General features: G+C 42.7%; 3 protein-coding genes across 8 annotated transcripts; 2 read left to right on the top strand and 1 right to left on the bottom strand.

Annotated features, from left to right (window-relative positions):
* Positions 1–17,676: 17,676 nt before the first annotated feature.
* myb (v-myb avian myeloblastosis viral oncogene homolog) lies at positions 17,677–27,059 on the bottom strand. 2 transcript variants are annotated; one of them, XM_041959112.1, is made up of 16 exons: positions 26,964–27,059; positions 24,746–24,863; positions 24,429–24,500; positions 24,114–24,206; positions 22,955–23,175; positions 22,199–22,415; positions 22,019–22,087; positions 21,788–21,892; positions 21,054–21,323; positions 20,716–20,892; positions 20,298–20,416; positions 20,091–20,205; positions 19,888–19,983; positions 19,521–19,619; positions 19,207–19,290; positions 17,677–19,093 (listed from the first exon to the last, which is right to left on the bottom strand). In XM_041959112.1, exons 1-16 carry the CDS (start codon positions 26,984–26,986, stop codon positions 18,983–18,985), a joined length of 1,989 nt encoding a protein of 662 aa, XP_041815046.1. In that variant the 5' UTR covers positions 26,987–27,059; the 3' UTR covers positions 17,677–18,982. The 2 variants fall into 2 exon arrangements, with proteins under 2 accessions (XP_041815046.1, XP_041815045.1); XM_041959111.1 differs by lacking the exon at positions 20,716–20,892.
* Positions 27,060–32,516: 5,457 nt separating this feature from the next.
* Positions 32,517–56,991, top strand: hbs1l (HBS1-like translational GTPase). Of its 3 annotated transcripts, XM_041958298.1 has the most exons (18): positions 32,517–32,662; positions 33,307–33,375; positions 34,443–34,574; positions 34,710–34,961; positions 44,421–44,529; positions 44,668–44,918; positions 45,812–45,977; positions 47,448–47,565; positions 49,002–49,148; positions 49,423–49,497; positions 49,621–49,738; positions 51,780–51,848; positions 51,945–52,049; positions 52,791–52,881; positions 53,009–53,117; positions 53,260–53,360; positions 53,669–53,813; positions 53,966–56,991. In XM_041958298.1, the coding sequence occupies exons 1-18, from the start codon at positions 32,620–32,622 to the stop codon at positions 53,975–53,977; spliced, it is 2,112 nt and encodes a 703-aa protein (XP_041814232.1). In that variant the 5' UTR covers positions 32,517–32,619; the 3' UTR covers positions 53,978–56,991. The 3 variants fall into 3 exon arrangements, with proteins under 3 accessions (XP_041814232.1, XP_041814233.1, XP_041814234.1); XM_041958299.1 differs by lacking the exon at positions 53,966–56,991 and having other exon boundaries at positions 53,669–53,822; XM_041958300.1 differs by lacking the exons at positions 44,421–44,529; positions 44,668–44,918; positions 45,812–45,977; ... (9 more) ...; positions 53,669–53,813; positions 53,966–56,991 and adding an exon at positions 35,967–38,716.
* Positions 56,992–58,010: 1,019 nt separating this feature from the next.
* Positions 58,011–63,055, top strand: aldh8a1 (aldehyde dehydrogenase 8 family, member A1). 3 transcript variants are annotated; one of them, XM_041959139.1, is made up of 7 exons: positions 58,011–58,151; positions 59,046–59,193; positions 59,438–59,593; positions 59,679–59,828; positions 59,902–60,158; positions 61,287–61,448; positions 61,551–63,055. In XM_041959139.1, the coding sequence occupies exons 1-7, from the start codon at positions 58,011–58,013 to the stop codon at positions 62,001–62,003; spliced, it is 1,467 nt and encodes a 488-aa protein (XP_041815073.1). In that variant the 3' UTR covers positions 62,004–63,055. The 3 variants fall into 3 exon arrangements, with proteins under 3 accessions (XP_041815073.1, XP_041815074.1, XP_041815076.1); XM_041959140.1 differs by lacking the exon at positions 59,679–59,828; XM_041959142.1 differs by lacking the exon at positions 61,287–61,448.
* Positions 63,056–101,265: the final 38,210 nt, after the last annotated feature.

Raw genomic sequence — 101,265 nt, 5'->3', positions numbered from 1 at the left:
CAACCTCAGTGATTTTTGTAAATATCCTCTTATTCTGAATTTGATGCAGCAACATGTTTCAAACAAGTTGGGACAGGAGCAACAAAAGACTGAGAAAGTTGTGGAACGCTCCTAAAACACCTGTTTGGAACATTCCACAGGTAAACAGGATGACTGGTAACAGGTGAGAGGAAAGGCTCAGTCATTCACAAGCGAGGATGGAGCAAGGTTCACCATTCTGTGAACACATGATTGGATAAATAATATTATTACATGAGCTCACTAACACTTTGTCAAACTGTTGTTGCTGAACACAGTTCTTGGTGCAAAAGACTGCATTCTGTTTTTAATTACGTTTTACAGAGTGTGTCAAAATTTTCTTGAAATCGATTGTATTGACAGTGACATTTGAAGAAGTGACATTTGAAGATGCACTTCAGATTTGAAGCAGCAGTCTGTGCTCAGTATGACTGTAGGAGAAAGAAAAATATCTGTTCAGTGTCCAGGTTTAGCAGTGACTCTCATGCACAGTACAATCTCTCTGTCTGTCTTCTCCAGTCAAATTGCTGTACTATCACCGTACTACAAAAACAATATGATACAAATACTACAGACTGGGCCTACTGACTCAGTCCATTGATGTGAATTCAGCTCTGTGTTGCTGCTTCACAGTGATGCTCATTCAGCAATGACTGCTTGCTTTGTAGCTGTATCAAATGTTGACCAATAGTATACACTCATTTACACATGTAAATGATCATTGCTATAGCAATGAAACAACTCAAAAGGGGTTTTTGCAAGAGAATTGACTTTGCCTCTTAACCACTACAAGACTTTTCACTATATTACTATTCAGTAATGAGGAGACTGTAACGTTGCTCAAATTAATACGTAGCAGACAAAAGCCATCGATCCAGACTGGCAATCTCTTAATTACCTTATCTTGTTGTGCCCTCTTCTTCTGCCTAGTAATGATTAATAATTAGTGCCACCAACTGTTTATTTTAATGTGCCAAACTCTGGAAAATTTCTGGAAATTACCAGATGAAACTATAAAATATTTAGGCTGTGGCTGTAACCGTAGTATCGTGTCCAAACAAAGCCATCACAAACGTTTATGAAATGAAAGCCTGCGACCAAATGCCATAGAATCATAAATAAAAACTCTAAACAAAGTTTTTAAGCTTTAAGATCCTGTATGTTATATGAGGGCAAAGGCGTGAAAAACATTTCTGAATAAAATCAGAAACAAAAAAAGAAAGGAAGAGGACGAAGGCAAGAAAAAAGGTGCTGGTGTTAAATGTAGTTTGATGATGTGATCACTGTAAGAAACGTAAAGTATTGAAAGCTGTTTTCTTATGCTAACTGGGGTCTGGACAGTGTGGCAGCCACATAACTATGTGTATTCAAGGATGTAGGACCTTTTGTCACGATAATACCTGCAACAATAACTCAGTTTTTACACAAGCCTATCAAGTTTCTGATGAAGTGTTTCACTGCGCTAAGTGCTGGTTCAACATACGCGAGCTGTGTGCGTTTAAGTCGTCACGGGCCGACGTGCCTGTTCAAACTCGTCCAGAATTCACTAAAAAGACAACCTGTTGAGTGTGTGTGTGTATTTCAGAGAAACATATACAAAGAGAGATGAAGAGAAGGAGGTACTCATCCATCTTAATGAGTGCTTGCTCATGTTACTGTTCCTTTCATTTCATTTGCGATGTTGGTTTCTTTGGTTTTGTTTTCAGCATGACCTCCTTCCTCTGGTACCTGTTAGTCCTGCAGAGCGACTGACGGCCAACAGCCTCATTTCCATCAAACACGCCGTGTGATCATTTTGGCACATGCCATGAACCCTAAACACATCTTCTTCACAACCGGCACACACAAACACACACACACACACACAGCCTTATTGAGGCGTGTAGTGTCAGAAGTTGCTCGTACACTGTGACACACGCACTCTTTTCACTTGAACCCATTTCCAAGTGCCCTGTGCCCACGCTGTTTTTGTATGTGCAAGTGCGCTGTGTGTGTGTGTGTGTGTGTGAATTATCAAGGCCCTGTGTTTCCTGTTTTGCAATCCTCACCATGCCCTTCCAGAAAACATCTGCCTCTGGCTGATTCAGTAGCAGGCTGTTTTGTGCCCCGCTCAGAGGGACCACTCAACACTGAGGCATAACGTTTGTATGCAGCCTCTTAGAGAAGCTCAGCATAAGTATTGTCTCTTCATTTTAAACATTTTTTCATATCATAAAGCTTTCATTAATTGGTTTTAAGTGACTATGCCTTCCAGCAATAAACAGGGTTATTATCCTTTCAAATGATCGAGTAAAACTTGACTGTAGGCTGCAGTAAACACAGAGTTGAGGATAAAGAGCTTGAAAAACTTTGTCAAGATGGGAACCCAGTTTACGCCTCGTATTAACATGAAGTCTGTTTCTGGGAAAAAAAAGGAAAGAAAAAATGTATTTTAATGCAAGGTCTTAACGTATCGTGATTGGAAAGTGATCGAATCTGCCTGACCACATCTGGAGGTAGTCTGGCTCGCATTGTGTGTGTCTGTACAACGTGCTGGCATCCGTACGCAACATACAGATATTTGTTCTTTGCTAACATAAAATGTAGATTGTTGATGTTAAAGGTTAAAGAGCAAGCAAGTGAGAAGGCTGAAAGGGACACACCCCTAATTACTGATTATACCACTATTCGTGAAAGCACCAAAAGATGCATTATTCAACAGAACTGCATGAAAAATGAGAGCAAAACGTTTGAGAAATGAATGATCCTGCAACGCACTGGGACAAAATGATACAATATTTTTTATAGAAACAAAGGGCTAACTTCATGTATTACATTTGCCGAATTTACAAGAGGGAACAAGTAATTAAGAATCTGTCATAGACAGTGCTTCAAAAAGTTTATTCCATCTGGGGCAGCAAGAACGCATTGAAAATACCAGAAGTAAACACAAAGATCGGGCTGTTCATTATCCGGATAACGTATACAGATAGAGATCCCATTTTAGACAGACACAGCTTTGTTCTTGCATTGCAGTGTAGGAGCATGGCTGGTATTGTAAATATGATAAGACAAAATGTAAGATAAGACCGTTTTATTGCTTATAACCCCGTTTGGAAGGGTAATGTCTCAGGTAATGTCGCCAGGACTTGCTGGAGTGTAGCTAAACTTTCCCAAATCCACTAAAGACCAGGACACACAGTTAGCCTAAACCCTGAATGCTACTAAACAACACTGTGGATGTTGGGGGGTTGGGGGCTTTCCTTTAATGTAGCCTGTAACCTCACAAACCAACAAGACTGGAGGAGACTCACAGAATGTTGCTCGCTAACGGTGGCTATGTATAACAGCTAATGTTAGTGCCTTGGCTATATGAAGGGGAAGGGGAGAAAAAATGAACCCTTAACTTTTCAGTTTGGTTGTGTAAGTATTCAGTATTAATTTTTTAGTTAAATGAAATAGGTTGGACACTGTCATTATTCTTTGGCAGAAATCCAAATATTTGAATGTATTTTACTCTGCGCCTGTGTTGGGAGTGGTTATCTTCATGCTGCAGGTGCAACATTTATCTTACAAGAAATTGTAGCATCACCCTGGGTGATAAAATGACATGACACCATTGTTATCCACCTGGATGAACCTATACCTGTGTGTGTGAGTGCGTGTTTGCATATGAAAAGCTCCTCCTCAACCTGCAATTACCTGTCCAGAGGGCTGCACACCTGTACTTTACAACTCGCCTGACTAACGTGCCAACAAATACACTTGCAACAACTGAGTCAGGACAAATACCTTTACGTGGTGCGACTGTTACATGCAGCGGTGGGGGTTTCCTGTCCATATTTACTGCTTCCATTTTATAAATTGTAGTGAATTATCAACTTATCTAAGGCCATGCCCATTGACGTGGTTTCCCCTGGAGGCAGGTGTGTGTGCGTGTTTGCATATATGTGTTTGTGTGTGTGTGAGAGTGACTGTACAGCTGGGAGTTTCCCTTAGGTAAGTAATTCACAACTTTCACTTATCAATAACACACATTAATGGGTGACTAAATGACTATGTAAGAGTCATATTCTTTATACAGCCAAACAGAAAGTCAGGGGTTCCCAGTATAGCAACAAACGCGAACTCTCAGTGTGTCCATGTGTGAAATGATTGTTACCTCTAAGTTAGCATTGCCTCTGTCTTACATAATAGCAGGGCTGGACCAGCGCGGGGCCTCTAGGTGTGGCAATGGTTTGTGCTGGGGATGGGTTTGATTGGAGTCAATTGTGGTCAAGAGAGGGACCTACTGAGGTCAGATACTGTGTGGTTTGTGTGTGTGTGTGTGTGGTTTGTGCTCAGGATGGGTGGAGTTGGGCAGGACTTTTTGCTCCAATCATACCCACAAAAGAATGGGGCCTCTTTACTGAGAAATTAAAAAAAGATAAAGGCTAAGGCAGCAATGCGACGCCACATTGTCTGCATGAATGAAAGCAGGATGAAGCAGAGGGGATTTCGGCATAGCGCATGTTGCCGCCATGAATAACTGAGTGCAAAGGCCTCAGGTGTCTGACCAATCATCTGTTTATGTCGTGCAATACTGCGCCTGAAAGAAGGATGTGCTCAACGTTCGTGTCAGTAGCTACAGCGCTTCAGCAGCGCAGCCTTTGCAGAGGTGAAGAGTGAGCAAACACACCCCTTTAATCATTAGGAGCTTGTTGACCTACAACACACATACACACAGAGAGATGTTGACACAAGGTACTCCCAGCATAACTATTAAACACACGCAAGCATTCCTAATTGATACTACATAATTTACACAAGATATTAGGTATAAAACTTTAAGCAAACCATAGTTTATGAGCCATTAAATAATAGCACTTGTAGACTAAATACACATCACACACATTTAAGTGTTTCTAGGTTGTTTTTCATAAAGATCTACATCTACAGATAAACATCTAGCAATAAACAAATGGCTAAATACTTTTCTTTTTCATGCTTTGTCCACTGGCAATCAGCAAAACTGTACATGACAGCCAACATCTGGTCATGAGTGGGACATTGTTGTCCACTGGGTGAGTCCACTGGCCTGTCCCCTGTGCAGTCCTGTCTGTGTGAGTGGAGCCCGCCACGCTGTGCTGTGCTGTGCTGTGCTGTGTTTGTTGTTATGGTGCAGAGGTGATCCCTCATGTCTCTCTCAGTGAGCAGCTGTCACTCCCTGCACCTCTGCTGTTGTTGTTGTCTTGATGAGGTACTTTCCCTCCCTCACACTTCCTCCCACAGGACTCTTTGTTTATGACAGGGTGTGTGTGTGTGTGTGTGTGTGTGTGTGTGTGTGTGTGTGTGTGTCCACACGTGTGCGCATGAGTGTGTCTGGTGCATTTGGCACATGTATCTGATGTGGGCCCGCGGATTCTCAGAATAAGATTCAAACCGAATGTACCTTCACTGCTAGTGATGTCCACACACTCACACACACACACACACACACACACACGTGCACAGACACATGTGCATTAGCTCTTCCTCGTACACATTCATGCTGAATAATATTCTCCACTGACAGACACCAGTAATCACAATCCAAACTATTCACCAGGCAGCGTTTTGATTTCAGCGTTGAGTATTGTTTCTCATTTTCTGCTCATCCAGTTGGTGACGTAGTCGTGTCGTGTGATTGTTTTTGCATAACTCCTGCTTCTCTTTTCCTCACACACTCTCTCATCTCCGTTTCCACTGCCATAGTGTCCACTGCAAGAGCGCGTGGACGTCCGTCATGGGGTAAAATCAAGCACTTCTTTGGGAAGACCAGAACACGACAGGTACTGTGTGTGTTTGTGTGTGTGTGTGTGTGTGTGTGTGTGTGTGTGCTCAGGAGTGTCAGCAACTGCATGATGCTAAAGCAGCGAGAAAGCTGCTTTTAACAACACAGTGATAATTTGCTTACCTCAGCTGAGCCTTGCTGCGGGTGTGTGTGGTGAGAAAATGCGAATGCCTGCTCGGAGAGGACGTGTGTGACAGTGCTGAAACTGCTTTTCGCTGCATTGCTTCTCGCCCTTTTGTCGCACAGCATCTGCATACATGCACAGGTGTGAGACTCCCCGTCGGCGTGTGCGCACATGTATGCAGGATGTACAGTAGCTACGTGTGCGAGCTCCCTGACACGTATGCGTGTCCATGTATTTGTAGCAACAGTGCGAACACGCATGCGCTGCGTGGTAATCCTCACTGCTTATTTGGCTATCAGTGTCCCGTGTGGCCACAGTCAGGCTCTGGCCCTGCTCTCTAACATCGTGCCTTCTTTGAGGAATATCATCCAGCGCCGACCTTTCACCTCCAACCTTTTCTCCGCCTTTAGTGGACTTCTCGCTCCCAAATCGCAGGAATAAGACTCCGGGAGGGATTGGGAATCCCCTGCCAACGGCTTCTTTGATAAATAGAAAGGTAGAGAGCTGCACCCGGCAGATGGTACATGTTGACTGGATAAGGGCCGACAGATGTACATTATTAACTCATGTTCTGCAGAATAAAAGAGGCTTTATCAAAGTGTTGGTGAAAACTGTTTGAACGTTATATACTAAGTGAAATTAACTCTGAAATCAGATGACTCTCTTTGTGGAATGTGTTCAAAACCAGTACAAAATGTAAACCGTGTGTGGCTGAGCTTCATGTCCACTGTAAACTATGTTTTTTTTTCCTGTTTATTAAAGCAACATATTCATAATCATCAAAGGGTCTTTGGTGAATCATGTGAGTGTAACTGTGTGTTTAGTGAGCAAGAATAAATTGGTTATTAGTTTGAAGTGCTTTCACTTTAAATGTGATCTTTAATACTGGCACCACTGCAGTGAAGTTGTAGTACACAGACACACACACACACACAAAGCGCCTCTATATCCATCTGTTTTCTCTGCTTTTTTTTCTTCCTCTCGACTCGACAATCCCACAGCTTCTTATCTCTCTGCACGGCTGTGCTCCTACCACCCCGAATCCTGCCCCCCCTCCCTCTTCTCATACTCTCCACATCCTCACACATGCACACGTTCACTCACACACACACGCACACACACACACACACCTCAGCCCCCTTTGCTGATGAGCTCAGGCGCCTCTGTTTGGTCACATTACCCCAATGTTGCATCCAGATAACTACACTCTGAAGCCTGTGGTTTTGTGTTGTGTGCATGCATGTGTGTGTGTGCGTGCATGTTTGTGTCTACATGCATGCATGAACTAATTTTCAAGGTGTGTGTGATATTCCTCATTCCACTAAAGATGCTTAGTGTATCATTAATAAACTGATTTGAGATGAAAAAACTTTTTTGGTGTTGTTTTAATGCTTATGCCATAGGTCTCTTTGCAAAATGCATCATATAAACATGCTTGGATGTAGATGCTCAAGCATACAGCATCTGTTTATCTATTTACTGATGACTCTTCACGGCAAATGCTTTGACTTTCTATATTTAAATTTGCAGTTTCATGATGATGATTGAAAAAGAAAGCAAAAGCTGTACCTCAGCTGCATTTTGTGTAAAAATGGATTTCATCACTGTCACACAACAAGAAAATGTATATCAGGATATTTTAGCAGTCAGTTTATTATTACGGTAATGCACAGGGCGGTATAACATAGTTGCCCATGTTAACTAGTAATGTACCATGTGTAGTAACAATGTTTTCCAATAGGGCAGATAAAGCTGATGGACGAGTGAAAGGACAGGTGATGTCACAGTCACTTATGTTAATCATTTAAATAGAAATGACCAAAAATTGCGCCAACGCTTCTCCTCATCAAAGCCGACATATGAAGCCTTTCGTGTGAGAAAAGAAAAAAAAAAAAAAAAAAACAGAACACATTGTACACCAGGCTGCTGGTTCATCAGTCTTAATGCTGACAATGCACATCTGTTGAACAGCAGTGTGACGCAACATCTGTATTATTTCCTATTTCTATGGGTTTTTGTTTTGTTTCCCATGAATAGTGCTGGTCCAACTGATTGAGCACTGATATATGCTCTATATCTTACTCTTGACTGTCCTGGATCATATTTTTCCATTTTTCATTTCCATTTTTAGCAATTTTTTTCTTTACAACAAAAGAAAAAGCAATCAGCTTATTTTACATACTAGACAGACACAGATAGATAGATATATAGATATATGTGTGTGTCAGCACTATGTTGCCATGTCATCTGACTTTCAAGATACATCAGCTCAGATAAGACCTCTGAAACACACCTTGCCAGCTCTCTGGTATCTGCTAGTCTTATCTTTAGGGGGACAGGTGTCTCAAAACCTGCCGACTGCATTGCTCTGTACATCTATCACTCACACACCCACGCACACAATCGCACACTGAACTGTTTGCTCAGAATTTCCCGCCACTGATAAGGTGATTGCTCTGCAGCCACCGGAGGCTTATGGATGACCTGCTCGGTGAACGCCTGGGACGTAGTAATGCTGATCATTCATCTGCTGTTGATTCTTAGCTCCATTTTTTTAATATGCAAAAACATGGAAAGGCATTTCTGGACAATCTTTCTTCCTGTGTTTTTCTTTCTTGTGTTTATTTCTTCTTCTCTTCTGTCTCGGTGATGGCTCAGCCCGCGGGCCTTTTGCAATGTTTGCTGGCACCGACAGGTGAAAGACGGCGGGCATCATACGAGCCGTGTTTTCAATAAGCGTGCACGCTCTCACATCCGCACACACGCACACATGAACACTCAGACATTCGGGTAAGTGTGTACTTTGTCAGCATTCTGCTGCTCTTCCTGTCGTCTTCCACAGAAGAAAGCAAAGAAAATTACATCAGCATTCATGATGACGATGTGAAGTGGGTCAGTGTAGGTGTCCATCTAATATACAGACAGTGCACACGCATTGAGCACGACGCAGTTAGCTCATTTTTCAAATGAGCTAACTGTGTCGTCCGGACATGTCTAAGGGCGAAAGTGTTACAGAGAAGGGTGAGGCGAGATGAATCATTAAAATGGGGATAAAGCCTCTCATTTTAAGACGGTCGCTCCTCAGACTGCGCTCTTTGGCACACCAGAACAAGTTACTAATAGTTATCTGAAGAATGGCCAGTTGCTGAGTTTCTTCATTTTAAGAATACTGACACCTCAAGCCGGGACCGGGCACATTAAACCTGGCCCTGACTTCTCGTGACTTGCCCATAAATGGACATTGGAAGAACCTGCCAGACTAAACCCTACCTTCCAGCCCAGGCTGGCTTTGTGAAATATTCAGGTGGCTCTGGGCTTCAGCATGAAACCTGATGAACACATGCATCATCGTGCGTCACGTCTGTGACCTCAGATCTCCTGTCTGCCTGCAGCAGAGGTCAAACTCTCACTGTTTCTTAAGATATTCTGCGCATTAACCACTGAGCTGCTGGACAGTTTGAAAGAGAGGAGTTGAGAGTTTCTTTAGGGAAGATACTGGAGATAGAAGACTTAACATGTATATTTCACTATGCATAACATCCAAATGTTTGACTTTTTGTATTGCAAAAAAAGGCCGGGAACCCTGGTGGTAGAATCTGAAAAGAAAAACAACAATAGACTCAAGGTTGACTTACTAGCTTTTAATTACATTTTGTTGTCTTCTTCATATGGAGTGTGCATAGTTGTCATGGACCCTAATGTTAAGTGATTCATTTGGCAGCATTTCCCCCACTTAACTCTTTCCAGTACGAGTACTTATCAGTTTAGTACTTCTCACACATGCTCTCTAATAGCTGGTTCGTCAATGAATCAATTGGTTGATTGACAGAAAAATTTAAAATATTTTATGGTTTCAGAGTCTCAAATGTGAGGTTTTGCTGTAGTTTGGGGTTTTAAGTGATGTTAAACAATATCTTTGAGCTCTGGCAAATGTGATTGGATGTTTTCTGACATTTAACTGAGTTTATGTTCAGCAGTCTTGGTATCTTAAGTTATGATAAGTAACTTTATTTGTAGCCTCAGTTTGAATCATGTTATAGATACATTACATAACACAGCCTGGATTAAGTATTATGTGTTATATAACTATAATATAAGTTGTGTGTTTCAGTGCATGTGTTACAAAGTGTGTGTGCGTAGTTGCTTGCCGTTCATAATGATCATTTCGCAGAACTGTGCAATGCTGTCCCACAAAGCTGCTTGATGCATTCACTGCCAGCTGTACTGTTTTTTTTGTTTTGCTTTGCTCATCATACACTTTGCTCCCATATGTCCTCTCCAAACAGTTGTATCACACACACACACACACACACGCACACATACGCTTACTCACAAACAGGAAAAGAGAAGCTCGACTGTACAGAGGAACATTTGCTTGGAACTAATGATGTCAGTCATCGACAGTCGTCGCTCTGTTCACCAGTTTATTTCATAACAGGTGTCATGCATACAAAGAGAAAGTGTGTGTGTGTGTGTGTGTGCGTGTGTGTGTGTGTGTGTGTGTGTGTGTGTGTGTGTGTGTGCCTATCCATGTGTGTGCTTGTCTTTTCAGGCTAGCTTTGTTTTGGACTGCAGACCACAAACTAGCCTGAGGTCTGAGTATTGTTATCTCATTGGTGCAAATATGCCCACTCCTGCTTGCTCATATGCACATGCACACACACACACAAACACACACACAAAACTTTCACCCCATTCCAACCACACCCACCCTGCAAATGAGTTCAAGGGCAGTAGGGGGTGTATCTGAGGGGGGTATGTGAGTGTGTTTTGGAGGGGGCGGAGGGCGGATGGAGGGCAGATTTATTGACGGCTGGGGGACCCCGGGGACAAGTGTCCTAAAATGAGGCGGTCAGGCGTGATCATGCCATGTGAATCCACTTGTCAGGATCACTTAGAGACAACAATGGAGTGGACGGACAGAGGAGAGGAGAGGAAAAAAGGAGAGGAGACAAGGAGACAAGAGCAGTGTTTTAGGAGATGAATGTATGTGTATGTGTTGGTGGATGTTAAATTGAGCAAGTATTGAAATTGGAGTGTTTGTGTGCAGTTGTGGTGATGGCAGTGTAGGGTGGGGTTATGTTGTGTGTTAGTGTGTGTGTGTGTGTGTGTGTGTGTGTGTGTGTACGTGCGTGCGTGTGTGTGTGTGTGCATGTGTGTGGTGGGCTCCATTGAAAGGCCCTTCCTTCTGCTCTATTTACCCAGGTGAATAGGGAAGCTGGGCCAAGCCCGAGCGGGAAAACATGTCATTTTGTGCTGTGTAAATGTGTGAGTGTGTGTGTGTGTGTGTGTGAGAGAGAGAGGGAGAGTGTGTGTATGGGGGGGTACTTGCGACTGTATGTAAGCACAAGTTCTCAAGACAAAAAGTTAGCAACATGCCCGCCCCCCGACCCCCACCAAATCCTGAACCCAAATAGAAACACAAGCACACACACACACTGACACGCATGCACACACACACACACACACACACACACACACACAAACAGAGGAATTTCCAGGCTACTTATGTCCAAATTTCTACCAGAAATCTCTCTTTGGCTCTCTCTCTCTCTCTCTCTGTGTGTGTGTGTGTCTCTCTCTCGCTCTGTCTCTCTCTGTCTGTCTCTCTGGTTCTCTCTCTCTCCTCTCTCTCTCTCTCTCTGTCTCTGTCTCTGTCTCTCTCTGTCTCTCTCTGTCTCTGTCTCTCTCTCTCTCTCTCTCTCTCTCTGTGTCTCTGTCTCTCTCTCTCTCTCTCTCTCTCTCTGTCCCTGCGTGTCATGAAGAAAACAGAGACAGACAGACCGATGTGAAAGTAGACAAAATGAGGTCTGAGCAGCGGTGTGTGGGTGTTTGTGCGTGCGTATGTGTGTGTGGCGTGTGTTTAGGGGTGTTGCTGGGAAAAGGCTTTGGCCTCTGCAAGTTAGGAAACTGGGTGACATATCTGACCACACACTCTGTGTGTGTGTGTGTGTGTGTGTGCATGTCTGTGTGTTTAATTCATGACACCTGCTTCGATGAGGTAGATTTATTTGCGGCGTCTAAATATTTTTTTTTTACTACAGCTCCATGTTTTCTACTTACACTTGAAGAAAAAGTTGCTTCATACTGTTTGCAGTATAAAAACCATCAGTTATAATCCTTCATGCTGATTGTGAGCATGTTATAAGCTCATTCCTCTCCAGTCCACATTATGACAATCAAATCAAACAGCTGCATTATTATAATAATATGTACACGTAGTACAATACATATATACCTTAGGAAATTTGCACAGAAAAGTCGGTAGAGCACATTCTTTGCATATAGGAGTTGCATTTGCCAGTAACGATATGGTTTTTCACACAAGGAAAATAATAAAATAATATTGGCAAATTAGCCCTAAATATAAATGAAAGCTTATAAAAGAGTATTAGAGTGTGTAATTATAAAAGCTGGTGCTGGGTAAATATTTGATCATTTCACAGCAGAATTTCTGTTTGGGTTTATGTTTCATGTTCTGTTTCACAGCAGAAAGGAGGCTTCAATAATTAGCCAGTCAGCAGAAGATTAACTGACAATCTATGATTGATTAATCATTTAAGATGTTTCTAAAGCGCCAAACATTCGCTTCAGCTTCTCAGGTGTGAGGATTTGCTGCTTTTATTTGTCTTTGTTAAATGTGCTCAGTGTGGGTGCATTGGGTTAATGTTACTGATGGCTAGAAAACCAACAAATGACACCAGCAACGGGTCAAACATCCCACTGGTACTGGTACCGGTATTAAGTTTGTTCCACAGCGTGTTTTCAGTGTGTAACATTTTATAAACCAGACATTTAAACCATTACTCAAAAAAGCCGAACAATGACCTTTAATTCAAATATTTTTTGATTGCGGCCTCTATTTGGAAGCTGTATGTCCTCATATTAAGTTTCTGTTGATCAATAGCTGATTTTTTTGGAGACTATTGTCTTGATTTTCACTCTCAAACAGTCCGTCTATCTTTCATGCTTTTTCTCTGCTGATCTCCTCTCTTATACGGTTGTTTATTCCCCTCTTTTGTCTTTAATCAAATGGCCAAACGTCTTGTTTTTTTGCTCTTTGACACCGTTGGCACGACTTTGGCTGTCCTGACCCACTTTAAAATGTTTACAGTTATTGTTTTGGGGCTATCTGCAGCAGGCACATTGCTCTATACATTTTTTGGTCCTGAAAAACAACAAACAAACGGCCAAACGAATCGCGGCCAAATCTGGGGTGACAGTAACTGTTACAGTCGAGTCTAATCACTTCAGCAGCAGCTCCAACAGTCCCCATCTCTCTCACTCTCGCTCTCTCCCTCAGCGTGCTCACCTCTCTTACCCCTCTATCTCAGTCTCTCTTTCCACATGCCCGGGGTCTATCTGCTCAATCTGTGTCTTCTGGTCGTGTGTGACCATATGCACGCATGTGCATTTTGTGATTGTGAGTCAGTGGGTAATTGCATACTGTCCGTGTGTTGTGGTCCTCACGTGGCTGCAGACAAACATGGACGTTTTGGGCTGGGGTCCCGAACCTTTACCTCTATCTGCAAACGGACAACTGAAAACTGAAAAAGGGTTCAAAACTCATCTATTCACACACACACACACACACACACACACACACACACACACACACACACACACACAACCTACATCTGTAGTATAATGCTCTTTACATACCAGGCTATATTATAGCAGTAAAATAGCTTGTTTGAATGGTGAGCTCCTGAATTCTAATTGAATTGTGTGAAACGTGTCACCTCTCACACTAAATAAGCCTGAGTTTGCACCGTTTGCCATATATAGGTTACACTCTTTTATTTGCGGGTGTGATTGGGCCAATTCGGGGCAAGCTTGTCCCATATTACTTCCATTCAGAACAGATTCCCTCTCGCAGCAGGCCCTTTCTGGGCGACCAACGCTGCTGGGGTAGAGCTCATGTTTACCTCATACCGGAATTACTAATGCTGCTTAACTTTTTAACCTGTTAAGCCCAGGTGGCTCACTGCACCGCAACTTCTCCTTGAGCTCTGATGAAATTTCACTCACTGCCAAAAACCGTAGGAAGTCCTGTTTTTAATCCTTTGTGTTTCTTCACATTCATATGTGTAAATCCTGACAGAATAAGTCGCATAGTGTTCACACTGTGTAATGTTGGCTGACAAATCGCCCGATCTCTGGTATTGTGGTCATTGAGACTTGTTTCCATGAGGGGCACGCAAATATCTGCATTACTGTGAATACGCAGGCTGAGGGAATACTTACACTTCAGTTTTTACATATTTCACAGAACCCCAATCAAGACATTTAATAATAATGACTGAATTAATGACAGCTGCTATTGTTCATGCTGTCACGCTGTCATGTCTTAGTGGGACAGCTGAATAGCACAGAGCCATTGTTGATGTTATTATAAACACCTGTGCTGAAGAATAACGTGTTCTGGAACAGCGGAACGTCTTTGGTGCTTCTTGTCCCATATTGTTCATTTTTTTCATGGTGACAAATATACAGACGTACAGAAAATATAGATATAATGACGTTTTTGGAAAATGCAGCTGCTCTCTTGCAACTTCGGCTGCGAGAGCTGTGATTGGGTGCTTGAGTGTTTCTCCTGCCTAAAACAGGCCTTACCTACCACAAGGGAGAGAGGCCATCTGATCACATGATGGTCAACAGAGCTAATGGATGTGCGACAGGCTATGTTAGCTGCAGGTGTGAATAATAAAAGGAGTGATGGCTGGATTCCATATAGCTTTTTCAGTTTAAGTGTGCACGCTGGCTCACTGTCACACTGTCACGGCTTCAGAACAGAGACATCACTAATGGTCAAACGTCTGCTGTGAAAGGAGATGCACAGACATGAGGGTGGTGTTGATGGCCTCCTCTGAATTTTATGAATAAGCACATTTGCCAAAATGTCAAGCTATTCTTTTAATGCACCGCCCTTTTTTGCACACTGTCCGAAGCTAATATTTCCACTCTGCTTAACCGCCCAACTTCTGTTTCACTTCTTGACCTTTTTGGTGCAAGAATTTAAATACAGAAAAGAAACTATGAACTCAAAGAAGCAGAACCCTGTTTCAGCCTTCTCTCTCTCCCTGCCTCTTCATCCCTCGCCTCCTTCTCTGCCCACCGCTTCTCTCCTCATCTCCGCACCGTGGATGGGTAGAGCAGTTATCAGGCCCGGCCAGTGCAAGCCCAGCCCTCCTACCTGACCGCTGCCAGCAGGGAGCGGCTGCTCTTGCCTGAGTATCTCCGACCACAACAGCGCCCAGGGAATGAGGAAATCAGGCTAGAGTAATCTATGCAGGCCCAGAGCACGCTTGGCAAGCATGTGAGTGCGTGGAGTGTGTTCGTTTTGTGAGTATGCACGCGCGTGTGCAGGAGCCCGCCATTTCTGCAACATCCGGCTATAAATCTATTGTGACACGTCAAACTGAATTTATGAGCCAATCTGCTTGCGACAGACATGTTTGATTTAAAAAAGGGAAAGGAGGGTGGAATAAAAGATGTAGTAGTGAGAGTGAACTTCTGCTTTGACAATTTGAGCTGATTTTTTAGTAGAAATATGTCCCATTCTCATGGGAAGATTTAAAAATGTTTACACTTTGACATTTCTATGCTGTGTCAGAATGTTAACGTTGTCTAATAAAGACTTAATGTGTAAATAAAATCTAAAGTTGCATGCTTCCCCCAGAAGTCACCTTCACTGATTAGTCTCCTTGTTGCCATGGCACCCCTGGACCAAAGGCCACACCAGTATACAGGTGCAATCCCACAGATGCTAAGGGGAGCACTGTGGAAGCTACGTTTGGGCCTGTGACAGAGATATCTGTCATTTTTTGCATTTCCTCCTCTGCTGAAAGGTCAGTGCATGTTTTTTTTTTTTCGAGGATATAAATAGGTTTAAGCTCTGAGTGCATGGCTGCACATTTTTACACACCAAAATAAAACACAACAGCCTTTGCCACATTTTTCATTCCGACTTCTGTCATCTATCCATTCTAAAAAGGGTAGTAAGTGTCTGTTTGAACTGAAGTGCAGCTTGTTTTTGGCAATTTTTGCCTTTTTTACACTTGGACTTGCCTTTTACTTGCTTATGTGGCGCTTTTATTTTTCACAAATGGCATTCTTTGCCCTTCTTGACTATTTTACATGTGCTTTATGTGTACAAAACGTCTACTCTTCTGTGCTGTTTGAGTTTCTCTTTGCCTCAAAACACTTGTTGTGCATGATCACGCTCTCCTGTCGCCTGTCTCCAATGATTGCTGCACTGCGCTGTTGATGATAATGCAGTTGCATTCCTCATTTACTGTTTCACTTGATTAAAGGAGCTGTCATAGGATGTTATGTCTTGTTATATCCATCTGGATCTTATATTGTTTTTGTCAATAAACCACCGTCTATACACACACACACACACACACACAGAGGCAGCTGGCTTCTCACTCAGTGGAAGCAGGTGTCTGAAAATCTCGTGGGGTTTGGGGCTTTGGGTTTTTTTTTCTTTTGGGTGTAGTAGAAGATGGTGAAATTCCCAGTGTGAAAGTCTGCTTCTTGCTCTGGCCTCTTTCCACAAGACGCACACACACACACACACACACACACACACACACACACACACACACACACACACACACAAAAACCGCACACGCTACAATTGCTCACAGGGAATTTCAAACCCATCGTCTGAATTTGAGCAACCCTCGTCGCGTTGCTCTCTGTTTACACCATTTTTGTTACAATAGTTAAAACCACACCATGTTCTTTTAAATATGTGAATACACGTGTGTCACTGCAGTAAGCATGCATGCAGCCCTGAGGAAACTATTTCTGTTCGGCCCTGCCTTATATATCACAGTTCCTGTTAGCTGTGTCCGTCGTGATGAATGTCATTTCTGTTTATGTATCCCTCCGAGACCCATACTTGAGATGGGAATCTATATTTGAGGGCACTGTGGTGGGTCAGGGTGAGGTGGGGGGTGCAGGTGGCTCGTGGGAGGGAGGGGATGTAAATATAGCTCCTGGTCTGAGTCCGGGCCCCTTGGCTTTCATGGCCACACAGGAAAACAAGTCTCCTCAAGAGACTGTGTGTGCATGTGTGTGTTTTTGGAGAACAATGAGGACTATGCTGTTTTATACACTCATTGCGCACAGTATATTCACATGCGCTCACAGCTGTGTCTCAAGTAAGTCTCAAACTTTGTGTGCAGGAGTTGAGGGCCACCAGAGTAAGCCTTCTCTTCGCAGGTTTGAAATATTCATATGAGTGGTCCCTTGTCCACAGAAAAAGAGGCGGTTGGGTACATTTGCTTATTAACTTCACCGGCTGGCGTGGTAATTGGCAGATGGAGGCAATTTTATGATACGCCCTGCACAACCTGATGACCTTTTTATCTGCAAGATTGTGTGTGTTTAACTGTGTGTGAGGCAGTAGTGAAGTATTTGAATACTACAATATCACAAACATTTGAATGCTAGAGATAGCTTCGAGTTCGGAGACACTGGACAGCAAATAGTTCATTCACTTTAAACAGAGGAATCACTCGAGACAATAGTGTGGCTCACACTGCTCTTAACACTTGTGACTTGAATCACTACAGGCTATTTGTACTGTAAGTTATGAGTAATACCAGCATATTTGCATCTTAAATATATGAAAATGTTTGCGTATTGTCTTTGAAGAACAGCTTTTGAATTCCTATTCCTATTATCATCTTATTTAATATTCCCAAAGATGACACTCAACACAAGGATGTAAAAAATGCAACACACTTTATTTACTAGGCAGTATATAAAAGTATAAAAACATAAAAACTTGGCATGTATAAATGCTTTTATAAAATCATTTCAGCACAAAAGCTAGTATAAAAACAAGGCATTTAATGTATAAAAAGATTGTCTGCTAAGTGTTTGACATGGTCTACTGCAGTCTTAGTAAGACAACAAAATGCTGATTGGATATGCGTTACAAAACAATACAAAACTATTCAAAGAAAAGTAAAAAAAAACAGACATATAAAAGTTTCATCTGGGCTTTTGTTTGTAGCATAATATATCAGTGTTTCATAGTCACGCTTTTTATGGAGAATATAAAATTCAAGTGCAGCTTGGTCTTACTCTTACTGGGTGAAGCTCATGGTTTCAAACATATAAGCTCATTTAATTTTTTTAAATGTATACACACATACATATATATATGTATACACTTAAATTCTAACAAATGTAATGTTTGTTCATTGATTGTTTCCTCATACAAGGCCAGAAATAAATTGTTGAAATGAAAACTACATTTTTATGAAATAAAGGTGCCAATGTGGTAACCGGGTAATACTAATAAGGCTGGCCCCCTTCTGTGGTGTAAAACATGATACATGACAATATAAAATTCATAGTAAAATTCATTGTTGAATAATGATGTTAGAACAGATGCAGCTGTTCATGTTCAGTAGTTAAGTGTTTATATGAGGTGGCACAGACCTAACACTTTGAAATTCTCAGTAGACCCGTTGTAGCCGGTACAAAAAAGAGAGAGAGAAAAAAAGAAACTTTCATGACTGAAATATAGAGGTCAGTTTTGGATTAATTAATAGGCCGTTGGATTTATGATAATGCTAACAGGGCTTAAATACTTAACTTACAACACTGCTCCATTGGCCAATTGTAAAAAAACAACAACAACAAAGTCATAATCAAAGCAAAAGAAATAAATTAATCAACTTGTTCTTTATATTAATATCAAAATTCGGAATTAATAATACAGCCCAAATGCAAATTATATAGCCACCGTTTCCCATTTATAATACAACATTGATAAAAATACGATGACAAGACCAAAAGTGATAGGACGTACATTTCTAAAAACCAAAAGCAAATTCTATATAAATGATTTCAAAAACAAAACTTGTATAGTCTTTGGTTGGTTGAAATCCAACAAGTGTGAGTGTAAAAACACCAATGGCATAGAGCCTCTCCCAACTGTTGTACCACAACAAATATGTAACCCACGGCGCTGCGTCCAGCGCAGGGATTGTTGATGTTTCCAGATCAACATGTGTCTCTGTCTACATGACCAGTGTCCTCGTAGGATAAGTGTTGATGTACTTGTGGCTCTGCTCCGAGGCCAAAACATGCTCCTCTGATTTCCCACGGGTCACCTGTTCCCAGGAACTGAGCTGCAGTTAGCAAGAAAAAGAGAGAAGATGAGTTTTTAATCACGCAATAGAAACAATTTTAGCATTATTTTTTAAATTTAGATCAAGAAACATGCATACAAACGTCAACACACCTGTAGTGGGCTGCCCATGCCTCTGCGAGGGAGGTGGTAGGCTTTGTGTCCATCTTCACTCAATAATGAGCTAGTAAGTAGGTCCTGCAACAAAACGCACATAACATTTCTTAACAAGAGAAGTCAAGCTGATTTACAAATATTACAACAGTACTCAAAGTACAATAGTACAGGAAGCAAGGGGAGGGGTGTCTTCCATATATTCAGAGGTAAAGTGTCATCTGAGGTGAAGATTTAAGTCTGAGGACACTTGTGAGTAATCAAGGGTAGCTTTTTTTTAAACAATATGAACTGTTAAGTCAATGTGAGCTTACAGGTACTTCCTGTGCAGGGCCGGTCGGGGAGAAGAGCTGTGTGTGAAGGTCTTGTCCTTCCCACTGCATACATGGGCTCCTCTCACACGGTGACTCCACCTAGGACCCAAAATACATCATGGTCATGTAACGTATATAATTATCATTAATGATCTTCCCTGACTACGGCAACTTCCAATCATACCCCAAGCTGATCAAGAATGTGTTGCAAAACTTCAAAAACCCCACTCATTTATGCACATTTGCTCTCACAACTACAATCTGAATGTACGTTCTACTTTTCACCTTTGCTTTCTCAATATAAAAACTGAAAGTCTCACATTTGTCTGCATGACTTCTTGCATATGTGTACGTGTTTATTAAGTACCTCTTGTTTTATCTTCTTCAAAGGTGGCTGCTCGATAGCACACTCCATCGGCTCCTGCTTGATGGACTCCACCATCTGCTTCTCCAAAGGGACATTCTGGAAAAGACACAAAATCTACAGTGAGTCACAAAGACACTACAGATACAACAGAGTTTAAAATGGTAAATTCAGGACTCAAGATAGTTTTGAAGTCTCTTTCTTACCAGTAGTTTGGGCAGTCCGTACTTGGCCTCCTGCAGGGCCAGGGCTGACCTGAAAGGAGTGGGTGTACAGGGAGATGACTCCATGATCGAACGCCGAATGTTTGGAGTCCTGAACCTGAGAGAGAGGAAGAGAGACGACTGTAAAGCCTCATTTACCACTAGTTCTGAATAATTGTATATTAAAATACATCAGATAGAGCCACTCACATTTCATTCTCTTTCTGGGGCCTGACAGTGTGGTCAATCAGAGGCTTGGAGTCCACAGGTTCGCTCATTGTCAAACTGTCGTTGTCGGAGTGTTCTGAACTCATTGACTGGTTGAGAAACTGTAAAACAGAAGGAAGAAAAAAACAATCAATCAAAGGAGCTTGACGGGTTTATTTCAATGCAGCAAAAATCTGGCAGATCACAGGAGCACACGTGGTCGAAACTACAGAAATGGAGAGGAAAGGAGAAAGTGGACTGGTGCGTCAAAAGGCAATTTATGGATAAAATGGCTGAAATAAAACAAAAAAGATGGAAAACAGCAGCAGGCACACTAATTCTAAATGATTGGTCGTTGATATCATCAGGTGGCGGGTTGGTGATTGGATGGATTCTGACAACACGCAGCTACTTTAACTACCTGTGAGGGTGAAAAGGGTAGGTTTCTGGTTGGTGAAGGCTTGGGAGTTGAGCAGATGAAACCCGCCCATGCTCTGTGAGCAGTTCTTGAGCCCTGACTGGGGAAGACCCTGTCTGTTCTGAGAGCGCTCCTATCCAAGAGCCCACTGGTAGTGGCCTCATCCACTGAGGAGAGGCTCTAGGAAAAGGCCGGGAAAACATGGGTGAGGGCCCACGACTGGATGAAATCTGATGTTGTCCATGCGAACCGCTACACTATCTTTGTTTGTGTTTTTTGACGTAGGTGGTCAAAGCATACTTAACATATAGTCTAAAGGCGAACTAAATTCAGATACTTACAGAATCAATGACAGATTCCATGAACTCTGGAATAGTATTTGAGAACGTGGGACTGCTGTGATGGCTGTTGCTGTTGTTGTTGTTGTTGTTGTTGTTGCGCCCGTTACTGTTGTGGGCACGTGCTGCGGAGGCGCTCTCCTCGGGCAGACAGCTCTGGTCGAGAGGCAGAGCAGGGGCGGCTGCCTGGTGATGAGGTAATAACATTGGCACACCCTCTGAGCTGTTGGTCAAAGAGCTCTGGCTGGCCCAGCTTGGATAGGGCAAATGCATCTGGGGGAGAAAAGGGTATAAAAAGTGAGGGCTAGAAACGATGCTGAAAAAACATAAGCATCTGAAAATATTACCATAGTGGGGTCAGTTTAAAAAGTGTCAAACAAGCACAAGAGAGAAAATGCAAGCCTGACAATAAGGGAAGAGGTGCAAAATTTACAAATGAGAAAAAGAGAAGAAGAAAGGGAACTTTAATGTAAAGAGTGACAGAAGTGTTGGGTACAGGGTTGCACAAGGGGTCATGCACACACACAAATGGTGATAAGGTCCTATTTCATCACTTTTGCAGAAACAGACCCCCCAGATGTTTCCTCCTCCTTATACGCACAAACACACACATCCAACCACTGTCCTCAAAGCCAGGGTCAAAACACACACGCACATAAATTGTGCTGTCACACTTAAACATTTCAAAGCTCACTCACACTTACACAGACTGACACACACACACACACGCGACTCACTGGTAGTGATGGCTGGCCTCTTAGCTCATCTTCTGTTGACATGAGCAGCAGTTCGATCTCTTTCACCCTCTGCTCCTTCTCTGGGTCCTCCTCACTATAGTGTCTCTGAGAAAAAGACAGCAGCAGGCGGATTTTAGCAGCAATTCAAACCTGTTCATCTTCTCGTCTTACAATCCCTCCTCTTGCTTCACTATAGCGATCAACTACACTGCATTTATTTGCTGTTCTTACCTGTATAGCAGCGGTTCCATGCTGGGGAATGTTCAGAATATTCCAATGCCGCGCCACTGGGAGCGGTACCTGTACAGCCGATCAGAAATGCATCCACATTAGGCAAATACATGAGTCACGCAGTCAGCATCATTTAGTTTTCCTTCCAGCATCCTAAGTTTGGCTTTAAAGCTCACTCACTCTGTACGTGTCGGTGATGTAGGCATAGTTGAGTGGCAGCTGCGTGTGACTGGGCGATTGGTGGGGGAAACCAATGATGTGATTGTTGGTCTTGCCGTAGCCATGGCTGATGGAAAGTGAGGAGTTGTTGTTCTTTGACGTGCTCTGAAGATAGCCCTCCTGTTCCACCTTTCGCCTCATGGTAGAGTTCCAGTGGTTCTTGATAGCGTTGTCAGTCCTGGATGTCATGAATAACAAATGTCAACTGACAGGTTATTCATCACAAAACAAAGCATGCAAAATGCTAAATCATGTGTGATGCGTTGCTTGATAGCACTATCAATACATGCACGCACAGAGTCTGCCACAAATAGAGACAGTCGCGGACACACGCGCACTAAAACACTCACACACAAAACTGACAAGTTACAACTACAATCATGTTAAAACTACGGTATCTTTTTTCTCTCATTCCTTTCGTCTTGTGTCATTGAATTCTAGACCTTTCTATACAAAGAACACCTTCTCCTGACATCGTCTTAACCAGTTTCAAAAAATAATGTGTATTGTATTGTATACGTATTCACACCTCCATCATCTTTCATGTTTAGTGTGCTCACTTAATTCCTTTTCTCATTTGTTTCTTCTCTTTTCATTCCTCCTCCAACACCCCTCCCCCATTTCACCCTCTCAACCGCAACATTGCACAGCCAACCAACAAGGGTTCAGTGATTCATCTAGCTTCTCTTTTTCCACCTTCTCCATTCTCTGCTTTACCTGCCAGGGAGCAGCTTAGCGATTTCGGCCCAGCGGTTGCCCAGCTTTTCATGTGCCTGGTAGATGATCCGGTCCTCCTCCTCAGTCCATGATGTCTTCTTCACCTCTGGGTTCAGGTGGTTGTGCCAGCGCTCACGGCACTGCTTGCCGATACGGCCCTTCAGGTGCTTGGCGATCACAGACCAGCGCTTGGCTCCATACTTCTGGACCAGCTCAATCACCTGGGGTGGCATGTGTTTACGTATGTGTGCAGGAAGTGGAAAGACAAGAGGGGATAAAGAAGAGCGTTGAAAAGGAAGAGAAGTAAATGGTAGTGGAGGGGCATGAGGAAAGAGGAAGGAAGGAGCAATAACAGGGAGGAGAGGGAGAAGTAAAGGGGTACAGTGTAAGAGAAATGAAGATCACAGGTATATGAGGGGTAGAATAGGTGAAGAAATGACAGAAACAGAGACAAAAGGACAATAAAAAATCTTGTTAGTTACCCAGAGAAATCTCAGAAACAGTATACATTGCATCATTGAATGCCTCTCCTCTCAGCTCCTCTTTCCCTCTTTATCTTTCAACATGTAGAGGTGATTGAGAACACCTGGTGGTGAGCACTGAGGGAGTTTCCAGTGGAACGTTAGCCACTCTGCTAATCATTACAATCACTGGCATCTGAGTGGAAATATAACTCCTTCAAACTAGTTCAATAAATACCTTGCAGGTTTTAAGAGACTAAACCTGTTACTTGTTGAGTAATGGCAACTTTTTGGGAAACTGAAAATGTGCAATATATGCCAAGGAGTTGCTACAGAATGGTTGCTTTAATCACACAGGAACATAAAGTAATTGTTTTTTTACCCTAGATGACATTTGATTGCCTGTTTCCTGTGAGTGGTATCCAAATACGTTATAAATTATCAGATCCAACACAGGCCTAATGGTGCTAAAGGTCACTACTGATGGCTCTCTATGAGAGAAGCATCTTTATGTAGATTTCAAAATTGTTGTAATCAATTTGATCAATGGTTCTGAGCTGTGCTGCATCAAAAGTGGTTCTGCATTGCCATGTGAAGGTCTCACTATACAGTTTCATCAGTGATTTTCAATATGTTGTGTGTGACCTGTGAGTGCATTTTTAAGTTTTCATTAAGGCCCTAAAAGGCTGTTTTCTTACCCTCTGGTCCTCCTCTTTGGTCCATGGCCCTTTGATGAGTTCTGGGTTAAGAACCTTCTGCCACCTGTGCTGGCACTGCACATCTGTACGATTCTGGTAGGTCAAAAAGCAAGAGGATTGGTAATCGTCCTAGAACTAAGGTAGGGCTAAGTTATAAAGACATTAAGACTCATTTGGAAATAACAGAATAAAAGAAAACCCTCTTGGTTTGTCACCACTGCACAAGACAGTCTTGTCAAATATTGCTTAGGTTTCCTTTCCAGTCTCTGTGTGCCTGTGTGCAGACATGTGTGTATGCACCGACCTCCTACTTACAGTGAGTAAGCTTGCAATGATTTTCCAGTCTTCTGATCCATGAAGCTCAACGAGTTTCTTCAACTTCTCATCCTGAACAGAAACAAAAACGCATAATGCAGTTTGTCAGATGTATAATGTCTGCCACTCGATGAACATCATTACCAGCAATTTAAAATGAATATAATATGTTGTCAATGGATGTGGTTAGACCAAACAATAACAAAAAGAAATGCTCCCAGGTTCCTGGGGAGGCTGCTTCTCTTCAACATGTGGGCTGTGTTAAATATTTTGTACTGAACAGCAGGTTTTGTTTAGACCGGTGTCTCTGTGTGTACCTCTTCTCGAGTCCAGCGTGTTTTGCCAAGGTGGCGTTTGCCTGCCTTGGCCAGTGATCCATCATAATCATGTTCATACATCTCGGTCTCCTCCTCATCCTCCTCACTACTGTAAACACTGCAAAGAGAGAGAGAGAGGGACAGAGAAAGACAAATTTTAAAAAGCAAGTGGAGACTGTGTGAAAAGAACAGTGCAAGATAATAGCAAGGTAAATAATAGCACAATAAGTACCAGTCCATTCTAAACTACTCCCTAATCGTCTCTTTACAAAGTGCATAAAGAACTCTGCCCACTCTTTAACTCATCAGGTGTCAACACAGACAGAACCAGTCATTCTTGAAGGTTTGGGTGCAGGCTTTTAGCCAAGACACCCACAAGGGGAGAGAGAAAGAGAGCAAGAACAGCAGTGGGAGGGAGGGGGGATGGATGAACAGGTTCCAATGTTTTTGGTTTCCACAGATACTGGGATTGGCACATGCGATCATAATTTCATGACCCTGGCGTGTTCAGACCTGCAATGGCATTGTACAGCACAGCCATGCATGTACACACACACACACACACACACACACACTGCACACACTGCACACACTGACACCAAGTGGTGGGTTAACCAATCAGAATGTGGAGCATGTACAACGTGGAAGCTGGGTAGGGTACTTTGGTGTCATACAAAGCAACAGGTGAACAGGAACCCCACTGAGAGGTGTATGTGTGTGTGTGTGTGTGCGCGCACGCACTTGAGGATATTTACAGTGGATTATCTTCCTTATTTTTGTTCATTTACCCAAATGCGTGACTGAATGATTAACGAAACTGACACCATACATACAAAAAAAAAAAAAAGGATTATAAATGTATAGCAGTCACGAGTTTTGGGGTTTCTAACAATCAAACCACACTATGCTTTTCAGAAAATCAGAAAGAATTATGGCACCAAGTAAAAAAAAAAAGTTGGAGCGGACTTAAAAATACAATGACAACAGCATACTCCACTCATCTTGAGAATGATGAATCAACTGAAAATGTCATCACGAAACATTAATGATACCCCATATTTCAATCAATGGCTTTGTGTGGGAATTTCACTGTCTTCAGGTTATCTACATAAAACCATGAAATAAACCAATAACCTGCACAGAAACTTTCACTGGTGAAACTCCAGTAACTTCTCACGCCGGCTTAATATATTAAGCTTAACCAGGTGCCTTTCGGTAAGGCTGATGCCCTTCGATGTCCAAAGCTGGTGGAAGCTGTAAGAGCGAGTTCAGCAATAATTTGAGGCGATTCGTATATCAAAACAAGGGAAATACAGAAAATACAGCCTGTCCTGGAGACAAGTGCTCACGGAGGACGCTGTAAAAGCGCAGTTTCCAAAATAAGAATGAGCGCCCCTCGCTATCAGAGATGCTGCGGCAACATTCAGGGTGTATGCAAGTTTAATCAAGGCGGGTTTTTATTCACTTTGTGCCAGCTAAACTGGTGTATTAGGTCCAATCTGAAAGTTATAAAAAGTGAAAATGAAAACATTTGTGCCTCTGTGGCTGGGGTGATGGTCACCGGAGAAGCCAAGCGCTATAAAATATAAATATGTTCAAAACCATCTTAAACTAAGTTTCATTCAATTTCATTCAAGTCTCTGAGTGCGCTTAGTCAGTGACAGATAGACGCCATGCTGCATTGTGTTTGATTTTGTATTTTCCTGTTAAAAAATGTCCAAGCACCGTCTTGTGCACAGCGTGGCACGCGCCTGTCCACCCGCCTAACGTCCTTAATTCGTGCGTGTGTGTGTGTGCGCGTGTGAGTGTGTGTTTGCGTGTGTGTATGTGTAAGACAGAGAAAGGGAGGCAGAGAGAGAGAGAGACCCCTTTCTCTCTCTCACCACTGACAGCAGCGCGAGGAGCGCACATGCCAGATGACCACCACCTGTCATGGGCGCGCGAGCGAGACACCCACACCACTACTCAGCTTTAACGGCCAAGAAAACAAAACGGTTCACAAACACAGAAGCGCTCGGAAAACCAAAGACTTTGTGAAGAAAAAACATAAACTCTGTCAAATGCACGCTTAGCCTCACAACTCACGCCGTATCCAACAGAAATGACGGCTAACATCAGAAGAAAAACAGTATCTACGTAAGATATAACACGCACATAGAGGAAAAGAGAAAGTTTAACAGAATGTGCATTAAAGAGTAATTGGCCTGTTTCAGCTTACCTGTTTCTCGGCCGCCGAGTCATGTTAATATCTGTAAAGCGGCTCGCAAGTTGCGCTGAGCACGTAGTTTCGCTATCTGCGCTGGATTTCTTCTCCCAGCGAGTAGGCAGGTTGACATTAATTTAAACACAGCAGCCTTCATCAGCGCTCCTCCCCTCCCTCGCATCCCGGTGAATTTGGCGCTCCAGAGCGCGTGCGGCTCACTGCGCATGTGCAGTACAGTATAGTTGAATTGCCGTCCGACGTTTTTATTATTCCGGTTTGAACGAACTAGAAAAAAGTGAAAATATTGGTTCATGTCGAACAAGGTGAATCATATAAAAAAGCTTAATATATTTTCAGAAGACCTTTTGACGTATGCCTTTTTCCCCCTAAAAAATACCTTGTGCTATTTAAACCAAGATCGGTTTACACTGCTTGGCAAGATCTAGACCACATAATTAGATAACATACGATGAAAGGTGACTCGATAATATACTGCAAATAAAAACAAGTAAATTGTAAGTAAGTGCGGTGCATCTAGGATCATACCATGCAAGCCTACTGCGTGCCAAGTAGTTGTGTTCAAAATTTACTTAGTTTTCCTGAAGGCACCAGGCTGTTGTACATTAGACTTGTTAAAGGCGCGTTTTGCCTGGGAGTCCGCGCTACACGCATTTTGTCAACAATTTCAGTGAGTTACTTCTCTTCTGATGAAAAAGCAGAAGGAAACTAATGAGTCTGGACGAAGTAAACAATTGCGGAATGGGTTTTTGGCATGCAAAGTGAAGTTGCCATGCTTCCAGAGCTCGGCTACCTGTTTGTGTGCTGGTTTTACAAATACGGATGTTCCCCAGTGATAAAACATGCAAGGCCTTTGTCTTATCGTCCGGCGATAAAATGACCTTTTGTGCTCGACCAGACAGAGAGAGTTAAAGAAGTGCAGTGGCACTTCAACTTTTCTGTGGGAATCTATTGCACATAACTCGTAGTATAACTGTCTTTAAAGGACACATGACTGCCTTTATGTTATCCAGGATATTCCTCAGGTTGCCTTTTAAATTTCTTAAACGGTAGCTTGCTGATGATGTCTTTGCATCTATTCAAAATGAACCACATTTAACAAGGAACAAGTTGAGCCTGTTTTTCAGCAGACCTCTGTCAAAGATGAGTAATAATAATGCTCCTTCGCTGTATTGCATAACTTCTGCATTAGTCTGTATTAAGGCAACTGGTCGCCTTGTATTCTGATTATTTTGTTTTGGTTGAGTTCTCCATCCTCCTGCGCCATGCTCAGCCATTCATTGCAGGGGGGGGGGGGGTTAATGCTTTATTTGTATAAATGTGTCTTCTCATTGTATTAGTTCCTCCATACGCGACCGTATTGTCCTGGTCACTTGTAATTACCATCACCCCAGGCCAGCCTATTGTCCCAGGGCAGTCATCATAATAGTGGCCTGATAAAGGGCTTCACACACATACACACATGACCATGGACTGCAAATTTCAGTATTCGATTCAACAGTGTGGACAGAGTGCTCAGTGAAGTGAGGCACTAACACACAGAAGAAATAGCAATATTTACAAGACTGGACATTGGTTGTTTAGATGTGTCTTAAACATATTGTGTGCATTGTCATTTCTACAACCTAGTGATGAAAATATTGGTTCAGAGCCTATGCAGTTGTGACACTGAAACTATGTTACTGTTAACTTTTAGTGCTAGCCTGTTACATCTAACTGCAGGCCTGTGATATAATGTATCACATGGTTGCCTGGTTGCAATCCCCTGTAGGCTTCAAATCCTACACACACCTGTGTACACGAGAATTGTTCCTGTATTTTTTTTGGTTTTTGCCTCGAGGAGGTGGAACTTCTAATCTATTCAAATCAAATTTTAATTGTACTGCAGCTATCGTGCAAGATTGCTATTAAAGATGCCCCACATTGGAAGAGAAGTAGGTCAGTAAAAGGGATACAGCACAAAAAATAACTAAAACATCAGTGATAACCAGCGTCAACAGCACTATTAACACAGAAGTAAAAAGAAGCACAAAAAATGCCTAAATCCTACTTAGAGTATAATATATACTGTATGCATACATAAAGTATAAGAAAATATTTGAATGGAATTTGGTCTGAAGTTTGATTTGTGTGTATGTGTGTGTGTCTGAGTGTGTGTGTAAGTAGGTGTCTTTAGCTTTTTCTGCACAAGCCACAAATGCGCCTTTTCCCTAGAGGGTAATATTAAAAACAACATTTTGTTATCTGAAACCAAATTGAAGGAAGAGAACCAGGGTATGCAAATTCCCCTATAGTACTCTGAGCAGGAAGCCTGACTCCCATTGACTCTTAGCTGAGGACATTTGCATGGGCACGATTGGACAGGTTAAGGGCAGGTATTGTGATGGCTGCCCCCTTTGCAAAGCGTTGTGTGCACAGGCTGGCTCATTTGAATGATTTTTAATGATCACCCCTGGGCTTGAGATATCATCCCACCAGACTTTCAAATGCAGTGCTGGGTAGGCCGAGAGTGTATTGTTAATTGTCTGTGTGTGTTTGAGAGAGAGAGAGAGAGAGTGTGTCTAGGTGTATGTAAAGGCCTGCATTGAGGAAGGGTCGGTCCCAACCGTCGGTCTCAAACAGGTAGTGAATGTGATCCTCTATGTGGTTAAATAAACCGACATATTGACTAACTGCGAAGAAATTGGCAATAAATGTATATAAACATGCATGTGATTATCATTCTGCAGTACATTGAAATCCAGCAGTCATTATTCAGCAACAATATTACTTTTAAAGAATATTTAGCACACCTAATTGCTTAGTGAATGCATACTGTATGGAAACAGTCGATCAAATATAAAAGTTTTTTATTTACTATCAGAATTATTGCCTTTTAATGTCACAGTTTGCCATTTTAAGGACCTCACATGTGTCTCTTTATCGACTTTAGTTATTTGGACCACCTGCCAAAGACTGCCATGGGTGTATGTTTTGCATTTTCCCCGGGGGTGAGTTCCTGTGAAAGACTCTTCCATGATGCCTGGTGCCCTTGGCAAATTATGTAAAACATTACCTCATATCCACTGCCAACCTTTGGGATGGACTTCACCCCTCACCCACTTGCAAGTAGGCTTTGTCTTCTACAATTACGCCAGGATTAATCTGTTTTCAGATTTACATGCTGTTGTTGACAGATTTGCAATTGTTTGCTTTCACTTGATTCTATAGATACCACAGCCATCTATTTGCTGACAACCAATTTGTGCATCTCCTAGAATTTAATTACAGAGAATATATGATGGATGCAAAGTTTATCAGTGATTCCATAATATAATTTCTGCATCATTTAAACAAAGCACCCATCCACTGAGCCGCTCATTCTTCTAGCAATCTGTCCGTCCATCTGTTTAATCCATCTAATCAGCCCCACATTAATTCTCTCAGAAATCCTTCTCGCCCGCCACTGATTCATTGATCAGACTTACCGTGAACCGTGTGGCCACATCGGCAGCACAGATTTGACCAAAAAGCTCGTAAAAGGCATCGAAGGAACCAAATGTTGAGATCCGGTGTAGAGGTGTGAAAAGTCACACCTCAGTCTTGTTGCAACGCAGATCCGGATTTAATTAATGTCTAAATCTGACTAGATAAAGAAAACAGAAAACATGCAAAAAAAAACCCCAAAACATTTATTTGGTTTCACACAATGCCAAACACTTGGTTTGAGTGAGGTTTTTCTTGGACAATGCAAGATAAAAGCTGCAAACACTACTACAATTTTAATGACTGTTTCATACATGACTTTTCACTTATGCAATATGTTCCATTTCCATTACATATCAGGTGCTGTGTCTGCGTTTGGTTTCAAATTGCCCTAGAAACATTTGCAAGGGAAGAGTTCCCTCTCTGTCACCTGTGTGACCCTGTAAAGAGAGCATGTTTGTGTCTGTTTACTTGTACTGTGTGTATGTGTTCCATGAGAGCATGTGCAGTTGTTTATTTTGACATGTAGATGTGCAACTAAGACTTCAAAACGCAGGAAGTGGAATTTTAGAGGGGAAACCTCCACCCACTTTGAGACACACACATACGCACACTCTTAAACAAAGGCAAAACTATATGCACAATAAATAATAAGCCCCACGACTGTCTCTTCGTAATATGACTGATCCCCTTTTTGTCTTACTAACCTCTGCTGCTCTTTGTCAAACTGCCATTTGCAATATGAGCCACCGATTGTGAAAAGGCCTTTACACTTGCAGACATTTTTCTTTATTCTGCTCTATTTTTAGATTGGGGAGACACGCCAAACCTCATATTTCATTTCACTGTGCAGATGTGCAAGTGTATACTTCACCTGCTTTGCTAGTATAAGATTACGGTCTGACATTTTCATCTTCTTTCATTGCGAATCAGCTACTGTAGATGAGATCAGGACAACATAATGTGGCAAAAACCAAACATGGATACACCTGCACACATGTAGATACGCAGAAAGACCAGGTCAGAGATAAACATGCACATACACTTGCTTTTGAATGCACAAATGCAAGCACACACGGGGGTACAAACGTCTCATTTTGTCTCACTTTGCCTTTTGTGGTAGACAGGCGATATGCTTCTTGTGGTACAAAGATAGCAGGAAAAAATGATGTCACTCATTGGGTGGGTGCGAGGTGTAGAGTGTGGGCTCAGATGGGTTGGTCCCTAACCATAGGGCATAACCTTTGAAAAAAATGCTTGAGACATTCACACCCCAAGATCATGGATGGGAAGTTGTTCGTGTGTTTTGTCCAGACAGACTCTTATGTTCTTTCAGTGCTCTGCTCTTGATCTGTACAGCGGAAATGATTTTCTCAAGGTTGTACAGAGAGTAAAAAGCTCTTAATCATTAACTCATCCGCTTTCACATTGATAAGACATCATCATTAATATGAATTTTAAGTGTTTCCTCACTCATAAAACAAAACTGTGTTTGGCTGTATGCAGGTCATTGCAACTATATATTCAGTAGCTACACTTATCATTACACCTCTTAAAGGTCGCTGGGTTTCCAAGTACAGGACTAATGACAAATCCTTTCCACTCTTCTTGAGAGCATGTTACCCTTATTAGACCTCCAACCAGCTCTAAATTGATTAAACATGGCTCTACATCTTTCCTGCTGTGCCCTTGATAATATATGATGAAAATTATACTGCATATTTTGGTTTAAATTTACTTCCCACCTACTCATTCCGATATAGATGTGTTAGTTCAACTGATGATTAAAAGCTGTGCAACCATCTACTGATGCGCAGATTGCATAGGCAGATTGTCAAACTTGTTTGGGAGATCTGATCCCAGGCCGCATTGGTGAAAGTGCAACAGGAAGTTACGTCAGCTAAGACAATAGCTACAAAAAATCTGGTCGGAAAGCAACTTTTTAATTTTGTTTTAATGACTAAACTGTTGGCAGTCAAGCAAAAAAAAAAAAAAAACACATATACGACAAAAAAAATTTGATTAAATTAAACTATTTCCGAGGCTGCAGAATCAAATCTGCCCTCAATACCGCTGTCATTTCACACAGCAGCAGCAGCAATGGCAGCCGGGCAGTGAGACACATGTCACAACATTGTGTGAGGCGAAAAACATTTACGCTGGGGCCGAGAGAAGACACATAAGCAAAATGTCTCGGCACAGAAATGTTCGAGGTTACAACTACGATGAAGGTAGATAACCATAACTAGTTGTGACAGTTTAAAAGTCATGGCAAGGCCTGAAACCGCTAAACTCGATAGCCGCTAAGCTAAAATTCACTGTTATCGATTGTAGCGCTACCAGCTAACGCTAGCTAGCTTAGCTGGCAAGATAACGCTGTCGTGTCACTTAGCGCCTGCCACACCATAAATTGGACTAACGTTATAATGCGATCATTTACGTATTTAAGTTAGTCAAGCTTTCATGCTAACGTTATATTGTTAATACCTGATGTAATACGTCTATAACTAATGTAGTCTGTTTACTAAAGTTAACGACAGCTAGCTGATTAGCTAGCTTGCTAACTGTCCACTGTTTTTGCAAGTACTATTGCAAGGTTCTAATAAATGCTTTGTTGGCCATTTATTGACATCCCCTGACCAATAATCTTAGTAAGCCTCCCAGTTTTTCAAACCTGCTTTAAAGAAGTTTAATAAAGTTACCAGACTCCCAATTTACAGCTTGTTATGCTTTCTGAAAAGTTGCTGACAAAGCAAAGTGACTACTGTAACAAAAGGCTTTCTCTTTACTACAGCTGCATTTGTACATGTATATGTTTGTGTAAAGAAGAGACAGGGGGGAAACAATTGAGTCTCAGTTACTTTTTTTTTTCTAGACTTTGAAGATGATGACATGTATGGACAGTCTGTGGATGATGACTACTGCTGTATATCACCAGCAACAGGTTAGTATGAATGAATGCAAAGTTATAGGTGGTTTCAGTGGTATAGGTATGCTTGCAGATGAGTAGACACTAATAACCTCGAAGAATTTTGTTTCATATGATTTTTGTCCACTTAAAGAAACCAATAAACTAAATAGAGGCGGGGAGGGCTAAAGAGAGTGTGATTTACATATAATCTTCTTGTTAATGAGAAAATGTCATTCCTCTGGTCCTCTCCAAAGCCTTCAACATAAGCACACACAGAGCATACAGCCTCCATGAGTGGTCTGGCAGTGGTAGGTGTTAACCCTAGGTTATGTCAGCTGTGTGGGCTAATCGTTGTTAATGTCAGCTGTCATAACTATAGTTAGGTTCTATGTCAAAAACAACGGCAGAGAGAAACAGACGTATTTGCGCTTTCGGAGTTCCAGGTGAACTCATGAAAGTCATAGCTGTAATTTATTTGGTATATTAAATGTGGGAAGTGGTTTCAGTCTTTCTTCGTGCTAGGCTGCTCCAAGCACCAGTATTGTAACAGCATGCATAGATAAACATCAAAATCCAGATGATGGCTTGACTTATCTTAGCTATGATGACTGAAAAAGGTAAGGTTAGTGCTTGTTCCAGCAGACTGCGGCCAGAACTGCATAACATCTTGTTAAAAGTAAACTTTAACCTAGCCTGGTTTTATATGGAAAAAACAGCGGCACAGTGAAACAAGCCTTACTTTATTGTGGTTTGGGAGTTTCAGGTGAACTCACGGAAGCCAACGCTGTATTCTTGGTGCGGGGTCATGTCAGAGGCTTTGGAGTGGACCTTGGGTTCAAATGTCAGGAGGGACATTTTTGTTCTTTACAGCTCTCTGGAGTTATTGGAAATTGGATCACATGAGTTGGAAACAGTCCTACACATCCACCGCTGGGATCTTAATTTCACAAAGAGTATAATATTAATAATATTATTGTAGTCTAATCTTTATCTGCAACTGTGCAGAAATATCAGGTTTAAGCAGAATGAATAGACATGTAAAAAGAAAAAAACTGTTTCCGAAGTGGCCAACAAGTAAAGATATTTTTTGTTTTATACAGCAAATCAATTCATCTACTCACGTCAGGACAGACAAGCACCAAAGGAGGAGCCTTTAGAAGAGGAAGAGTATGAAGCTGACGATGTACCCATGTCCCCTACCATCAGCCACAACCTTGACCCTCTTGATCAAGGTAATATTTGAACTTTGTGCTTGAAAATGTGCTAAATGAAGACAATAAGATCCTATTGGCTTAGTAGCTTTAATTAATTTTACTTGATCTGTTGTTATTTGTTTAATCTGAAATCGCTGTGTCTAACACCTGTAGCCAAACTGTATTCCTGTCTGGACCATATGCGAACTGTGCTGGGAGATGCAGTGCCAGATTCAGTCCTGACCCAGGCTGCCATAAGATGTGGATTTGACCCACAGAGGGCACTGGATGCAGTCCTATCGGAGGACACCAAGACAGCGCCAGTTACCAGAAGTACCAGTGAAGAGACAACTTCGATAACAAGAGTTAGCCAAGAGAGAGCACCGCTTCCACAAAGAACCAAACAAGAGGCCGTGGCTGAGAGAGGTACGCCTAAAGCGGATCAAATTATGGTCATTTTATTGGTCAGGAGTTGTTTTCCTTAACTAGTCCACAAATCAGAGGATGATTGTTTGTTGCATTTGCACGTTTTCTCCTTTGTTAAAAAGGTTTTATTCCAATTCTCAAACTGATTGAGTTAGTTAGTTAAGTGTTTTTTTTTATTATCATGTAGCTACTGATTGTTCATATTGTATTTCTGAAGGAATAATATTACCTGATAAATACAGGTTGATGCCGTTGCACAAAATAAGGCTCAGTCTGTTTCTATCACGTGATCAACAATTAGAAGTAGTTCAGTATAGATAGACATTGCTAGTCAAGTGATTTGAACATCCCACATTTGAGCATTTTTGACTACATTTTGAATAATATTCTGACTGTAATATAATTCAGAATGATAATGACAGTATAATTTAGGGAATAGGTCTCAGTGAAGTGAAGTATCAATATATGTGACTTTTAGAGCTGAGAGCTTTGCATTTTAAAGGACTTTATACAAAGAAGGCAGCTGTTAATACTGTGAAGAATGAAAGATGACAGAGAAACTGCCTAAAATGCAGGGTTAAGGTTGCAGGGCCACTTAAATTAAGGATTTTATTTAAAACAGGATTCAGAGCCTAGCCTGAATTAGGAAATAATACCTGGACTGTTGTAGGACAGACTGATGAATTTTTTTAAGATACAACTTGGTGATACTGACATGATCTAATGCTATATCATGATATTTGTGCATGCATATCTGTAGGTTCTTTAGAAGATACTTGAACTGGACATAATTTTAAATAATGCTCATGAATATTCTGTACATGAAATCTTAACAGACAGGAGCATTTCTTTGTTCATTTCACGCAAAGTCAAATATAGATGTTTAACAAAGTGCCTTTTTTCTGTTCTTTTCTCTTTTGTTTATGGTGTGATTCATCTGACTTCTGTTCCGTGGTCCTCCTGTCTCTCCTCTTCGACAACTGCAATTGGCATTTGTAAGGTAAGGAGCCTGCTTGTCTGCTTCTCACATAGACATTACATCCAAGGCATCTAAAGGGCGCAAACACACACAACCACATGTGCAAGCGAGCGCACCAAACTTGCGTGACCTTTTATCGCAACATAAGACCGAACGAGTGGTTAGCCGTTCTGAAAATCAAAATTGTCGCGGTCAAAGCATTGGTGCAGGCGTCAGTGGTACTAGTCTTGCACAGCTCATGTCTGAGCATGTGCAGAAGAGTAAGGCATCAGGAGGAGTTGACACAGAGCAAGGTTTGGGTGTTCCCTCATTAAGTGCTCTCAAGATAGCACCAAATTCACCTCTGTCCATTACACCCAATCAGAGTAGTCTTTCATTGGGAACGTTGGCATCTTTAAACATGTCTTCAGCATCTGACAGCTCAGCTCCCTCCCTCCTTTCATTTCCACTCAGTAGTCTGTCACTAAACAACCCCAAGGTAACAACTGCAAGCTCTCTTCTGGCTGCTCCTCCTGGGTTTGGAAGTCTCAGTTCTGTCTTCCAGGGTAATCCACAAGCGGTGGGAGTTGGGACTGGAGTCAAAGCTACAATAGCTGATCCTAAGGGAAGCCCATCATTGGCTGATTTAATCCAAGAGCATTCAAACCGCAGCCCAACAACTATCACTAACTCCTTTCCTACTCCCCAGAGCAGCATAACTTCTATGTGTCAGGGGATGGGTGCACCAGCGCAAATGCTCTCACTGTCTGAGCTTGCTTCACAGCACCAAAACATTAATACACTCATTCAGTCACAATCACAAAGTGATGAACGACCAGCAAAGACACTCAGCTTTTCTAAACCATCAATTACTCCTGCATGCCTAGTTGGGACTGTCTCGTTGTCTCAGCTAGCCTTGCAGCATCAAACTACCTGTTCTTTGGCTTCCTCTCAACCTGTCAGCACTGAATCTCCAGCGGATGCACTGAAGCAACTACCTGGCATCTCTGAGGTGCTCTCTTTGCCTCATTTGGCATCTGCACACAAAGGCAAAACCTCAACCACCTCAAATGGGTCACATCACTCTCTCACTTCGCTCCTCTTACCAGCAAAACCAGAGAAGGCTGGTGTGTTGGTAGAAAGTACTATAGAGGGTTCGACCCAGTTCAAACTCGACCACAAACCATACGATCAAAACTCCGGGCGTCCTAAGCTGAGGCAGACTATTGATTTGAGTGCACTCATGGCCCAGTCAGATAAAGTGAGCCCTCGCCACTTTGACAATGACCTCCCGTCACCGTCCTCTCCAACTCCAGTTGTCTTGGGCCTGGATTCTTCTGTTTTTGCACAACCCTCAGTATTTGCGATTACCTTGTCCATTCAAAGCCGCAGACAACAGAAGAGGATGAAGAACGTATTGAAGGGAAAAATAAGAAGTCACAGGACAGGAAGTGGTTACCAGGCTTTCCTGTGTAAATTGCAAGACAAATCCAAAGAGCAGCACACCCCGCTCTCACCAATTGCACCATTCCACTTCGACACGCCTTCACCCGACGACATCGTCCGTGCTAATCAGCGAAAAGCTTTCACCAGGTAGACAAGGAAATGAAAGCGCTTAATTTGGTTGTGTGCAGGTTGGTGCTAAATTTACTCACTTGAGATGAGAACCTCTTGGTGGCCTTTGCTCCCCTGACTGAACAAAACTCAAAGAGATGAAGCACTCAGGCTCGTCAGTCAATATGAGATGTTTTAACTATGTCCCATAATCAGTCATTTCAAGTAAAGATACTTTCGAGACCAGTAGTACAACAGAATGACAGTATTATTACACCAAGTCCTACATTGCTACTATATACAGATCAATCATGTGCGAGTCAAACAGGATCAAACCCACACTGGCAGCTTGAAAAGAATCGCAGCTAAATAAACTTGCAGTTTTTTAATAACTTTTAGAATCATTTTTTCTCATTGACTGTAGTGAACATTTTTTTTCTACATTTTAAATTTGAGTCTTATTTTTGTATGCTTAGATGGCCATTGGCTTTTTAATTGACATTTTTTGTATGAAAGTAGTTTTAACCTTAGCCAGGGAAAATTCAAAGCGTATCTCTTTTCGCATGGCCTCTTTTCCAGTTTTGAGCTGCATGAACATGAATGAATGAGAAAAAGAGGTTGATTTTGTTTGCAGGTGTGCTGCAGCTATTGGAATATGGATCAGTTAACCATTGTACTGGTTTACTGCTGCATGTGTGCAAGATCACGGGGTAGAAATTTTGGTTTGAGGACACCTGGAGATTTTCCCATGAGGGAGAGAGAACACACACTCATGTGCATACACACACACACACACACACACACACACACACACACACACACGCATGCAGACAAGTGAACTTTTCTAATGTTAAATATTGAATAAAGGAGTTAGCTATGAGTGCAAGCACCGTGAATAAGAACTGTACAGAATGAGTCAAAATGAATGTCTTCAGACCTGAGGTAAAAGAGGTTTTTCTTGCTCTTACAAGCTTTTAATATTATGATGTACAAATGAGTTACACAGGGTGTGTCATCACACTCTGCCAGAATTTAATTTGTCAATTTTTTTTGTCAAATAAAGATGATTGAGTTTGTGTACTCTGAATGCACCTGTGTCTGGGAGTGTCTGTCTTGTTGTGTGTGACTGTGCTTTGAGTTAGAGTTTAAAAAAAAACCTTTTTTTTGAGTTGTTGTATTGAACTAATTATTTGTAAGAAGTTAAAACAGTGGTCTGTTTCCTGTTTAAATTGAGTGTGTGTTTGTACAGTGCTTAAAGATTAACCTTTGGCTTCACTGTAATAATATTTTGGTGCTGAATAATGGGGAATTTTCATTTTATGAAGTGAAATGTTTTAGAAAGTAAACTGTGCACCATGTATCTGGTGCAGTGTGTGCATGTGTGTTTTTTTTTTTAGGTTAGTCCAAAGTTTCTTAAGCCAGCTCACATTTTTAGTGTGAGTCACTGGTATTGGTTTGAATGGAGAATCGCGTCCTTAGAGAATTTAATGTTTGAGACTTACAGGAAGATTGGACGAGATGTGACTCAAGAGTTGGTAGATAACATGCTATACTAACAGCAGCAACTGTGAGGAGACCTGTGTGTGTGTGGTTTTCGTAACCATAGAAAGGGTAATCATCTTGGTGTCATCAGGACAGTGGTCTATAGTGTAGTTACAAGACAGGAGGAGATGATGTCAAACTTTCCTCACGGTTTAGTCATTTTCTTGCACCGCTTCATTGTCTTAAATGTGAGAACACGCTTAGAGTGAAGGGGCAGGGTTTGGACTAGATGTGTGTAAACTCTATACTGGTGCAGAAAGCTGAGTGAAGTGGACCCTCAGGGTGTCAGACACCAAACAGAGTGCTGAGCCTGAGGGAAATGATAGATAATAAAAGGCAGATAGTGGTAATAATGACAAGTCAAACATAACAAGGCAAACAGGTTTCTCAGTCTGCATGTCGTCCTGGGAGCATTGTGATGTTTGGAAATCATTAGGTGTATTACGGATGTTGTGGTCTGTTGTGTGAGATATTATCTACAGCATTTTTGCATTTTACCCCGAAATTGTATAAATGAATTTGTGTTTATTAAGCACTTGGTTTGTCCAGCAACAGTTTTGTCCTCTTCTTTTAAGGCGAGCCAGTGTGTGGGTTTGAGCAGGAAGCTGCACTCTTGGAGAAAATGTCACCCCAAGCACACACACACACACGACTCGGCGCAGCAGCCGATCATCTTACTCTCTGCGTCTCTCGCACACCACCTACATAGGAAAATCTGATCACGTCTCTCAACTTTCACAGCTCTGTCAAAAGCTTTGCCATATCAAATCATTTTGTGTCTTCACAGGCGCTGCATTTCTGCAAGGCGTACATGCTGCACAAACATAGTTTTGTTGTGATGTGGTGCCAACTCTGGAAAAAAACATTTTACTCATGACAAGTGGTCAAAAGGAAGCGGGTGCCGTTTGGACTTGCCATCAGTACGACTGCTTTGTTGTGGTGCAGTATGTTCACAGGAAAAAAAAAGGCTGAGTGAAGTAAGATTCTTTATTTAAATGGAAAAAGCTGCACTTATTACAAGAAATGCGAGAGAGAGAGAGACTGAAGACAAAATGGTGAAAGTGCTCATAAAGCAGTGATATGACAGTTTGCAGCAGGCATACACAGTGGCCTCAGAAATCATTCTGGTTCAGTCATGAGCTGCATGGTGCAGTAGTGCAGCCTGAATAAGACAGCAATAATGTTTTTGTGCAAATGTGTCAATAAAAGTGCAGAAGTAGTTCTTACTTGGAGGGTTATTCAGTCATGAGCCACCTTGAGTAACTGGACGTTCTTGGATATGTTTGTCAGCTTGGTACTGATCTGTATACTAGACCTGTTTACAGTTGCATGCTCAAGCTGGAAGCTAAGCCTATATGACTGATTAGTTACCTTCAAGTGATTCCACTGATTTTCAGTCTGAGTCAGGTGTAGTAGTTGGCTAAATCTTTTTAGGGCCATGTCTGAGTTCACGCACTCATCAACTCTTCCTATCGTTAGGTTGCTAGAACTCACATTAAAACGTGAAAACTTGTAGATTACATGAAGTTATAGTGAGTAAATTGAGATTCAAGACACATTTGTAATGATAAGGGCTGAACAATTACATATTATTGAAATCGCAGTGTGGAAGCGCAATATCCAAATTGCCGGGGTTGCAGTTTTTTTTTGATAGGGGTAATATGTGCCTCAGCAAAAATCAGTTTTCAGTGAAAATGAAACATAACAATGATCATTCCTGCTAAAATTGTGACTCATATTGCCATCACAATATCTGTCAAAACAATCACAATGTGATTTTGCTTATCATCCAGCCCTTGTCACAATCTTTATCCATTTCTTCTAGGTGCGTTGAATACAGATAATTTGCTCTCCCTCACAATGTGCAGGGAAACCCCTTATCGGCTTTTAGCTCGATGGAGATCGTTGTTTCTGTAACGCCGCTAAAAATCAACCTCACGGTATGATTGCTGTGCGTGTCTGTCAGATGGCTGATTAGGTTGTCCTGGCTTTCCACACTACATGGCTTTGGAAAGAGTTCATGTTTACTATTGCATCCTGTTTCTTGCTTCTTTGGAAACTGCAGTCATGTCCGTCAGTCAAAAAAACAAACAAAAAAAACCCCAAAAGAACAGCCACCACCGGACTCTATAGACTGAATGGAAAGTGGGTGAAAGAGGTCAAGTTGTTTCAGTAATTGTTTTCCTAAATAGTGTTAATCCAAATATGTGTTGACATTTCAGGTTTACCTGCTGTTCGTCAGATGCATCAATCATTCCATGGCTCTATTTTGAAATTGGCTGTAAACAGTAGGTGAGAGTTCTCAGGTGGCTGGTATGACTCAAGGTTGACTGCTGAGTAAGTGGGCGTAAAGGACGAGTGTTGAGCTGTGGTACCAAAATCGTGTGTGTGTGTGTGTGTGTGTGTGTGACTCAACCTGAAAGGGGTCAGATAGGTCCTGCTCAAAGCTTTTCCCTCAGCCAAGAGGACCCATTTCCTTCATTGTCATTTTCATTCATGTCTCGAGTTTTTTAAATGTGAATGAAGCTTAACTCTTGGTTTGGTTCATTGCTATATCTGTTAATTTAGAGATAAAATAAGCTGCCACGTGCAAGGGAGTGCCAGAACGTAGGTTTTAATTTCAAACCTATACCTACCAGCCGACTTAATACTCTTTGTGGCACGTGGTTCCTATCCCTGAAGAATCTTTCTAACAGACAGAGCCAAACAGAACATATATTAATACTTGACATATTGGCCTCGACTCAGACACAATACTGTAATCAGTTCACATCCCACTCTGTGTCCCCCCACAGTTGGCCTATAAAGATATGAGTCTGACATAATTCATATCTTTGCATCCTTTAGCGGCCTCAAGTGGTGGGGAGCCTCATTATCAAAAACTGCTTTTCTAGAATACTTTTTTTTTTATTTTTATTATGCCTCTGTATCTCTCGCTTGGATCTCTTACTCTCACTTGCGCAACCAGCTTACCCTGCGAGGCTGTCAGTCACCCCGTTATCTGCACCTTTCAGCTTGTTATTTCACCTTTCCCCGCACACTTGTGTGTATTTGGATGGGCGGAGGGGAGGGTATTTGCATATCCTGGGCGGACTCCTCTTATCCTGTGCTCAGTTGGGCCCTCGGGCAAAGGTGTGCAGATGACTCACTCACTCACTCAGCCACTGCAAGGGTCCCCTATGCTAGACAAATCCTGGATGGGAGGACGCCGGCTATTTACCTGCCAGTCCAAACAGTGTTAAGGAGATCCTGCTTCGAGGCTCAGAGCCTGATTGCACTGTATAGTTGTTCTGAGGCTGCCCTCCTGTTAATGCTGCCTCCAGGCAGCAACATGTCTGATGATTAAGAGGGGGTTGTTTATTGATTAAGGCCTTAGGATGGTTGAGTGGGATGTACCTGTCTGTTTCACCCCAGGTTAACACGAAGAGGTGAAGATCTTAAAAAGAAAAAAAAAGCCTCCTCAGGTACTTAATAGGTATGGCTTGGTGATGTAGATTTGTAGTTTTTTTATGTTGTGGTTTATTTCCATAATGTAAATTAGGTGAGGTGTAATTAGCTGATCCTAATGACATTATCAGACTTAATGTGATCTTGTGAGATCCTCTCACAGCTGATGTTCAATAGAAGTCAATTTCAGATCGGCTGGTGTCTTGTTTAACCACAGGTGGTAGAAACTTCCACGTCACTGTAGTAGGGGCAAGAAAACCCCCCAGCTGCAGGAAGAACCTAAATTCCCCAGACAGCACTTTTTCCATTTTGTGTTGCTGCTTACTGCAGGACTTATAATGCTTTAATGATGCACATTTCAGTGATGACAGTGGTGTTAAAGATCTATAACAGTTTTTTTAGATGGCTTTTCTGCAGGGGTCTATTACAAGTCTTTTTGGTAGCTTTCAGAACTTTCTGTCTAGTAGTACATCATCATCATCATTTTTGATCATCATCAGTTTTTAATAAGCTCTAACCTTGCAAATGAGAATATGTTTGATGCAGCTTTGCCTCAGTTGCCAGTTTTTCCCAACTTTTGAACTGATCAGTGTGTGGGAATGAACTGTATGTACATGTCATGACTTTATAAAGAAAAAAGCCTCTTCAGGAGGAGGAGCTGGCTCACTGTGTATCAGTGTTTCAGAATGAGAGGGACTTTTTCATTCAGTCATTCAGAGAAAGCTTGGTTAGAGAAAGTCCATTAATAATTCTGTTGAATCACAACGCCTTTCTTCTCATTTTCCCGAAGGGTATTTTTTACAATGAATAAACTGCGTGAGGCAAACAGGACCACATCAAATTGAGCAAAAGTCATAGCAGTATTTTTCTTGCCTGATAAAGGTCTTTGGAATGAAGCGTTGCAATAAAATCAGTGAGCACAGTGTGTGGGAGTTAATCCTGCCGTGATGCTACCCAACATTTTTGATACAGGTTTGTTTTAATCAGTGGCGTGCGTGTGTGGTATCACACACATTCACCTCCGGCCCTGCACTTTGCTGAGGGTGACACCTTTTCAAAAGTATTCATTCTGCGAAATGCTGTGTCACACTGCTCTATTTACGTGGAGACGGGAGGCAACGGCCACTACTGAAATTAACCCTCTCTGAACCAGGATGTCACTGCCACACACATGCACACAGACGCACACAGTGTGCTGCAGGCTCGGCTGTGCAGCCCAGTCTAAATGAATCAGTCGCAGGTTGATATGACTGGGACTGGTGGCCATTTGGGACTGGGATGACAAAGCAATGACCTCAACACGTCTTACTGCTGCAGAATATGAAGCACCAGTCTGATCAATGGAGACATGACTGATTGCATCATGTGCTTACACTTGAGAATATGTACGTTAGTGTGTGTGTGCCAGTAAGGCATGCAGCTATGACAAGGAAAACAGTCAAAACAGTAGATTGCTGTAATTTCCTTTGGATGTCTTAACACCACAGTGCTATACAATACTGAATAAGCTATCTTATTCGCAGGCAGTGTTCCAACAAATGTAATGAAGTCAGTCATTTTAAAAGAGGAAAAAAAATATGAGGTTTAAACTATTCTGATGCTGCATGCATGCATAATCACCATTTATCTACAACTCTATTCCCAGAGCTAGAAAAGCAGAACAAGTGTGTGCAAACGTCTGCATCATGACCGTCATACAGTAATCATGGTCTTAACAGTAAAATTATCTGGAAAATCCAAGGGGGAAAATTTTCAGTCTTATCCTCATTATGGAAGAAAGCAGCGAGTGTTTACCAATACGCATAAAACACTTATCATGTACCGAAAGTCTTTTGATGCCCTTTATAATAGGAAAAAACCCTTTATGCTCCTCATGTTATAGTGCGTGGCCACAGTGACTCATGATTGCCTTTGTCTGTGAGAAAGTGTACAGTTTTTTGTTCCTCTGTTCCCTTTAGCTAAGAGCAAAGACGCGTCTCACAATAAACTGGACTCTGAAGTGGTACCCAAAGTGGCTCGAATGACCGTCTCTGGCAAGAAGCAGACCATGGGCTTTGATGTTCCCAGGTACCTAATACACACATTGTACTCATAAAGCAGTTCAGAACAGTACCCTTAAGACGCTTTATGCTGGGATAAATGTGTGACAGGGAAGAGAAGAGTTATGTTTCAATGAGATTAAACTCCTCCACATTCTCTCCTCAGCACAGGGGAGAATGGTGTCGTCCCTGCCCCTGTTCGCCGAGGCGGCAGCCCTGAAAACGCCACCGCGACCCCTGCCTCAGAGGCCACGTCCAAACGTCCTGAGACTCCATCCAAAGGGTCAAATGGGGACGAGCCCTCCGCAGTTCCCACCCCGGGCCGCTCCGCAGGAAAGGCCCGGCAGGCGATCAATATCAAGGCTGAGCTGGAGAAGCGGCAGGGTGGCAAACCTCTGTTGAATTTGGTGGTTATAGGTAGGAAGGAAGCACATAAAACCACCCATAAACCACCACAAAAACCACTCATGACTTTACATTTTATTTCAGTTTACGGCACATTAAGGGATCAGCGCGATTGCAAGGAATACAAAAGTCGACTCTGCTCAAACAAGATTGAAAACAATTATGCTCACTTCCATCCTCATGCAACACTTTCTTACTTGCTGACTATGATTCAGTGCACACATCTGGTCTATGATTAAATACAAAGTGAAAGTACTGCTTGATTGGTTAAACTAATAAAGTACTGCTCTAACATTTTCAGACTGACAATATAGTCGAGTAAAAAAAAAACAAGATGATAAATAAAAAAGCACTTCCATGTTGTTTTTGCCATATCTTTGAATTAGTCAATGTACACAATATGTTCCTCTATAACGCCGTGCAGTCATGTTTAATTTTCAACATGCTCATGTATACATTTAATGGTTTTAAATGAGTCGAACTGCAGACCATTGCAGTTGCTCAATCATATTTTCTCATTCTTAGTTACACCAGAAGAAGTGACTTGGTAGTTTCAGAAGTGCAGATGATTCTAGTTTCCCACAGCCTGTGAAACCTTTCGTTTTACCTCGGCCCTCTCCCTTCCCCCTCCCATCCTCCTTCCTTGCTCCCATTTCTGTCTACCACCCTTCTCTTGTGCAATTCTGTGTCTTTCCTTCTCCTATCTCTGGCCTCCCTTTGTCTTATCACCTCTGTTCCCCTACCTGTCTTATCACTCTTGTGACATTCTTCCTCTTTTTCGGTCTGTCGTCACCCCTCCCTGCTGTCTTCTGTCGCTCCCTGCCCTCGGAGCCCCTTTTCTCTTTCCCTTTCTCTCTCTCTACTTCCTTAACTTCTCGCCTTTATTACGTTGTTCTTCTCTGCAGGTCATGTGGATGCGGGTAAAAGCACGCTGATGGGCCACCTGCTTTATCTGCTGGGCAACGTCAACAAGCGCACCATGCACAAGTACGAGCAGGAGTCAAAGAAGGCGGGAAAGGCCTCCTTCGCCTACGCCTGGGTCCTGGATGAAACTGGGGAGGAGAGGGACAGGTACATTTTAAGCGTTAAGCTGCACACAAACACAGGAATATGCATGGGCAGGGAAATTCCCTGCCACCCCCCTTCACATTAAGGGCAGGTTTGGTCACAGATGCATACCAAACCGCAGTCCCTTCCTGCTGTGTGCTTTGGTTGATAAACATATCTTGAGAGTCACACATTTGGTCCAGTTACTGGGGTTACAGGTACCAGTGATGATAACTCCACATGACAATATCCTGGATGTGATCTGGAAATAAAGGCTTGTTAGTTATAGAGGGATCCTATCTTTCCTGGAATAGTAAGAACATGATTTGCTGATTAATTGTGTTGCCACTGATGGTCAGTGCTGGTTATATCTGCCTTTCTAACACGCAAAATAAGTTGTTGCGGAGAATATGCCCCAATTCGTTCGCCCCACCTTTGTTGTTGTTACCAGAGTGAAACGGAAGCGAAATACGCCAGAAACAGAAAGTGACTTGGGTGGGAATCCATATTCCCTTATAAGTAACTTCTGAAGTAAATGTGTAATGCTTACAGCAAACCGCGAGCCTCGCCTACTAAAAGACGTTGCTCTTGAACTGAAAATGACAAAGGCTTTAAATCTGCTTTCCAGGCAGTCTGGCAGTCCAGCCACCCAGTGCACCACCCACAGGGTTGTTTTATTCACTGTATGTTCACATTTCTGCTGCCACACAAATTATTACTGTATTTTCCGGACTATAAGGCACACCTAAAAGCCTTTAATTTTCTCAAAAACCGACAGTGCGCCTATTAATCCGATGCGCCTTTTATATGGATCAATATTGGTTAATTATGGCTATCGTAGTCAGGGGGCGTGGCCGAAGTAACAGCGGTATTCCACTCTCTGCGTGCCGTCATCCTTTTACTGGCGCGTGCAGTCAGCTGTCAATCTGAATAATAAAATGACTATTTCACTGAACAATGAAAAAATATGAATATATGCTAAATAATAGGCAATTGAAATATTAATCAAACATGGTTAATGTGATTTCTGCTCCTGAACCTCAGCGCACAGCGTCTGCGCTGTGTGCCGTCACCTGCATCTTTACGCAGGATAAGCTGTCATCTGTGAGCGTGCGCTGTGTTTGTTTCAAAACGAACAAACTAAAATAAAATACGTTTTAAATAAATGCTCATTAATTATTTTCAAGAGCCGAATCAGAGGGATGAAAGAGCCGCATGCGGCTCCGGAGCCGCGGGTTGCCGACCCCTGATCTAGTGGATGCATAACGCAACCCCAGACACCACAGTACGGTAGTTTCTGTCTATGCGCCTTATAATGTGGTGCGCCTTATATATGAAAAAAGTTTTAAAATAGGCCATTCATTGAAGGTGCGCCTTAAAATCCGGTGCGCCTTATAGTGCAGAAAATATGGTATATACATTGCGGATGCATTTTCTTCTACGGGGTCTGGTGGTTATAAAGCATTTTCCCCCATTTATTTGTATTTGCTCCAGGGGTGTGACAATGGATGTGGGCATGACCAAGTTTGAGACGAACACTAAGGTGGTGACCCTAATGGATGCGCCAGGACACAAAGACTTCATCCCCAACATGATCACAGGAGCTGCACAGGTATACCATGTAAAAGTGTTCAAGCAGCCTGAACAGTGCGTGCAAACTGACACAGTGAATGAGATATCTCCAGGTATAGGTGTAAGTATAATGATTCTGCTGCAGCAGGTGTATGTGCAGCAGGAGAGCAGCTCATTTTGATTTAAACAAACAGATTATTTTCGAAAATGTAAATCATTTTTTTTTTACTTAGCATTTAATTAAATTATTTTGATCCCCTGGGTGGAAATTATGTGTGCAGTAACTCAAAAAACAGACCAAAGAGGAACAGCAGATGAGTAGATAAAAGAAAATGCAAATAAATTGAAATTAGAAACCTACATGTATCAGTGTGCATGTACGTAGTGCTAATGCAGAAGTAATCGGGCAGTTATTGCAATGTTTTTGGTGAATAATAAGTACAATGTAGTACATGAGATGACAGCATGGATAAAATCCAACACAGAGAGAAATTAAATTGGCAGCTTCCTCAATGTAAAGCGAATACATTACTATATGATGCAACTCAAATGTAGTATAATGTGATTCATTTTTTTTATTTCTGTGACCCCCACATGTCTGCACAAACTATTAAGATTCTTCCAATACCCCTAAATATCAGCTGGCTACATTTTTATGGCTTATTTGTTTAACTTAATCAAAACTGGCCCTCATGGTGAAGCTAAGCACAGTTCTTTTCAAATGTCAGCTTGACTAAATGGTTCTTTCCCCTTCTGCAGTATACCCTCAATCTGCCACACCCGTGATTTGAAGTAACTTTTGTGGTTTTGGGTGTTGGTGTCACAAGGTGTTTTTGCAGGCATGGGTGTGCTTGTCTGCGTCTGTTTTCAGGCACAAATGTAATTTCTCTTTTTACCATATGACTGTCCTCACGTTCAGCCTCATCATGTACTGACTAAGGGGTTTCTGCTGCAAGCAAATGAAGGTATCAGTCTGTCACATGCTCTGAGGCTCGAGATGGTATTCCTGCAGCCTTCAGAAAGCAAGTGTTTCATCTAATGAAAAATGACACAAAATGATCAATCAAAAAATTGCAGTGTTTCTACATTACTATATGTATGGTGTGTTTGCTTTCTAATTCTTTACAAATTGAAACATTCATTATAGAAGAAGAGCAAATGAGTCTCCATCTAGATTGCTGAGTGCATTTACTTAGTTATTTTATGTTCCTTCATGTATTAACCTCTGCTGGACCTGTCCACTGCACATTTTACTGATTTCATAGTTTGAAAAGGCTAGAAATGCTGTATGACATTGCAGACACTCTGCTCCTGAGCCTGATTAAATCTGTCTGGTTTGACATGTGCGTGTTAAATAATCAGAATTCAGCTGTTCAGTTAGGCACTGAGTTGAGTGTGTGTGTGTCTGACGTTCTGCTCAGCAGAAACAGATGCATGTGGTTCTTATCCCCCCCCCCCCCCCATTTCTCTCTCCAGGCCGACGTGGCGGTGCTTGTGGTGGATGCCAGCCGAGGAGAGTTTGAGGCAGGTTTCGAGGCGGGTGGTCAGACCAGAGAGCATGCCCTGTTGGTGCGCTCGCTTGGCGTCACTCAGCTGGCTGTAGCTGTCAACAAGATGGACCAGGTCAGACCCTGCCACACATTACTGAAATAAAGTGTGGAAGTTTTTAGGTCTGTCTTTTCTAAACACTAGAGATTTACAATGTGGATAAAATTTTGGTATTTTTTGGGTGAAAATCTGTAAAAGAAAGAAATGAGCCTTAAAAGGAGTTTACTGAAAGTCCAAGTGTGTGTGTGGTACAATCGCTGGCATGCTGCTGACACATTTCCATTTCAAAGCCGTGCCGAAGGGGAAACTTTCTCTCTGTATTTTTCCTTTATGTGTGTCAACCAATCAGGTAAACTGGCAACAAGAACGTTTCCAGGACGTCACTTCCAAACTTGGCCATTTTCTCAAGCAGGCAGGATTCAAGGTGAGTTTAGGATTTGACCTCTTCATCTGTGTCAGTAAATTAACTGTCATTTTCTATCTTTGGCTAAGTTGAAGTGTTTCCAAGCTTTCTTTTGTTTGAACTGGTGTTTATGTGCTTTTCCAGGAGTCTGATGTTTTCTACATCCCCACCAGCGGCCTGTCAGGAGAGAACCTCGCCACCAGGAGTTCAGTGTCACAGCTTACCTCGTGGTACTCTGGTCCCAGCCTGCTGGAGCAGATTGGTAATGAACACTGGCATGTTTCAAGCTGCCCAGAGCGTTCACTGCCTTTTGACACTAAGGTCTCTCTGTAAAAAAGAAATATATATAGATATATCGAAGCACAAGCTGCATTCCTGCCCTTTTATCATCATGGGTCTCCTGCCGATGTGTGAACAAACACCATTGTCAATTTTGGGTTTTTGTGCAAGTTGATTGCACTGCATTATCTGTAATAGTCCATCTGTGGTAATCTAGACTCAGTCATGGCAGTGAAAAACTTAACTGTTTTTAGGTTTTTCCTCAAAAAGGGTGACACCATGAAGTCTCATTCACCAACCAAGTGATCACTTCATTCAAGTTCCTGAAACATGTTAGTTTGCTCCAAAGACAAATGCTGCCTTTTCTGTCTGTGGCTTTAAAGCAACGTTATGCAAGAATTTGAATTTTTTTTCACTTTGTTGCTCCAAAAGTTTCTTTAATTCTAAAATCTAAATCTCAAGTTTCTGCAATCACTGTACTCTTGCATTTATTATGGTTACATCACTTGTGATCAAAAACAAGCAAGTCGACAACTTTGCAAACATCAAGCAAGTACAACACAAGAACTAGCATGCCAGCTTGTATTATTTACTAGTCCAACAGCAAGAAGGCACTTCTTGGCCAATGATTAAAAGCCAGTCAGAGCTATTTTCTTGGTTGGCCTATTCCTTTGTCTTTTCTTTGCTTCCTCTTCCAACATCCTCTTAGGTCACTGAACCTCTGGCAGGATGTCCTTAGAGGCTACTGAGCCCAGTTCCATTGCCTGCTGGCCCGGCTCTGGTGCCTGAAAACCTCCTCCTCCCCGTGGTCCAAAGCTCCTGTGCTAGTGGTCTAAACACCAACCATGCCCCTGTGCTCCGAGCTCCCAGTCCAGTCAGGGCAGAGTCAGCTAGCTGCAACTGAGCTAACCAGCTAACAAAAGCTACATTTAGCAGTAGTTAGTGGTTACTTTGCTATCTGTCCATCAGGAAGCTTTCAGAGGGAAAACCAGAAAACATTTTCTCTATAAAATATGATCTACTTTCAGTGAAATAGTTGTAGTTGTGCATGTTGTGCAGTAATGTGGGATTGTACCCGCCCACCCAAGTTACATAGAGCAAAAACAGGTGCTCGGGGCACAGAGTGGGAATGACAGAGGCACTGCTCTCCCTATTACGTGTCAGTGTACCATCAAAATGATCTTGAAGCTGTTATTTTAAGGTCAGATAGTTACATAATGTTGCTTTAAGTAAAAACTCCATGTAAAGTTTTCCAACTAACCAAAATCTATCAAATACTTGCTTGAGATCTGGCTCTAAAACCTTTGTAGTTCGCTCAGTCACAGAGAATGACAGTTGTGATCGCCTTAAATTCTTTCAGTTTCGGTGTATAAATAAAGTCGTTTATAATTCACTTCTTTGATGTTCATTGCTGCGCTCAATGTGTTCCACTCAAACGTTTTTTTTTAATTAATGTGAAGCCCAAAGCTGCACAGGAAGTAGCATATTTAACCATATCTTGCCAAAACTGTAGCCTAAGCAATATACCGAGCAGTGAAAGTGATTACGCTCCTGGAGTCGTTTGAGACGTTTCTACAAATGTTTTGCTGCTTTCGCTCAGCTGCAAATTCTGCAAACACAGTGACAAATACTGTAACAGACTGAATTGAATCTGATCACAGCTGTAAGCTTCTTTCAGCCACCTGTAAAGCCTAAAGGGTGAATGTTTGTACTCAATGTACTTAAAGCACAGATTTTGAGTATTACTTCAAAGTGACTCACTTGTGGATAAATAAGAGGGAAATGATCTTTTTTTTTTTTTTTTTTTTTTTGCATGTGTACTGTGCTGTGACTGTCATTAGTGCTGATCATCCTCGCTGATGGCCAGCAAAGACAGGACACTTAAGCATTTTTCATCCAATACCAGAGAAAATGATTCACAACCACTGGTCATCAGATTTGTCACATACATATAAATCTTTCCCGCTCCTCATTGATTTCTTCCTCTTTTTTTTGTCCTCTGTCTTTTTCCCTCTCTTCTACAGATGCCTTCAAAGCCCCTCAGCGGTCTATAGACAAACCTTTCAGACTGTGCGTCTCAGATGTGTTCAAAGGTGAAAGACACTGACACCAACTCTTTCTTTACGTGCCTCCTCAATTCTCTTTTTCTAAGTTAAAGAAATTGCTGATGTTGCATTTTCTCTTCCCAGACCAGGGTTCAGGCTTCTGTGTAACAGGGAAGATCGAGGCTGGTTACATTCAGACCGGAGACAAAATACTGGCCATGCCTCCCAATGAGACCTGCACCGTCAAAGGTACGCACTGGTGTGTCTTTGCTGCCCGTCTGGCAAGGTGGCTGACTTCCACTTTTCATTTTCATGAATCCTACACTGCATTTCTGTCTAGATGGTAGTGATGGAATGTGCACAATTCTATAAGCCTAAAAAGCTATGAAATGATAAATCATGAGGGCAGTTTGAAGTCTCATCAAGGCTCTGCTATCATCTGCAGTAGCAGAGCGTGAAGCCTCTGAAACTGCCTCTGCCTTTACCAGAGGTAGCTGCTAATTTGCCGAAGGTCGACACAAGGCTCACTCTAACACCCACAACCCAGGTGGAAATAACTAAAAGATTTATACTTTTGTAATTTATACTATACTTTGTACTGAATGTATCTATCTTACTGTATTCATATGTGCAGCTTAATGTTTATTCTACTCTTAATTCTCTTTACTCTCCACTTCTGGTTTGATGCTAAACTGCATTTTGTTGTCTAAGTGCTTTTATCCTCAATAAAGTTGAATCTAATCTAATTTAAACTAATTCATTTAAAAAGAATTAATTAACTAAAGATACTGAATTATACATAATAAGAAATGCTCTCAGACAGGATTCCACGCTAAACTGTTCTAGTATTAATACCTAGCTTTGTTCCTTGTGAGTGAATAGCATGTTGCCAGCACACTTGTCTGAGTGAGGATGAGTGTTGAATGAGTGGTGACAAACACTGCCACCCTGTGGCGGCTGTGTGACCTGCACTCTGTGTCTCTACCACAGGTATCACTCTTCATGATGAGGCTCTGGACTGGTCTGCAGCAGGAGACCATGTCAGCCTGACAGTCACCGGCATGGACATCATCAAGATCAAGTAAACAAAAGTTTGATGATTTTAATTGTCATTTCTTTCTAAGCATGAAGGCCTGTTTGGTTCTCTGTAGTGTGTGTTTGGATTCTGCCTGTTTGGCTGTATTTAGTAATAACTCGCTTTCTTCCAGCGTGGGCTGTGTGTTCTGCCATCCAAAGGAGCCCATTCGAGTCTGTACTCGGTTCAGAGCCCGAATCCTTCTCTTCAATATTGAGGTCCCCATCACACAGGGCTTCCCGGTGAGTGCAAGCAAACACGCGCTCACACACAGTTACACTGTCATGTTTTGTTCTTTAAAACAAAACGTAAAAAAAAGGATAATGTGATGGATGTACAGGCTTACATCTGTGTTTCTGGCACGTGTGTGTGTGTGTGACATAGGTCTTGCTGCATTACCAAACAGTCAGTGAGCCGGCCACCATTAGGAAACTGATCAGCGTTCTACACAAGAGCAGCGGCGAGGTCCTCAAGAAGAAACCAAAGTGAGTGTTGGGAGGGGAGGCATCGTATTACATTTTGTATTATGAATATAAAGTACACATAACGATTTTCATCACTGTGTATGCTAAAACCCTGATTCCAAACATGTTGGGATGATGCTTGAATGTGATAACTTGTTAATCCTTTTTGACATATGCTCAACTTAAAACAGTGCAAAGACAATATATATTGAATGTTTGACCGCATCAGTTTCATTGATTTTTGTAAATATATGCATATTCTAAATTAGATGTAAATACTAAAATTGAAATCCATTGTTACTTTCTGTGTTTGTGTCTTTCCTGTGAAGGTGTTTGAGTAAGGGTATGAATGCCATCGTGGAGATTCAGACCCAGAGGCCCGTGCCACTAGAGCTGTACAAGGACTACAAGGAACTGGGCCGCTTCATGCTGCGATATATCGGCTCCACCATTGCTGCAGGGGTTGTCACCGAGGTAAAATGAACTAACCTTTGGACAAAGTCAAGACAAACGGGGCGTTATTGCATAAAAACAGGTTGATGTTTTAAAATAATACCCTGAAGTAGTTCTGTTTTTCCCTCTTTGATAAAGCATCCTTAGTTTCCCTTTGATTTTTCTGTCTGCAGATCAAAGAATGAAGAGCGTTTCCGTGGACTCAGAGCCAGTCAGACCTTCCTCTGGACACTGCATGCAGCCAGAGACAAAAGTGCAATTCCTCAAGAGACTCAGAGTGTCACACTCATCCATCCATCTCTCTGTCCAGCGCAGCAGCCGCTTTACCTGGCTGCTCTGATCAATGCTAACTGCACAGATAACCAATCATGAGTAGCCTCTTCCATCAAACAGGCGCATTACCCGGCTACCCCGGCTTCACACTTCCCCCTGTCTGACCATTCGTCTGTTAATACTACCTGTTTCTCTTCATTCACTGTTTAATCAAGCCAAATCAATAACATAACAAGACTCTGAAAGACAATCCTACCACGCTGAGATCTATCTCTCGGCAGATCATTTATCTTGACTGGAAATGTGTGAATCGTGGTGGAGCAACCAGTGCAGTGCCAGGTTAACATGGCAGCAGTGGTTCAACGACAGTGTTTTCTCTCTGCTGTAAATTGAGATGAGGGTTTAGCATCCAGTTTAAATCACAACTTGTATCTGTAATAAGGCTCTCCTAATCAAACCGCTCACCTGAAATGACTAATTTTAAATTTAGAAATGAAATTATGCAGGACTTAACATTTGATATCATTTTTTACCATAGTACGGTATGTTTGCATCACGGATTGCGTAGCCGAGGGCACAGAGTGCACTGTAATCAAGGTAGTTTGTGAACAACAAAAGGGAAACTCAAACGTTCACCTCGCTCTGGATAAAGAGGAATTTTCATTTATGTTAACAAGTGATACTTGAAATGCTCCTACAGTAAAGCACCAAAATGCTTTTTGAAGTGCGTTTTTTTTTTTCTATCAAAGACTCACATTAGTGGAGGAGGACGAGGAGCTGTGTTTTTGTTTCTCCACATGTTAAAGCGGACATGTTGGTGGAAGATGGTGCGAAGGAAGATGAGGGTAAATGGACATAAGATCAGCAATCTGTGGTTTGGGTTTTTGATTGGAGCAGTGTGAAGCATCCCTTTCTGTCAAACTGCAACAGAAAATACTTTACTGCCCGGCGACAGTGTTGCGGCGTGCAGTCAGGCCAGCAAACGCGTTGCTTTTTTCTGTCTATCGAAATTAAAAAGTATGTAGAAGTTAAGTGGGAAGTGAAAATGGAGAGGTGATCATTTCCCGTCAGGTTCGACGGCGACACAGCTGGAGTGGAAAGCACCACAAACACGCCTCACTAATGGTGTTGCTGAGTGAGATTTTGCAGAACGATGCAAGCAACAATGCTTCAGAGTTAAAAAAAACAAAAAAACAAAAACAAAACCTCACTGCACTTAAATTCATCTTTTTTTTTGTTTCTGGTCGTGTACAACGAGGCGATAGACGCATGTGTAACTGCAAAACTTCCAGTTTTACAACGTTTTTCGTAACTGTCGAGGCTGTGGAAAGACAGAGGGACGTGGAACATTTTCAGTTAAAGGCGCTGTGGGAAAGACTAAGGAAATGACACAAACACTTTCTTCTGCCCTTTGTCCATGCAGCTCAAAGGCATCACCATCATGGTCAGAAATAAAGCCCCGACTCATCTCAGCATCTTTCTTTAAAATCCCTAAGAGAGCGGCAGTCAATGCTTTTCTGTTTTCTCTTTTTACATTAAAAAAACCCCCAAAGCTCTGAGAGGAACCAACTAAGCTTTGTTGAATAATTATTACACATAATAATTCTTATTAAATAAATAAATATTATTAATTTAATTTTATGCGGATTGTGAATCAGGTGTACCCTACCGGTCTGCAGAAGCCCTCCACTCACCCACAACTGTGACACAGTGTGGGGAGGACAGGACACAAGTTTAGTAGTAAAAAGTGGTGAATTGAGGGTTTCCTGGTTGGGATATTTCTTAGATAACATCTTGGTGGGAGCTGGCTACAAAAATGTTTGATTAATTCTCAGATTATGTCCCTGATTAACAGTTCCTGTATGCACGTACACAAGAAAGTTTGCTAAAGGTTAGTTATGCAGAGAATGGACGGAAAAACAAACTGCAACACACACAAACTTGGCTTTGTCAAGTGCTTTTTGGTGAATCTATAATCTCTTACAGAGTCGACACATACTGCTAATTCATAATCGTTCAACTTATTGTAGCTCACTTGCACAGCTGCCACCGTTAATGCCTCAACTGCCTCACTGTCGGGCACAAACGCTGCAAAGCTGTATGTAACGTGGCTGTGGCAAAAGTCATGATGAGTCATTCCAGACTCAAGAAACACAGAACAACAGTGGTATCACGTAAACACTGACAAACATTAACTGACACCTGGTGACAAATTTGTTTGCTTTGAGAGTAAGTTTACTTCATATTTAGTATGTCCATGTCAGTTGGTGTTGCTGTCTCTTAATGCAGCCCAGTCGAAGCCACAGGAGGAGAAATTTCCACCACACACACAAAAACATGCACATAATTGTAATTTAATACTTGTGAGGACTCTCATTGGCATAATGCCTTACAGAGCTCCTTACCCTAACCTTGACCATCACAACTAAAAGTCCACCCTCAACCCTAACATAAATCAAATGTAATCTAGTCTTAACCTTAAAAGAACCCTTTGGTTTTTGTAAGGACCGGCCAAAATGTCCTCACACTGTGTAGCAAGTACTAGTACACACACACACACACACACACACACACACACACACACAGAGAGACTGACAGACCATGTGTGTTCCACCAGCTGCCACAGGGTGGCAGTGTTCAGTAACATGCACATATTGCGCCACAGAAACAGAAAATAATGTGTCAGTCACCTTGGAACATATTTGTAGAACAAAGCGTAAACATCGTTTTTGTCTACAGACCCCTGAGGGGCCTCTGGGGCATCTACAAGAGCCAAGAGGAGGAGGATGATAAGAACTGCAGGTCTGCTGGCGTAACATGATGATGAATCACTTTCTCTGTAAATAGATGAGTAATGCTGTGACTTGATCGTCAGAAGTCTTCCTGAATCACTACTTTGTAAAACTGACAGTCACACGGTTCTGTGTGACTGTCAGTTGCCTCATCCTTCCTCATTAAACTAACCTTGTCAGCAATGCTTCATTACTCCTTTCAAAAATCCCAGATCCCATTCCGGGTTTTATTCTCCTCTGCTGTCACACCGTGCACACACACTAACACACACACAAGTGTCCCAACACAGTGCAGTCTCTAGGTTTACCCAATGTCTGAGAGTGATTGGGAATGATTTAATGAATTGATTTTGATTGCAGCTACACACCTGTGAGGTTTGGCAACTGTATTTGCTGACAGATAAGCATATAAACAGCTGGCAAGGTACTAAAAACTGCTTCTGTGGTAATTCCTGCTACATTAGGTGTGTCCAGGACCACATTTTGCCATGATGACGCACACACACAGACTCAAAAATTGAAAACAATGCCAGCCAGCTCACCCTGTGATGGAGTACAGGCTCCGGCAAAAGACTTAAGCTGTAACATGTGAATAGGAAAAAGCAAGGGAGACCTGGACATCATTGAATAATGATCCTGCAGACCTGCTGCTCTTCTTTTTCTTTTTCAAGGTCCATTTAGTAGCTGTACTGGAGCTTTCGATCATATTACACAGTCTTCATCAGCAGATGAAGTTTGCCTGCTTGTCATGGAAATGTGGGTGTTTAGATTTACCCAATGCAAGACTTTCACTTGTAGAGTATTTTCACTGCATGGTATTAGTACAGAAAAAGCAAATGAAGAAATTGGTTCAAAATGAGTTCGAAAGCTCACTTTATTTCTATTTATTTTCACATTCTGTGGCTCTCGGCCATCAAAGCAGGTAATCGTACCTGTGCCTGTGCTGTCTGGGAGAATTATTAGCTCCACACAGCGTTGTGTGTGTTTTATGGTGAAATGTGACGGAGGCGCTCGCTGTGAAGTGGGAGGGTCATTCAGGGCAAAGTTAACTTCTCCCTGCAGTTGGATTCATGTGGATTGAGACATTGCCTGCTGCAGTCTGCTGTCATTCTCTCAGTCTTTTGCATTCGTTTGGTTGCACCGGTTGACAGCCATGTCGAAGACCTCGGGCTCATACCTGGTTCTGGAGAACTTCATCGGAGGGAAGTTCGTCCCTTGTCGGAGTCACATCGACTCCTACGACCCGTCCACTGGAGAGGTGTACTGCAAAGTTCCTGACAGTGGCGAGGAGGAGGTGGGGCATCACATTTTACTTTATTTTTATTTTACTGCACCTTGCATTTGCTATTTTTTCTACAGACGCCTCATTTGTACAGCGAGTGAGTGCAAGTGCATGAAGTGCTTTCCTTTGCTGCGGAAGTCCTGCAGCAATACATTTGTAAAGCTTTAGTGTTGAGATTTGGTTGAGGTTTTCACACAAGTGTTGCACAAATTTTAAGTAATATTTGTAGGGCTGTATGAGGTCTATTGGCGCCTGTAGTGTTCCTCTTTATCAGTGCGTTTGACCTGTGTGTGGCATCTGTTGCAATATTTAAAACCTTATCTAGTATGACTCATCATATCTACTCAGTCTCATACTGTAGGGATACTATGATGGATTTTATTTGATTATAAACCTCTTGCTGGATTAATACCAGATTTTATTTGCATAATGTCTTTGCACTGTGTCAGAGAGCTTGAAGTCAGAGGGAAGCACCTTTGCTCTTTACACAGTCAACAGTCCAGTAATCATTAAACATATCACCTGTCAATGGACCAGTGTTTTGTATTTAACAGTGGCCAGATTTATCATCTAGGCCTGTTCTTGTAGTATTTTGTTTTCGGCCATTATCTGAATGTACACACAGACCCTCCCGGTACAGACAATGCACTTCTGCGCCTCAGTGATCAGGTTGTGGCTTCTGTGTCCATGAAATGAGAGTTGAAGCAAAGACTGTTTTTTCCTCTCTTGGGTTTAAATTGAATGATTTTTCGAGGCTGGAGAGGTGAAGGGATCCAGTATTTCACTTAACTGTCCCTCAGATTTGTCCTGGGACCAATTAGGGGGCGTGATGACCCCCAAGTTGGGAATCACTGATCCTGTCTCGCAGAGCAATATGCTGACCTCTCTGGGCTTTACTGGCTGCAGGTGGAGGCAGCGGTGGCAGCAGCTACAGAAGCCTTCCCCGGGTGGTCTGACCGCAGCCAGGAGCAGCGAGCGCAGGTCCTCAACAAGCTGGCCGACCTGATTGAAGCCAACCTGGAGGAGTTGGCCCAAGCTGAGTCCAGAGACCAAGGTGTCTTCTACTGTTTAAACACATGTTGCATCAACCCAAGTGTCGGCCAGGTTATCAGTCAGGTTATCAGTCAGGTGGTCAGCAGCACTGGGTCAGTGGGTCAGAATTTGTTTAGCAGTAACTAATTACGTATTTAGGGCTGCAACTAAAGATTATTTTCATTATCAAGTAATCGATTCATTGTTTGCAGATCAAACGATTAATCGATGGTATGCAAACAATTAACCTATGTGTAACATTACAGGTAAAACGATAACATTTGCACGGACTGCGGACATTCCCCGAGCGGCGCACAACTTCCGCTTCTTTGCGTCATCGATGTGCCACCACACCACTGAATGCAGTGAGCTGGACCACATGGGCTGCCTGAACTACACCATCCGCTGCCCTGTGGGAGTGGGTGAGAGCTCAGTGTGTTTGCACTAAAATCTGTACATGCTTCATCCATGTTTATGTGTTTTTAAATTGTGCTGTTGTGTTTGTAGCTGGTCTGATCAGCCCCTGGAACCTCCCCCTATACCTGCTGACCTGGAAGATTGCACCTGCCATCGCTGCAGGCAACACCGTGGTGGCAAAACCCAGCGAGATGACCTCTGTGACCGCCTGGATGCTTTGCAAGTTGATGCAGCAGGCTGGTAGGACTACAGCACCCACAATGTAATAGCAATCGACATACACACACATACATAAACCTGTCCGTCTCTGCAGGTGTCCCCCCAGGAGTAGTGAACATTGTATTCGGCACTGGCCAGAGAGCAGGCAATGCACTCGTCAGCCATCCTGAAGTCCCACTGATTTCCTTCACTGGCTCCACGGCGACTGCCCGGCTCATCACGGAGAGGAGCGCCCCCTACTGTAAGAAGCTCTCACTGGAGCTGGGAGGTAAAAACCCTGCCCTTATTTTTGCTGATGCAGACCTGGACCAATGCATCGAGACTACGGTTCGCTCCAGCTTCTCCAATCAGGTAAGGAAAGAGTGTTAGCGAAGGCTATAAAACTCTGTTTACTTTCAATATTGCTGTCATTGTTTGGTTTGTTTTTACATGCCCCTGTGAGTGTTTTTACCAAGGCTGATGGGAAACCAGAGCTCTGAGACTGTAGGCCAATTGTTTTGTGACTAGAATTGATAAGAAGATTGATCCCACTCTCACATCTACATTGTACCATAATATGAAACTACCATGAGCAACCAGTTATCTTAGCCCAGCATAAGGACTGAACACTGGGGGGGCAGTAATTTCCTGGAGTCTTAGCTGGTTGTCTGGCAACTGGTCCCCTGCCAGTTTGTACAGATTAAACAAACATTATCTAACCTGCTCATTAGTGAGGCCTAGATGTGCTGAAGGCAGATTTTGTTACCATTGGACAGAGGTAGGCTAGCTGTTTCCCCCTATTTCCAGTTTTTTATGCTAAGCTAAGATAATCAGCTGCTGGCTGTAGCTTCATATTTACCGTAGAGACCTGAGGGTGGTGTCAATCTTCTCAACTAACTCTCAGTAAGACAATGAATCAGCATGTTTCCCAAAATGTCAAACTTTTCCGTTATGTGCCTGAAGGGGAGTCCTACCTTTTTTGCGCATCCTGAGCCCGACAGTAAAGAGAGATGTGTCAAAAGCAAACTTTATAAGAGCTTAATTTCAGCTTTGTTTTGACAGTATATTTTGCATATTTCTTAATTAATGTGTTTCAACAAACGGCAAATTAAAAGAGCATAAAAACAGCATGAAAGAGCAGAAGTTCAAAGGGGCTCAGCAGCTCATATTTTCACAGGGGCCCTCTAGCAGGTTAATCTGGCCATGGTCTTCATCTGCTTTTTAATCTTTAAAGCAGTTTTAAACTTATTTTGAAAGTACTGCACATATAAAGATTAGTTTCTTTCTTTTTTTATTGTTAAGGTCAATGAAGTGAACGCTGGTATCTGTATGAACAACTGTTGTCTCTGTGTGATGAGGATGCAGTGGCATGATTTGTCCACATGGGGGAGATCACAGCCCATGTCTTGTCATAGGTAGCTGAAGGGAAACAATGTGCGGGACAGTTAGTGCTTCAGGCAACAAATTCTGTCTTCCCACTTGCTTTCTTCCTTCTCTCAGGGAGAAATCTGCTTGTGCACCAGTAGGATTTATGTAGAGAGGAGCATTTACTCTGAGTTCCTGGAAAAGTTTGTGGCCGCAGCTAAGAAATGGAAGACAGGTGTGCCCTCTGACCCCAGCAACAACAACGGAGCGCTCATCAGCAAAGAGCACCTGCAGAAGGTGATGAAATAAAGCGTCAAATGCTGTGAAAGAACAGTGTTGCATTTGATAAGAGAAGTTATTTTCAATACTTAAAGTCAAAAATCCCCCCTTTATCCCCAGGTTCGAAGCTTCATTGCACTCGCCAAATCTGAAGGTGGCATCATCCACTGTGGTGAAGGGGTTGACCAGCTCGTCCTCCCTGAGCGCAACGCAAACGGCTACTTTATGCCGGCCACCGTCATCTCAGGCCTTCCTGACAGCTCCCGCGTCATGCAGGAGGAGATCTTTGGCCCCGTCACCTGCATCAGCCCCTTCGACACAGAGGACGAGGCGGTTTCCAAGGGCAACGGCGTGCGTTACGGCCTGTCCGCCACCGTGTGGTCCCGCGACGTGGGGAAGGTTCACCGAATGGCCAAGCGGTTACAGGCGGGCCTGGTGTGGACCAACTGCTGGCTGGTGAGAGATCTGAACCTGCCGTTTGGAGGGATGAAGAACTCGGGTGTGGGGAGGGAAGGAGGGAAGGATTCCTACCACTTCTTCACTGAGGTGAAGAGCGTCACGATCAAACACTGAAAGGTGGAGAGGATGGTGGCAGCAGTGGCTTGGTTGGTTTTTAGAGAAAGTTTTAACGTCAACCTTGACATTCATCAACCTTTGCAAGCAACTCTTGTGATAATCTGCTCTCAGATTACTGGAGCCTGTAATTAAGTCACATTTGTAGAATACAAGTCAGAGAAAATCACAGTGGAACATTACAGATGACTAAAATAGCAGAGATCCAATAGAAATGTCGAGTGAGGAGGAAATATGTCACAATGCAAAACACTATCATACCTTTTCCATTCATTCTTTGCTAAATCTCCAGTACCACCATCCTTTAGCAGCTGAGATGCATTGAGTCGTGTCTATTAGGTCTTAAAATTATGAAAAAAAAAGCAAGTGCCCAAATAAGGCAAACCTTATTTATTTCCCATTTCAAGGCAAGAAGTCAAGACTCCAATTTTATAACGTTGGGATAAGCAACTTAATCCAACACGCTTTAAAAGTTAACAGTGCAGGTGTGTGCCCTTCGTGACATTTCAGGCAGCTGTTGTTAGAAGGAGGAACACAAACAGTCACAGCGCTAACAGAAAAGTGAAAATGTTCCTCGTGATGCAGATAAACACAGACTTACAGTATGCGCCTCCGGCTAACCAAACCCTGAGTTCAAATCAGCTCTACATATGCAAAAGTTAATGACTCTACTGGTATTTGCTCTACTGTTTTGTAACACATCCACCTGCTGTCCCATTTTAAAAAGCCTTACATAAATGCCACATGTAGTTCAATGTGTGTATGTGTGCTACAAAGTCTGAGTTATGTCACTGTCGTCTGTGGAATGCGGCAACTCTCGTTAGCGCCTGTGACACGGTGTCAGTGGCAGATAGGCGCAGCAGGTGGATTCTGGGTCTGTTACAGGTGTGCAGGCTTGCAGACGGATGAGCTTCATTCTGAAAATGGAAGTGAGAAGTTGGGCATTTCTATCAGCACACCTTGTACTTTCCATGTGTCGTGGCGTTATCCTTTGTGGCTGCACGCTCGGTCAAAGTCTGCTCTGTTGCAGAGTTTTTTACGTCGTGCTAACCTTACTGACTGTACGTTCTCAGAAGGAACTGCTTCACACTGAGAAAGGTGAATAAATGCTAAACTGTCCCGTCTGGTGGGCGGACGCCATGTTTGGAGAGAGAATTAGATGTCAACAAGTCGAGTGAACTGGATGAATGACTGGAGACGTGTTCTTTTGCTTCAACATCTGACATGCTTGGTGCCTCACAGAAAGCATCTATCTGTATATCAATACAATATATATACAATAAAACTGCAAAAACAAACAATCACGTGTAATTGATATTTTCACATCTGTCTGAAATGACGTGTTGCAGGTAAAAATTAGTTTCACGTTTTTTAATTCACATTTATGTTTATTATAAAGTAGCGGTTTCATAGCATTAGGAATTAGGCACAGTGGACTTTGAGATAAATGCTAACAGCAGCATGCTAATATGCTGATGTTTAGCATGCAGTGTTTACTATGCTTGCTATCTCAGCTTAGCACGCTAACGCTCGCTTATCAGCATTAAACACAAGAGCACAGCTGAGGCAGGTGAAAACATCATGAGTTTAGCAGCATTTAATGCCAGCCCATACAGCAGCTGAGACGTTTCAGTCTGGACCAAAGTGACGCACCGGCCATGTTGCCATCCCTTAAAATGATATTTCTGAATACCACATGTGCTTATATGTGAATGCAACACGTGCTAGATGTGCCTGTACCATGTGAATTCATCACATGGTAAAATGGTGTTAAAGTCACACTTTGACTGCTTATTTTTATTTTTGACTCTTCCAAAAGGGAAATACCAACTTAAAGCCTCTTCAAAAATGATCGGTATCACGATGGTAGAATCTTTACACTGTCGGTAAATAAAATGTAGTGAACTGACATCCAGTACTTGCTAAATTGAATGAATCTTCTGAGTAATGATCAATATCTGTGAACCACAACCATCCTCAGCAGTTTATTTAATCTTCTCCTGATTAGCTTTTCTTGCCCTTCTCAGCACACTACCCCCTCCCCCCCTTTGCCCCTTACTAAACATGTCTCCTCTCCGCGTCTGATCATGACTTAATTCAGCACGAGGTGAGACCGACGTCGGCAGTTCATCGTGCATTGTGCTCCACCCGAGCCCCCGTGCCTGTTTGGGAGCAGAGGGTACACTCGCCACTGCATGCAGCAACAAGATCCATAATGCCAGTGTGCAAAATCACGTCCTCTGGTGAGGTGTATGTGACATTTACTACAGAGCCAGTGTGTGTCCCACCCTCTGTGTTTTGGCTAGGGAATGGGCATTGTGCTGTGTCACGCTGCATGATTGCACACACACACACACACTTTTATGCCTTCCTAGAACATAGCGTGTGATGAAATAGGTTGCCGCCCAAAAAGTCAGGCTGGGAGGTCTGAAGCGACGTGTTCTGTCGCACCAGCACACACACATACCCACCAAGTCATGATCTTACAAACAAAATCGGAACAAAGCAAGTCGGCAATTATTTCATTTTCCTCCGTTTCCGCCCTTTTTCTTGATTTATCTTTCATCTCCCCTCTTGTGGATGTTTCATTGAGAAGGAAAAGGCTCATTGAAGCAGGGCTCGCCCCGCTGTACGTGACTTTGAGGACACCGCCGGCGGCTCCAGCCAAAGCAAGCATTTAACTTTCACCTCGCTTATCGGGCGCAGGGAGAAAATGAAAATAGAGCATCCTTCCATTTTACATCCACGAGGAAACTGGAATGCCTAGCCAGCCAGGATATATAAAGGATCTGTTTTCATGCTGGCTGCAGGGATGTGATAGGCCTCCTGCAGAGGGCCTGCTCATTGATATGTATGTGAGGAGAGAACAGTCACAGCCAACAGCCGTTTTCGCTCTTTTTTGGCCAAAACCCAGCCTTTTAATGTGTTTTAATTATAAATATACATGCAGGGACATTTGATTTTCTCAGTGGAAACAGCTATTTGAGTTGTGTGTGTGTGTGTGTGTGTGTGTGTGTGTGTGTGTGTGTGTGTGTGTGTGTGTGTGTGAGAGAGAGGTGAAACTGAGAGACATCCAAACCTGACTCGACCTGGGTTTACAATGTTTCCTTTTTGTCTCAGATTCTGCAGATTGACCCCTTTGTTTACATGCTCGGCTCACACTAACACAACCGTATCCAGAACGACACCAGATATCAGAGTTCAAATCACAGCCAGTGGGCTCAGTCACTGAATCACTGAAAAGAGACAAAGTAGAATATGGAACAGTAAAGACAAAACCAGTGCTCAGTGATTTCTCAGCTTCCTATCCCTTTTCTTTATCCCGGGTCTGGCATTTGCCTTTTTCTTGCTTTGATTTTTCCTTTTTTTTCCCGTCCCCTTTTCTCTCCCTTTGAATGGCATGTGTCTCGCGCAGCGAGCTCGCTCTTTCCCACAAACAGCCTCTCCTCCTCTCACCACGCTCCCGTCTCTCAAGGCCTCCTGTCACCTTTGGGTTCAGGGAATTTTCCACAGCGGGCGGCCTGGGTTTTGTGAAAGATAAGCCCCGAGATGCAGCTGAGTCCTGAGAAAATGCTGCAGTTCGAGCAGGTTAAGCAAACTCAGCCAAGTTTACTCTGTGTGTGTGTGTGTGTGTGTGGAGGAAGGGTGAGAGAAAGTGATTTGGCTATGAAATGTTTGCAGCTGCATGTCAATCCCTGTTAGCTGCATGTAAACTGGTCTGAAAAGACGAGATGGCAACTAAAGCTGGAGCCACATACAGTCAAGGTAAAACTGAGAACACAACAAGGACATGGCTAGCTCATACTTCTCTGAAATTAATGTTTTTTTATAAGAAAGAAGTGTTTCATTGGTTGCAGTAACTGCTTTTAAAGGCCCCGACTGAAGATAGACACTGGAAGTGGAAAGCAGCACTCATAAATCATCCATTTCAAATCTTTTTATTGCAGGGCACACTGACTTGTTTCACCAGCTGAAACCCACCTACCTGTGACCTCAGCATTCTGTACGTTTTTCTGTGATTTGGTCACAACACGTCTCCAGTGCAAACCGGGATAATTGGTAAAAAAAAATCTTTTCCCATAAGGTTTGCATAGGAAAAGATATGTGACTGAATCACAAAGTCAAAGGACCTTATAAGAGCCAATAAGTTTTGTAATACATTTATCTGCATTGTCTACATTTTGTAGCTGTGCATGCATCTCTCTAGATATTTCCTTCTGTGGAAATTTTGCCATGCTTTATCATGTATACAATGCTGTAGTTGGTGTTGGCTAGTACAGCTTGGATTTCTAATCTCAACCTGTGGGTAGCCTGGGGCCGCGCCTCCCCACTTGTATTGCAAACTAGCTATGTCTCCACGTGCAGGGGATGATGAGGATGCATTTTTAAGTGTTTTGGCAGACTTGCATATACAGCCGTATTTATCCGTGCCAGAGTGTAGCAAACAGCGACTGGTGTCCCCTTTGCTCAAACTGCCCTCCGATGCCAACAGAAACTGAATCATTCTGCTGCCGTGAATTTCAGCGTGAGCGGTTTTTGTTGGACGTTGTCGCTCGTGCAAACCCAGAGAGAGCCCATGAGTGCGTAACTATGCATGAAAGTGTGACTCCTCGCTTGGACAGAGGTGTGCTGGAGACCTTATTTAGGATCCAGAAGATAGACTGGAACAAACAAACCAAGACCAACAGGGCCGAGAGGACAGGTGACCATTCAGTGAGCATTTCTGTCACCTAATCCTGTGTTTTGGCCAATAGCTGTAGGCTAAAGTGGTGACACATGGCAACATGGGTGTCCAAGGCTGGATGCATCCAATGCATCCTGGTATATGAACACTTCAATTGACTACATTTGTCATCAACACTGATTGAACATCCGCATTAAACGTGACAAAATTTCCCTTTAAACCTCCATTAGCAGGAATATCAACATAGCACAGACACAATATCATATAGCAAATAGTTACCAAATAGCACTCCTGTTTTTTGGCTTCGGAGTTATGACTTAAAGGTCCAATGTGCAATATTTAGGCAGATCTACTGGCAGAAATGGAATAATAATATTAATAGGCATGTTTACATTCGTGCAGAATCACCTGAAAATAGGAATGCTAATACATTGTGTGAAACAGAGGATTCCTCTATTTGAAACAGAGATATGATATTGGATTATATCTACTACTGTACATAGTATTAAAAGTAGGCCGCTTTATTATCTTTAACACAGGTACTACCAGAATTATATGTCAGCATTCAGTAGCTACACTGGCAGGTCGGACTGGCCATGAATACCAAAGACTCATGGGAAGCCAGTTGAACAGAGGCTACCGCTCAGAAAAGTAGGGCAGCACTTTGTTTCTTTTTACCTCCACGCTACAAACAATTACAACGAGGCGGTCCTCCTGTGGTCGATGCTCCTTTATATTCCAAGCCAAATTATACCAGTGTGGACAAACAGAGTAAAGAGCAAAGGGATGATGGTGGAAAATGGAGCACAGTGCAAACACATGTCAGGAAGCCCCGGGTCGTGTAATTATGATAACAGCGTGCAAGGTTCTGGCTGTGGTATTGCATTATTACTGAAGTAATGATGTTTTATTACAGAAAAAGTGAGGAAGAAGATGTGGGGTGAAAAACCACAAGAAAATTTACTGGAACAAGCAAAAATCTGAAGTACGTACGACAAAAAGAACCGTTGCAGACTGCTGTGGAGAAGAAAAAAAGTGTTGCCTGTTGTCTAAATATGGCCACAGAATGCAGCTCCTCAGGTAGCAATGATTCATGCTTCAATAAATAGGCCGTCAATCTTGAAGTGGTTCCCCGCTCATTATCGTTCTAGTATTTTGCTGTTGGGAATTCACCGCATCCATTTAGGAAGAGCTAGTTAGCATCACTCGCTCAATTCCCTAATACAGGAACAAGTGCAGGAAGCTCTGCAGAGGCTAAAGTGAGCTGCGATGTCCTGCTGGGTAAATGAGGATCAGAATATTTTTTATTGTGGTTCCAGAACATGTTATACATGAAAGGGAATGAAACTGAGATACTCAGGTCATAGCAATAATAAAATAAAGAAAGGACACAAAAAAATACTATTAATACTATAACTACTACTCTATTGTATAGAGTGCATATGTTTACATGTTTTTATTACATTCTCTGAGATATTTCTTATTTCTTTTTTATTATTTTGTTGCCCATCTTCCCCTCTGGGATGAATAAAGTATTCTGCTGAAAACAACAACAACAACAACAACAACAACAACAATAATAATAATAGCAGCAATTGGCAATGAGTCCCACTGCATTGGTGCAGAAGCTGTTTTTCAGTCCGGTGGTCCTGGCCCAGAAGCAGCATAGCCTCCTGCATGATAGGAGTGGGCCAACAGTCCTTTTGCTGGGTGGGTAGAGTACCTAATAATCCAGGAGGGCGTTTTTTCTGCACCTGCTGATGTAAACGTCACTGATTTGGTGGACTGCTGCCAATGATCTTCTGTGCAGCCTCTACCACCCGCTGCAGTGATTGTCTGATGTAGGAAGTGAGGATGCTCTCCATCACACCTGTAGGAGGGAGTGAAAACCACCCAAGGCCCAGCGTTCTTCAACTTCCTTAAAAAGTACAGGTGTTGGTGGGTCTCCGTCACAATGCAGGTGGCGTTGATGCTCCAGGTGAAGTTATCTGAGATGTGCACCCCCAGCTGTTCGACAGCTGTTCCTCTGATGCAAAGGGGAAGGGGAGTGGTGCCAGCCTAAGTCTGCAATCACCACCTCTGTCTTCTTTACATTGATGGAGAGGTTGTTTACTTTGCATAGGGCCTTCAGTCACTTCCTGTCTATGTGCAACACTACTGTGTCATCTGCAAACTTCACAACACGATAGCTCGACTGCTTGGCTGAGCAGTCATACATCAGCAGTGTGGGCCTGAGGATGCATCCCTGGGGGCAACTGGAGTTGAGGATGATGAAAGAGGATGAGATGTCCAGTATCCAGCTGCACAAAGGTGACCTCAGTCCAAGCAGTGACAGTTTGTCTACCTTGGAGAAACCTGCACTGCTGCATGCCGCCGTCTCTTCCTATCATATCCACCTTCACCTCATTTTGGTGCCTGAAAAACCGATGACCCTTTGAGGAGGGAAGACCTTCTCATGGCCCTTTGCAGCGAGCACAGGCTGTCCATTGCAGCACTGTTTGCTCGTTTCTAGGGCAGAGGATGACGCCGTTCTGAAGGTGTTTCCACAAGGCAAGTTTGCATTGCATCGTGTAACTAAAGCAGACACAAGAGGACACAAAAGACTGGGTCAACCACAGCAGAGCAAACAATATAGAGAAACCAGGTCAGCATGGCAATATGAGATGTTTACATGAGGGTGTTTCTTGGCATAAAGCTCAGTCTGAAATATCAGAAGATTACAGAAAAGGAGGGACAAAAGACAGTTTATGGGACACAGGCAGCATTATGAAAATCCTTCACTGACTAATAGTAAAAAGACTGTTGTTGCAGTGGATTTGAATGTAATTAACAGGCAGGTTGGTGCAGGAGAAATACCAGTTTTTTGAACCTGTTGTACTGGTGTTACAAAACGAGAGCCTATTTTTCTGTTTTATTGTGAAATGTGACATGACACAAATTAAACAGACACAAAATGTACAATAAACAAGACAGAATGGTCGACAGACTAACCCGCTTCCACACAAAATGCATGTGAGCCCATACACATGCAGAGTGAATCAGCGGCTGTGTTTGCATGTGCTTGTGCCCATGGAAGGGTGTGGGTCAATATGTAGACAGGTTGCAAGGCACCCTTAAAATCAGAAGACTGCTGAAGTATCCTCAAGTAAGACATTAACCCTGTTTCCATCAATGTATTTTATGCACATTTTAAAATTTTGCATCAGAAAAGGTTGATGAAAATGTCAAAGTTTGAGACAGAATTGTTCATGTTGTCATATCAGCATCAACATCACTTTGTCCATGAAATGCTCTCCAGGTCACCAACGCACCTGACGCTGCCCTTCCCTCGGTTACCTAACAGCTCTCGCCTGCCACCGAACGAAACGCTGAACACGCCGTCACTCATATGTAGGCCGTCATGCAGGTAATCACTCATCTGGAGTGGAACATCGCGAGTGCGTGCGTGCTCACTCAGCGTGGGACGACCTGCACTAGATTACTCATGTTCAACTTTCAACACGGTGATAAATGTCTTTTATATAATCCGATGCCTACAGCGTTTCATAGACGTCGGTACAGGTTGGGAGTAACCTGTTCTACATTTCCGCTGATTTTATAACGATGCACGAATGGCTCACATGAATGGTGGAGGTACAGGGCGGAGGAGTTGGCTTCAACACCCCGTTAATGCCTTTTTAAGCCTGCAAATGTGTCATAGATAACATGGCGTCCTCCTTTCAAGGGTAAACATGAAAGAATATTTTTTAGCCTCTCTTTAATTCTCTCTATATCCAGTGTCTCTTCTCCTTACGTGCCAAACCCAGTTGAAGCTGTTCAGCACTCGGCTCGTGGCCCTGGGTGACTGCTTGACCTCGATTTATTGAGTCTTAATTAAAGACTTTGAATGGAAGCAGACAAGTGACCTTTCAGGTGAGTATATTCGGTTCAGAGGTCTCATCACCGGGTGTCACTTAATCTTCAAAGTGCAAGGTGCAAGAGTTGCAAGTTAAGTCAATATAATGAGATTTTTTTTCTCTTTCACACTTGTTTGCAGGTATTTTGATATTTAGACTTGTTTCATCTTAAGCAAGGTAAGTGGGGATTTGTGTAGATCCTGTAATGATGCTTTAAACAGTTTTCTCAACATTTTCTGTTGGTTGTGATGCTGCAGAAACTCCACATATTTATTTATGCACATAATACACAATTCTTGACTGGTTGTGATTTCCTCAGGTTTTGGTGCTATTAAGAAGGAGTTAACACACAAACTTAGAAATTCTGATCCAAACTGACATTTGTCATTTCACGCAGGACAGCATTTCTTGACATTTAGCCTTACACAGCTTCTCTGCTGCATGCCGATGCATCTGTGGAGCCGAATTCTCTGCGATAGACTCTTAGAATAGAAAGACGCCCAAAGCTTGATTTCATTTTCCACACAGGAGGGGGGAGGATGACGCCAGATCCTCCCCTGAACGGAGAAATAACGAAGCCGACATGTCACAGTGGAACAATGTGTTGGGCCTGTCGCCTCCGGCGTGGCTGCCTCACAAAGGCCGTCAGAGCTCCGCCGAGACCGAGCAGAGCCGAGGCCTGTCTGTCTGTCTGTCAGTGCGTGGATGGATGTGTGAGTGCATAACGGGGGGAGAGAGGGGAGGAAAAGAAAGACGCGGAGAGAGGGAGAGTGGCCCGCTTATGCTGAGTGGTCAGTTCCAGGCTGCGGGACCAGATGGCTCAGTTTGGCCTCTGATTCATCAGGCCATTGTCCAGGTAAGCATTTGTCTCATGCACACACACACACACATGCACATACATATATACAGGAATAAACAAGCTAAGGTTTTAGTCCTCAGTTCCTTCCTGAGAAACTTTCTCTCACTCACGTTTCTGTTTACAGCCTGCACTTCTTCTCTGAGTCCTCCCACCTAAACAGCATTTGGAGAGTGGAAAAGTGACAGAAAACAGAACTGTGAAGGGAAAGGTATGCAGTGTATGTGTGAACAAAGGGGGGAAGAGTGAAAGAAACACATGGGAAGCTAAATTTAGATGTGCCTACATGAAGGTTGCAACTGACAGAACAGGAAAAAGATGTACATATATGATATATGATATTATTTAGCATTTAAAAGCAACACTCGATAAATTGTTTGGGACACACTATAATGTGTTGTAAGCAGATATAAAAGCATTTTAAGCATTATAACATCACTTTTGAAGCATCCATAACTGGTAACTAATGAATAACTTAATAAAGCTGTAATCATATTTATTGATATCTGTGATTAAGTGCTGGAGCTCCAGGGTTCTCCAGTTCAGGTACAGTAGCTGTTATCTGCCTGTCCCCCCCCACACCTCTTGTTTTCTTTCGTCCTGCCTCTGCCTGTGCACCTGCCTCTTCACCCCACTCATCAGCCTCGTTTTTGAGGCTTGTACCCTTTCCTGCTATTTTATTGGCTAGGTGGTGACACACCACCTCTGGGAACGCAGCCACAAAAGATCAAACACCCTTGACTACACAAAGAGCGGCTGACCCTTCCTGGCACATGACGAAAAAGGCGCCATGTGACCTCCCCGTCTGTTTACATTTGCTTCCTGTCCATGACCGGCAGTACAACCTGGATTCTGTCTGACAGCAGCGATCGGCTGTCACTAATAACATGGAGGACTTCCTTACATAACTCAAATTTTTAATTATCCAAGCTGCGTGTTCTTGTCCATACATCAACTCTAGATCCATTCATTCATTCTTCTACGCGTCTAATAGTGGATCCATTCTATGACTTAAAATGTTTGCTGTACCATTTCATAACATGCCTAATATTTACCATTCAAATTAGCACAAGGCCAATTCAGCCTAGCTGCACTGAGGCTCAGTTTAACACTATTATTTCAGAAGTGCATTGACCCTGCACACACACACACACACACACACACACGCCGCCTCGTTAAAGCTTTTCGTGACAATAGGGCCTTTTGTCTCAGTGCATTTCCTGACTCATTGTGGAGAGAACTCTTTCCTGGGATTCTTCTGCTGCGTTGGCTTTGCCCATTAAACACGTTATTGCACATACACGCACGACCGTGCACGATCAGCCACGAACCACTCCCAGGGGGAAATAAAACGATTTGATTTAATTTCACTAATTAGCTGTGTGCCGTCATAAATGTGACTGCTCTGTGGGCGGACAATGAGTCTGTTCGTGTCCCGTGCTTGTTGGCTGGAATGTAAGTTGTGATATGATCAAAGCTGGTTTTCCTTTTGCGTAAAGCGTCCCACCAGTTTCCTAATCATAGGAAATTTGGTAAATCCCAGACAACAGTGGTTTATTGGACTGTGAATGCAGAACTCTGTTGAGACTTTTTAACGGGATTGTTCAGTTTTCCTACTTTCTACTTTCTTGGACACATTTGTGCATTTGGCTTGTTTCTTTGTGGAAATCTTATCTTATCTTATAGCTGAATTCAGTCTCTTGCTGTGGGATCTATCAGCTCGTCACAAGGGGAATCACTGGTGAAACTTTTCAGATTCATGGTGCAACTAAACTACAAATTGTAATTTTCTTATTTACCTTGTAAATTACAGCTAAAAAAACATTTCATGGATTTTTTTATGTATAGAATAATATTAAGTATATAGTATTGGCACAAAGTACTTTATTAAGAATATTGCTGGTGTTAAAATCCCCTGAAAAGACCAAAGCTAGCCGTGTGCTACTCTGTCTCAGCACCAAGCTGAGACAGAGTTGATTTCTACTGAAAATGTAATCTTTTAAAAATGGATCACAAATATATAGTTTTAGCTTTTCAAGGGGCAAAATTATACCCTAAAACAGGTTGGCACTGTGGATTTAAGAAAATATTCCTCAAAAAATTACTGAATAGTAAATTAGTGGGGGACTATTTTCAGCTGTGGATTAATAAACATGATGCTTAGAATATATGGCAGCAACAAACATGGCAAGATGTAATGACTGTGCATGGGGCAACAAAATCTGAACACAGGCAATCAGCTGGAAACCTTGGAGACGCATGATAGACACAGGTGTGAACAGTGATGTGCCTGTGTTGTCCACGTGTGATCGGCTCAAACAGGACGCATGTTAATGGAAGGTGTAAACAGGGCCATAATAAGTAACTTGTCATACCAGTGCATAAAAAATGACTTTGGGTTTAGAGATGATTACTCTGGTATTAAATGAAGAAATAAAAATTCATGTGTCTCTTTTGGACTTTTCTTGACAAATGTGGTATTTTTGTTTTTTCTCTTTGTGTCTCTAAAATGATTCAAATGAAATAAGGGAAATCACTCTGTGATTGAGATGCTTTTCAGCTCATAAGCATGCACATGGTGATGAGGATTCACAAAGAGACATTACTTGCATCAAGTGGTCACATGCAAAAATAGGCTGGAAATCTCTGGTCTATGGAGTTTTAAATCTGGCAACACAGTTTATTTTAACGGTTATCTGGCAGACCTCATTCGTATGTTTTATAATAACAGACTTGATTTCCCCTCCTCTCCTCTTAGCTCTGATTTGGCATTAGGTATTGAAGTGTGTGTGCGTTGGTCGCCTGTGTGCATGTGTGCACGCATTGCGTAACCCTCTGTTTGAGGAGTGCTTGAAAAGGAAGCACAGCACTTGTCCTGGGGTGCTGTCAGTCGTGCCACTGAAACCAACTGTGGGATTAAATAAAGAGAAAGAGAGGGATGATCTAGGAGAGCCGCATGAAAAGAAAGAGGGCTGTGTGGATGTGCAGCGGGGGCCTCGTAACACCCACAGGCCAGCCATCTAGTGGCCCACTGGGATGCTGTGCTCAGGATGGCCAGCTGGGGAGATGAGGGGAGGAAGAGGAAGGAAGGCGGGAAGAGTGGAAGTGGCAGAGTCAGGGGAGAGGAGTGAGCTGAAGACCTGGGCACTTCTGAGAAATCAGTAATAATAAAGATGATGTCAATATCAGTTTTTTTCAGCGGTTCCCCACTGAAATCAATCCAGTCAAGAATGTGTTTTGTCACAACAAAAACGGTTGCTACGGAGCTAACAGGCCAATGGCCAGCCAGCGTCTATTAAATGATATCCCTAATAGGGATTTGATTGGTTTGTATTGGATTGGCTTCTTCCTACAGTTTGGAGGAGCTGCGAGGCTTTGATATGATATTTGGTGCATTATACCTGTGGTATTAGCAGCATCCCTCATGCTGAGGTTTCACATGGTAGTTTCAAAGCCAGGGAAAATGAAACCTCTATGTCAGGGTAAGGATGATGACCAAAACACTGGTCCAGAGCAAGACCTCCACTATCAAAATTTATGGTGTCACATCAGTATAATTACATAACATCACATTTAAGCTCCAGTAAAGACTTTTAGGATATCAAAAGCTGTCAGTAAATTAGGCATTTTGTATAACGCTGGGTTTGATGAATATTTAAAGGCCCTGAAAACATATTTTTTCAACCAGCTTCTTTCTATGAGCAACAGAGTCTGACATGACCACAACATTTTCAGTGAAAACTAGAGCAATTCTGGTTATTTCACATGAGAGATTTCTAAGCCTTTCGAAGTGGGCGGGGCTCAGTTGGAAAAGGTTGGTGTCACCTATATGTGTGCACTAATCAGAGCTTGTGGGTTTTTGCCCTTGTCTTGATAGCCCACTTGTCATCTGATCAAACCACACCCACTCAGTCCAGATGAAGCATTTTGAGCATTGAACTCTTGATAAATAAAAAGTAAAGATGTATTTTTTTTCTAAATTTAACTTAGATTGCTGCTTTTTCCGTAATAAATATTTAATGTTGTAGAGAAATACTTGTGATTTCAGGCGCTTTAAGTCTTGTTGATGCACTGGTTTATTTTACTGCATACATTTCTGACAGAGGGTGTCAGTGGCTTGCAGCACACACAGAATGTGCCAGTATAGCCGGCTAAGTCGCATGAGCCGCAGAAAATCAGCAGTGGCGATACTGTGCATTTCCTGCTCCCGTCCAACGTTTCCATATTGCAGAGTGTAATCAGTTTAAACACGGTTTCCTGCCTCAGAGGTTTGGTGCCGTGTAGTCATTTTGTGCTCATCTTTCCTGTGGGAGGTCAAGATGAGCAAAGCCGCCTGTGTCTGACTGTTTTGCTTCTCATTTTGTTCCTGGTGCTGGTGTGTGCATGATGGTGAGATGTTTGTGTGTGAGTGAGCGCATGAAAGAAAAAGTCAGAATGGGAAGAGAAAGAAAAGGTCAAATTACTTGTTTGTTTATTTGACTCTAAAATGTTAGTGATCTATAGAAAAAAAATGTGATTGCAGGCAAAAGTGCTTTAAACTTCATGCAGATTTTTGCAATGACCAACAGAAATCAAAAGAACATAAACTTCAAGCATGAGCAATAGCTCAGATGCAAACACGCGTCATGTGATGCACATGATGCAACAAAGTAACATTAGTACATTGCATCCTTAACCTGTTGTTTTGTTCTCCACAGTGCATTCACCGACACTGACACAGCATTAAACATGTTTTTCACACAAGGATTCTCAATCAGTTGACCTTATTCCCTCAGGCTGACCTCAGACTCCCTCTCACTTGTCAATTCTGATTGGCTGGTTTGCGCAATAACAAAAACCTCCACATGTTTTGAACCCACCGCTTGTGCAATTAACTGTAAAATGCTTTTGCTATCCTGTTTCACCATGTGAGGTTGTTAACTCAGGTCTTACTGGATTGATTCGATCTCTAAATAAATGTGCGTGTTTGGCTGTCAGTTTGTGTATATTTATAAGACTGTTGAGGTCGATGTGAGAGGCCACATCAAAGCCTACCATCCTGGACACCCCATGGATTATTAACTTGTCTCTACAGCTACCTGTTTTCATGTGGCATAGGAGTCAAAGCACCCCTCAAACACTCAAAGAACAGTGCAGACGTCATTATTGACGGGACAGCTGTTTATGTACAAGTGCTGCATAAAGGTGGAAGGGGAGGATGTGGTGACGGAGAGGGAGGGAGGGGAGGAGGAGACAGAGGTAAATGTTTTGTTTTGGAGGGAGAATGAAGAAAGTGTGTGTAAGGTTCGGGCCAGCATGGAAAAAACATACTGGAGGAAACTGTGTGTGTACGCCCTGTAATGTGGATGAATGAACCAGACAAAGGTTACTATAATACAGATGCACACACACACACACACTGAACATGCAGTTGTAGGGTGCATGAATGCTTGGTATCATGCTGTAGGTATGAGTGCATGGATGTATGATCCATTATCAGAGAGGACTAATCTCACAGAGGAGCAGAGGAGACACTAACTGAACAAAAATTTGTATTATTCATACCCTAATTCACTCTATCCTTCATACTGAGCTTTCAGTCACAGTTTAAAACCAGAGAACATGACTGTTGACATGCACAGAATTTGAATTGTTTGCTCTGCCAGTTGCAGGATAAGGATGGTGTCGCAATTCAGTCTGCCGGTCAGCATGCCCCCATAAATTCTGGCCAGAATGGGACAAAATCTGCTATTGATGTTTATGCTGCAGTTTACTTTACATCAATGTTTTTCCTATTTCTGTCACACACACACACACACACACACACACACACACACACACACACACACATACACATATATATATATTGCTCTGTATGCCATAGTGTGGTACGGTAGGGTTTGATACACTATTTTGTGACATTGTGTTCTCTGGTATGGTTTGTGATATGGTGTACTATTGTCCTCAGTGTAATAGTGTTCCATAGTGTATGGTATGGGATGGAATTGTAATGTATGTTATGGTGTACTACAGTATAGCATGGTATGGTGTATAATGATTTGGTATTTCATGGTGTACTATAGTAAGGTGATGGTGAACTCATGCCATATCATACATTAATATAACACTATTTTAAAGGGAATACATTCAAAGCTCTATTGTCTAGCTGCCACTTCAATGATACAGATCCAGATGGATGCAGCTAAACAATCCTGTTCGGCATCCTGCTGTCGCCTCAGTCGGTTTAAAATGCAATGAAAATAAATGGAGATTAACAGGAAAGCTCAAAAGACAATGAGACAGGAGGGAGTAGATATTGGGTCATCACCCCCTGATGGGCAGACAGAGGCTTTGTGCTTGCTATCTATTTAAAGAGCTGTGCTGACCACAGGGTTGAGTGAAAGTGTGTGTGTGCGTGTGTGTGTGCGTGTGTGCGTGTGCGTGTGCGTGCATGCTCTCCAGTGGTCAAAGGTTATGGTCTGTATAAACAGGGAAGGGCTTTGTGCATCAGTTCTTTTCTGACTCTTTTGCGCCCCATTGACTTCTAAGTCTCTACCTCTTCCAAAGATGGCATTAAATTGTGTGTGTGTGTGTGTGTGCGTGCGTGTGTGTGTGTGCGTGTGTGTATCTGACCTGCAGGACATCAGCTCAGACTGCTGTCTCCATGGCGAGGCCTGCTTCCTGTCATCGGAAGGCTGGGCTTCCTGTGCTGAGGGCGCTGTTACTGTACAGTCGGTGTGTGCACTGTAGATCATATTGGGTACTATTCAGCACCAAGCAGAAGGGTAAGTCCATACATTCATACACACCAAGAAGAAAATAAACACTGTATAATATCCATGTGCTGATACATTCTTCTTAGGGACTAAAAAATTGTCTAAAAGCAAATCTGAATTTACTCCTGACCCAACAAAACCTCCAGCGGCCATTCTTCATCCCATTGTTCGGATGGCAGCAGGCAGAGACAGAAACAGCATCCAGGAAGCTGTTTCAATCCAGCCCTGCACACTATATGACTCACCCTCTCGGCCAAATGAGGCTCCTGCGAGCACGAGACCAAGTAGATAGAGCCGAACTGAGTGGAGACGGGTGGGTAAAATTTGGGGTGGAGGGAGCCTCTCGAAATAGCAAAGGCAGGCCAAAGCTATTGTCTGAGCTGTCCCAGTGTCTGTTCTTTTCCTCCTGCAGACGACTCCATCCATGTGCGACACACCCCTGAGCTACAACGACCGGACAGGAGACACACAGGCACCAGGGGGGAAGCTATTCCACTGCACGCCATTCTTTGAGGATGGCTATTGTAAAACATTAGTGGAGGACAATGGGAGGGTGCTTTCTGTAAAATAAATTTTGCAACCAAGGGGGCCAAACGTTGACATTTTCTACTGTATGCCAGTATTTGCATCACATTTTATACACTGGGAATGAGCGTAGGACTTTCCAGAGTTGAGTTAAACTGAGCTTTCTATCATCTTGCAGTCTGTGTAACTGTGTTCTTGGCTGCATCTACAGTATGGCAGCACAGAACAGATACAATATACAGTGTTTTTTGTTAAAATAAGTCCAGAGTTTGACTTCTCATTCCCGCTGACAGTAAAATCCCCCAAGCACTGCACTTGAATCATCATCAGATGCATGATGGGAATTCTCCTGACCTTTTCCTACTCGGGTTCGCACCCTTCCACACTAATGCGGCAGCGCTTACATAACCGTGCACATGCCCACAAACGCAAGGACGTTGTGCGTTCTCAAGGCAGTTTCTTGACTCTCTCTAAGCTGCAGGTAACTTATGGCTAACGATTTCTTGCAGCGCTGACAAGATCTCAGTAATTTCACTCTCAGCATGTAGGTTTCAAATGCTTCCAAAAATCACTTCTGCAAATATTTTATGAGGGAGGAAGCACATCCAGCGCATCTATCAAGCCTGAAGGATGCACAGAATGTGTTTAACTGAGAAAAACAGCAAATGTAAACATAACTTTGCTCGTTTACACAGAAACTCCTCAGGGTACCTTTGATTCCGAAGCCAGTTTTGAGCCTCGCTCTTGTTTCTGTGACAAGCAGCAGTTCAAAAATATATCTATACCTTCCAGGAGGTATCTTAGCAATAGTCCTTTCTTTAAAATACTCATTGCCCTGCAGACATGTTGTGTTAAGTGGCTGGGATGTTTTAGCTGTTTGACATTTGTGACTGACAGAGTTGGAGACAAAAAGTGCTGATGACCATCTGACCTCTCTGTCTTAGAATCTGTTCACCTGTTTCTCTTCTTTCTTTTTGCTCTCTGCTCTCTCTCGTAGGCCTCTAGCACACGAACCGCTTTGTTTCAAATAGGTAGGCACCGATGAGCGCTCCACGCAACATGGAGTCTACTCTGACTCTTACTTGACCCACGTCTGATATACATCAAGTCATGTGAGTGAGCCAAACTGTGACTGCAGCTCTGCGGTATCTGATGAAACTGTTCTTCTGACGGCACTTGACATTTCAGTCAGCCAGTCAGCACAGCGCTGCTCCCTGCACGGCGGGGCAGTCAGCATCTTTACGTAATAGCTGATATGTATCAAGAAGAGCTGAGAGAGAGAGAGACGGGGGCAAGATTGCAAAGAACACTCATACTATCTGAAAAGCAGTGTGTGTGTGTGTGTGTTTGTGTGTGTGTGTGTGTGCTACCTGAATCTAATCTTCCATAAGAAGCAGTAGATATCACAGCAAAAAAAAAGTGAGTTTGCAACCAGAAAAGTTGCTGCCTACTCAGAGATCAAATGAAAGAGAACAGACTCTGAGCGCAGAGGTGTCGTGCTGAATTGGAAACCGACCACTCGATCCTGGACCGAGCTCCGCTTAAAATGCTTCAATTTTCAAACTTCTCGGAGTGCCAGGACACAGGAAGGTGTAATAAATCGGCTCTCAAATACTTTCCTGTGATTGTGATTGTCTGAACTTTATGACTCATCGTATTGTCCTGCGAGGCGAATCAGACCCATCTGGCACATGAGGAGGATAAATGAAACCCTGCGAGAGAATTTCCAAATAGCATCTGTCCCATTTTGGCAGTTGGCTTAAAAAACTGGCTTCCTTTCCAGAGCAAATAGCACCACACGCACGCACACATGCGCGCACACACAAACACACACACTTGCAGCCTGAGGCTCTTGGGTGGTTGTGTGCTTTTAAATAGATGCTACATTAAAAAATGAAAATACGGAGTTCTATAAATATGCACCATTCTCAAAATAAGACACCCTTTAAAGGGTTTACAAGTTGCAACTAATAGCTTTATAAATGGTGAATAAATCATAAAGAGATCAGTTATTCAGACATTAACATGTACACATTTTCAGCTTCCAGGTGGTGAAAAGTCTGGTTGTCCATTCAACTTCTAGAAAAGGGCTGCAGAGGATCCATTCATTATGGATGATGGATAAGCAACAATTATAACAGCTTTATTAACAAATAGAAAGGATAAAAAACGAGACAGTGGTTTATTTTTTTTCACAACCTACACACCTGAAATTTGCTCCTATATGGTTGTATTCCTTGAGATTTCAGTCCAGGTTGATCTGGCAACACGCTCGGTTAATGGTGGTAACAACAAGGGCAGCACCGTAACCCTCCTTGAGAAGCTACTTTGTCAGAAATAGAGGAGCAACTGGTGTATCTGTTCACAGCGCAGCCAAGCAAACTCATGTTGTCTTGATGAAGATGTTAATCAGAGATAATAGCAGATTATGAGAATTATATGAGTTGTTCTCCACACATCTGCTAAGGAGGTGGAGGTGTGCATCCCTCGCCAGTCACTCTCGCTGTGGCGTTTCCTTCTTGTTCTCTTTTTATCCGCTGATGAAATATGCTGAAAACGACCATTGGCTTGTTTTGTGGGCGCATTTTTGACGAAGGATACAAATTTATTTCATTTCCTGTGTTGGTTTCACAATAAAAGCCCCCCTGTGTTTCCCCAGTCGAATGCTTTTAATGTAGAGTAGCACAAGTGCAGAAGTTAACATAAATAGAGATCTGATAGGAGTTTGGGATATTGGACAGTAAGGCTTATATAAAATTAAAAACAGCAACACGGGATTACATACAGTGTGAGAATGGCAGACTCCACCACTAATAATAAAAAATAATATACAAGTCACCTTTAAAACACTACTAAATGATTTATTAACCATCAATAATACCATTAGTTACAACATATAAACCGGCCTTATGGTACCAGAAAGTGAAGAAAACAGGTTTGCCAAATATAACAGTTTTATCTCCCACAGAGATACACAAGCAGACCCCACAACCCTGTCCGACCCTCATCCCTTCTCTCCAAAGACCAATCCAACCCGCCGCCATGATGCAACCACAAAGGCGGTGATGTAATGTCAGCGTAATCGCAGCGATAGCCTTTGGCACTTGTGTTTCTTTCACCAAGAGAAAAAGAGAACGTCAGACTGTGATGCTAATACTCCCCAAGTGGGAAAGACAGAGCAAACTCACTCAACGTAGGTGGCGGGCATTCGCTGCCACCCCACGCTCCCAACACTCACATCCAGCTTCATCTTCTCCTGCACTTTCATCTTTTTCTACGTCTCTCTTTGTGTCCTCCGCAGATCGAAGCTCACACACAGACACTTGCGCTGTGCTTCTCAGCGAGAGGACAAGTTGACTGAGCACACTGCTGATTTATGAATGTGCGTATCCTTGCTGGGAATACAGGCTGATCGCCAGCCCAGAGAAACTAATTACTCTGTCAGCTGGAAGCAACGTGCGAGACCAGGGAGGAAGAGGAGGGTGAGGGAAAGAGGGAAGGACGCGAGGAAGCCGATGTAGGAGGAGGTGGAGGAGATGAGGAAAGGAGATCAGGGGAGAAGAAGAGAAAGGGAGGGTGAAGGAAAGATAATTACTGTATCGTCGAAAGGAGCTAATGACTATGAAGAACAGAGGGAGGAGAGTGACGGAGGAGCAGCGGGGAAGAATTAGGCCCCGATAATAAACAATTTTGAGGAAAAACAGGAGCAAATGTAGAGCCAGAAGCAAAGGAAGGAGGGAAATGCTTGCTGACATATAGGAGTCAATTAGTAAGAGGTGATGAGAGGAGTAGGAGAAAAGGAGGAGACAGACCAGACAGACAACAGAGCGCGCACGCGCACACACACACGCACGCGCGCGCACACACACACACACACACACACACACACACACACACACAGAGTCAAGCAATCAGTAGCAATAACAGTGATGTCACATCTCCTTCCCCCTTTTTCCCAATATGTCTTTCTCTCTGAGACAGATCTGCCTGCTCTGTATGCAAGACGTGTCCCACTTCCCCTCATATGCCCCCTGTGTGTGTGTGTGTGTGTGTGTGTGTGTGTGTGTGTGTGTGTGTGTGGTGTGTACGTGTGCATGTGTGCACGTGAACTGGCATACCAAGATGATTCAGTCACCAAGTAGTTTCACCAGGCCAGCGGTCCTCAGACCTGTACCGTGCACCCATTGGTTCGAGGGATGATCTGCCTCAACCAATGGAATTGCGGCAGAATTTTGTGGGCACGCTTGTGTGTGCGGTCAATTTAGGTGTGTGTGAGGAAAGAGAGAGAGCGAGAGAGAGAGAGGAAGCAAGAAGGAGCATTCATAAACAAGCCTGTGTATGTAGAAAAGGTTTGTGCCGGTGTTTTCCTCAGGTTCAGGTTATGAACGGGGGAAAGATGCTGCATAACGACATAACGATTAGAAGCAACCTAATCCTTCTCACGAGGCACCATCACTACACAGCACTTATTTATCATTCTGTCTGACTCCCCACCTCCTTCTCTTTCCCCTTACTCATGCCACTTAATGGTAAAAGAAGCAGAAAGAAAGCCCTCAGGAGCCCAGTTGCAGGGGTCAAAGAACCAGTCTGCATTCAGTGCAGTCGGCGGCGCTTTGTATGCGGTGCATGTGGGTTCTCTGTGGGTTAGGCCTACAAAGCTCGGGCTAAACCTCTTCCAATTCAGGTGTTAAAAGTGATGTAATCAAGTCAAGGTGAGTATACTTTACAAAAGTGAACCAGTGAATGGCTTAGGGTTTAAGTGGTTGTAGATATTGTGTGAAGTTCCTGATGCATGCATGCGTTTCATGCAATGCAAAAGTGCTGCCTTATCTATCGGAGCACAATGTGGTGACGCCCCCCATGAACACGAGACGTTCTTCTTCGGTGGCATTTTTGACGGAGGGGTCAATCAGCGCGTGTTTGCTTCCCCTTCTGGTCAATGCGCGAGTGAATGCGACCAGAATTGTGCAACTGACCACGACCTGTTGTGATATTCAGTGCTGCTGAAATTAAGGGAGGCGGACGGGCATTTAAGCGTTTGCCTTCAACTCCAGCTCACATTAGTAGCCGCTGACTAATTTATTACTATTGATGCAACTTCATTAGCCTTAACTGATGATTGTAGCCACCCAACCTAAGAATCAAGGCAGTATTGTATTAGTATTTGGCTTAAATATCTGCAAATGAATGATGTGAATGACTACAGTAATTGTGAAAGCTCCAATGTCTTTGTTCTGGCTTGTGTTTTAATAGCTCAACGTGCCTTTAACTTAGGATTAAGTTTGGCCCAAGATGAAGAGAACATCTCAACTGTTCAAAGTTGTCAGAGAGGACAACTGCACTACCCGGCTGTGCTGTCAGACCCCACTTTGTTGACTTTGTTTTCGCTGTGTGGAATCTAAAACACTAAAACACTACATGAACACCACTAGAGGAGCGCGCACTGCCCACTTGTTTATTACTGGTGAAGATGCAGGAGGAGAGGTGTCAGGTCTGCTGGCTTTGGAGTGTGAATCAACACCTCTTTCCGAGCCACAGTGACCTACATTCGGATGCTTTTTTTTGTGTTCAAGACAAACTGATGTCACAAAGTATCTGAATGATTCATCACAAATTTCATGCATAGATTGACAAACACATCATAGAGACTGATTGGTTCACAGGTGCCAGATTTTTCCTTTACTTTCTTTCTTTTTTGGGGATTTTTGTTTTTCAGTTTTTGTCGGGAGAGTGTTATTTTCTTCCTCTGCTCAGTGTTCCCTGGAACATGGCCGAAACATTTCCATTTCAAAGCAGCGCTTCAGTCTCTAAATCGGTGTGTGTGCGTGTGTGCGTGCACGCACCTGTTTGTGTGCGTGCATGCACATCAGCACTTGAGTCTGAATGCTGCTGAACTCCGTGACGAGGACAGCTCTCTGAATTCTTCTGCTCAAATATTCGGTGACATCTCTGTTCGCCTCTTAGCCAAAAGCAAAACTGTTATCTTTTACACACTCTTCAAAGGCACACAAATGAAACGGGAGAGGAAGTGCACCTTTTCTTTCCTCGGGGAGGAAGTAAGCGAGGTGAATAATGGACAGAGAGAGAAACAAAGACGCAAAGCCCTCAGCCAGTGCCGTCCATTATAGAACGTACTTTCTACCTGCAAGGAAAGGTGTTTGTGCTTGAGTTGGTGTTTCTCTGCAGCTCAAGGCGTGTATCTGTGCCTCTTCTGTGTGTGCATGGTTTGAACAGCTTGTATTTTTCCAGCTTCCTGTGAGGAGCCAATCCTTTCTAATTACCAGCAGGCCCGACTTTTTAAGTGCAACGATAACAAGGAAAGCACCCATCAGACAGCTAAAACTAATTGAGCACAAATCTTTAGAGTCGTTAAAATAACCACTATGTTTGCGAATATGTATCTGCATGTGCAAGCGCACAAAAGTAAGCACTTAAAATGCGTATCATGAGGAACGGGCAAGACTAATGTGAAGATTATGTTCCTAACCATGAAAGGATTACGTGCCAATAACACAATTGGACACGCCATTTTCACCTGTTCGTCATTCAGCTGAGGAATGAAGTGTGGCTAAGGAAAATAACTTTGGCCACAAGAAAATAGCTGATGCTCGTTGATAATTTGCCTCTTTAGGACTAGTCATTTTTTTTATTTTTTACCTTATTGTGGAGCAACAAGTCCTTTGAAAGTATTTTATCCTACCCTCGAATCAGCAGTGGCTTTTCTTGACACAGTTAATCCATGAAAATTATTCATGCATTCACATAAATAGGTTTCCCCCCATTTTTCAGTGTCCATGCATAAATAAAAGAAAAGCAGTGCTCGACCTGTTTTGATTGAACCTTCCCTTTTCCTACAACCCGCTGTCAATGCAGCAAGAACTGAAAGATTCATGTAATCTTTTGGAATCAGAGACACAAAACATATAATTTACGATGTGTGCAATTACCTGAGTTTCTGGAGATGAGGCCGACTGGTGCTTTTTGCTCTGTTCAGTTTGTTGCGTTGGGTTTTCCCTTCGCTGTCATTTCTTTCCCAGCTGAAATCTGACAATACGCATGAATGAATGATGAACGTGTTTACAAAATAAATGTAGGAATGTGCATGCGTGTGTGATGTGCAGTCGTGCTGCAGAGGCGGGAGTGGGCGTAATATAAGGGCCCGAAAAAACCCAAGCGCATAGATAACAAATGCATGTAAAACAGAGGGAGTAAAACAGCGGGCCCGAAAGATGAAAGAGAATAAGGAAGCGGTAAAAGATGGAGTGTTTCTCACTGGGGGCTACAGCTCAGCTCGCTCCGTCTTTCTCTGCATTCCCCCAGTGCAATAACTTGTGTTTATCTTCTCGGCTTATTTTACATATTTTCCTCAATATTAGCAAGTTTGTGCAGAAGTTGATGGCGTTGTCTATCTGTGCTGCATATCTATATGTTTTTTGTTTTTCCATGAAATTGTTTCAGTTAAGGTGCAATGAAGAAAGAAAAGAAACAGGTGAAAGCCTTGCACGCACAGGACGTACCTCACCGGTAATAGTGAGTCAGCCCAGTCGACCCCCGCGGCACCAGCGGTGAATGTTGTCCCTCTCAGCCGCAAGTTTCAGCCTGAAGGAATCTATATGACAGGAAATGCCAAGAAGAAGAAAAAGCTTAGCCAGACTTTTAGGGTCATCTATCCAGACAACAGAGAGCTCAACTGATAACATATCACACTCAGCATGCGGGTAAATGAGCCACAAAATTCAACGCACTATGTCTAACACTGGCAGGTTAATGCTAAATCCTTAATGAGCCTCTGGTGTGCTAAAGGAAATGCTTCCACCGGACATGCTGCTGTATATCATCAGTCTGTCATGTTAGGTGCATCGAAGCTATTTTCTTCTAATCTCCCTTTGCATAGCCATTTACCCTCAGTCTGTCTAATTAACGTCATTTTTTTGCGCATTATTTTTTTATCAAATCACAAAATCGCTTTTTCAAGGGAGCCCCGGGCAAAACAGCAGCGTTCCAAACATAAACCCAAAACATTAAAAACACACAAAACAAAACACGTCTCATGAACTCACAGAATTATGCGCCTAAGAAGACAGAGAGGAGGAAGAGGATCTAGCAGAGGAAGCAATTACCAGAGTTCTAATTGAATTTGCCAGCAAACCCTTCACTACATTTTTAAACGCTCTAATTGGGATCAGCTTATCTAGCTGCAGATCTGTCTGCAAGTGGTTCCAGGCTGCAGGAGCAGAGAACACAAAGTCTGCCTGCCCAGTTCAGTGTGAGCCTTAGAGACCGACAGCGAGAGGGTATCGAACGAGCGCAAACAATAGCTGCTAGTTTTGGTTGTGATGCACCCACAAAGATTAAAAGATCCAAAGATGGATTGATAAATAAATATATAAAATATATATTTTATGAATGTGTTGCGTATTCACAATTCACAGTCCTCCTCTTAGTGTACAAAGCGCTCGCTGGTCTGGCTCCATGATACATTTTCGACATGCTGTCAGTTTACAATCCCAGCAGATCCCTTCGGTCACAAGGTGGAAATCTCCTCCGTGTGCTCAGAGTGTGCACCTTGATGTATAGGTATGTACTTTCTTTGCTGTGTAAGACCCTCAAAATTGGTTTGTTGGGTTGTTGTATGGGATAGTGCTATACAGTTGGAATTTAAAATGAATTGAATGTGTTCATATGGTCACACAGCATAGTGGGTTTTATAGTTTGTGACTATATGTTGTGTGACCAAGTTGGTAGGATCAGCTCTTCATAAGTGAGGTCTTGTTAGAACTTAAAGGACCAGTGTGTAGGACCTAGTGGCATCTAGCAGGGAGGTTGCAGAATGTGGAACATTCGATGGCTGCAAAACATGCGGAAAACGTGAAATGCGCTCTCTAGGTCCAGTGTTTGATTTGTCCGTTCTTGGCTACTGTAGAAACATGGCAGTGGAGCCTGGTGTCGTTCCCACGACTTTCACCCAGGATGCTGCGGTTTGTTTCCAATGAGGAACCAAAAGTCAACATTGATTCCTACTAAGCAGTTTTGGTGCCTAAATATAACTGCGGCAGTTTCACAACACTACATTGGACGGGCTGGGTTTACATTGGAGTTAGTTGAAAGCCTGGTGCGTGTCATACTGTTTGAGACACGGAGGCATGTGACAAAGCGGCAGTATTTGATGCTCTGGGAGTGAGAACAAGTTGGTTGGTGCAACATGGTGGTGACAAGGACTGACTCCCTCATTAGATATAAAGAGCTCATTCTCTCATTCTAAGATAACAAAAGCACAAAAGTTCTTATGTTCTGGTGATTATACACTAATGAAAACATACTTCTAAATATTATATTCAATTTCTGTCATATTCTAAAAATATATCCCCCTAAATCTTGGGCACTGGCCCTTTAAGCTTTTGCTCAGTGGATATTAATGCTGAACTAAACTGCTGAACCAAATGACAAAGCTAATGCTAGCATGAGCTAACATGTGACCAGTTTAGATCGAAGATGTGAACGTGATCGACATTTCTCATCTGATACTTTGATTTATGCTCTTTGATAATGAAGTAAACTAAAAAGATTTTAAATTACATTAAACAAAAGAATAACACAGTATCCTTCATTACCGAGTGTTGCACCAACAACATCAGACTGAATGACTGGAGATGGCTGGATTAGCATCATCAGATAGTCCACGCTCATTTTAGACTGCATGAATACTACAGACTCTGAAACACGTATTTCTCCATGTACACATAAATAAATCAAACCAAGTGAGGGCCATAAAACTGTTCTGTTTGGCAGTTATATTACAGCTTCCGATGCTCAATCAGGAATGCATCAATGAATGGTCCTGGGCGGTGTCTGCTGAATGCAATGTGCAGGCTGACGTTTTTTTTTTAAAGTATTTTTCTCTCTTAAGTTTGCACCAAGTCTTTGTTAATCCACATGTAAAGAGGGGATAGGAGCTGCAAGAGAAATTAATTTGCCTCTGGCCATTAATGTTTGAATTAGCTGCATATTTTCCCTGCTTTGGCTTTCATGTAGGCTCAGCAGCAACTATTTTGTTTGTGTGCTCTTGGTTAATATAGTGTTAGATTCTACTGACAGCTCACTGTATATATGAGTAAGTGTGTGTGTGTATATGTGTGTGTGTGTGTGTGTGTGTTGGGAAAACAGAATCCAGGCCACATCCCCTGGGGAGCCAGACTGAGGCTCATATTCAATGCTCTTTATGAAAGAGAGCTGTCCCCCCTGTCAGATCTCTCTATCTCTCTTCTCGCTTCATCTCTCTCTCCCCCTTTATATTCGTCTTTTTCTTTTCTCTCACATCCACTCACCCCTCCAGCACGCTCCCCTGTATTTCATTCATCTGGCTCTTCGTATCTTTCCTCAGAATCTATCAGGATTTCACTTTGAACTGGTTCCCCATCCTCTCTCTCTCTCTCTCCGCACATGTCCACAGCATTCGAGATGAAATTGAAATTCTTGCCTTACGGCTAAAATGGGCGCCTTGACTCATGAGTTATCTCTCACAGCCAATAAAATCAGCCTAGAAAGTCTTGGAATTGGCCTTGCAAATTTCAGATGATTAGAAGATTGGTTAATAAGAACAGTTAGCAACGTGTGTGATTTTAGAAAGGACAAGTAAGACTGGCGAATCACTCAGTAATGCGGTTTTTCCATATCTATGAACAAAGGAATGTTCTTTCCCCTGGATTTTCCAGTCAGTATCTAATATCAGTCTGTGACATGATCTCGCACCTTTCAGGGCCGAGGCGTCAGCTGCATTGCAAAAGCACTCTGCAGTTTCCACGGCTCGCTCAATTTTTAACCCAGGAATGTCCCTTTTTCTTCCTATCAGCAGTTCTCATCTTTTCTCCCCCTGCTCTTGACCCCCTTCATAGTGTTACCGTGGCGATGGGGGGTCAGCGGTTGCTCGTTGGTGTGGCGCCAGATAGGAAGCAGCTGACCACTGTGCAGGAAGTGGACAATAAAGGACGCACTGAACCTCGGGCAAGAAAAGAAGTGTGTGTGTGTGTGTGTGTGTGTGTGTGTGTGTGTGTGTGTGTGTCAGTAAATGTGTATGTCATAATGTATAAATATGTAGACCATTGTTTTCAGTGGTGCCATGTGGCGTGAAGGGTAAAACCCGGCTAAGTACACTTTATCTCTACTAGTTTACTGACTTTAATTCAACAAAGCCTTCTGAAAATTGTATTAATGATGATCAAATCGTATATAGTTTATAACACAACCTAACACTGTAGTGTAGTTGTAAAAATATATGAATATCATCATATTTGACACTATAACTTCTCCTGTGATGCATCAATAACTGGTGTATCAACAACTAATAAATGCTTGATAACACAATACAACACTGACTTGTTTTAATGAGTTTTATATATTTATAGCACTTTTAAACCTGCCTTTGAATGATTTGTGTGCTTGCGTGTTTATGTATAAGCAGTTAATAAATGACATTTATTCATGGGTGTAATCATACAGCCACATTATACTGTGCTTTCAAGCATTCATTAGCAGTTTATACAACTAACCTAAGCTTACAACCGCATTATAGTGTGTTATAAACATTTGTTAGTTTTCACATATTATTAAAAAGGATATAGGGACCTGAATTCATAATATTCATTATTATTAACTGAGGAATTAAAAGTGCATTCTAAGGCAAAATGAAACCTAAAATTGCACTGGATACAGATGAATTAGTTGATTCTGTTGCCAAAGTAATATTCAGGTGCTCGTGGTTGGTCTCATGATGATGTGGGAGATCATAGTCTATTATCGCTGCATGTGCTGTATCACATAAAATTACCTTACAGGGTAATGGAGTAAATATAAAATGTGATTTCACATCTGAAGCACAGATCAGGCAAAGGGAAATGATTGGCATGCCACGAGCCGCCCGAGAGACAAAAGACAGAAACAAAGCACGTCTGTAAATAGTGCCGCTGTACGTCTGTGTGCTCTCTGTGGCTCCTGCAGACTTCCTTATCTGAGAGGCATCGCTTGGATCGCTCCTCTGAAGTCAAAGCTTCCCATTGTTCCTGGAAAGAGAGGAATTTCACAGCTGGTTCAATGGGACTGACAGAGAGGGGTATCCAGGGCGAAGCAAAGGTTTGATATGGACCCATATATGGAAGGAGAGCAGACAGTATTGAGCATGATGAGCTACCTATGAGCCAGCTGTGTGTCAAACCATAAGGCTTACATCAATACCATATAGTTCATTGCAAAAAATCCTTTAAAACATGAATTTAGTTGCTCATGATGACACTGTTGAACTGATGACATCATGATAATTACAGATCATTGCTTGGATCAGTAGCCTGCAGGACTAGACTGAGTTTTATCACTCATGTTTTCAAAGAAGACACACCACAGGCTGAACATCTACTCCCCTGCCAATCCACTGACTTCACCTTGAAATGCTGAATTTAGCAGACTTATGGTGAATCAAAACCCGCAAAAAAAAAAAAAAAAAATTCAACTGTGGAAAAAAAAACATACCCCATATGAATAAAGACACTTTTCATGTCTAGTGCTAAACTTAACAGCTCGTTCAACTTTGCACTTGCATAACTTCTTCAGCGATTAGGTTCAGCTGAGATGTTAGAAGTCTGTTTGACACAGAAGCCGGGCATTGTGTTACTAACAGGCGCAATATCATCTGAGTGATTAATGTCCTGGCTCCAAACAAGAACAGCTGTGCTGTGGTGGATGGGGCGAAGTTGATTTTATGGTAATTTTGGTCCATACTGTCCTGAATTTGAATTTGTTTCTCATGGTCCGAATCATCGTGTCACAGTTTGCACTCTCTCCTGAAAACCCAAACGAATGGATTTAGAGGGACGTGCATTTGGAAAGATGATTAGAGTATATGCAGTTGCAGACTGGGGCAGAGGCAATAAATAAATAAATAAATAAATAAAGGGCATGCAGAGGACCTTGCATCACATTTTCTCCACTGGTATGACACCCCAGAGGCCACTTTATCACTTCTTCTTGCACATTGGGTCACTCACGGCACTTTATCATGTTTTATCTACCATAGGGGCATCTTTTTTTCCCCCAAACATGGGTCACCGAGTGGGTGACAGTAAAACTGTTCCCAAATTAGAACTTCTCCTTAAGGGCAGCCACTGTGGACCCTCCTCCAGACTCAATAATGCTGCTCTTAAAGGGGAGGAGTAGAGCTGATGTGTTTAGCCTTTAATGAAGATGACTCCACCTGCTGACATGGATCCCCTTGATAAAGATGCGTTTTTCCTGACTCTGTGCCAAAGCCCACAAAGTGCCTTTGGTTGCTCAAACTGCTAATAAAAAACATGTTGACTGGCTGCACTGCACTCTCGGTTTTCACACCCTGTCTTTAAGCTGCAGCAAAAACATGCAAATCACCAAAACTGGAGTTGCAGTGTACACATAACAAGTGTGTGTGAGTGTGTGTGTTGCTTTATTCCCATCTTTGTGTTTTCTGGACAGAATAAGATCGGTATCAAGTCGAAGATAAAAAGATATGACAAAATGCCCTTCATTCCATGTCCTTAGAGACACATCACTCAGGTTCCTGTCTGAGTGTGTGTGTGTGTGTGTGTGTGTGTGTGTGTGTGTGAATGAGCAGGTAATATGTCTCCGAGTACCCCTGCTTCTTCCTGTCAATCACCCATCGAAGACTGTATTACTGAAAAGGTCACAAGGCTTCTGCTAAACAGACAGGTGGAGAAAGAGAGCTGAATATTTTAATAATCATTGCTTTAAAACAGACAAAGAAGAGAAAAGGACATTTGTACAAAAGTCTGGCACAGGGAGCTAAAATTTAAAATAATTCCTAATTGTTTCTGAATAATAACTGTCCCGTCTTCCTCTGATCACACGTCTCGATGTATGATCGCAGATCAGAACGAGCTCGACAAGTTTCTGATCCACATTCTTGGTTTGACTTGAACAGAATGTTCCTTTTGGTTTCCTCCCCGACCTGCCCTGCTCAGACTGCAGTGAATCACTTTCTCAGGTATGTAGCACCTGATCGCCCCGCTGAAGGCAGGGCCGCTGTCTCACTTCCTCCTGTGTCTTTTTATTTTTTACTTTCATGAGTTTGATATCATGCAAAAATACTGATTACATGCAATGTCTGAAACCAGCACAGTGCACCAAACAAACACTGTAGGACATGAATTATATTCCCTCTACTGCAATATAATATTAGATTTTATTATATATTACATGTTCGTGCCGACCTGTCACATGGTAGATGAGTTCTGACAGCTCCTGTTCTTCCTCTCCCGTCAGCCTTCGGGTGATTGGCTGAAAACAACATCAGCTGTTTGTTGAAAATCGCAGCCAAATACTCCACATTCCTCGACTGCCTTTCAGAAGCAAAACAACGCAAATCACATGATGCTAATACTGAAATATTCTTTGCTACTCCTTCCACAGGTATGTGCTGTCATGAGTCGGCTTCGAGTCTTGACAACAGCCTCATCTTGCAGAAAGAAGAGGAACGCATTAAAAAGTGTTTGTGTGACGCTTGCCTACATTTTGAGCAGCTGTAACAGTACGTAACACTTTTTATTTATGTATCCATATGAGTGAAAACAACAAACCTTGATTCAGTCTCTCTCTCTATGCTCACACATACTGTAAACACATCACACCTCCAGCCACATACCAACTCACGCATCCATCAGACGGTGAGCAGGTGATGGAGTGTCAGGTGACTCAGCCTCGACGCCCCTGCCACTCATCAGAGACGTCTCCCCACCCCTCACTGCCTCGTGTTTTTACGTTTTGGCTCATCCCGCTTGTCCAGGTCTGTTTTCTTGTGATGTGATTGGCTGAGCAACACCCTCGTGCATGAGGGCGAAGCAGCCAAACAGGAAGCTGTCACCAGTGTGTATAAACTCCACGTTGTAAACAAAGTCTGAAATGCATGCATATAGTTGTCTGTCACTATACAATGTTAAATCTTACTACATTATTATGAGCTCTTTCTTCATTCTGATCTCAACTACACGCCTGCAAGGTGTTGTGAATGCATCATCCAAGGTCGCTGCAAATTCCTTGTATCGAACACGGGAAATTTCAACAAAACACACGCCAATACTAACGTAGGTTAAAAGTTGACCGTGCAAGGGTGGTTTGGCATCTGGCACAGTTCACCTCGTGTCGTTTCTCATGTCATGTGTCCAACCGTACACAGATTTGGCTTCACGGCTGTCTTAGACTGGACGGGGCTGACAGATGCTGGGATGTAGTGATCCATGACTTCAAAAAAATGTGGGCCTGGGGTCTAAAGTTCTTTCCTTCCTTCCCCCCTATTTCCTGTGCCCTTGCTTGGACCACACTCATCTTCAAACTCATCCTGAACTACACACATATCAAGTTTCGTGACTGCATCTTGCGCACTTGAGACACGGTGATAAAATGTGTCCATAGATTTAGAGATGTACTATACCAGCCACACTGTCACTGCTGGCAAATATACATTCTAAAAAAAAATCTTAAATCATGGTCAACTTACTCGCTTTTTGATGGTATCCATCAGGAGTTGAGATTATCATCAACATGGATTCTTTTAGTATTTCTCAAAATATAGTTAGGTTGTTGCTTCTTAATCAACATGCTCAGTAAGTTTAAATCACAGTCAACACAAAACTCCACTGATCGCTGAGGTGTGAGAAAGTGCCTGACTTTGACTTTTTCTCACACTTTGCTATCAGAGTGAAATGATATCTGAATGCTTGCGTCCCAGTAACCCTCGCTGGCTGTCGCAGGCGCCTTGAACCCCGCTCTACTGAAATTCAGTGAAATGAGGACAATGTCTTCAAACACAAATATCTGCGCTGTGCAGAGAAAAAGAGTGCCCCGCTGCGAGGGGACCATACAAAGGTGATCTGTTCAGAAGCAGGCAGTGCTCAACAGGTAGTGTTTTTATGTAACGCATTATGTAAAACGCTTTGGATTGCCATTGTGTTTGAATTGTGCTGCACAAACAAACCTGCCTTGCCTTGTCTCAATAGCCTTGGAACAGGGGGTGGACAAAATACCGGGAATTCTTGACATCACGCCACAATAGCCAACACAGTTTTTGACTCTGCCAGTAAAAGTGTTCAGCTGTTTGGTTATTTTTGGGTACGTAGTTGGCGGTGTGGTTGTACTGGATTGCATTATACTGTAATAAACATCTGTTTTCTGGTCTGCCCTATAAATATCTGCCATCAAGTGTGTTGGGCTTGCTTTCATTCCTGGAATGAAACAATTGAATTGTTGAATAAATACCGGCTAACAACAACAACTAAGTCATTGTCACAAGTAATAATAATATTAGACTTTATTTGTGTAGCATCTTTCATACAGGAATTGCAGCTCAAAGTGCTTTACTACAAAGAAATCTTATGCACCAAGTGAGTGATCACATAGAGAAGACATAGACTTGACATAAAAAATAAAGGGTGGAGAATAAAACTCACTTGACAATGATAGTAAAAGTAAGATAGACTAGGGATGAACACACAAATAAAGACAATGCATAACATGAGATGGAAACCCCCCACAGAATTAAGTAATAAAATATAGGTAAAATAGATTACATAGAAATCATAAAATCAAGTAAAATACAGTGCAGCAGTGCATGCAAGTGTGAGGCAAAGCACAAAAGTTTCAGACCTGCCTCAGGAAGTCATAACTAGTTAAAAGCAAAAGTGCAGAGATCTCTCAGGTTTTAGCTTTCTTTTAAAAATATTTAGCGAGCTGGGTTCTGTAGGTTGTGTGTTACAGAGCTTTGGGGTGTAATGGACAGACCCTGATTTCCTTTCAGCTGTTGCTGGAAACCTCAATAATCAGTTAGCGATGTAGCTTGGTCCTAGTCCATTAAGGAGTTCTGAATGTTACAGGAAGCCAGTGCAGAGCAGCTAAAACTGGACTGATGACAAGAAGGTCTAACAAGTCGTGATACTCTCGATCCAAATCAGGTCCCAAATCCTGCAATTCGGTTTTTGAGTTCTTAACACTTAACAGTGCATGTTTCACCGAACCTGATGTTATTTAGTGAATGTCAACCAGGCAGCAGCTAGTGGTGCATCAAATAAATGTAACTGAATTGTGGAAAAATGAATTTATCGTGACATTAAACATCTTTTGTACAAGGTTTACGAAAGACATACAAGGATATTATCCCACAGTGATCCCTCATCCCTCAGTTTTCTCTGCATTCCTGAGTCTGTATAACCCAAAACTGTGCCAGAGCATGATGACAATACGTTATTATAGAAGAAGAAGCTACATTAGCCTTTAGCTACACTGGCCATACTTTTTAGCAGGATTCATTGTGGTTGGCTTTTGGTCTTTTCATCAGAACGATGTACAATATGCAATATCTCACCTTGTGTGGCAGCGGGAGTCCATCTTCCCTGGCTTCAAGTTACGCATTGGTAGCTGAACACAGTGGTTTGGAGCAATCGGTGTCTTATGTTGAACGACTGGCAGGTACAGACGTCATTTAGGTGAGGCCTCCGTGGCATCAGTTGTATCAGAACTGGAGAGTATGTCTTAATCGGAACAACAGTGAAGGATTTTCTATAAAAGGAAAAAGATGTTTTTGCTCATTTTCCGACTGGCTTCTGCGCCATGCTTTATGGTTCATTGATCAGATTGGTAGAGGTTAGCCCCTGATAGACGGTGACAGACATATGGTTCATCCAATCACTATCGAAGTATTTTTGGAAAGTGCCTTCCCTTTCCAAATGGTTTCTAAATAGGATTTTCCAGATGGGAAACATCTGTTGTGTCAGGTTACAGAACATCAGCCTCAGTCAAAGTCAAAATTGATTTTTTCACGTGTTCAAGTTTGACACCATTAAAGTTTTGACTCGAGTCCAAGTCACGTGACCCAACTCCACACCTCTACAAAGTACAGAGGCTGAAACATTTATTTTTTAAAAGTGTCACGGCAAATGAAACATTATGTGGAATAAATGGTGAGCGAGGGAGTCTCAGTCGCTGCTCCTGCTTTAGCTGACTGAGCACAGTGATGAGAGTCGGCCAGTGAGCCACTGTAATTGGTTCTCTCCTCTCCCGATCTCTCCCTCTGTCTCCTTAGCTCAGCACTGCAGTGTTGTCAGTCCCACTGGGAGTTGTTTCATGGCTGCACTCCCTCCCACGCACACACACACACACACACACACACACACATACACACACTACTGTACCCAACCAAACAAAAATACACACAACCTCACTCAAAGGCACGTGAGTGTGTGTGTGTGTCTGTGTTTGTGTGCGCCCCACTGAATTGCCATAGCCCGACCCCCCTTTTGCAAACACCATCACTCCCAACTCCCACGCATCACACACACATACACACACACACGTTGGCACCAACAGTAGGCAAGTGACTATGTGTCTGCTGCTCATTAGGCGATGATAGATTCAGTAAGCTTGACTTTAGGCCCTGGGAGAGCCTTGAGGTAAAGTACACCTAATAAGAAAGTTTCACTGAAACACACACACACACATTAACAAACACGCTCACACTCCCAAAATGGTGTTCATCACTCGATTCATTAGTCAAATGTGGGTGTCAAAAGAAATTAATGTTGTTTACTGCACCTGTCAAAAGTCAGCATTTAGTTGCAGGTGGCAGTCCTTCACTCACTCTCACTCACGCACGCACACACACACACAAACATTTTTGTCATCAGCTTATACCTTGATCCTCAGTCCTTCCAGCACATTTGCTTCTTGTGAATATTCACACCAAACAAATCCTGTCAGTTTGCATGAACGCTAACAATCTCACACGCGAACACGTGCCAACACAATGCACACACACCTATGCAGAGACAGATGTATGCATTTTTTTTCATCCGGTGAATCACATTTGAAGGAATCGTGAGCATTGTGGCAACACGTGTGCGAGGCAGGGTTACTATTTTCGGCGTGGGAGAGAACTTGCGGCTGGCTGGTGTGTGAGAGAAGCACTTTTCCCTATAGACGCTCTTCACTGCAGCCTGTGGAAGACGAGCAGGAATATGGTTAATTTATGAAAGGGCTTGGAGTCAAGAGCAGCTTCCTTAAAGTGGAAGACGGTGATGGAAGGCGGTGAACGTGTCTCAGAAAACGGTGTCGCAGAACACAGTGATGCATACTGTCAGGTGCAGCCGGTGGAGGGAATTTGGGGCATCGTTCCCAGTGATGAGCTCACCTCCGGGTGTCAGTGGTCAGCCTGTCCCTGCCCAGAAAAAGCTCAACCTTGGCGAGACGGCAAACCGTGATCCTGCCCTTCTGAGCTGACGGGCAGAGTTGAGGAGGACAGCGGAAATCAATTGTGTTCGATGCAGTGGAGAGAGGTCAGAGTGCAAAGCTAAAATAGAGAGCGAGGGAAAGAGACACCGCCTTTCATCATCTTCTCATCTGCACTTATCTGCTCTTTTCTTGCAAATGAAACTTGCTGCAAATGTGAACGCTGCTAAACTGACAGCAGAGGTGGAGGTGAGACGTGGGGCGAGGATAAACAGGAGCGCCATCGATGTCCATTGATGATCTTTTGGCTGCCCTTAACGCTGTGATTCATCTTTCTGCTGCTTAGAAAAATCCACGCCGTTATTTTCCAGTGCTGTATTTTCAGGAGTTTTTAAAGAGCAAAAATGAGCAGCCAAAATAATGTGATAGAAAAACATTTTCTGACTGTGTTCGTTTTTTGTTTGCACCGTCTGTGCTGCCTCTCAGATGCACTGGCTCCAACTGAGTGGAGCTGGTTTTTCTCTCTAAAAGGGCTGAAAAAGGATTAGCAGAGATTTTTTTTTTCACCAGGTCTTGTGCGGTATATGATCAAAACATGCCCAGCGGACCTAATTAGCAGAGATAGCAAGCGTATATTACCTCTGACCATCACATGGGCTTAAACAGCCTCACTTGGCTTTCTATTAAAAGTTCTCAGTCTGGAATGTACCCTCTGATTATTCTGGGTAAACAACAAGCCTGGAAATGCATGTAAATACCAAACCCTGCATATCATGCAGTCCTCACAGATGTTTTTTTTTAGGAGGGTTGGTTTTATTATATATGATACTTCACTGCATCTAGCTCACTTTGAGGAAATCCATAATTTATGGCCTTTGCGATAATTTTGGCGATTCTCTGAACCATTTAAGAAACCTTGTTATTAACAATTCATTAGCTTCATTTGAATCCGCGAGAGCAGCAGCGACTCTTTGGGTCTTTTGGGAGATCACAGAAGAACTTATGTGCCATAGAGCTGTGCTGTATATTTGAGTGAGAAATTGTTGCTGTTATGTAAGGGTGTTGCTGCTGTCAGACTCTATAATAGCACCCTGGAGTCCTTACAGCTCTGTGAGGAGATATTTCGACAAACTAGTTTTTTTTTTTTTTCGTGTCTTCCTCAGTCTTATGACCGGATGCAATAAAGTAAACCACTGGAGCTTAAACTCTGAAAGCCAAAACAGGCTTTTTGTTCCTTAATTCTATTGACTAGATGCAGTGAGGCAAGTATTAAAAATACACTGAAGAGCTCAAACAATCTTTTATAATTTTTGTGTTTTTTATGTGTAGCCCATGCAATTAGAAGCATTTGAGGTCTAAGGACTACAGATGTTGCCTTGGGACACATCCTTGATGAAACCAATTGCATTATAAAAAGTTTGAAATAGTATTTTATAGGCAAATTTGATTTTAAGAGATGACATTAAAATCAAAAACCAAACAAAGAGTTTTTCTGTGGAGGAAATCTTTCATTTGCTTCCTCTGGTAAATTGCAGGCCGCCCTCAGTTTTCATGAAGCTGGGTGCATCGCTGAGTTCACCAATCATTGTTCTGTGTCATTACCGCTGAGTCGCTGTTGATGGGGCCTCTGACTGATCCTGATTACAGTGAATCCCGCGCAGTCATTGTTTCCCCTCCAAGGAGAACTGCTCGCAGCTCGCTGCACTGACTCGCTCACTGCGTAATAAGAGTTTAATTTCTGCTGAGAGCTCGCCACATGTGTCGCCGAGTGTTATTAAGAAACACCCTTTAATTCACACAGTGAGTGGAGGCGTTAAATGATCTGGTTCTAAACCTTTCCTTTCTAACTGGATCCGTCTCGATCAATACAGTAACAGCCGGTGTAACTGGACTATACTGAATTAAACTTTTGGACAAACTGATTTATTTTAATATCTTTTGTGCATTTCTGGCAAACTGTGCATTTACTTTTGCAAAGTAACTAGTATAAATCAGATGCTGTTCAGTGGCAACGGAGCACATTGATTCACACACAAATGTACCATAGGCCTAAATCTGTGCCTCTGTCTTGACTATGGGAGGAAACCCATGTTACCATGTTCATACACCTCTTGGATTAGGGACTTTTGGCAAAAAAGTGAGCAAAATTTCCAAAAATTCCATCAAGAAATGCTGAACTTGACCTATTTAGCGATAGCAGCAACTGACCAAGACCCTCCGTGTTTTCACATGATTAAAGCTGCTTTCACCGACTCACGTCAAACAGGATGATCTGATACTCTGAGCAGTTTGTTCTCAGCCACACATACAGTGCCTTGGATCCAGCTCCAGTTATAATTCAAGTCACACATTGACATTAGCTGCTAGAAATGCCTCAGGCCATTTGAGGCAAAGGTCAAGTTTAAACTAATGTCCTCATCATGGGTGAAATCAAATCAGTAAACATCAGATTTGAATTGTTCGCCTACGTGAAGAAGACAGTATTTTATAGAGTATAATGCCTTCTGCATCATAACCTGCATTAAACCTACTGAATATGGTGGTTAAAAAAATTAGCTTTCATTCAGCTTAATATTTTCTATATTAAAGCTTATTTTTTAAGGCAATATCACCAGCTCACAACTGGAAACATGACTTTATTTATGCCACCAGGCTTATGGCACAAGCGAAGTGCACGGATTCATAAAAGGAAAGTGATTCAGCTTTATCGCTCATAGGTGTCACATCAGGAAATTAAAGTAACCCTGTGCTACAGGTACAGAGGCAAGGGCATGCACACAGATATGATGAAGTGTGTGTGTGTGTAACAAATCCAGCTGGACCAGAGCTGTCAGGACAGATTGTACGCTACATTAAGCCCTCATTGTGGAGGAGACGCTCTGTGGGTGTCCTCTTCAGTCCTCACCGGGACAATTTCAGAGTCAAGAAGAGGGAGAGAAATCTTGGGAGGGATGAACTGTAAGGCGAGGTGGATTGAAGGAGGGATGCAGAGAGAGAGAGGTGCCGCCATCGACCGCAGCGGAAGAATGAGCGAGCGGTTGGGGAAAGGGGGAGGGCCGAGTGGTGATGAGGGACAGTGAGGAAGCTGGAGAGAGAGAAGGGAGGAGAGAGAAGTGGAGGGGAGGCGGCATCCGCTCACTGCAGAGCCTTTCATTGATAAAGTAGTGCTGGTGTGAGCCAGAGGACTGCAGCTGGACACATCACACACGCCTCGTCATGCTTTCACACACACACACACACTTCCTGGCTGTTTGTTTACAGGCTGCATCCTGGCGTTCACTCACAACTGCACCGC

This window comes from Chelmon rostratus, chromosome 18, assembly GCF_017976325.1.
Source record: "Chelmon rostratus isolate fCheRos1 chromosome 18, fCheRos1.pri, whole genome shotgun sequence".
Lineage (NCBI taxonomy): Eukaryota > Metazoa > Chordata > Actinopteri > Chaetodontiformes > Chaetodontidae > Chelmon > Chelmon rostratus.
Note: the sequence above shows the minus strand (reverse complement) of the source record. Positions and strands in the feature narration are given on the sequence as shown.

What these genes read in the sequence shown, in the direction of transcription:
- hbs1l (XM_041958298.1), top strand. Translation starts at nt 32,620, where the DNA reads ATGTCTCGGCACAGAAATGTTCGAGGTTACAACTACGATGAAG. An exon ending in AGGTTACAACTACGATGAAG is followed by an intron (nt 32,663 to 33,306) that starts GTAGATAACCAT and finishes TTTTTTTTCTAG; the next exon opens with ACTTTGAAGATGATGACATG. An exon ending in CTGTCAACAAGATGGACCAG is followed by an intron (nt 49,149 to 49,422) that starts GTCAGACCCTGC and finishes TCAACCAATCAG; the next exon opens with GTAAACTGGCAACAAGAACG.
- aldh8a1 (XM_041959139.1), top strand. Translation starts at nt 58,011, where the DNA reads ATGTCGAAGACCTCGGGCTCATACCTGGTTCTGGAGAACTTCATCGGA. An exon ending in CAAGTTGATGCAGCAGGCTG is followed by an intron (nt 59,829 to 59,901) that starts GTAGGACTACAG and finishes CCGTCTCTGCAG; the next exon opens with GTGTCCCCCCAGGAGTAGTG. An exon ending in GCAAAGAGCACCTGCAGAAG is followed by an intron (nt 61,449 to 61,550) that starts GTGATGAAATAA and finishes CTTTATCCCCAG; the next exon opens with GTTCGAAGCTTCATTGCACT.
- myb (XM_041959112.1), bottom strand. Translation starts at nt 26,986, where the DNA reads ATGACTCGGCGGCCGAGAAACAG. An exon ending in GCTAAGCTGCTCCCTGGCAG is followed by an intron (nt 22,416 to 22,954) that starts GTAAAGCAGAGA and finishes CATGACATCCAG; the next exon opens with GACTGACAACGCTATCAAGA. An exon ending in ACGGACTGCCCAAACTACTG is followed by an intron (nt 19,984 to 20,090) that starts GTAAGAAAGAGA and finishes TGTCTTTTCCAG; the next exon opens with AATGTCCCTTTGGAGAAGCA.